Source organism: Phocoena phocoena, chromosome 3 (assembly GCF_963924675.1).
Source record: "Phocoena phocoena chromosome 3, mPhoPho1.1, whole genome shotgun sequence".
In the NCBI taxonomy this organism is placed as follows: Eukaryota; Metazoa; Chordata; class Mammalia; order Artiodactyla; family Phocoenidae; genus Phocoena; species Phocoena phocoena.
In genome coordinates this window covers 166321197-166448999 of record NC_089221.1, presented here as the reverse complement: position 1 = coordinate 166448999, position 127803 = coordinate 166321197, and the positions used below count along the sequence as shown (strand labels likewise).

Below are 127803 nucleotides of genomic sequence, written 5' to 3'. Positions count from 1 at the left end.
TGGGGCTGTGGTGGGTGGGGAAATAGGGAGAGATTAGTAAAAGGGTGCAAACTTTCAGTTATAATAAGGTCTGGGGATCTAATTTACAGCATGGTGACTACAGTTGGTAATACTGTATCAAACAATTGGAACTTCTGAGAGAGTAGAACTTAAATGCTCTCACATCCACAATAAAAAGATAAATATGTGAGGTGAAGGATGTGTTCATTAACTAGATGGGGGGGGGACTCCTTTCACAATGTATACATATATCCAATCACCTGGATGTACACTTTAAGTATCTTACAATTTTACATGTCAGGGATACCTCAGAAAAGCTGAAAATTAAAAAAAAAAATTGTGGATGCTTAAATCCCAGACAATGCAACCCATTTCAAAAAAAGGGAGAAGTTTAGCACACTCTTTTGTATGCATATTACACTCCATAGGCAGTGCTGAACAGCAAAACTTTGGAAAAGGAAATTAAAGTTGATCCGTTTATGCCTATTAAAAAGTAAAATTGGAGTAGTCTTGATATGAAACTGTGTTCAACATGTTAAGATGAAAAAAGCGCAATGTAAACCAGTTGCTTGCTTGCCTGCCTGCATTTCTGGGTATATTTATAAGGGCTGTATAAATACACACACATTTGCCTGTGGACCTACAGGCCGTCTCCAGGAGAAGGGCACAAGACACCGTCACAGCGGTTACCCCCAGGGAGGGGGACGGTGGGGGCGGCAGGGGAACAGGTGAGAGGGGACCAGACTTTTCATGGTGTACCCTGGGGGTAGCGGGGGGGGACTGTTTGAAATTTTTAGCTCATATTACCAATTCAAAAAATTTACAAAGACATGAAAAATCAAATCGAAGGTAACAAATCACCAGACTTCTAATGTAAAATTGTTCCTGTAATAATAATAATAACAAATAGTATCAATAATATAAATAACCAATAACATTGCTAATAAACATCTATGCTATTATTCAACGTGTCGCTATGAAATAAATTTGTATTAAGAGTAAACATATTGGGGGCTTCCCTGGTGGTGCAGTGGTTGAGAGTCCGCCTGCCGATGCAGGGGACACGGGTTCGTGCCCCGGTCCGGGAGGATCCCACATGCCGCGGAGCGGCTGGGCCCATGAGCCAATGGCCGCTGAGCCTGCGCGTCCGGAGCCTGTGCTCCGCAACGGGAGAGGCCACAACAGTGAGAGGCCCACGTACCGTGGGTGTAAAAAAAAAAAAAAAAAAAAGGAGAAACATATTTAAGTTATGAATAAGGAAATGAATATTAAGAATCAATATATTAATGTTACATACAGGTAGACAGCATATATATTTATATAATGCAACATAGAATGCTCTGTGCCAGCTCTGGTGATACCTCCTTGGTTTCTGCCAACCAAAACTGACAGTCCGTTGGAGGAGACCGAAGAAACCAGACCGTTCTAACACAGGGTAGCAGGGCTTTGATGGGAAGATAAGAAAAGCCAGAGAGTGAATTCACTCCTTTTCCTGAGCCAGATTTCAGTGTCCACTCAGCTCCGGGCCAGATCTTGGGGTCCACTCAGACCATAGCACAACCTTACCGAATCCTCTGCCCAAATGAAGTGCAGCTGTACAACCTCTAGAAACCAGGTGTTCAACCCACAGAGGACAAAGTACTAAAAAAACTGGGTCCTCTCCTCGCCAGAGAGCTATCAGAGCGGAAATCTAAGCCCTCTGTGAGGATCTGAGAGCTGGGGAGGAAGTGCAACACCCCCCCCCAGCTTGCCTTGGCTGGCTCAGCAGTTTGCTATCCCCTCAGGGACCTGTGGGTGGGGGGGGGTACTGTCAAGGCTGCAGACATATCCGGCCGTCTGTTAGGGGGACCATGGCTCCTAGACAAAGGTGATGTCCCCAGGGATACACAGATACACCAGCAAGCTACTTCTGCCTCCCCCCCTCACCTCCCACTTCTGGGGTAACATGACGTCTCCACTGGGTCAGCTGAGGGAACAGGCTAGAGAATTGGGAAACACTGGCATAGACGCCCTGATGGTCCAGGGGGTCAAAGGGGAAAGGTGAACCCTCCCTAGGGGGGATCCCTGAGTGAGAGAACAGCAGAAGAGGAAGGAAATGGGGCCCTTGCCTTGGGGAGCTCCCAAGCAGGGGAAAAAGAAGAAAAGGAAGAGGCTTGGAGCAGCCTCCACTAATTACAGGGCCACTGACAATAGTGGCTTACACTCACACGGACAGACTGTGCTGGGTGCGGCTCTGTGAATCCTCCAACCCTAGGAGGTGGGTATTATGACTATCATCATCATCCCATTTTTTTAAATAGACTTTATTTTTTAGAACCGTTTCAGGATGACAGCAAAACTGAGCAGAGCTAATTCCCTGCTGGTCCAGTGGTTAGGATCCCATGCTTCCACTGCAGGGGGCACAGGTTCAATCCCTGGTCGGGGAACTAAGATCCTGCATGCCGCGTGGCATGGCCAAAGAAAGAAAATGAAAAAGAAAAGAAAAGCAAACAAACAAAAAAAAAACCCAAAAACAAAATTGAGCAGAAAGTACAGAGATGTCACATATCTCCCTTGCCCCACACACACATAGCCTCCTCACCATCAACAGCCCCTACCAGAGTGGCACATTTGTTACTTTCGTTTTTTTAAATATATTTATTTCTTTATTTACTTATTGGCTGCATTGGGTCTTCGTTGCTGCACGCGGGCTTTCTCTAGTTGCAGTGAGCGGGGGCCACTCTTCTTTGCAGTGCGCGGGCTTCTCATTGTCGTGGCTTCTCTTGTTGCGGAGCACGGGCTCTAGGCGCGCAGGCTTCAGTGGTTGTGGCGCACGGGCTTAGTTGCTCCGCGGCACGTGGGATCTTCCCAGACCAGGGCTCAAACCCGTGTCCCCTTCATTGGCAGGCGGATTCTTAACCAGTGCGCCACCCGGGAAGCCCACATTTGTTACTATTGCTGAACCTACACGGACACGTTGATATCACCCCAAGTCCATGGCTTACATGAGGGTTCACTCTTGGTGTTGTACAGTCTGTGGGTTTGGACAAATGTATAATGACACATATCTACCATTATATCAATAGTATCATACAGAATAGCTTCGCTGGCCCAGAAAGCCTCTGTGCTCTGCCTATCCATTACCGCCCCGACCCGTCCTTAATCATCGGCAGTCATTGATCTTTTTCTGTCCCCATAGTTTTGCCTTTTCCTCACCCCATTTTAAAGATGAGGAAAGTGAGGCACACAGTCGTGGTAGGATTTGAACTAGAGCTCTCTGTCCTCTTTTTCATCCCAAGTCCCAGACCCATTCCTGCCCGTCCCCATTCCTCCCCCATTGATTTGGAATAGAAGGGCGGTGGTTATCACTGAGGACCACGTCGGTCACTGGTGACATGCAGAATGTTCTTCTCTGTAGTCCAGAGGTGAAGGAAACCCTCTGACCTCTGATCCCACCCCACCCCAAACTTTGTGAACTCCCCCCAGTTGATGAGGTCTGGGACTGTCCTCCATCCGCTCTGGGCCTCCACTCTCCCCCCATCCCCAGCTCTCAGGTTTTGGCAGGAGGAACTGCACAAGGAGAAGTGTCTGAGACAGGTCCCAACTTTCTCAACATCACCCCAGGGCTGGGGGAGGGGCCCAGCTGCAGAGAAGCTTTCCAGATGCTGATCTTGGCAGGCAGCGGAGCTGCAGCGGCCTTGTTTCGTCCATCCATGGGCTTGAGGTCCACTTTCAGCTCAGGAATGGGGTGGGGAGGCTGCCGGTGGAGGCCAGTCCCTGCCACGTCTGCACCAGATGCAGTTTTAGCCCATTGAGCCTGGGAAGGGTGGGCTGTCTCTTCCAGATGAGGCAGACGTACATAGTTAGGGGAGAGGGGAACCCCAAAGGCCCACTTCAGCCCCCCTCCAGCATAATAATAACAGCTGACCCATATATCATGTGCCAGTTACTGTCCTAAGCTCTTTGCAAACCCATCAAAAGCTCACAACAGCTCCTTTAACTAAGGGATGAATAGACACACTGCAGTTTATCTTCACATGGAAGACCACTCAGGCATATAATATTTGAAACCTCGAGTTCTGAAAGGAACAAGCGATATAGAACAACATGGATGAATCTCACATGTATTATGATGAGGGAAAGAAGGCAGACACAGAAGACTATATACTATATGAGTCCATTTCTATGCCATTCTAGAAAAGGCAAACTGTAGGGACAGTGAGCAACCAATGACTCGTAGGGCCTGAGGGTGGAGGGAGGAGTTGACTACAAAAAGGCGTGGGGGAATTTTTTGGTGATGGAACAACTCTATATCTTGATGGTGGCGGCGTTTATATGACTGTATATGTGTGTGTAAACTTGTGGAACTGTACACTGAAAAGGGGAGACTTTATTTGTTTTAAATTGTATCTTAAACAGAAACCCCTCACAACTGCCTTACATCAGTAAAAGTCCACTTAGGAAAACAGACATATCTCAAACAGAGGGGCTTTAATACAGGGGTTGGTGACCTAGATGAGAAACCAAAGCATGGTGGGGGTGAGATAACTTGCAAATTAACAAATAGGGAGGCCGTGTCCAGTGGGAGATGCTGTCAGAAGCAGATGAGGGGAACTACCCTGGCTTCTCCCATCTTCTCACCCTCCAATCTACCCTCAGTGCCTGCCTTTGGCTAAATCTGGGCACAGATGGCAGGGGACAAGGGGGCTATCCTGTGTAGGGGTCAGCCCTTAGCCATGGGGCAGGGACAGAGCAGGGAATGGGTGACCTGAGTGTACACAGGTGCAAGGCTGACACAAAACATGAGGAAGGGGTGATTATACCCCCATTTTACAGAGGGGGAAACTGAGGCCCAGACAGCCCATGTGCCCTACCCAGGGGTTCAAGCCCTGAGGGGGTCTGAGTCTCTGCCAAAACCCAGGGGGCTGTCCCTGCGCCTTTTTTTCTGCTCCACGCACCTGCTTTGATGCTGAACTGAAGGGAATGGAAACATCTACGCAAATCAGGCCCGTCCCTAGGGGTTGGGGGAGAATGCCTCAATGGGGATCCCTCCTCCTCCTCACACGCTTAGCAGTTACCCACAAACTGAGTTGCAAACAAACACACAGCAGATGTTTTGGGAGTTGATGGGGATGTACTTTAAACAGCTCCCCCAAAGAGGTCAGACCGCCCCCCTATCAATCCTGCACTCATACCCTGCATCTTCTATCTGAAGGTTGCCCCCCAATATTCCAGCCTTGACTCTGGCCTTTGTGAAAACCCTGGCACAGTGATGGGGGGCTAGGAATGGCCAGGTGTTGAGGGGCCCTCCAGCTTCCAATATATGCTCCCTAAATTGCTATCATGCCCGTGGCCAGCAAAGACCCTCTCTGGGCTGCAAGGCTGATGCTGGCCCATTGGGGACAGAGGTCACCTACAACTGAGCCTTTGATCCACAGGAATGGGCTGGACACCTCGACCTTTGACTCCACCCAGGCTTGGGCCAAAACGGTCAAACTTTGAGCCTCGCAGTGTGAAGGTCTCGAGGTCATTACCTCCCTTTCATTAAGGCTCACAATCAATAACACCAGTGGGGGAACCATGTGCAAACTGCTTTCTCTACATTCCGTTTGTTCAATTACTATGTATTGAGAACCTTCTGGGTGCCTGGCACCCTTCTCCTTCTTAGCATGGGGGCCCAGCAGTGAAAGAAACAAAGACCTCTATCCTCCAGGAGCTGATGTTCTAGTGGAGGAGACAGACAAGAAGCAGGATAAATAAGAACATGATGTCATCTCTTAGAATATGGTGTGAGTTCTGGAAACAATGATACTGGGAAGGCAGATTAGATATGTGGGGTAGGAAAGGACTGTGATTTTTAGACCCAGTGTCACCTGAGAAGGTGACATTTGAGTAAAGACCTGAAGGAGATGAGGGAGTGAACCATGCAGATATTTAGGGGAGAGTGGTCCACGTACAAGGGACAGCCAGTGCAAAGGCCCTGAGGCTGGTGTGAGATTGACAGTTCTGGTGAGAAGACCAGTATGGCGGAAACCACAGGGAGATAGAGGGGGACAGTGAGAGGAAGTGAGGACAGGTCCTGCAGGGCACTGTGGGCTGCAGTGAGGATTTCGGCTTTTTTTCTAAGGACTTTGGCTTTTGCTGTAGGAGGCATGGAGGGTTCTGAGCAGAGAAGGGACGGATCTGACTCAAGTATTTACAGGCTCCCTTTGTGGGGGTGGGGGAAAACACTGTGGGAACTGAGGATGGAAGGAAAGAGAACTCATCCTCCACACAGCTCAGTAGGGGAGAGTTTGTGTGTGTCTCACCTACCAATTAGGGCCAAACTCTGAAAGTGCTAACCACTGGCCCAGGGACACCCAACCAATTAGCAGCAGCCCCTGGATCTGAACCTGTCTATGTGACTCCAGTGCCATTGGGTAAATAATCATTCATTGGGTACCTTATGTACCTGTGACCTCAGGGGGTTACAGATCTTGAGACCCAGGAGACAGAGAGGGGGGCTCTGTTTCTGGTAATACCGCTGCATTAGGATGATGAACAAAGGAATTCACTCAAGAAACATGTATTGAGCGCCCACTGTGTTACAGGCACTATGCTGGCTGCAGGGAACAAGACAGAGCAAAATTTCTGCCAAGAGGGGGAGGCAAAATTTCTCCTCTAGTAGGGGAGACAGACAAAAAGCATTAAAAAAAACCCCAGGAGGGACTTCCCTGGTGGTCCAGTGGTTAAGAATCTGCCTTCCAACGCCTGCCTTGGATCCCCGGTCGGGGAACTAAGAGCCCAAATGCCGCGGGGCAACTAAGCCCGCATGCCGCAACTACTGAGACCCCACGCTCTAGAGCCCACACGCCACAACTAGAGAGAAGCTCGAGTGCCACAACTAGAGAAGCCCACACGCCACAACCAAGACCCGATGCATCCAAATAAATAAATAAACAAATATTTTTTAAAAGATAAAGATCCTTAAAAAAAACCCCAGGAAATTATATAGGAAGTTAAAAGATAAGTACTGATGGGAAAAAATAGGGTGGGATAAGGCAGTCAGAAGGGCCAAGGGTGGGGATTGCAATTTGAAATAGGGTGGTCAGGACAGGCTTCTCGGAGGAGGTGACATTTGAGCAAAGAATTGGAGGTGAGGGATCAAGCCATGTGTAGCTCTGGGAAAAGTATGATCCAGGCAGAAGGAACAACAGTACTAAAGGCCCTGAGGTGGGTTCAACATAAATGACTGAGTCAATGAACTAAGCTTGTGGCCATCAGGAAAGTCCAGCCACCCCTTCCCCCAGTCCCCACTTCTGGCTTTTGCAACTGCTGTTTCCTCAGCCTGGATCACATTTTTTCCTTTGGACAAACTCCTGATGGACCCTCAAGCCTTAGCTCTCCGGTTGCAGCTTCAGAAAAGTTGCCTCTGAGACCCCCGCCGCCACAGATTAGCAGTTCTTCCCCTGTGCTCCCACAGACCCTGTAGACCTCCCCTCCCCCATTCTGATCTTTCAACCTTCTGCACTGGGCTGTGAGTATCTCAAGCGTGTCTGCGGATTTACCCCAGCAGTACACAGTAGGTGCCCAACAAATCATTAAGCAGCTAAGTGCTGTTCCATCTTTCACCACATAAAATCTAAATTCTCTTGCACAGGACAGACATGTAAATCTGTCTGTAAAATAATAAACTGGTTCTGGGAGAAGACACACAGCTGGTTGTGGTGGTGGCTTCTGGGAAGGGAAAGAGGTGGGTGGGGGCAGGGCAGGGAACAGAGGGTGGAGACAGACTTTTCACTCTAGTTTTCTTTTTGTAGTTTTTGGACTTTTCTTTACGAGGTGTGTGAATTACTTATGCAAACATAAGATGAATAAACAAAATTGTACAAAATTAAAAGACCTTTTAAAATTGCAAAGTGTGTGGAGTTTGAAACACATATCCACAGTTCTTGCAAGGATAGAATGCACAATGAAACACATTATAAGTTTTCATTAATACTTCACAAAAATATCCATATGTTATACATCAGATGCAAAAACACAAAACAAAAGCCTTCAAGTCTTCCACGGTCCACCCCCATCCCTACCTTGGCTTTTTTTTTTTTTCCTTTTTGACCTTTTATTGTTTATTTTTATTTGGCTGCATTGGGTCTTTTTTTTTTTTTTTTTTTTGCGGTACGTGGGCCTCTCACTGTTGTGGCCCCTCCCGCTGCGGAGCACAGGCTCCAGACGCGCAGGCCCAGCGGCCATGGCTCACGGGCCCAGCCGCTCCGCGGCATGTGGGATCCTCCCCGACCGGGGCACGAACCCGTGTTCCCTGCATCGGTAGGCGGGCTCTCAACCACTGCGCCACCAGGGAAGCCCTGCATTGGGTCTTAGTTGTGGCACGCAGGCTCTTCGTTGCAGCATGCAGTCTTCTTTCCAGTTGCAGCACCCGGGCTTACTTGCACCGCAGCATGTGGGATCTTAGTTCCCCCCACCAGGGATCGAACTCCCGTCCCCTGCATTGGAAGGCGGATTCCTAACCACTGGACCACCAGGGAAGTCCCCTACCTTGGTTCTTGTCTTGCTTTGATGATAAAACTCACCTTCAAAATAATAGTAATAATAATAATAATAATAAAGCTACGCATGCTTTGCCTCCATCATTTCATCGAATCTCACACCTCCCCATTTTCCAGATGAGGACACTGAGGTTGGCTCCCAGACCACCGTTCTCGGCGGCTAAACTCGGTCCATTTCTCACTGGTAATCAAGGGCTCAGGTCTGGCCCTCCCGGGCAGGCTGCTATGGGCTCGTGGCGCCGCCTGGAGGCCTGACGAGGAACGTGGCAAAGAACCTACAAAATGAGCGTTTGGATTTCTGTTGGTGAGAGTGGATGAGGGAGGCAACGCAGGATCTGTGGACTCCCCAGTTTGCTCTCGGAGAGTCCTGGCAGTCTGAGATGCGACAGGACCTTTGGCCTAGGTGATGGGGGGAGACACATCTCCTAACCTGACGCATTTGAGGGGGACGTGCCCCGGGGGAACCTAAGAGAAGCACGATCCGCCAGGCCCTACCCTGAGGGCTTTCTGTGAGAGATAACGCCCTGCATTTAAACAAGCAAACAAAACCACGTTTCTGGAGAAACCAACCGCTACGGTCTTGGAGGCCCAAAGCGGGCGGGCCCTGGGGACGTGGCCGACAAAAATAAATAAATAAAAAGAAAAGCCTAACAGTTATTGGCCATATTCCCTTAGGTGCCCGCCCTAGCACCGCCCAGCCACTTTTCCAGACTGAACGAGCTCATTGGCTGAACGAGGAGCGCGCCCTTTGAGCAGGGAGGTTTCATTGGCTGGATTACCGCACCGGCTCTTTGGGGGCGGGACCGAAGAGGGGGCGGGGTTTCTCGCTGTCGGGTCGCGCTCCCAGGTGTTGCAGAGGGTTCTTTAGGCCAGCGGTGAAAATTAGCGTCTGGGGTTAGTCTTGGGGCGGAGGTAGGGACAGGCGTTAGCGGTCCCCGGCGTCTTTGCTCTTGCTCGCCCAGCTTTCTAACGCCGAATACAAGCCCGGCCGGCGGCGTCGCGGGCGTGACGTCATCGCGAGGCGTCGAGAGAGTCCAGCAGAGGAAGCCTTGACCTCTCTAAGCGTGGGGAGCTGCGCTACAATGCTGCAGCTAGTCCGGGCAGGGGCCCGGGCCTGGCTTCGGCCCAAGGGCTGCCGGGTGAGGCCGGGGACTGAAGGCGGGGTCGGAGGACAAAGGTTGGAGGGTCTGGGGATCGTCTCTCAGTCTTGCTTACCGTTTACAGGGCCTAAAGGCGCTGGCAGAAGAGGCAGTGCAGCCGGCGGTGAAACCAGAACCGGTGGCGAGCGCGGGTGAGGTTGCTGGGGTTGCCCTAGGAGGGGAGGCAACCGGAAACTCTGACCCTTGCTCCTGACCCTTGACCTCCCAATCGCTCCAGGTCCTCAGGTGCCCGTGCTGCGCAGGTGCGAGCTCCCGGTACTCGCGCACCGGCGTCCCGTGCAGGCCTGGGTCGAGTCCCTGCGGGGCTACGAGCAGGAGCGCTTGGGTCTGACCGAGCTGCACCCAGACGTTTTCTCCGCGACGCCCAGGTAAGTGGGAGCCGAAATGGTAAACTGGGTGGCAGAGGGACGAGGAGCGGGGATTTAGGAATCGGGATGACCTGGACTCGAGCCTCAGTTTCTCCACCTGTTAGAAGAGAGTGATGAAAAAAAAAAAAAGAGAGAGAATGATGGTTTTTCTTGCTGTAGAGTTGTGTGAAGGTGAGGGCTGAGAGGTAACATCCTCTGAGGGTTAGGGACGCAGAGCTCTGGAACCCGAGTGACTGGATTCAAATCCTGCCTTCCCCCTTGTGCTTCAGTGTCTCTATTCTGTCAAACCTCAAACGATTAAATGAGATCATTCTAGTCCATAATATGGTCTGTAGAAATGTTGGTTATTGTTGCTGTTATTGGTTTTTGCAAAAATGAGCACTAACAGTGGTTAAGTCCTTACTGTGTGCCTGGGACAGTCTATTTGTATTTTATTTTATTTTATTTTTGGCCACGTGGCTTGCAGGATCTTAGTTCCCCAACCAGGGAACCCTCAGCAGTGAAAACACAGAGTCCTACCCACTGGACTGCCAGGGAATTCCCTTTTTTTGTTGGGGGGGGGGGAGCATATTTGCATTTTAAAAATATATATTTATTTAGCTGTGTCGGGTCTTAGTTGCCGCACGCAGGATCTTGGTTGCCGCGTGGGGGATTTTCGTTGCAGCATGCAGGATCCTTAGTTGCGGCATGCGGAACCTTTTTAGTTGTGGCATGTGAGATCTAGTTCCCTGACCAGGGATCAAACCTGGGCCCCCTGCATTGGGATCGCAGAGTCTTAGCCACTGGACCACCAGGGAAGTCACCCTACTTGCAGTTTAGTTAACTAGATCCTCATAGCAACCCTAGGAATGGATTCTATTATTCTTACTTCGTAGGTAAGGAAACTGAGCACAGACAAGTTAAGAAATTTGCCCAAGGTCACACAGCTTATAAACTTTAGAGCCAGATCTCAACCCTATATGGGCCAACTCCCAGGACCAAGTTTTCGCTTGCCAAGGTGTGTGATGTCTCTTACGTGTATGTGTCTGGCACATAAGTGCTATTAATCTATTACTGTTACTTATTTGTATGGTTTGCTCTCTGTCTTTACAGAGTCCCAGTCTGCTAGAGGGTGATAAAAACGACATATTTTGTTTATTCTGTAAATACTTATGAAGCACTTACTATGTGCCGGATTCCATTCTAGGTGTCAGGGATACAGCAGTGAATGAGCACCGAGGTTGCTGATGTTGCTCCCAGTCTAAGCCGGGATCAGCAAACTTTTTCTGTAAAGAGCCAGAGAGTAAATGTTTTTGGCTTTGCAGGCTGTAACGTCTCCATGGCAACTCCTCATCTTTGTTGATGTAGTACAAAAGTATCCATAGGCAGTGTGTAAGTGAATGAGCGTGGCTGTGTTCCAGTAAAACATATTTACAAGAACAGGCAGCAGGCCAAATTTGGCCTTACTGGCCATAGTTTGCCAACCCCTGGCAAACCAGCCTGGTAGCACTGTCCAATGCGAGCCACGCATGTAACTTAAATTCTTCCAGTAGCCAAGTTTTCTTTCAAATAGAAACAAATGAGATTGATTTCAATAATATATTTTGTTTAGCCTGATAAATCTAAAATCTTGTCGTTTCACCATGTGGCACTGGCCACCTCTCGGGTGGCCAGACACATGTGGCCAGTGTCTACTGTATGGAACAGCACAGGGGTAGAGAGGCAAACCAGTCTGTAAAGAAGTGGCAGTAAGGAAGTCGTAATGGTAGGAAAGGAGTAAGGTAAAGTCCTCTTTAGCAAGGGGACTCCTCCTGGAGATACCATTTGGGCTAAGACTGGTAGGCAGAAAAGGAACCAGCCAGGGGAAGAGCATTTCAGGCAGGGGGAACGGCAAGTGGAGAGGCTTGGAGGCTGGACTCCATAGAACGGACACAGAGTGGAGCTGGAGGTGGTGCAAGATGGGCTCAGAGAGGGACCGGGGCAGGTCACACAGGGCCCTGGAAGTGGATGGGGACGAGCCGGAGTTTTTGTTGTTGTTGTTTGTTTGTTTGTTTTGCGGTACACGGGCCTCTCACTGTTGTGGCCTCTCCCGTTGCGGAGCACAGGCTCCAGATGTGCAGGCTCAGCGGCCATGGCTCACGGGCCCAGCCGCTCCGCGGCATGTGGGATCCTCCTGGACCGGGGCACGAACCCGTGTCCCCTGCATCAGCAGGCGGACTCCCAACCACTGTGCCACCAGGGAAGCCCCGGAGTTTTCATCTAGTCGGGCGGAGAGGGTTTTAAGTGGAAGTGGGCCTGTCGTGTCTCCTTCCTCCACAGGCTGGATATCCTGCACCAGGTTGCCATCTGGCAGAAGAACTTCAAGAGAATTGTGAGTGCCCTGAGTGGGGCGGGGGTGGGGGGGCAGAGGATGCCCCTGCTGTGTCTTCTCTGGACTGTGGGGCTCAGGCCCCATCTTCTCTCTCCTGACCCATTCACCGATGGGCCATTTGCCAGGCATTTTGTGAACTGCCGCTGTGCCCTGGGCATTGTGCTGGGGGACAAGACAGGCAAGGTCCCTGTCCTTTTGAAGCTCCCAGTCTAGCTGGTGAGGAGAACATGAATCAAGCAGTCATGCCTGTAAATGTATAATTAGGGAAGTTGTCTCAAAGAAAGGGGCGTTTAACCTCAGGTGTGTGACAGGCGCTAACCAGGTGAAGCGGGCAGTGGGGCTGGGGTGGAGGGCGTCGGGGCAACACAGGCAAAGCCTCTGTGGCAGGGATCAGAAGGGGCCCAGTGTGGCCATGGAGGTCAACAGGGGCAACGTGAGGTGTTTGGATCTTACACCAAGAGCGCTGATGATGCTGTTATCAGAGTCCCCGCCTTCCATCCGCCCACCTCAAGTCTGGCGAGTCCTCCCTGGCTCGCCGTGGCCCTGGAAATGAAGTCATCAGCCTGGCATTGGAAGCCTTGCATGATCCTCTAACCCACACCTCTCCCTGATTCTCCCTAACCCCCGCGTCTTTCTCCATGCCCCACCTTCCTTTTATTTATTGATTTATTTTTATTATTATTTTTTTTTTGCGGTACGCGGGCCTCTCACTGTTGTGGCCTCTCCCGTTGCGGAGCACAGGCTCCAGACGCGCAGGCTCAGCGGCCATGGCTCACGGGCCCAGCCGCTCCGCGGCATGTGGGATCTTCCCAGACCGGGGCACGAACCCGTGTCCCCTGCATCGGCAGGCAGACTCTCGACCACTGTGCCACCAGGGAAGCCCTCCTTTTATTTTTTTATTTAATTTTACTTATTTATTTATGGCCACGTGGCTTGCGGGATCTTAGTTCGCTGACCAGGGATCAAGGGATCGAACCCCTGTGCCGTGCAGTGGAAGCTCAGAGTCCTAACCACTGGACAGCCAGGGAATTCCCCCAGCTTCCTTTTAGTTACAACTACATGGAAATCATTCAAAAAATACTAAGTACATACTGTGTGTCAGGCAGCAGAGCCCCTGCCTCTCTGAGGCTGACGTTCTGGAGTGCAGGAGGGAACTCTTGATTTATCTCTCCCTCCCTCTCTCCCTCCCAAAGCACTCCGTGCTTGTCCCGATGGAGCCCCAGTCTCTGTGTCTCCTGTCCGGCTCCCCAGCGGCAGGCCAGTCCGCCCAGCTCACTGCTGTGTTCCTGGGCCCAGCACCTTTCATCTGCAACGGCACCTCCCTTGTGAACCTGACTCTTTCCTCACTCTGCGCCCACAGAGCTATGCCAAGACCAAGACCAGGGCCGAGGTGCGGGGCGGTGGCCGGAAGCCCTGGCCACAGAAAGGCAGTGGGCGCGCTAGGCATGGCAGCATCCGCTCCCCAATCTGGCGAGGAGGTAAGCAGGTCTGCCCACGTGCGGTCAGAGGTTGGAGACTCCATCCACTTCGCCCCATTTCCCTGCAGCTCTGGCCTTGGCCTCTCATCAGGCCATGGCCACAGCCCCTTTTGCCCCACTTCCCATCTCACCTCTCCTGGCCCACACTTCACACAGCACCCAGAGGGCTCTTCCTAAACCTCCCAGCTCCTGCGGCCTTTGCGTGAAGTCTGAGCCCCTCATCTTGGCCTTCCAGGCCCTGGTGGCTGCAGACCGCACCCCCTTGTCCCTTGCACACCCTCCAAGACCAAACAGAGCTGACTTAGAGTCATCTCCCATTTGTCTGGCCAATCCCTCTCATCCTTCCGATGTGTTTGGGCCATGCCTCCTCCAGGAAGCCCTCCCTGACCCTCTCTGGGTCTCCCCACCCCCTGCAACCCCCTGTGCTGCCTGGTTCCCTCTGGGATCAAGTCTCTGGCTGAATATGAATGGCGTGGGGGCAGGGATCCTGTCCCGCATGTTCCCTGCTGCACTCCCAGCGCCCAGCAGAGGGAGGACACACGAGTAGACCATCCTCACCCCAGGTTTGACGGCTGAAGACACCAAGCCCCAGTGAGGTGAAGTTACCTGTCCCAGGTGATGCCTGATGCAACCTCCCCTCTCCATCCCTACCTGAGGCCCTGCCCTCTTTGCTGGGGTTCTGCCTGGCCGAGGGCAGCCTCCCTCCTACCTCCCCTGTGCCAGCCACTGGGGCAGATTTCTGACCTCCAAGCCCAGCTGGGGCCTTCACCTAGTCACGTACCCTCTGCCCCCACAGGAGGCACTGCCCATGGCCCCCGGGGCCCCACGAGCTACTACTACATGTTGCCCATGAAAGTGCGGGTGCAGGGCCTCAAGGTGGCGCTGACCGTCAAGCTGGCCCAGGTACAGCAGCAGTCCTGCCGGGAGCCACGGGGGTCCTGGGGTGTGGGCTGTGGGTGCAGGGTGGGCTCAGACTGTCCTTTCCTCCCACCAGGACGACCTGCACATCGTGGACTCCCTGGAGCTGCCGACCGCAGACCCCCAGTACCTGATGGAGCTGGCCCGCTACCGCCGCTGGGGCGACTCCGTCCTCCTTGTGGACTTGTGAGGGTGCCGGGCAGAGCAGGGGTGGCCGGGGTAGGGGGACAGGGGGGGCGGTCCGTCCTCGGCAGGGGCTCACCTCTTGGCCTCTGTTTCAGAGAACACGAGGACATGCCCCAGAACATTGTGGCAGCTGCCTCTGGGTTGAAGACCTTCAACCTAGTCCCTGCTATTGGTGAGCAAAGGGCCCCGCTCTGTCTCCCAGACCCCCAGAGAGTACAGCATGGGCCAGTTCAAATCCTGTGTCTGCAACTTGGTCACAGAGTAGCCTTGGGCAGTGACCACCCTCCCCCACCCAACCCTCAGTTTGCCCAGATGGAACATTGGGAGAATGATGTGTTTCTTAAAGAAAACTTCTGAGGGGAATTCCCTGGCGGTCCAGTAGTTAGGACTCCATGCTTTCACTGCCATGGCCCGGGTTCAATCCCTGGTCCGGGAACTAAGATCCCACAAGATGCACGGTCAGCCAAAAAACAAAAAACACTCCGAGGCCACATCTGTCCAAGCTTGGGCCACAGCGCCAGGCGTGGGGTGAGTCTGAGGGCCCACGGCTGTCCCCACCCGGCTCCTCACTCGGAGATGCAGGAGCAGGGCTGTCCTGAGTACGTCACACCAGTGGCTGCGGTGACTAATCCCCAGGGCTCTCTCCTGGTCTCCTGACTGCGTGCCCGGCTGCCTCCTGGACAGCGGCACGTGGGCTCTGCTAGTCATCCTGGCACACGAGACCTTCCTCCCAGCAGCTCCGGCCCTAAACCACACTGTCCCCCTCCACTCCGGTCTGTTAGCTCACCCTGTCAGCGCTGTCTCCAAACATATCCAGAATCCCACCGCTTCTCACTGCCCTGGGCCAGCTCCCACCATCTGCCTGGACTGGCACAGTTAGGGCACAGTGGCCCGTGCCCTGGTCCCAGGCTCCAGCTGACCGACTCCTCCCCACAGTCTGTCCTGCACTCCCGTCCCCGCCCCCCCCCCGCTCCCACTACGGCCACCAGAGGGCGCCTGAGCACCTGAGTCAGGTCCTGTCCCTCCTCTGCCCACCACCCTCCAGGGCTCCCTCGTCACTCAGGGTAAAAGCCCAAGTCTTCCCCGGAGGACCACAGACCCTGCATGCCCTGCCCTGCCCTTCCTTCCCCTCGTCACTCGCTGCAGCCCCGTGGGCCTCCCTCAGTACATTGTGTTTGTTTATCTGCTCTGTTTACCGTCAGCCTCCCGCACTGGGGTGTGAGGTGGGAACCGTACCCAAGCGCAGGGCGGAGTTGGGTACTTAAGATGCTCTCGGTTGGAAGTTGACGAGCTAAGGGCAGTCTCTTGCCCAGGGTCTCGCTGGGGGTGAGCGACTGAGCCAGGGTTTGAACCCAGGCTACGGGGCTCGGGACCCTACACCAGACCCTGGTGTTTCTGTTGGGGGCAGGGGGGACCCGCCCTGACTGTGCCTCCACCCCGTCCCCCTCCCCCCCCAGGCCTGAACGTGCACAGCATGCTCAAGCACCAGACCCTGGTCCTGACCCTGCCGACCGTCGCCTTGCTGGAGGAGAAGCTGCTCTGGCACGACTCGCGCCACACGCCCCTCTACCCCTTCCGCCTGCCCTACCGTGATTTCCCCTGAGCCCCACGCTGCACCTCCAGGGCCCATCGGCCACCCTCCTTCCTGCTCGCTGTCCACGCGGTACGCCTGCTCCGAGCCCGGCCGAGCCCCCGGTGGGCTTGGGAGCCTCCCGCTCACCCTGCGAGGGCGGCCAGAACCCTCATCCCGGTGGGAAGCTGAGGTCACTCACAGAGCAGTCAAGCAGGCATCACTACTGGAAAGGGGCCGCTGACAGGAGCTTGGGGCAGCTGCTGCCCCAAGTCTCTTTTGTGTAAGATAAATTTTACTTTTTAATCAAAGAGGAGAAACAGAACAACAGCTCATTGCCGTTTTGTGAATAATTCCATTTGGCGAGTTAGGCTCTTTCCCCGGTGCGCGGCACCGCTGGGTACCCGGCTGCCTCAAGGCACTGTTTATAGAAATGACCCACCATCAACTTTTCTGGGGTGAGTCAGCCTCGGAGCACGCAGAGAACCAGCCATCGCTAGGAACCCACTCATGGTGCCTCCCAATCCCAAGCACTTTCACCGAGCGCTTGCATCCCTGACGGGGCTTGTGGTCCCATTTATTATGGTCCTTCAGTCCAAGTGTGGACCTGATTCCCCAAGTGGGTGCAGTGTGGAGACCTGAGCTTTCATCACAGTGATTTTCCCTAAGCACAGAGTCAGTATCAACGTGGTCAATAAATGAGTGAATAAACATTTTTTTAAAACACCAAACCAGTATCCTGATGCTTGAGTCTGCTGGTGTTATTTGCCCCCCACAAGTTGTTGTTGTTGCTAGTTATCACAATACAGACTATAAAGTAACGAGGTCGGTTTCTTTAAACTCAGCCCGGGGCTTCCTTGATGGTGCAGCGGTTAGGAATCCGCCTGCCAATGCAGGGGACACAGGTTCGAGCCCTGGTCGGGGAAGATCCCACACGCCGCGGAGCAACAAAGCCCGTGCGCCACAGCTACTGAGCCTGCGCTCTAGAGCCCGCGAGCCACAACTACTGAGCCCACGTGCCACTACTGAAGCCTGCGCGCCTAGAGCCCATGCTCCGCAACAAGAGAAGCCACCGCAACAAGAAGCCCGCCGCACCGCGACGAAGAGTAGCCCCCGCTTGCAGCAACTAGAGAAAGCCCGCGTGCAGCAACAAAGACCAAACGCAGCCAAAAATAAATAAGATTTATTTTAAAAATCATAAAAAATAAAACAGTATGAATGCAAAAAAAAAAAGCCAGAACTGCCATCTGGTGTGCAGGCCCAACCAGGCGGCCGCAGTGACCCATCGACTGGGCTGCTCCTCGCCGAAAACATCTCTGGAATGCTTCTTGGGAGTGCCTTCAGAGCTTACAACACGTTCTTTGAAAGTCCTCAATGAGCATAAATTGTGATCCTTAAAGCATCAGATTTGACTGAGTAAAAAAGAAAAAGCTAGGACTTCCCTGGTGGTCCGGTGGGTAAGACTCTGCACTCCCAATGCAGGGGACCCGGGTTCAATCCCTGGTGGGGGAACTAGGTCCCGCATGCCGTGGTGAAGATCCTGCGTGCGGCAACTAAGACCCGGCACAGCCTAATTAATTAACTAAAAGAAGAAAAAGCTATTTGGAGCCAGTAGTAAGAAGGGGGTGTGGGGACTTCCCTGGTGAAACAGTGGTTAAGAACCCACCTGCCAATGCAGAGGACATGGGTTCGAGCCCTGGTCCAGGAAGATCCCATATGCCACGGAGCAACTAAGCCTGTGCGCCACAACTACTGAGCCTGCGCTCTAGAGCCCATGAGCTACAACTACTGAAGCCCGCGCGCCTAGAGCCCGTGCTCTGCAACAAGAGAAGCCACCGTAATGAGAAGTCCGTGCACTGCAACGAAGGGTAGCCTCCGCTGGCCACAACTAGAGAAAGCCAGCATGCAGCAACGAAGACCCAATGCAGCCTAAATAAATAAAATTTATTTTTTTTAAAAAAGAAGAAGGGGTGCAGAGGCTGGTTGGGAAATGCTGGGCTAAACCCAAACCATTACCTACCTCTCCCTGTGCCTCTCACCAGCTCCGCAGGGACACCGAGGCCCCAAGTAAGACCCATCTGTTGTCCTGACAGTGCCCAGCCTAGTCGTAGCTTTGCATAACCAGGCTCAGTCGTCCACATCACAGCCATCAGGGAATAGGGTGAAGGAAGGGGTCGGAACCTGTTGCTGACACTGGGATCCCTCTGCCAGATCAAGGATGGAAAAAGACATCAGAAAAAAATGATCCGGGTCTAGAATGTGCTAATAATCAGGACATAGTATGTGTATTCGTTTCCTAGGCTACCTTAACAAAGTACCACAGACTAGGGCTTCAACTACAGAAAAATACTGTCTCATGGTTCTTGGCACCAGAAGACCAAGATCAAGACGTCATTCCTTCGGAGGCTGTGAGGCAGGCTCTGTCCCATCCCCCTCCCCTAGATTCTGGCGGTTTGCTGGCATCCTTGGTGTTTCTTGGCTTGATACATCACCCTGATCTCTGTCATCATCTTCAAATGGCATTGTCCCTCTGTGTGTGCCTGTGTTCAAATTTCCCCTTTTTATAAGAGCAACAGTCATGTTGGGTTAGGGCCCACCCTAATGACTTCACGTGAACTTGATCATCTGCAAAGACCTTATTTCTAAATAAGATCACAATCTGGGGGTTAGCACTTTTTCCCCCCGCCCCGGGGAAGAGACGTAGTTGAACCCATGACAGGGTGTAAGGGGAAGGAAGGAACAGGATTGGCCATGAGGACTGTGGAAGTTGGCACATGTGGCTTCATCACATGTCCTCTTTGCTGATGTCTATTTTGAAATTCTGTATAATTTTTTTTTTTTTAGAAAGAGTGAGATGGGTGAAGACATTTCTTCAGAGGAGCTTCAGATGTGCTACCTGCACATCCATCCCTGGTCGGGGAAATAAGATCCCACATGCTGCGCGGCACGGCCAAAACAAAACAAAAAGCCCTATCACACCCTCTTGGGACATGCGTTAACCCAGAGCCTAGAGAGGAAGATGACTTCACAGCCTCTGGAAAATATCCCTGAAGGCAGGACACCAAAGACTCAGGCTGACCCTGGCTTAAGAAAGTTCGAGTGAGTCAACAGGGCTGGGATCTGACTCCCAGGAGATCCAGGGGCGAGAGGTAGGCGGTTCTCATGGTGGAGTCAGGGTGTCTGCTTCTTGGTGGTCAGCATGGAGGCCCACCAGGAGAAATAAGAGGGTAGGATCAGACCCCAAGGGCTGAGGGAAGAGCCACAACCCATATCAAAGATGCCTCCATGCCAGCGAAGGGGTCTCCAGGAAGAGGAGGCCTCAAAGAGCCCCCCCAGAACACTTTAACACGCTGCTGGGGTACCCAAAAGGGCAAAGCCACCAGCCATGGAGGAAATGCCCTGTCCCCTCCTCCTTGCACCTGGGCAGGAGGGACCCACAGGCTGGTGAGAGGAGGTGAGGGGGACAGAAAGAGGTTCAACAGCAGGGGGACTAGGCCCTTCTTCTCTACCAAGGCTTCCAGCCTGGAGAAGCCTCACCTGGGGCTCCCATCCAACACCAAGTTCCGAGATTTGAGCGTGATGGTGATCGGGGCCTGAGTCCGGGACAGGATTCTCAGCCAGGGGCCAGGCAGAGTCCACCACAGAATAAACTTTCAAAGAGTGGAAGGAGAAGCCAAGTTATGTTTTGTTTGTTTGTTTGTTTTTGTTTTTTTTTGCGGTACGTGGGCCTCTCACTGTTGTGGCCTCTCCCGTTGCGGAGCACAGGCTCCGGACGCGCAGGCTCAGCGGCCATGGCTCACGGGCCCAGCCGCTCCGCGGCATGTGGGATCTTCCCGGACCGGGGCACGAACCCGTGTCCCCTGCATCGGCAGGCGGACTCTGAACCACTGCACCACCAGGGAAGCCCCCAAGTTATATTTTGATCAACATCCAGACATCATGCATTTTTGCTTTACACGCTGGGGCTCTGATGAGGAACCGTGATGCTAGAATGAACTAACCTGTGGGAACAGAGGAGGAAGTCTGTATTTCTGCCTAGGAAGTTTGAGGGGGGATTCTCAGAGCTGAGTCCTATGGAAACAGACAACTTGTAACTCCTGTTATCTGTTCTCACTGCACATGAATGGTCTTACTGAAATCTCGGGACTTCCCTGGTGAGGCAGCAGATAAGACTCTGCCCTCCCAGTGCAGGGGGCCCGGGTTCGACCTGTGGTCGGGGAACTAGATCCCACATGCAAGCCACAACTAAGAGTTCACATGCCATAACTAAGGAGCCCGCGAGCCACAACTAAGGAGCCCACCTGATGCAACTAAGAACTGGCGCAACCAAAGTAAGTAAATAATGTTAAAAAAAGAAGAAAAATCTTACACCCACCCTTTGAGGGATGCATTACCATCCCTTTCTACAGCTGAGGCCATCTAGGTACCACCAGGGGAAGTGGCTTGCTCAAGGTCACAGCTGGTCGCAGGTGCACTTTGGCCACATCCCCTCGGTACTTGCTGGTCCGTGCACACCCCCAGTTGCCTTTGCTGCAGGATTGTGCTTGGCTTGTCCACTGGACAGATCAGAAGGACTGGGGAACCACAGTGAGATACCACTTCCCACCCATTAGGATGGCAATCACCATAATAATAAAACAAAATAAATATTGGCAAGGATGTGGAGAAATTGCAAACCTGGAACCCTTGTACATTGCTGGTGGGAATGTATTGATAAAATGGTGCAGCTGCTAGGGAAAACAGTCTGACAATTCCTCAAAAAGTTGAACATAGAATTACCATAGGACTCAACAATTCCACTCCAAGGTATATACCCAAAAGAAATGAAAGCATGTTCATACAACAACTTGTACCTGAATGCTCATGGCAGCATTATTCATAAGAGCCAAAATGTGGAAACAACCCAAATGTCTATCCATTGATGAATGGATAAACAAACTGATGAAAAGACATCTGGGAATTCCCTGGCGGTCCAGTGGACTTGGCACTTTCACTGCAGGGGCCAGGTTCAATTCCCGGTTGGGGAGCTATGATCCCACAAGCTGTGTGGCCAAAAAAAAAGAAAGAAAGAAAGAAAGAAAGAAAAAGATATCTGGACCTTGTGCTCCTAGCCCTGTTACAACCTGGTAGATGAAATCCTCTGGTAACCTCTTGTAAAAGCAGTAGGAAGGGAATTCTGGGCTGGAGGAACAGCATGGGCAGAATGTTCAGAGAATAAGAGAAGTTCATTCATTCAACACATATGTATTGACCATCTGCCTATAATGACCATTGATTCAGATGCAGGAGCTGGGAGGTTCCCTGGCCTTCTGGAGCTCAAGCAAATGAACGTGACACAGGTCAATCAAAAGAATTTCAGCAAGTGAATGAAGTTTCAGTAATGAAACCATTAGAGCAAGTGACAGGGAACGTTTAGGGTGTGGCCCAGGATGGAAGGAGTCAGGGAGTCAGGGAGCGTCCGGGAAAGCTCTTAGGAAGAGGCTCAGGCCACAAGAAAGGGCTGGCCATATCAGGGACGAGAAGAGCATTCCAGGTCAAGGGAACCGCAAGGTGGTCACGCCAGACCTCAGAATGAGGGGCGAGCAGGCATGATGCCATGGAGTGGGGTTTGGGTATTTCTGCCCCGGGTCCACAGCCTCTGGTCTGCAGTGGGGCCATTCCCTGACCTTCTTGAGACTGCCTGGCACCCTGGAGGAAGCCCTGCCCTTCCTGGTAGCTGCAGCAAAGGGATGGGGAATATCTGCTTCCCTTTCTTTCAAGAAAGCACAAAGGGAACATAGCCTAGGGGGTGCGTGCTTCTTCTGCCAAACTGCCCCCTATTATCACCCCATTCTCATCTCAGGAAATGGCCCTCCACCCTCCTAGGACCTCAGACCAAGACCAAGGGGTTGACCTTGACTCTGCCTGCCCCCCACATCCCAGCAAACACAGTTGGACCTGCTGCCAAAATAAATGCCAAATTGGACCGTATCTCCCCAGTGCCATTGCCCACTCCAGGCTCCATCATTGCTCCCCTGCACTGGAGAAGTCGCCTCCTCTCCAGTCTCCCGGCTTCCTTCTACCCTGTCCTCCCCACTACCTGACTCTAGCTCCTGCTGTCTTAGGAGGGTGCCTGTAAAGGCCTGAGTCAGGGCGTGTCCCTGCTCTGCTCAGAACCCTCCATGGCTCCCACCTCACTGAGAGGAAAGGCCAAAGTCCTCCCCAGGCCATGCTCTACCCCATTCCCTCCTTCCCTCCTCTCCTCCAATCCTCTCCCTCCCTTACTGCATTCCAGCAACACTAGCCTCCTGGCTGTTCCTTAAGGCAGCTCCTTCCTACCTCAGGGCCTTGGCACATTCAGTGCTCTCTGCTTGGTACATTCCTTCCCTGATATTGTCAGAACTCTCTGCTCTTTGCTCAAATGTCACCTTCTCAGTCTTTCCCAGAATACTCTATTTAAAGGTTTATTAACCTTCACATTTCCTATTCCCTTCCCTGCTTTACTTTCTCTTAGCACTAATCACAAGCTATGTCTCCATATACCTTATTTTTGTTTCTGTCGTCCGGACTAAGACGATCTCTGCATGATGGTAGGGATTTTGGTCTATTCTGTTCATTGCTGCGTCCCCAGCACCTGGAACGATGCCTGGCACACAGCAGGCTCTCAATCGACGCTGCGTAGCAAGTGTTGAGAGACAGAAGGAAGAAGCACGATTTTACCGCTGTAAGGGGGACCAGAGCCGCGCGGGGCAGCTCGCCGCCCGCGCCCGCGCACTTGGGACAGAGGCCAAAGTAAGCAGTGATCCGAACCTGGTAAAAATCCTCCAGAAAATGACCCCCCCGGCGGAGGATTTTCCCAGACCCTCCCAGGGACGTCCCCGGCCCCCGCTCTGCGCCTTTGCCCAGTGCGTTTGGGGCGGGAATTCAACACCTTCCACACTCCAAGAAAGATCCCCGTGGAAATTCCTTAGGAACAATCGGGGCGGAGCGAGGGACCCCTTTCCGGCTGGCGAGTAATTCCCTTCCCCGGGAGGAAGGGGTCGAGCGTCCTTGAAGCCCCCTCCCTTCCCCGTCTGCTGCGCGACCTCCTTGGCCTTTCTGAGGTCTCCCTGGCGACGCGGCGCGCGCGCCACAACAGGAAGCTTTAGGCGGCTGGGTTCCGCGCTCGGAGACTCCAGGATCCCCAGCCTTGACGTGGTGGATGCCGAGTCTTGGGCGGTCACACGCGCAGGCGTGGCTTGGGGGGAGGCGGTGGCGTGGGACGGCCTATAGACGCGGCGCGGGACCTCACAAAGTCCCCCAAACACCCTAATGGAACAAGCCGGGGCAAACACCCGTACAGATTTAGTGCTGGCGCCCGCGATTCGAGTTACGGGAGCTGCGAGCAGAGGACAGGGGTTTGAGCGCCCCCTCTCCCCGCCCCATTCCGGGGCCTGGGAGCTGCCTCAGTTCCCCTGCAGAAGGCAAGCATTCTAGCGCCCCCTCTCTCCTCCCCCGTCAAGGTCTGCGGCCTCAGTTTCCCCGCGGCGCCTGGGGACTGCAACGGAGGGGCTCGGCACGTCAGGACCACGCGGCTTCCTTCCTTTTTCTGGAAGCTGTAAAGACGCCCCCGCGCTGGTGGCCGAAAGGGGAAGCGAGGCCGCGGGGGAGTGGGAACCCCCCCTCGGTGGGGGACGCGGAGCCCCGGACGTGATGCGCCTTACGTCCTCTCCCCCAGGGTTCACAGGCGCCTGAAAGTGCCTGGGCTTTCTGCGGCCGCTTCTCAGAGAATCTCGGTGTCACTGGGCGGGGACATGCCCCTTTGGGGAGGGGCACCCTTGATCGAGAGCGCCCCAGGAAGATTCCTGGGGCCCCACCGAAACGAGGGACCGTCCACTCGGTTAAAGAGGCCTGCTTGCGCTGGGGAGTCAGACTGGAGTTCGAATGACCTCGCAGCTTGGTGCCTCAGTTTACCCCTCAGTTTAGTCCCTACCGTCCAGGGTGGTTGTCAGTATCCAATAAAGCACTGTGTAAACGCGGAATCAAGGGTAGCCGAGCCCGGGGACGGGACCCCTAGCTCCGGGAGCAGTCTCCGGGTTGTTTCCTGGCCGCTGCCGCCAGGCAGCCCTCACTACTTCAACTCGGAAATTCCGGTGCGAGAGCGGCCAGCGAGAGGGTACAACCCTGCTCGGCCCCGGCACCCTCTCAATCCGGAAATGCCAGAGCCCTCGTTCCGGAGAGGAAAGCGCGAGGTTTCCGGGAAGGCAGCACCGCCCCCTCTGGCCCCCTTGGCTGGCCGCTATAAAAGGACCCACAAGGTCCTGAGCTTCATAGTTCGCGCCCACGCCTCTGCGCCACCTCGTCCGCTCTGCCTCCGCCTGCAATGGTTCCCGGCGCTGCCCATCCCGCGCTGCTTGCGCTCCTGGCCCTGCTCGGGGCTCTGCTCCCAGGTGAGGCAGGGGTGGGGGGGCTGCCGTCGGGTTAGCTCTTGGGATCTGGGCTGCGCCTTGGGAGCGGTAGGAGGACCGGCTCCCCACCGGCTGGGGACACTGGTACTTAGGTAGCTGTTTATGGGAAGTTGGGGCTAGAGCCATCGATTAAAAGTCAACAGCCATGGGTTCAAATCCAGACCCTACATCATGGCTTGCTGTGTGCCTTCGGACTATGGGCTTCCCCTCCCAGAGGAGCTTCACTTTTTCAGCTGTAAAATGGAGAAGTTAATAGTGTTCACGTCGCAGCGGTTGTGTCCTGGCCCCAGGAGGTGGTCAGACCGTGTAGAGATGTGGCCCCATGCCAAGCTTAAGTAGACTGGGACCCCCCCCACCACCACATACAGACATTCTGTTCCTCATCCCGTGCCCTTGGGGGAAGTCCAGGACTCTGCCCAGGGGAATTCCAGGGCTGAGTTGCCAAGGGAGCAGAGGCTAAGGAATGGGATGCCCCAGCAGCCCTTCATCAACTCCAGCTAGAAGGAGGGAGGGGAGAAGGGGGACAGTTGGTCTCAAATGGTGGTCAGTGTCGGGAAGCAGGAGAGTGAAAAATTCATGAGCAGACCACACCGTGGTTACCAGCTCAATGAAGCGTTCCAATCCGGACTCTAATCTGGACTCTACCAACTTTCTAGCTGAGTGACCTCCCTTCAGGTCTCACCATTTCCCTCTGTGAAATGGAAGCGACCCCAGAATCACCCTTGAGAATTCATGGAGCTGCTGTTTCCACACGCCTCCATCCCAGATGGAGTAGACCCAAAGCTGAAGGCAGAGATCTTTGGCGGGGTGGGGGGCAGCTTTCAGATGGGTGGGCTCAGACAGACTTTGTTTTTTAGCTTTGGAGGCACCACCGTCTGCGGGAGCTAATCCCAACAAGCTCCCTCCTTCTTACCTGCAGTCACATGCTACCTGCCCTGTGCTAGGAGTTACTTGCATCAGCAGGGGTTGGGGTGACTGTATTCACCCACTTTACAGATGGGGAAAATGAGGTCCTGAGAGGGGAAACCAGTTGTCCAAGTGGGTAAGGAACCAGCCTGACTGGAACCCCTTTATCCCTGGAGGACTGACTCTCTCCACCTGACCTCTTGCGGGGAGGCGGGGGGAAGAACACTGACTTCATGCCCCTCTGTTGCTAAAATCCTCCATGGCTGCCCATTGTCCTCGCAATGAAGAACACTTTCTTGGCGTGGCTTAACACTGCTTTGCATGATCTTCCTGACCTCATTTCCCCCCAACTCATCCCTGTGACTCTGCTCCAGCCACCCTGCCTCAGGACCTTTGCACTTGCTGCTCCTTTTGCCTGGAACTCATTTCCCTTTTCTCTCGATGGCCAGCCCCCGCTCATCCAGATCTCTGCTCACACATTACCCTGTCACCAAGGCACTGTCTGTTCTATCATCCCATTTTGTTTTTGCCAAAGCTCTTGTCAGCATCAGTTATTAATTATGTTGTGTGCTCATGAATTTTTCTGTCTCCCACACTGAAAGCAGAGTTTTGTCTTGTTCAAGGCTGTGTCCCCAGCACCCAGAACACGCTGGATGCAGTAATGTTAATGAGCCCGATTTGTCATGTCTGACCCCTCCACATCTTTTGGTTCCAGGGCCTGGAGGTGCCCAAACGTCAGTGCATCCTCAAAAAGCCATCACATCCCGAGGAGCCTCCATAACGGTGAACTGCAGTACCTCCTGTGACCAACACACAATGTTGGGCCTAGAGACTCAGCTGGCCAAGAGGGAAGTAGACCATGGGAACAACTGGAAGATTTTTGAACTGAGTGATGTGCAAAAAGACAGCTTTCCAATATGCTACTCAAGCTGTCTCGGTAACCAGTCATCAGCTTTGATGAACCTCACCGTATACTGTGAGTGGCTGGGTCCAGGGGCTGGACTAGGCAGCCTGGGTTGGGGAGGTGGACAAGGGGGTCCCCAGCAGGTTGGAACAGCCTTTGTTACTTGGGGGTGGGGGCGGGTAGGGTCTCACTGAAGGGCAAGGGGGCCCATCTTCTGAAAGTCTCATTGTCATCTAGAACCCTTCCTTGAACTTCCTTGGGGGTGACTTCCGAGTATGGACTCAGTCCTCAAAATGTCACATGTCTGGGTCCTTTGACACAGAAAACCCACTCCTGGGAATTGGGCCTATAGGTGTCCCCACCCACCAGGGTACTGAGGGAGTGTGGGGTTATTCACTGTGGCTTGATCTGAAAGGGTAAAAGTTTGCAAGGCACTCAAATGTAGAGGGCTGGGGAGAGAAACTGTGGTTCAGTCATCCCATGGCATAGTATGCAACCGTGTAAAAGAATGAGTCAGGTGCTCCAAGATGTATTGTCAAGTTCCAAAGTATGCACCCACAGTGTTAGGGAGGCATGGGCTCGGGGTTAGGGAGGCTGTGTTTCTGCATTAAAGGGCCCAGAAAGGAAATACAACAAATGGCAATATAGCTGGCTGTGAGGAGAGAAGGTGCAGGGCTCTGGGAGAGCACAGGGAGGGAGTTTTCTCCATGGGCCTTTTTTTTACTTTGGGCATTTTGAAGTGTGACACTGAGTTAGCATGACTATAAGCAATAAATAGGTAAATGAAATTCAAATGAAAACAAAACAAAATAAAAAAGGAAGAAGGAAAGAGAACTGGCCAACTGGCCTTGGGATCAGACAGCCTTGGGTTCTAGTCCCAGCATGGGCCTCACTAACTGGGTGACTCTGATGTGGGGAGCGGGGGAGGGGGGAATACGTGGCTTCCTGGTTGCTTTTCACATGAGACCTCCTCGGAAGGATCTAATGATGCAGTGAGGCCTGGAGGACATTCCACCTTCACAGGGCCTGCGTAAAAGAAGCTTTGGGGCAAACATCAGCTTTGTTTGTGATTTGGAGGATGTCTGAGCAGCTGCTGGCCAAGTGAGGGAAGTCCCCGAACATTGCCGGTGGCCTCTGAAAACCCCCAGAAAACCTTTTCACAGGACCTTCTGCATCTCACCCTGAGAGTTGAAAGCCCAATCCTCCAGGTTTGAGTCCTGGCCCTGATAGGTCTATTTCTCCCTCTTCGGGTGCCAGACTTTGCCTTAGTTTTCACCTCTGTGAAATGGAACAGATGGCTGCACACAGTAGCAAGGGGTCACCTAGGAGAGACTCGAGCTTGGTCCCGCCCCACTGCCAGTGTAAAGATGAGGGAGCATCTCTGGGTGGCTGAGCTTTCTCTAGAAAGAGTTGTAATTCCTGCAGGAAGTGACCCCTAACTGGGCCTTGAAGGATGCGTAGGAGTTGGTAAAGACAGGCATTCTAGACAGAGGGAATAGCCTGGGCAAAGATTTGGAGCGGGGAAACATGCTGACCTGGGGTTGGGGAGGCAAGAGGGATTGAATATCAACAGATCGGTGTGGCTGGAGCTGAGTTTGGCAGGACTTTGGATGCCAGGCCGAGGAGCTGAGACTTTCTTCTTAGGGTGACAGGGAGCCATGGAGGGTGTGTGAGCAGGCCAGGGATCCAGAGCAGAGGGCTGACCTTACAGGAAGCCAGAGAGCAGCTGCCCATGGACCCAGTCCAGGTCATGCATATTGAGCACAGTTTCGCATACGCGAAGGGAGGGGCAGACAAATATTTGAAGAGTGGAGTGACCAGGACTTAGTGAGGGACTAAAGATGGGGAGTCAAGGAGAGGTCCAGGCAGAACAGACCTCCTCCCCCAGTCTGGCCTTCAGGGCAAGGATCTAGGCTCCAAGATGTGAGTTCCATTTGGAGGCTGTGGTTTGAGGGGGCTGCCAGCTCTGCAAGCTGGAGTTTGCAACAGATGGTCAGAGGTAAGAGTTGGATGTCTGAGGGTTTTCTCAACCTTTTTTTTCTTTTTTTTTAACAGCTTTTAGCATACACTGCAATGAAGTTTGGAGTATTTATAGTGTTGTAGAACCACAGTCTAGTTTAAGAACATATCTCTCACCTTAAAAAGTAACCACAAAAAAAAAATTTCAGATGTGGAAAACACAATATATTGGCTTCAAAATTTTTAAAAAGGCAAAATTAAAATGAATAAACATTTAATCAAAAGTCAAAAAAAAAGTAACCTCATGCCCATGTACAGTCACTCTCAACTTCTGAAGTGGATTAATAATAGTCCTAATAATAATAATAACGATAATAATAGTCCTACCTTCATTAGCCCCAGGTTACAGCTTAGAAAACTGAGGCATTTCTGTAGCCCCGAGGGCTGGGACTGTTCCAGTATGCAAAGTCACTCCCCCACAGGCCATAACAAAAAACCAGCAAAGCTAGGAATCAACTCCAGGCTCCTGACATTTTAACATCACTGCTTTTTTTTTTTTTTTCCCTTAGGTTGGAAAAGGAAAGGTTGCTTTATTCAGGAGGTTGGCAACCTGGGGAGAAGGTGGACTCATGTCCAAAAATCAACTCCCAACATCACTACTGTTTAAGTGACATTTCAGGGCCTCTTGAGAAGGGACTAAAAGTGAGAGGCTTCAAGACCCCTCCCTAGGGAGCCTGGGGTCGGGGAGTGAGTCTCAGGCTAAGCCACAGCTCACCAGGGCTCTGCTGGTAATTTCCACTGGCGATCCAGGCTTGGAATTCTGTTACCTCATGCAGAATGGAGACCCTGGCAACCAAGCCCGCGTGTAGTGTTTTCAGGGGATATTCAGGGTTTCGTTCTGAGGGTCTGTGGGTTGTTCTTAGATTTTTAACATTTCAGGGGATCACACGGTTCATTCGGGAACCCTTAAAAGCAAGCTCCTGAAAGGCCTTGAATCGGTGTGGATGTCTCAACCTTATTCTTTCTACAAACATAGAGTGCCTAAGGGACTTCCCTGGCGGTCCAGTGGTTAAGACTCTGCGCTTCCACTGCCAAGGGCGTGGGTTCGATCCCTGGTCAGGGAGCTAAGATCCCACAAGCCGCGTGGCATGGCCAAAAAAAAAAAAAAAGAGTGCTTATCGGGTGTCAAGGATACAACAGGGAACAAAACAGACAAAGATCCCTGCCCTCCTGGGCTGACATTCCATGGCAGGAATAGTGGAAAAGCAAATTAACTGAGTAGACGATCTTTTACCTCAGAGGTGAGGGATGCTGTGGAAAAAAATGCTAAGGCCAAAAAGAGGAGAAGGAAAAACAGGAGTTTTTTTTACAACAGCGTCTAGAGACTGGACAGCTTAAATGGACTGTATTCATTTGCCGGGACTCCTGGCAATAAACCTCGAAATTCTTTCCCACTTTTCACTCTGAGATGCTGCAGTGAATAAAAAATGTATTCTGCTTCCTTCACAACCACTTGGGAACTTCTCACTGGGTTATCCTGAAGCTCTTAACATTCCTCTCTAGCTTAGGTGGTTTGGGGTGTGTTCTGGGGAGGGCGTGGTGAGACTTCCCGAGCAGGTGTAGCCAGGGCCCCAACGTTCCTGTGGGCGGGCGGCCAGCCAGTTCAAACAACACTCCCCTCCCCTCCAGGGTTCCCGGAACGCGTGGAGCTGGCCCCCCTGCCCCTCTGGCAGCCCGTGGGCGAGAACCTCACCCTGCGCTGCATGGTGTCCAGTGGGGCCCCCCGGGACCACCTCACCGTGGTGCTGCTTCGTGAGGAGGAGGAGCTGGGCCGTCAGCCAGCGGGAGACGGGGAGCCTGCCGAGGTCACGGTCACGGTGCTGGCGAGCAGAGATGACCATGGCGCCGGTTTCTCTTGCCGCACGGAGCTGGACCTGCGGTCCCAAGGGCTGGGACTGTTCCACAACAGCTCGGCCCCCAGGAAGCTCCGAACCTTTGGTGAGGCACTGGGGAGCCAGCAGAGAGGATGGGATGACAGGGGTTTCCTGCTTGGGGTGCGGGGTCTCTGGGAAGGAGAGGCCCCTGGCCGTGGGGGCATTGAGAAGGTGGCAACCTTGATTGCAAAGGCTTCTGGGAAGAGCATCTTCTTGGCCACTGGGGTGGAGTGTTCTGGGATGTGGTGCCTGGACTGCAGGACCCTCTGAGAAGGCTGTGACCCAGGGCAAGTGGTACACGTGTCCTGGGACAAGGGTGACCCAGGCCACAGTCTCCCGGGAAGAAGGTGTTCCAGGTGGGGGAATGAAAATGCCCCGGGAAAGGGCTTCAGGATGTCTGTCTCCTCTCTGTTTACACCCACTGTCTCTCACCAGTCCTACCAACGACCGACCCGCACCTTGCTACGTACCCGGTACTGGAAGTGGGCACACAGTGCCTGGTGAGCTGCAACCTGTATGGACTGTTCCCAGTCTCGGAGGCGGAGGTCCACCTGGCGCTGGGGGGCAGGAGGCTGCAAACCACGATCACGTACGATGAATACTCACTCTCGGCCAAAGCCTCGGTCGAGGGAAAGGTGGAGGAAGAAGGCGTCCAGTACTTGACGTGTGCGGTGAATCTGGGAGGGCAGACCCGGAGCTCTGGGGAGAACGTGACCATCTACAGTAAGTAGAAACCCAGGTGGGGCTTCTGAAGGGGTGGGGCTAATGCCAGGGGCGGGGCTCACTGTGCGCCCCACCTCCAGGCTTCCCGGCTCCCAACCTGACCCTGAGCCGGCCCGAGGTCTCAGAATGGACTACAGTGAACGTGGAGTGCGAGGCCCAGGTTGGAGCTGTGGTGATGCTGAATGGGGCCCCAGCCAGGCCTCCGGGCCCGAGGGCCCAGTTGCAGCTGAACGCCAGCGCCGAGGACAACGGGCGCAGCTTCTTCTGCTCTGCTGCCCTGGAGGTGGCTCAGCAGGTGGTACACAAGAACCAGACCCGGGAGCTCCGTGTCCTGTGTGAGTGGGGCTGCTAGACAATGATCCCTTACCTCCAAGGCCCGACCCCCAAGACCCCGAGAACTCCTGCCTCCACCCACTCCCACCCCCACCCTAGTGAGCCCCTTCCCCAGATTCCTACTTAAGTCTTCTTACCTAGACCTAGATGGTGAGTGATGTCCTGGTCCCTGACCCCGTCCCTTATCTTGCTGTGTTTCTTCAGATGGCCCCCGACTAAACGAGAGGGATTGCCTGGGAAACTGGACATGGCAGGAAGGCTCCCAGCAGACCCTGAGGTGCCAGGCCTGGGGGAACCCAACCCCCAAGCTGAACTGTAGCCGGAAAGAGGATGGGGCTTTGCTACCCATTGGGGACCTGAGACCCGTCAAGCGGGAGGTGGCAGGCACCTACCAGTGTCGGGCCACCAGCACTCGCGGTGAGGTTACCCGTGAAGTTGTCATCAACGTGATCTGTGAGTGCTGGAGTTCAGGGCTGGGCAGGGCAGGGGCAGTGAGGGCAGCTCAACCCTCACCGCCCCCTGTGTGTCCTTCCCACAGACCACCAGAATCACACGGCCATCATCATTCTGGTGGCATCTTTGATCATCTTGGTCGCTGTGGGCACAGTCGTTTACATCTATAACTGCCAGAGGAAGATCCAGAAATATGAACTACAGAAGACCCGGAAGGCCCAGGAAGAGGCTGCCATGAAACTGACCACACCAGCCACGCCGCCCTGAGCCTACCCCCGCCGGACAGGACCTCCTCAGCCCCCAAACCGTGACAAGCAGGGCTGCACCAGACAATGGTGGACATATGCCATTCAGCTATACCCACCTTCCCAGGGTGCCAGAGGACAGGAGCGAGGCCTCAGTCAGGATACAGACAGCATCTGGGGTCATGGCCCCTGCACACTTATAACCCCCAGACCTCACACCTGATGTGGAGCCACAGGACTGAGACAAAAGAAGGGGCCAAGGCTCAGGGCACCAATGTGAGGGATGTCAAAGTCTGACCTGGCCGGAGGGTGTATGATGGAGACCCTGACCTCCAGCATGGGGACACCCAACTGGGAAACATTGAAACTCACCCCCTCCTGCGTGTGCTGAGGCCTTACGGTCCTAAGAGAGAAGTGGCCCTGCACAGACACATACAGCACTGAAACACAAATCCCCACACGTCCTCTGACAGAAGCCAGCTCCAGCATTGCTGTCCACAGACTCTTCCCAACTCTTGATGATGACCTATTTATTCATTTGTTCTCTTACTATTTATTGAGTGCCTTTTATGTGGGCTAGAATGATAAACAAGAAGAACATTGATTCCCGCCCTCAGGGAGCTCTCAGTCTAATCTCATGCACGATCGCCAGCTACAGTTGTACTGGTTGTGCACTGCACAAGAGCGCCTGGCAAAAAGATTAAGTGGGGCTAGAATTTCCCACTCCACTGGCCAAGCTGCTTTCTCCCAGAAAGGGACAAGGTATAGCTGGTGACATGCCCAGAGATGACCCACTGAGCCCTTACACCCCAGCACTGGCACTGACCTCTGATAACCCACCTCTCCACCTATACCCATGTCTGCTAGTGCTCACAATGACGTTTGGTGGCATGCCTAAATGTGGGTGTTCACTCCTTGATAGCTAAACCATGGAGTCCCAGGAAACTGTGCCCAACCCCTGTGTGTCCCTGCCTTGTCCTACCTGTTTCCATCTCAGTGGGGCCATGCAAGAACAGAACAGTCTGCGGGTCCAAATTCCTGCAGCGATGAAGGTTCTGCAGGCGGTGGGGAGGAGAGGCCTGGGAGAACCCCCTCCCAACTGCGGAAGCCTCTCCCTTGTGCCAATAAAGCTATTTCATCCTTCCGGCCTTGTGTGAGTTGAGGGGAGGTGTCATGTCCAGCTGGAGCCTTTTCTGGCCTGTCCTCCCACTTCCTGCCCCAAGAGAAGGCTGCCAGTTCAAGGTCCAGCCCTCAGGCTCTAATCCAAATCTGGGGTTTATTAGGGCCTTTTGAGACTTTAGTGAAAATTAAAGATCCCTCTCCAGAAAAACACGATGACATTTGGTTTAGAATGGGGTGGAGAATCCCATTCTTAAGCTGTGGGAGTGGGGTGTATACCGCAGGGCTCCGGGGCCCCCCGGAGCCTCTGTCTCTCCCCGGGGTGGGGCTGAAGAGGCGGTGCTGCGGGCCTCCTTATCTCCGGAGCCAGCCTTGGCTCCCTGGCGCGGGGCCCCTCAGTCCGGGCTTTTTGCCATGGGGTCTCTGCTCCTCCTCTTGTTGCTGCTTTTGCTGTCGCCCTCCTACCCGCGAGGCGGGAGCGCGTGGAGGCGCCGGAGTGCGCGGACGCAAGGCCCGGGAGGCCCCTCTCCCGCGCCCCCGGAGACCTCAGCACCCTTCTGGGTGCGCATAAGCCCCGAGTTCAAGGCCGTGCCGCCGGGGGGCTCAGTGTGGCTCAACTGCAGCAGCAGCTGCCCCCTACCGGAGGGTTCCAGCCTCCGCACCGAGCTGCGGCGAGGCGACACGCTCAGTGGGCACGGTTGGGTATCCTACCAGCTGCTGGATGTGAGGGCCTGGAGCTCCGATGTGCACTGCTTCGTCACCTGCGCGGGAGAAACGCGGGGGGCCACCGCCAGGATTACCGCCTACAGTGAGGGACAGGGGTTCAGGCCTGGCTGGGGTGCGGGGAGGAGGACGGAGCGGGGTTAACGGACAGTCGCGCTAGGGGGAGCCCTCGGACCTTGCCCAGCGGCCCCCTCTTGCTTTAGAACAGCCACGCAGCGTGATCCTGGAGCCTCCGGTCTTAATGGGCAGTGAGTACACTCTGCGCTGCCATGTGACACACGTGTTCCCCGTGGGCTTCCTGGTGGTGATTCTGAGGCGCGGTGGCCGGGTCATCTACTCCGAGAGCCTGGAGCGCTTCACCGGCCGGGATCTGGCCAACGTGACGCTGACTTACGCGTTACGCGCCAGGCCCAGTGACTTCGGGCAGCCCGTTACCTGCTACGCCCGCCTCGATCTCGATGGCCTGGTGGTCCTCAGTAGCTCGGCACCCATGACGCTGCCAGTCCTCGGTGAGGCACCCTTATAACCCTGGGAAGAGTGGGGAAGGGTTATGTGGGCCAAGCCAGAGCATGTCCATGCGGGTTGTCACACCTCCAAGTGCTCTGTTCCTAATTCTCCCCTCTTGTCTCCAGCTTGGAGCCCTGCGTCCAAAGCCTTGGCCTCCACCTCCATCGCAGCCCTTGTGGGGATCCTTCTTGTAGTGGGGGCCCTCTGCCTGAGAAAGTACCTATCGATGAAGTCTCAGGCATAGAGGCAGTGGTCCATGCTGGCTGAGCTGGAGGAAAAAGGAATCTGGGACATTTGGGGGAACCTTGCCTGGATCAATAAAGCCTTCCTCAGCCAGCTTCTGCCCCTGGGCATAAAGGTCCCCCATTAGTGCACCTCTTCTGACTGAAGTGGTCTTCTTTTTAGCCTTGCCTCTATCATTTTCTCCAAATTCCTGTCTCCCTGAGGGCACCTGAGGTTTTTCACTCTGGTCTCCCATGCCGGAGCCCCATTCCCTCTGCATTCCCAGCCGATGTAGTAAAAACCTCTCCTGCGGGCATTATCAGTGCGGTGCAGAGGGGCAAGGCATGGGCCCAAGGGGGCTTTAGGCTGTGGGAAGGCTGGTTCATGGTATGGCTTCTCCTGATTGGCTCCAGCGCTGCCACGCAGCAGCTCTGATTGGATGTTAAGTTTCCTACCCCCCCCTCGCCCTTTAGACCCTGCACTTTCCTGGAGGGCAGGGGTGGGGAGAGAACTAATCCCCATAGTTCACCATTAGCTCTGGGAGTGAGAGCACAGGTGGGCTGGGTCAAATGTACTTTGTGAGGAACGTGGATACGCAGAAAAGATACCCATGTGTTGACTGCGGGGAAGGAGCAACCAGATGGTGAGGTGGGGGGGGGGGCGGTGGTGTATGTCACAGATTCGCATCCTGGAAACGTCCTGTTAGTCACCGGGCCTGGTGAGCACATGGAGGGTGTCCAAACCTGGAACCCAGATGCGGAGTCAAAAGTATCACAGTTGGTCTCTTGGTCTCGCGTGGACGCAGAATCGGGGCCTGCAGTGGATGCCTGGCAAGGCCCGCGTGGTCCAGGGCCCCGCCCGCCGAGCAGAAAGCGGATTCAGAGGCGCTCTTTGGCGGCTCCTGCTCACACAAGTCGCGTAGACACGTGCCCGCTGCACGCTGGGTAAATACAGACCCAGAGCCGAGCCGACCCTAATTTAGACGCCCGAGAACGCTGCGCGCAAGCACACACGTTCCCAACTCGCTGTCACTTTCGTCCCCGCCCCTTCTGTCGCGTGCGGGGGCGGAGCCAGAGAAAGACTAGAGGCGTAGCTGTAACCCTCAGCTCCCAGGGGTTAAAAGGGGAAGGATCAGTGAGGGAGGCATCCCCACATCCTCCCCTAGAGCCTTCTCATCCCCAGCCTGCACGTCTCAAATTTCTCCTAGCCCCCAACCCATCTCCGCTCCAAGGGGGGGCTGGTGGGAGGGGCTAAATGTGGAGGCGGAGCTCGGAGTCCAGCTCATTATCATAGCATCTAAGCAAGGGGTGGGGTGGGGGTTTGAGAAGGGCAACCCTGCATCCCCACCACCTCAGCGTCGCCGCCGGGGACAACGCTGGAGTGCGCAGCCGCCCCCAGAAGTCTCCGGGCAATGGGGCCGGCCTCCATGTAGACCCTGGGGGTCGCTCGCTCCTGCCAGCACGCCTTCATCAAGGCCGGTAGCCTGGTGCACGCTCGCCTTCCCGCCCTCCCCGCGCCGCCTCTGCTGCCGCCCCCTCCTTGGAAACCAAGTTACCAACGTTAAACCAATCCCCAAGCGCAACTCAGCCTCCTCCACACCCCACCCGCCGCGCCGCGCAGTCCTCTAGCCCAGCTCAGCGCTCGCGCTCCCCTCGCCTCCTGCGCTTCCCCCGCGGCGGCGATGCCAGGACCCTCGCCAGGGCTGCACCGGGCGCTGCTCGGCCTCTGGGCTGCCCTGGGCCTGGGGCTCTTCGGTCTCTCAGGTAAGAGCTGGTCCGGCTCAGGGTGGACGGGGCGGGGTCGTAGTTTCTGGACCTGAGAAGCGGCCACAAGCCCCTCCCCGCTCCTCCCTCGCCTCGCTCCCACGCTTCTGCACCCACCTTGAGCCCAGGGCCTTCTTCTCTATCCCTCTTCCCCCCCAACACACACTGGACACCAAGCTTCCGGACTCCTCGCTCACTCAGGTCTCTATCCTACCTTCTTCGAGATCCTGGGTGCTCTTCTGCACCCAGCCTCGAGCTCTGGAGACTCCATTATCTCCTCTGTCCCCTCCCGGGGTACCTCCTCACGCTCTGCTATGCACCATGGTCCACGGACTGGCATCTTCACCACTCGAAATCCACGAAGACCCAAATCTCACCAACTGCCGTGACTCCGAGGCACTGTTCCCGCTCCACCCGGAGCCCTAGTAACAGAGTCCATCGGCTGTTCCCGCGGTTCCTTTCATGAGCCCAGCCCCGCGTCCTCTTTCCGTACTCTTCACCCGGGTTTGGACTCCTCCCTTAACCTCGCTTGACTCAGCCTCATCTCTCTTTTGCCCTCGCTTCAACCAGTCTCCCCTTCTCCCGGCGAGAACCGTGAGAACCAGTCCGCTTCCCTTCCCCCACCCGGGGTCCCCTCTTCCCAGCATTGCTGTGTGCGTTGAAAACCCCATGTTTCCTCTCATCTCTCCCTCCCCCCCCCCCATTCTTCCCCGTCACTCCATCCGCACCTTGGAGAGGAGGGCTCTCCGCTGCAATGTACCAGAGACACCCTCGAGGTCTGGACCGTGGGAGCGCGCTTGTAAACCTGAGACCTGGGCAGGACTTGGGACTCCTGGCTGTGGCCTCTGCTCATTCCCTGGGAATCCTGAGTCTGCATAGGGGCTCTTAGATCCCAGGGAGGTGGCTCCCAGGCTGAGCTCGCGTTTCTCCGGGCAGTGGTCGCGCAAGAGCCTTTCTGGGCGGACCTACAGCCCCGCGTGGCGCTCGTGGAGCGCGGGGGATCGCTGTGGCTGAATTGCAGCACCAACTGCCCACGGCCCGAGCGCGGTGGCCTGGAGACCTCGCTGCGCCGGAATGGGACCCAGAGGGGTTTGCGCTGGCTCGCGCGGCAGTTGGTGGACATCCGAGAGCCGGAGACCCAGCCCGTCTGCTTCTTCCGCTGCGCGCGACGCACACTGCAGGCTCGCGGGCTCATTCGCACTTTTCGTGAGTTCTCAGAGGCCAAGCTACTTTCCCTCCCTTCCAGGCCCCGCCCCCTGGGTAACGGGGTCCTCTCCTACAGGCCCCACCCTCTGGATCAGCACGCCCTCCCCCTCTTGGCCCCTGGGTTCCAAGCCACGTCGTGCTGAGCCCTGGCATTTCCAACAACCGTGGTTCCCCCGTTGCAGAACGGCCGGATCGTGTAGAACTGGTGCCGCTGCCTGCCTGGCAGCCAGTGGGCGAGAACTTCACCCTGAGCTGTAGGGTCCCCGGCGCTGGGCCTCGTGGGAGTCTCACATTGACCCTGTTGCGGGGCGCCCGGGAGCTGATCCGCCGCAGCTTCTCCGGGGAGCCACCCCGAGCGCGGGGTGCGGTGCTCACAGCCACGGTACTTGCTCGGAGGGAGGACCATGGGGCCAATTTCTCGTGCCGTGCGGAGCTGGACCTTCGGCCGCATGGCCTGGGGCTGTTTGAAAACAGCTCAGCCCCCAGAGAGCTCCGAACCTTCGGTGAGTGGGTGTGAGGAGGGGACCCAGGGAGGTCGGGCCGATGTCTAAGAAGCTTGGAGGCAGAGAAATCTGAATTCTAATTCTTACCCTAACACTCACCAGCTGAAAGTTATTTTCCCCTCTGTGCCTTGAGGATAATACCATAATAGAGTGCCTGTAAAGCGCTTAGAACATATTGAGCGTTCAATGCGTAAGTTCAAGCTCTGTTCTTCTACTCCCAGCCCTGCCTCCGGAACCCCCTCGCCTCGCTGCCCCCCGGCTCTTGGAAGTGGGCTCAGAAGGACCCGTAAGCTGCGCCATGGACGGGCTGTTTCCAGCCTCGGAGGCTGAGGTCTACCTGGCGCTGGGGGACCAGAGGCTGAGTCCCGATGTCACCCTCGAGGGGGACGCTCTCATGGCCACTGCCACAGCCACAGCTAGCGCAGAGCAGGAGGGCGCCAGGCAGCTGGTCTGCAACGTGACCCTGGGGGGCGAGAGTCGAGAGACCCAAGAGAACGTGACTGTCTACAGTAAGAGGGAGTGAAGAGGGGCCTCGGCGGCTCGGGGGTGGAGCCAGAGGAAGGCGAAGGCGGGGCAAATAGTGGGTGGGGCCCGGGTATCGGAATAGGCGTGGCCCGAGAGTCCCGAAGGGGCGGGGCAGATGGAAGACTCAATAGTAGCTGGAGAAGCGGAGTCTGAGCTGCCCAAAGGGGAAGGTCGCAGACCCGACGAGGATCCCTAGAGATGTGGCCTGACCACCTCAAAGGGGCGGGGCGAGAAGGGAGAGGAGCCTGAACAGCCCGAGGGGCAGGGCACGGTACCCACGGTTTGGCTGAAGTGGGGAAGGTTCGGGCTGATAAGGGGCAGCCTTGAACCGCAGGAGGGGCATGGTCAGTGGTCTCCCGACCAATGCCCCGTCCCCAGGCTTCCCGGAACCCCTCCTGACCCTGAGCGAGCCCAACGCCCACGAGGGGAAGATGGTGACAGTAACCTGCGCAGCCGGGGCCCGAGCCCTAGTCACACTAGACGGAATTCCAGCCGCGGTCCCGGGACAGCCCGCCCAGCTCCAGCTGAACGCCACCGAGAACGACGACAGGCGTGGCTTCTTCTGCGACGCCACCCTCGAAGTTGACGGGGAGACCCTGAGAAAGAACGAGAGCACCGAGCTGCGCGTCCTATGTGAGTTGGCCTTTAACCTCTCGCCTACCTCCGCCTGCCTGGTCTCTGGCCGTGTCATGGAAGTGGAGGATTTCCCCACGGTCCACGTCTAGCCTCTTGTATCCCATGGCCCTGCCCGCAGACGCCCCCCGGCTGGACGATTCGGACTGTCCCAGGAGCTGGACGTGGCCGGAGGGACCAGAGCAGACGCTGCGCTGCGAGGCCCGTGGAAACCCAGAGCCCTCGGTGCACTGTGCGCGGCCCGACGGCGGGGCGGTGCTGGCCCTGGGCCTGCTGGGTCCGGTCACTCGCGCGCTCGCTGGAACTTACCACTGCACCGCGACCAACATCCAGGGCCAGGCGGTCAAGGACGTGACTCTGACGGTGGAGTGTGAGTGGAGGTGCATAGGGCGCACCTCTGTCTGGTTCTCAGCGTCTAGGGGTGGCCTGACTACAGAGGAAGGTGGAAACAGGGTCTGAGGCGTGCCTTTGAGCAGGATTTTGAGAAAAGCAAGAGGCTGGTGAGCCAGATTAGGGGAAGATCTTAGAGAAGGATGGAGGGGAGGGGGTGGACGTGTCCACAGGGGCCTGGGGCCTGGCGTTTGAGCTGAGTCTTGGAAACGTGGGTGCTCCAAACCGGCTAACAATTTTTAAGCTAAAGACTGGGGAGGGTCCTGTGGGCACTTCGTAGGCATCAGGAAAAAAGCACACTTCAGGGCTCAGGAAGTCCCAAAACAGTGCACGGCTTGACTGGAGAGAAACTCCTTTGCTTTGGTGTCCCTGTGCAGAGCGTAGCCTACCCGTCTGGGATGGGTAAAAGGGTCTAGGGACATTAGACCTGTCCCTAAACCCCAAAACTCAACAACACCCTCCTCTCTAGACGCACCAGCGCTGGACAGTGTGGGCTGCCCTGAACGCATTACCTGGCTGGAAGGAACAGAGGCCTCCCTGAGCTGTGTGGCCCATGGGGTCCCGCCACCCAACGTGAACTGTGTGCGCTCTGGGGAAGCCAGGGTCGTCGAGGGCACACTGCGTGTGGTCCGGGAGCACGCGGGCACCTACCGCTGCGAAGCCACTAATGCTCGAGGGTCTGCAGCCAAAAATGTAGCCGTCACGGTGGAATGTGAGTGGGGGCAACACAGAGCAGGACGGGGTACGTCGGAATCACCCTGTCCTGACTTCCAGTCCCTCTGCCCCCCAGATGGCCCCAGTTTTGAGGAGGTGAGCTGCCCTAGCAATTGGACGTGGGTGGAAGGATCTGGGCAACTGTTTTCCTGTGAGGTGGATGGGAAGCCAGAGCCGAGCGTGGAGTGCGTTGGCTCCGGAGGCACCAGTGAGGGGGCGCTGCTGCCGCTGGCACCCCCAGACCCTGGTCCCAGAGCCCCTCAAATCCCTAGAGAACTGGCACCCGGAACCTACATCTGCAACGCCACCAATCAGCACGGTTCCGTGGTCAAGATGGTCACCGTGAGCGCGGAGTGTGAGCGAGGCCCAGGCGGGCGGGGAGTAGGGGGTGTTCCAGGTCCCGGCTTCTCCCTGAACAACGAGCCCCCCCGCCCCCACCCCATGGCTGTTTTGCAGCGCCACCGCAAATGGATGAATCTACCTGCCCGAGTCACCAGACGTGGCTGGAAGGCGCCGACGCTGCTGCGCTGGCCTGCTCCGCCCGGGGTCGCCCCTCCCCACAAGTGCTTTGCTCCCGGGAGGGCGCGCCCCGGCCGCAGCGGCTGCGCGTGTCCCGACAGGATGCAGGCATCTACCGCTGCCTGGCCACCAACGCGCATGGCACTGACGCCCGGATCGTCACCGTGGGCGTGGAATGTGAGTTGCGGGCAGCACCAGATAGAGGGCACCCGGTCTCGGGCACACTGACTAAAAGAGGTGGGATTCCCCGGGGGAGTTCAAGGGCACCTCCCCAGTCCCATTTCTGGGGACAAGGAACCCTGGCCTTAACATGAAATGTTAAGGGTAATGAAAACTCTAGGGAACAAGAGCCCGAGCCCGCCCCCGCCCCCTCAAGTTCTGGGTCTGAAGGGCCCTGGCGTGGGTCCCCACTTCCTTCCATTCAGTGAAGCAGGGCTCAGGATTTTAGTCCCGACAGCAGTCCAGTTGTAGGGGGATGGGGCTCTGAAGTGAGGCAGGATCTTTGCCTGCTCATCTCAGGAGGGACAGTCTCAGAAGGGGGCTCTCGGTCAGCGGCTGGCCCCTTCAACCTCCTGTCCCCTGTAGACCGCCCCGTCGTGGCCGAGCTGGCTGCCTCGCCTCCAGGAGGCGTGCGGCCAGGCGGGAACTTCACGCTGACCTGCCGAGCGGAAGCTTGGCCCCCAGCCCAGATCAGCTGGCGTGCGCCCCCGGGGGCGCTCAACATCGGCCTGTCAAGCAACAACAGCACGCTGAGCGTGGCGGGCGCTATGGGCAGCCACGGCGGCGAGTATGAGTGCGCAGCCACCAACGCGCATGGGCGCCACACCCGGCGCATCACCGTGCGCGTGGCTGGTAAGTAGCAGCTGGTGGGGGGGGGGGGCCTGGGCGAGGGATCTCCAGGGGGCTGTGACCCGCGCCTTGGGACTCTTGACCCCGTCCCTGCCTCCCTCTCAGTCCCCACAGATGAGACAGAAGTGACCGGGGTGGAAATGAGGGGCGCCCTGGCGAGTGGGGCTTTGATGGCGCAGTGGGGGTGGCAAGTGGAAGGAGAGGGAGCTGACGAGCCCAAGGGAAGGGAACCTTCGGGGCTGTGACTGCTGTGAGGAGGGACTTAACTTTGGGTGGGTTCTGCGTGGTGAAGGCTTGATCCAGTTCACCTTCCAGCGTGCGGCTGTGGAGAAGGGGGTCTGGAGGGGGACAGAGGCAGAGCCCGCTTCGCGTAGCTCTGGGGCTGGGGTCTTTCTGGGGTGGAGGAATGACTGGGTTCCCCCCCGCCCCACCATCCTTTTGAGGGTGAGGAGAGTTGCTTGACTTCCTGGGTATCTCTGGGGCTAGGGGCTTAAATCCTCCCTGTGATGGGGTGGCCCATAAAATGGGTCTAGGGCCTCACCCGAGCTGGGGGTGGCCTTACTGGGGTCTCTCCTTTCCTCCAAGGCTGGGTTCCCTGGAGCTCCCTGCCAGGCGCGTGAGAACTGACCTCATGCCTGTGGGGAGGGGCAGAAGTGGCCCGGGCTTGGTGTGTGGGATGGGTGGGGGGAGCTCGACCACCTTCTTTGAGCGTCCGCACCCCGCAGGTCCGTGGCTATGGGTCGCTGTGAGCGGCGCGGCTGGGGGCGCGGCGCTGCTGGCCGCGGGGGCCGGCCTGGCCTTCTACGTGCAGTCCACCGCCTGCAAGAAGGGCGAATATAATGTGCAGGAGGCCGAGAGCTCGGGTGAGGCCGTGTGTCTCAACGGCGCGGGTGCCGGCGCCGGCGGGGGCGGGGGCGCCGAAGGTGCGACTGAAGCTGCGGGCACCGCAGAGGCGCCGGCGGGGGGCGAGGTCTTTGCCATCCAGCTGACGTCAGCGTGAGCCTGCTCCCCTCTCCCCGCGGGCCGGGGGACGCCCCCCCAGACTCACACGGGGGCTTATTTATTGTTCTATTTATTTATTTATTTATTTATTTAATTCAATTCCAGGGGCGTCACCCCCCATTTTCTACCCCCCTTCCCCAATAAAGTTTTTATAAAGGACTTCGGCTCCATCTGTTTCAGTCTGCGACGCAGAAGCCACGCAGGGTTCGAATCCCAACCCTGTGGGTGTTTATTCAAAAAACCATTTTTGCTTTTGAGGGCCTACTATGTGTCAGGCACAGTCCAAGCCGCCATTTCGCGATGTGACCGGGAGTTTGCGCTCTCCGTGCCCTGTTTCGTGCTCTCCCTGGACCCTTGGGCGGGGCTGGGGACCTGGCTCCTTCCTCCCTCTCTATGCTTATCTCTTCCGCCCAGCGCTGCCCTCTAATCCGGCTAATGTTAGGGGTGGGAGCTGGGTGCTTCCCCCAGGCCTGCTTCCAGGAGGAGCTGAGGCTGCCTTCCCTGGATGGGTGGAGGCCCTTTCCCAGGGGTCTGGGCATCGCCCCAGCCCTGAGGCCTTGCAGGGATGGGTAAAGGAAGCTGCAGCTCCAAGTGTCAGCCACTGCGATGTCCCTCCTATTACAGGGTGCACCCCTGCCCCACCCTCAAGGCCTCCTCCATCCTGTGTCCATCCGCGGTGCCTCAGTTTACCCACAAGCTGCCTTTCGACTTGGCCCATCAGGATTCGGAAGAGACACTTAGGGTATCAGCCACATCCCCGCCCCCTGCTCACCACCAGTCAACCCCCTCACCCCCCACAGCAGAAGGAGAGAACAGCTGGGCCTCCTCCACCCCCAGTTTCCTCCTCCCTCAAAAGCAGGAACACAGAGCTGCCAGAAGGAAGCGGGCCTGGACTGCTCCAGCTCCACCGGCTGCCCCCCACAAACACTTCGGGAGCAAAAGTGAGAGCAGGAAACTGGGGCATTAGAGGCTAAGCCAGTGCCAGGTGGCAGGTACAAAAGGCCACAAGGCCCAAACGTGGTGCAGCCCCTGCTGTCCGGACCCCATCACCTCTCTCCTTGCCCACCCGCATCCTTGAGGTTCCGTGAATCCCAAACTCCTGCCTGCCACAGGGCCTTTGCTCTTGCCATTACCTCTGCCCCAGGTGTCCTCATTTCAAATAGTTCCTTTGTTTTTTCTGGCCGCACTGCCAGCAAGTGGGATCTTAGTTCCCTGACCAGGGATCGAACCCGTGCCCCCTGCAGTGGAAGCGCGGATTCCTAACCCCTGGACCGCCAGGGAATTCCCAGCTAGTTCCTTATTGTCAGGTCTCTACACAAAGGTCACACCTGCTCAGAGAGGCTTTCCCTGAGAACACGGTAGCAGTCCAACTCCTCACCTCCTTACATACTTTATTTTCTCTGTAGCATGATCACTACTTGACATTCTATTAGATACTTACTGAATACCTGTTTCCTGTCACCCTCGAATATTGGCTTTGCTAGGGATCTTTGTTCCATTCATAACTGAGTGCCTCATTGGGACCTGGCACACAGTGGTTGGTCAATAAATGTTGACTACGTCGATAAAAACAGCCAGGGGTTTGTAGACACACAGTCTGAGACCCTCGTGTGCTGTGTCTCTCCCCAAAGAGCTTCTCCATGCTGGGCGCTGGTGGTGGTGGTGGGGGGCACATCACGGTCAAGAACAGAGAGGTGGTGACCTTGGACCTCTGAAGTCATGGTCCAGTAGGGGAGATGAATGTGAATGAAACAACCCTGGACCAGTAGCGAGGTGAAACTTCTGGTAGGTTCTAAGAGAGAGATGAGCAAAGAGCTGAACTAGAGCCTGACGTGGGGTGGGAGGGGGGGGTGTCCATTTTAGGCTGGGGGGGGGGTCAAGGAAGGGGTCTCTGAAGATGTGGTGTTGGGGCAGAGCCCACCCCCACTCCAGTGATGCGAAAGGCAGCAGCTACGGGAGACCTGGGGGAGGGTGTTTTGAGCCAAGCAAGGGGGGTACTGAATGAGTCAGGGATCCGAGGGCTGAGGAATCTGGACCCAAGCCTTCCCCACAGGCTCACTCAGGAGAGTCAAAGGGGGTCTCAGAGGGGCTCGCCTTCCCAGGGCCAGTGGACCTGCAGGCCTCACTCACCCCTCACAGCAGGGACCACCCCTGCCCACTCTGCATCTCACCCATCCTTGATGCCCCCCTCCTCCCTCCCTCCCTCCCTCCCAGTGAGTAGTGGTGGCCTGTGTGTCCTGGCAACAGGGGTAGAGCTAAGCGTCTCCCATGTGGCTTTTGGCTTCAGGTTGGGGACACACTTTGGTGGGGTTAGAGAGATCTTGAAAGGGAGGAGGGGACACAGTAGGGATTGGTGTGTGAAAGCATGCAGGACGGAGACATTCTCTAGGCAAGGGTGGAGCTGCCAGATAAAGGGCCCACTTGTGTGTGTATCACCGTGGGCCAACTTGTGCCACCTATGTTTCTTTCATGTGTGTCTGTATCGTGCATGTGTATGTGTCCTGTGTGTACATCAACACGTGTGTCTATTGGTGGATGTGCGTCTGTCAGTGTCTTGCTGTCTTGTGTGTGGTCTGTCTCGTGATTGTCGGCACATATGTGTCTGCGGATGCGTCTCTGGCCGTGCTGCAAGGCATGTGGGATCTTAGTTCCCTGACCAGGGATTGAACCTGTGCCCCCTACAGTGGAAGCGGGGAGTCTTAACCACTGGACCCCCGGGGATGTCCCACTGTGTGTATCTTTCTGAACGCGTTGTCTGTCTCAGCATGTGGTGGCTGTCACCCTGTATGGGGTGCTGTAATGAATGTGGCTAATTCCCAGGTGGCGCCTGTCTGCATGACTGTGTACCTCAGAACCCCACTGAGAAAACCCCTTCCCCACATTCCTGGGCCAGGGGAGAGGCGGGGGAGAGCGCGCAAGGTGGGATCCCAAAGTCACAGTGCCCTTTATCTGAGAAGTTTTGCTCTTTATTGTCACTGCTATTAACAATATGAGTTTCACAGCCATGAGCATTTCCTGAGGGGGTGAGGTGCCCAGCCAAGCCTGGCTGAAGCAGGGTCCAAGGAGGGGGCCAGTGACCCCATGAGCCAGGAGCTCTGGGGCCTGAGGCCTGGGTCTTCCACCTGGCGTCTCTGAATGGGGAGGGGGCAGAGAGGAGGCAGGCTGCACCCCTCAAGACCCAATTCTTTCCCCTAGGAGGCCTTCAGCCCATTCTTCCCCTGGAGAAACTGAGGCAGGACAGGCTCGGCTGGGTGAGGAAAGGCTTACCCTTCCTGAGGTGGGACTGGGTGGGGACCCAGCAACACCCCACATCTGCCACACAGCCTCTTGGGCTGGACACTTTTCCTGGGCACCAGCCAGCAGCTGGAGCACCGGGTGCCATATTTCTTGTACCTGGGATGGGGGTGCAAGAAACCAACATTCAGCAGGGGCCCAGAAATCACCACGAGTGAGCCACGTTCCCCAAGAGGTGGGTGTCTTCTCTTCCCCAAACCCCACACCGGCTAAGCATGGACTGATGCAAGGACCCCACCCCAAATCCCTCCTCCATTCTGAGGACCTGATACCACAGGCGTTGCAGAGGGGGGTCCCATCTTCGGCATCTCTCCAGAGTGGGGTCCTCTGGGTCCTACAGGAAGCACAGCGTCGGGGCCCTGAAAGGGAAGAGGCCAAAGGGCAAGGGTCAGAGGCCAAGAGTCCGAGCTCAGGAGGCCTGTGTGGGATGGGCATTTTGGGGGGGTGGGGTCTCTGTGAAGGCCCCACCCAGCTCCGGGCCAGCCCCGGTGTTGCCAGATCTAAGACAGAGGGAAAGCCAAGAAGGGAGACAGATGGCAAAGCTCAGGAGAGGAAGAAGCCGGGGGTGTGGGTGACTCAGCCTGAGTGGAGGGGGATGCTGAGACTCCTCCTGGATGGGTCTAAATAGGGAAGCGGGATGCGGAGAAAGACAAGGAAGAAATGAAACTGTACCCCCCCCCCAAGTATTTATAGCTCTCAAGTCTCCAGGACTCACCCAGACCCTCGCTGCCTCTTGCGTTGGCCTCTGGGACTCTGGCAGGGCCTGGTGGGGGACCCTGAGAGCGGGTGCTGCAGGCCAGGCTGGGGAGTAGACAAGGTGTTAGCACCGAGGGTCTGTCTGTATGCTGTCCCAGATAGCCCCCAACTGAAGATTTACCATCAGGCAACCCCCAAGGAGGCATCTGATGTCTGAAAGGCCTGGCCTTGCACCTCATTAATATCACAGACATAATCATTTGAAAAGACAGTAAGCCTGGGGCCAGCCTGCCAGGTTTGTTTTTGTTTTGTTTTGCTATTTTTTTTTTTTTTTTTTGGCTGCAACGCGCGGCTTGTGGGAATTTAGTTCCCCAACTGTGGATTGAACCCCGGCCCACGGCAGTGAAAGTCCACGTCTTAACCACTGGACTGCCAGGGAATTCCTCAGCCTGCCAGGTTGAAAGCTCAGCTCTCCCACGTCTTTGCCGTGTGACCAAGGACAAGAGATCTCATCCTCTGCGCCTTAGTTTCTGCATCTGTAAAGTGGGCCTCACGGGGTTCAGCGAGCCCATACACACCAAGTGCTACCTGTTACCTCTATTACTGTTATCATGTCTGACAAACGGTAGCTACTATCATTGCTGGAAAAACTAACAGAAGCAGCAGCCCCGGGTATGGTCAGGCCTCTTAGGAGGAGACCCAGGCTCAGACCTGGATGGCTCATAGCAGCAGGGACAGGGACTGACACCAGCCTGAGGTCTCGCTCAGAGATGGGGCCATTTGTAAGGCAGGGCTGAGGTGGGAGTCCATGACGGCATTCCTGGGAGCACCTGCCCCCGGGCCTCTGCACTGTTACCACTATTACTTGCATAAAGGGTGCCCTTGCTCAGGCCAGCCCCTACCTGTAGGTGGGTATGATCTGTAGGCTGGAATCTGGCTTTATCTGAAACTTCAGGGTCACTCCCTCGAACTGGGGGTCCACTTTCTCGGCGCTCCGCTGGGGGTTTGACTGCTTCCGGGGTCTCCTCTGTGGCTGGGCTGAAGAGGCCGGGGGAGCCACTCGGGGCCCCAGGCTGCGGCTCTGCTGGCTGATTGGGGTCAGCATGTTCTTGGTATCCTTGGCCAGAGGTAGGGCTCCCAGAGTCTCCAGGGCCTTCGGCTCCCAGCAGGGCCCTAGGGCCTGAGTGTCCCAGGTGGCAGGCTGGGCCAGCCCCTCTGCTGTCTCTTGGAGGAAGTGAAGGGCGGTGACCGAGTCCTGGTGTGCAGGCCAGAAGGATCTGGGGACAAGGGGCAGTGTGGTCACCCCACTCCCTGGGTGGTACCTACATGAGTCTCAGACACAGCGGGCAAGGAGAACTGTATAGCCTCTGACTCCCATATGACTCCAAGTATCCCTGGGGACCGGGACCTCTTCCTTGTAAGTACCAGGAACTAACATTTTGACCCCTGAGTAACCCCAGGAACCAGAGGTCCTGATCCCTTGACCACTGGGCCAGGTTGGGGGAAGGGCCGCTCCTTAACGCACCTGCCACTGGGTCTGAGGCATCCTGAGGTCCTTGGTGCCTGCTGGGTGGCGAGTTCCGGGGACGGTTCGGGGTCCAGACAGGGCGGCGCCAGCAGCTCTCGAAGCATCGACAAGTCCGGGGTTGGCTCGGCCTCCATTGTGCCCCAGCCCTTACCCACTTCCCAAATCTCGCCCGGCCCCGCCCACGCCGGGCCCACCCGATGAGCCCCACCTGCTTGGGGCGGGGGCGCTTCTGGCCCTGGGTGCAAGGAGCTCCACCTGAGGGGGGCGGGGCCAGTGGGATCGGGCTCCTCCGGCCTTCGATATTGCGCACGGGCTTCGAAGCCTCCACCCTCAGGCCAGCCTCCGTCCCTCTCTCCCTTCCGACCCTGCTTAGGTGGCCTGATCACCCCTTTCGGCCAAGAGCAGCCTGGACCCCTCCAAATCCTTCCGCGGCTGAGGGGCGGGGCCTTGCCACGCTGATCCTCAGGCTCGCGGACCCCTCACTCTGAGGCCTCTTTCTCAGTTTCCCGCGGGCCCATGACCACCGTGGGAGGGGAAAGCTGGAGGCCTGGAAGTTGCAGTTGTAGACCCCAGGGCCTGTACTCCCACCCGCACCCCCCCGCAAGGACACTCAAGATGCCGGAAGTCTGTGAGCCGGTTTTATTCTCTCTCCGATTAGATTCCACCCCTGTCCACACCTCCATTTTCAGGGGTTTGGGGGAGGCTGCCCCAGCAGGGGCCCCCGTCCCCACCAGAGCCTGGACGTGGGATCTCTCTGAAGCACGCGTTCTGGCCTTCCGGTTGCTTCCGCCACCTCTCCCGGGCCTGTCCCGTGCTCTGGGCGGGGCTGGCAACTTGGCTATTCCTCCAGTCCTGGCCCCGGGGCCGTGAGTGTCTGGGACCATCCAGCTGCCTGTGTCAGTGGGGCTTGGGGACGTGGCCGTCCACGTAGAAGTTCCTGGTGATCTTGGGCAGGGTGAATTCAGCCCCTTCCAGCTCAGGTGTCAGCACAATCTGGCAGCCCAGCCGGGAGTTCTCTTGGAGGAGGGGGGCCATGTCCAGCATGTCGTCCTCCCTGGAGCAAGGTGGGCAGCGATTATTAATGGGTCTGGGGGAGCGGCCAGAAAGGAAGCTCTCCTGCCAGCGGCAGGAGCAGGGAGAAAAGCTGGGGCTGCCCTCTGCTGCTGACGAGGCGGAACTCTGGACACCCGGAACGCGAAGGCTCGGCAACCAAGCCCTGCAGCTCAGAGCCGGGAGGGGCCCCCCTGCTCACCTCTCGTCAGGAGGAGGCAGAAGGTCCAGGTGGTCCTCGCTCACATACACGTGGCAGGTGGAGCACGCCAGGGAGGCTTCACAGGCTCCTGGGGGCAGCAAGTGAGGGAGCACTGGTAAGGGGAGTGGTCAGGCAGGTGCCATTCAGTGAAGGACATAAAGGAGAATCTCTTTATTATTATTATTATTATTATTATTTTTTGGCCACACCACATGGCTTGGGGATCAGGGATCAAACCCAGGTCCACGGCAGTGAGAGCCAAGTCTTAACCGCTGGACCACCAGGGAATTCCCAAGAATCCCTTCGTTTCACCACTCGACCCTCATTTCTCCCTCCCGGGCCTGCACGCCCACTGTGGGCACCCTCCACCCACCCTGTCATTGACTTAGCTGGCTGTTCCCGACCTGCACATAGTTTTTGAAAAAGGAAGCCCGGGGTTTCCCCCAAACTCCCCAGCAGGCTGAGGACCAGGCTGGATACCTGGAACCGTTAATGAGCGTGGACCTGACTTCAGTGTAGCTGAGAGGGGACAGGCCAGGCAGGTTTCCTGTAGCCTGTGGGCCCTTGCTGCGACCCTGCCACTGTGCTGGGCTTCCCTGCTGCTGCTGAAGGAGGGACCGGCTCACTCCGCATCTAATGCTGCAGCAGGGGAAGGGGTTAGGGAATAAGGATTGGAAGATGGAGAGTCTGGGATTTCCTGCTTGCCCCTGGACATGTTCCCAACCTTCTGATTGATCACAGGGAACTGTGCTCCGGAATAATGTTTCTCCTGGCCTAAAGCCTTCCAAAGGTTTTTTTTTTTTTTCCCCCAAAGGGTTTTTATAGCTAGAATAAAACCCAAACTCCTTCACTCAGTCCTTGAGATGCTCCCACCCCCGCACTCACCCACTTCAGCCACACGGGCCCCCTCACTCAACTCCTCCATGCCAAGCTCATCCCCACCACCGGACCTCTGCATCTTCCATACTCTTGATCTGGAATGCTGTTCTCTCCACTCCTTCCACGGCTACATCCTTGTTGTCTCTGGGGACTCAACTGTCCTCCAAGTGCCCCATTTCTTGTCCTTCCCCTGACCCTTGTTATCTCTTAAATAATTTCTGGACAGTATTTATCACAGTGTGAAATTACCATCATAATTTCTGGGTTTACCTGTGCTCTGTCAACCTGCCCTCTTCTCTCTGTACTCAGCACTGAGCCTGGCAGGTTGTAGATGCTCGAGAGATACTTGTTATAAGTGAACGGGACAGAATTCTCTTTTCTCTTCCGGACATGTCGGATAATAAGGGTGGTGCTGCAAGGCAGCCTCCTGAACCAGCAGACCATCCCTGTGGGCTATGGTGACTAATTTGTCCACCCTTCCAGTCTCTGGGGAAGAAACTGTCTGGGCCTCGAAACTGCCAGTAGTTCCCAGGCATCTCTTCCTCAGCCCTCTTTCCCAACTCATTGGCGTCCTTACCCCATGAGACAGAGATTATCTAATGTAATCATCCCAGCTACTCACTGCACACCAACTATATGCCAGGTACTACACACTACACATGAGATCTGTTTAATCCTCACAGCAATCTGGTGAGATAGGAACTAAATTATCCCATTTTATAAATGAGGCCGAGAGATGCTAAGGACCTTGCTCACGGTCACACAGTTGGCAACAGCAAAATCTGAACACAGGCCACTTGCCTTGAAAATTCATGTTCTAATCTCTGTCGTGAACTGCCAATCACTGGATTCCAGAACAGAACTTTAGGTAGGTTTGCTATGACCCCCATGCCCCACACACACATTCCTACAACTCTCCCCGTCTAATGATTAAATCAGCTCCCTATTACATACACCCAACAGCTAACCCTGTACACTTTTTTTTTGTTTGTTTTTGGTTTTGTTTTTGCTTTTGTTTTTGCGGTACGCGGGCCTCTCACTGCTGTGGCCTCTCCTGTTGCGGAGCACAGGCTCCGGACGCGCAGGCCCAGCGGCCATGGCTCACGGGCCCAGCCGCTCCGCGGCATGTGGGATCCTCCCGGACAGGGGCACGAATCCCCGTCCCCTGCATCGGCAGGCGGACCCCCAACCACTGCGCCACCAGGGAAGCCCCCTGTACACTTTTTAAAAGATTGCTCTTCCCAGTTGCTCATGATATAATTACATGTTTATGCATGGGATTATTGTCCCTATTAGGTTGAAATTGGTGTGAAACGACACGGGCCTTATCTGTTTTTTACATTGCTACCTGGCACACAGTAAGTGTTCAATATTCATAGAAAAGCAGCACAGATTAGTGGCTAAAATAGGCTGGGTTTGCTTGAATCTAGTTTTGCCACTTGAACTTGGACCAGGTCTGCTCAACCTGAGGCTCAGTTTCCTCACCTATAAGATAGGATAATATTCTCCCCTCCTGCATAAAGTTTTCATGGAATAGATTCAATCAGTTAATATGTGTTAACAGGCTTAAAGTAATGTCTGCTATTATTGTATTTCCTCTAACAAATACTGATTTAATACCTGTTACATCTAAATACCATGACAGGCAACAGATAAGTGTGAACAAGGCAAACAGGGTTTCTGATCTGATTCTGGGGAGAGATGGCAAAGAAGGAAACAAAACAATGAGAAGTGCTACGTAGAGAATAAAACACACTGAGATGACATTTATCGGGGCATGGGGACTTTAGTTGGACCGAGGGGGACAAGACTGTCAGGAAGATGACATTTACATCGGGACCTGAAGGATGAGAAGGAGCCAGAAGATCTGGTGGGAAAGCACTTCTGATGGAACGGCAAATGCGAAGGCCTTGAGGCAGGCATGAACTGGGCTGTTTGAAGAAGAGCAAGAAAGCCAGTGTGGCTAGAAGACAGGGAGGAAAAAGGAAGAGAATACAAGCTCCTGGAGGGCAGGAGTTTTCGTAACCTCTAGCAAATGCTCAATAAATAACTGCTGAATGAATGAAGGTTAAGAGGCAGGGAATGAGACTGTGGTGAAGAGTCTGAAGTTTACCCATGTTTGGTGGGAAGCCATGCAGGGTTAAGTAGTGGAAAATCGTATCTGACTTATGGGTTTTTTTTAACGAATGAATACGGGCCTCCCCAGTTCCCTGTGCCCGGCTCCCACCTTCCAGATCCACCCCATGGCGCTGGGCCAGGTAGAGAACATTGTCCCCGACTCTGCCGCTCACCGGAATCCGTTGGCCTGACCGGTCTACGAACACCACGTTCACCCTGGGGACAGATCGGGGTGCAGATGACGAACTGGATGATGGGCACAGGGACCAGGTGTAATCTAGGATTAGGGAGTCGCGTTTGGGGCTTGATGGACAGGGGATTAGGGTGATACAGAAGGGGGACCCAGGGATGAGGCTATAGGGCAAGGTGAGGACCGGAGAAACCTCGTGAAATTAGTAATGGGGGACCTGGCTCCCACACTCACACGTCCCCGGGCCGCTCGGGGCCGCCGGCTTCTTCCTCCCCCGCCGGGCGCGAGCCTAGAAAACACGGTTGGGTGAGCAGCCATGCCGCGCCCGGCCGGCGTCCAATAGGTTAACGCTGCCCGTCCGAAGCGCCCCAGGTACCTGTCGCCCGGAACTTCTTGGCTGTCGCAGGCGCCGCCGCCGCCTCCCCGGACCCCCAAAAGCCCCCGGGTCGGCACCACCAGGCACCCCTGGCCGCCCGCAGCAGGAACCCAGCATTCACGCCTCCCCAGGCCACGGAGGCGGCCATGACAGGCATCATGTGACCCAGAGACTAAGTACGCGCCGTGGCGCACACGAGAGAGATGGGCCCGTAATTGCCCGAACATAAGCGCCGACATTTTTGCGTGGCGGCGTACGACATAAGTGAGTCCAGGAGGAGGCTGCCAGAGTGAGGAGCCGGGCAGGCTCGACTGCACCAAGACCTGCAGGGCTTTCCCAGACCTCCCACCAGGCCCATTGTTATCCCAAGAACCAGCCAGGTCTGCTTTCTTTAAAACCATTTACTTACAAACTTTAATTCAGCAAAGGTCTGTGTGAGAAGACTGGGGAGAGGACACCCCCCCCGGCCCGGAGTGGATGTGGACCCCCAGAGTCAGGGGAGGGAAGCTGGTGGCCCAGCCGGCCAGGACCAGGGCCCAGGGTCACCTCAGGCTGACATGTCCTGCTGGTGGGCAGGGGCAGAGCTTATTGGCATGTTGTTGAATTTTCTAGCAGTGGGCCAAAGGGAGGCCAGCTCCGGGTGATCTGGCCTGGGGATGAAGAGGCAGAGCTCATCTGCAACATGGAGACAGCAGAGGCTCAGTGAGATGCACAATGCCTGACAGACGGACAGCAGGGGGACCAATTTAAGCTGGCAGAGAAAGCCCATCCCTGCACCTAAGCCTGAGCAGGAGGGCTGGTGGGACTGGTTTGCCAAGACCAAGGCTTTGGCCTTCTACTGTCCCCACGATGGGGGACCGTGGGTAGAGGGGCCCAATCCCCAGGCCAGAGCCATTTGGTCCTGAGTCAAGCTTCCGGAGCTCAGCATCTGAGAGGCTCTGGCCAGCGGGGCCTGGGGCCTGGAGCCTGGAGCCTGGCTTTTAAGGCATCAGAAGGCGAGGGGGCTGTGGTAGGGGGCGGGGGACCCGGACCTGGAGTACAGCTCAGAGAGGGCAGGCAGGGGCAGGAGACAGCCATGCCTGCAGCAGTTGTGGGAAACAGAAAAAAGGGCTGAGCCACCTCAAACCGAAAAGTGTGGAATGGAGGCCCAGACACGCTGGGCCTTGAAGGAATCAGAGCTGGGGGTCGTCCTGGATTGTTTAAAAAATAATAAAAATTAGAAAAGGAAACCAAAGTCAGCTGTCAAAGTTAAAAAAGGGGGACAGTCTCTGATCCTCACGGGAGGTCAGGGAAACCTCCAAGGCACTCGAAAGGCCAAAATACAGGAGCGACGAGGCAGGAGAGAACTCCCAGAGAGACGAACACAGGCGGACACAGGGGTGGGGAGAGAGAGCAGGCCATGGCCTCTCCTTCTTAAGGCTGCAGGGTTTCCACACTGGGAGCAGGCCAGAGGTGCAGAGTGGCTCCCAGACGCCCCTACATTCCTTGGGCTCCTGCTGGTTGGTCAGCAAAGTCTTTCAGAAATTTTTCTATTACCGAAAGAAAAAAAAAAAAAAAAAAGAAAAATAACACAAGACAAAACACCAGAAAACCCAAAAGCGATTTGGTGCAGGCCCTTGAGCATCTCCAGCACTGGCCCCTTAGAAAATCCTCTTGCGCTTCAGGTAGGAATCTGCGTAGTGGCCTCCAAGGCCCTGGGAGTGCTGGCCCACATAGCTGCCTTCTGGGCTAGGCTCGGGTGAGGGCAGCAGGTGGGCGAAGCTGCGTTTCTGGCCACCCAGTGGGGTCTGGAGACAGAGGGGAAGGGGTGGCGGGTCAGGGGCCACCCAGGGGCCACCACTCCCCAGCCGAGTGTCCCCACCCCTCGCCTGTACCTTCAGCAAGTGGCTGTGGCCATTGGGCCCAGGGCCGAGGCCCAGGAGCCCTTCTCCAGAGCCCAGTGGGGAGGAGCCGACCGCCTGGGAGAAATGGGAGAGATGTGGGATGGGAAAGCAAGCAGCCCCCAGAGCAGAGGCAAGGGTTTCAGGTTCAAATCTTGCTGCTGCCACTTACTAGCTATGAGACTGGGGTCAGATTACTTCATCTCTCTGGGCCTCAGTTTCTTCATCTGTGGATTGAGGCTATACCACCCACACCCTGGACTGCCGGGGGAGGAAGTAAGAGGCCAAGAAGCCTGGGCAATACTGGGTACAAGACACACAGGCTCAGGGAGAATGGCTTGTTTCAGCTCGGCCCTGAGCAAAACTGACCCCTGCCACCACCCTGGCCTTGGCGCTGAAGGTCACAGGGCCCCGTGCATCCTGGCTGTCCCTGGGGACCTGTGCTCAGTCAGGAAGGCTCCTCACCTTGTTAAGGTGGCTCTGCTTGAGGCCAGCCTGCAGGCCGCTGGTGAAGTAGGAAGTGGGTGAGCCCGAATAGAAGTGGGAGAGGGGCCCACTGCCACCTCCGCCACCCCGCTCGCCAAAGCCACTGGGTGGGGGGGACATCTGCAGAAAGGGAGCTGGCTGAGTAAGACAGATCACTGCAGTATCACCCCTTCTGTCCCCCAAACAACTCTGGGCTTTGGACAATACGACAGTGGTGTGACAATGCCAGCAGAGGGGCCTGCCCTCCCTTCCTCCTCTGGGGAACCCTCTTCCAGGGAACCACATGCATGAGCACTGGGGGGCCTGCTGGAGGATGAGCTCCATGTGGAGCAGATAAATCACTATAGCCGAGGCTCTTCCCCAGCCTACTGACTGCCAGTTATATGAAGGAAGCCACCACGGACTGCTGCTGAGCCCCAGCTGAACTGCCAGGTGACTGCAAAGAACTGCCCACCCACCACCCCACAGAATGGTGAGAAAATAATAAAATATTTGCTGTTCTAAGTCACAAAGTGGTGGAATTGCTTGTTATGCAGCAAAAGCTAACTGATACACCCAGGAGGTAGGGTGGACAGGGCAGCTCTTACTTTGTGTCGGCTGAGTCCATGAGGCCCGAGGGTTGGCTCCCGCGGGTGGGAGAAGAGCCGCCGAGGTCCCACATCCTGAATGAAAGTGGGAGAAGCACGTTGGGTTGGGGTCTGTAACCAACCTCACCCTTGATTCAATTCCATGGCACAGCTGTCACCGGGGAAGTCAGCCCCCTCCAGGAGAGGGCAAACTCTAGCGTATGGGGGCAAACTCAGCCAGCAGGGTGGGGCAATGAGACAGAATAGGTACCCAGTCCCAGGGGGGTGACTGTACCTGGACCCCAGAGGGCTGTGAGAGTGTGTGGCCCCAGTGTAGCCAGGGCTTTGGAGTTCTCAAGGCAAGCAGGGCATCCAGGTTGTGTGAACTCCTGTGATTTTTTTATGTTGGCACTGGCATTTATTTCGGTTATGTTTTAAAAAACCCACTGTGGGCCAAACACAACACAGGTGGCCAGCCTGCAACGTCGGGCCTAGAGGAAGTCGGAATCATAGAAAGAGCAGCTCTCCAGGGACAGAGACATGAATCACAGAGGGGAGGAGGGGGAGAAGGACAGAGAGACAGAGCAGAGGCTGAGCCCTGTCTCTAAGGAGAAGCAGAAGTGTGGCTGCAGGCCTCTCGGGAGAGAAAAACTGACTGACAGGAAGCAGGGTTTGATGATGTGCAGAGACAGACAAGAGACTTAAGGGCAGGGACTGTGTCCAGCACATTCCCCGCTGTCTCCCTAACGCTTGGCCTGTCACAATCAGTACTAGAGAAATGTCGGTTTGGAGAGTGACTTGCTCCCAAGGGACAAAGGGCCACAGCAGCCGGCCTTTGGGAGGGCTGCCCCCAGGGCGGCCAGGTACTTACTGAGGGGTAGTCGAAGCCATAGCTGTCGGGCAGCCCTGGATCGGGGGGCAGGCGGGCGCTGGTGAGGGGGCTGAGCAGGCGGGACTTGAGCTGGAAAGCTTTGCTGCTGCCACCACCTCCAGGGGCTGGGGGGTTAGGCAGGGGGCCCTCAGCTGGGCGGCGGCTTCTCCCAGCGCCTCCCCAGCCCCGGGCCTCCTTACCCGCCAGATTGCTGGCTGGGAGCAGGCTGTGTAGGTTCAGGTAGGGATTCAGGGGGATCCGGAAGTCCTTGGGAGGCTCCCCCAGCAGCGAGACCTGTGGCAGGAGGGCCGGGTTCACGAGGGCCCCTGGCAGGGGGGCCCTCGCAAGGCAGGGGGCTGGAATGGTGCTGGGTGCAGGCAGGGCCTTACCCCAGTGGGCGTTGGCAAAGGCCCACTGTCCTTCTGCAGGCCTCTGAGACCAGTGCCTCGAAGCCCCACAGGAGCAGGGGGTGGAGTGAGTTGGGGTGCTGGGGGACCCAGGCCCATGGGTTCCCGGTCACCCCCAGAGGGGCCAAGCAGTGGCGGCAGCAGGGGTGGTGGCTTCCCTCGCCGGGGTGGCAGCTCCGGGGGCAGGCCCCCTCCTACAGAGAGAAGGAGGAGGGTGTCAGCAGCCCGACCACACAGGCCACCTCCTCCCAGGGCCCTACAGCCTCCGCTTGGACCAGGGCTAGCAGCCGGGGGGCAACTATGTGCTGGACACTGAGCAGGGCCCTCAAAGTGCATCAACTCCCAGATGTTCACGGCTCCCCAGGGAGGTGCACACCCACGCACTCAACTGACAGGCGAGGACACTGAGACCCAGAGGGGTTAGGTCACTTGCCCAAAGCTGCACAGCTGGGAATTTACCACGCCCAGTGAGGAAAGGGGCCCAGGAAGGGGAAGTGGGGTGGGGCCCACAGAGACGGGAAGGAGCAGGGTCTGCATTACCTGCAGACAGCTCCCCGAGGAGGGGGCTGGCCGGCTGGGCCCCGGACTGGAGGGTGCCTAGGGGAGAGTCTCCCAGGATCCCGGGTTTCTAGGGACAGAGCACAATCAGCTGGAGACGAAGGCAGTGGGTCACAATGCCCAGCACACCGAGACTCCAGCCCACAGCCAATCACAGGCAGACACACCGGGTGTCTCCCAATGTCTGTGATAGCCTGGCCATCACCCACCCAGCCGATGGTGACCGAGGCCTCCCGCATGCCAGGGCCTGCCCAAGGTGCTGGGGAGACCCAGGGAACACGGACCATGTGCAGCGGATCAGAGCCTGTCGCCCACACTGTCAATTCCTGTGAAATATCTACACTGTGACAGTCCTTCTTTGGCACCCACCATCTCACACCCAGCCCGCTTGCTGATTATCACGGAAGCACAGCGTCTTAACATGCACAACACCACGTCGACTTCAGGCACATGGCGTGTGACAGCCACATGTGGATTCAGTCACTCTTAGCCACACACGGCCCAAGCCCACACACAACCTTACCTTCTGTCAGTTACCATCAGACACATCTGCACCACTGACTTGGCCCCAGTGAATCAAACCACACAGGGCAGTGAGAGTGAGTGAGTGTGTGTGTGTGTGTGTGTGTGTGTGTTGAGGGGGTGGGGATGAGAGGCCCCTCTACTCCCCTGTGCAGCCTCAGCTTTGACTGAATCACTTCCTGAGTCCTGAGCACCTGCGACAAGCCGGGCCCCATAACGGGCCCCAGGGCCACAGTCTGATGGTCCACAGCCCCACTGATGGTGAACCACCCGTTGGTGGGTACAAGTGGTGTTGGAAACGGAATGACGAGGGGCTGCGGGATGTGAGGAGGGAGCCCGTGGCCCACGGCCGGCCGTTACCTTCTGACTCTGGGTCTGCAGGGCGAGCTGCAGCAGCGCTGTGGACAGGGCGGGCCCGTTGAGCAGCGGCATGGCCGGGGGTGCGCCCAGGAGGCCTACGGGGAGACCCAGAAAATGGGAGGTGGGCCCCGGGTGGAACCCCCCCATCAATTAAACACAGCCCCAGGCCTGTGGAGAGCAGGAAACTGAAGCTGCCAGAGGGCAACGACAACCAAAGAAAAGGGCCTGGGAGATGAGTCCCCCAGGAGGGGACGGTCCCTCCCTCCACCACCCTGCCTCCCCTGCAAGGGGCTCAGGGCACCAGCTCCCTCGGGGCAGCATCACTCTCATCCCAGCCCCTGCGCATGGGCTCATGTCACTGGAAGCTCAGGTGGGAACGGTTGCGGGAGGTGCCCGGTTCTGAGCGCACTTGGCCCCTGCTTGCCTTACCCTGCTTGCCACCCGCGCCGCCGTGGAGCAGGGGGTTGAGCAGCAGCTGGAGGGAAGCGGAGGGCCCCAGGTTGCTGAGCAGCTGCAGGATGCTGGGCTCGGGCAGGAGCCCTTTGCCCCGATTGAGGGCCTGCAGAAAGGAACAGAGGAGCAGCTCAGGGTCCTGCCTGGCCACAGAGGGTGCCCGCCTGGTCCCCTGGCTCCCCCATCTCCACCCTCTGGGGCACCCTCCCTCTGGCACACGCTCACCGTGGCCTGGGCAGCAATGAGCGCAGCCAGCATGCTGCGGCCAGGGGGCCCAGGGGCGCAGAAGGAGACGCGCAGGTGGCTGCCCCCCAGGGCCAGGCCGTCTGCCCGCTGCTGTGCCTCTTCCGCCATCTCCGCCGTCTCGTACTCCAGCACGGCGAAGCCCTTCAGCTGCCCGTCCTGGCCGTACGCCAGCTGGGGGGTGGGGGCAGAGGCAGTCATAAGCACCTGGGTGGCAGTGACCACCATCATGTGAAGTGACAATGGTGACCAGATGAGGATCCTGATGACAGTGACCCCCAGAGAGGATGGACTCGGGGCCCTGCACTGTCCTGTGCCTGGTTTCAGTGTTAGCTCATCGAATCTTCTGAATGGCCCCAGGATGCTACATTCTGCCCATTTTTCAGAGGGGGCAACTGAGGCTCAGAGAGGTCAGCGTGCCCAAGGTCATACTGTTGGTGGGAGGGCAGAGGCACGACCCACTCCATATGGGTCAACTCCCCCAGGCCTTGCTCCAGTGCCACTTTGGGACTTTGCCTGGGATTCCCGAGCACATGCTGCAGGGCTCAAAGAGGAGGGGCCAGCAGAAGAAGCAGGTGGCTCGGCAGTGCAGCCCTGCCACAGACCTCAGGCCGAGGATGCAGGTGGGGCTGGGAAGGGCACACAGCCTGGTGGTGAGGCCGGTGGCCACCAAGCTTGGGTTTGAGGCTGGTGGTGCTGGGCTGGAGGGTGGAGTCACACAGCCAGTGAGTGGCGGGAACAGGGATGTGGTCATGAGCAGGCCAGAGAGGCCCCTTCATCCCCCTTGACGCAGTCATTTGATACTTCCGGCCCACAGCCCCCTCTCCAGACCCTGGGGCCAGATATGTTCCAGGATTGAGGCTGTTTGGGAGATGAGAAAGGAGGGTGCCGCACACACCCTGTATTATGTATCAGTCACCCGCAGTGGGTTCTGAGGCGCCCTGGAAATCAAGCTTGTGAATAGCCCGGCAGCAAGATGCAAAGACAAAGGCCACAGACGACCCCACGTCAGTTCAACTCAGGCTTTGCTGCCCAGTGAGCCTGCCCAACTCGGAACAAAACTCTTGGTTTTCAGGGTGTTGTAGGCGCTGGAATTGTGGGCCGGGGCTGTCCCAGGGCGAGCAGATACTGTGAGAGCACTCAGCTGGGCCCTGCACGCCCTTGGGCCAGGTGCCACAGGCGCTGTTTCAGCACTCCCACTTTGCAGGTGAAGTAACTGAGGCTCAGAGAGGGGCAGTCCCTTGCCCAGGCCACAGAGCTGGAGCTGGGGTCAGACAAGGCCAGGCAGAAGCCCTCAACAGGACTGGGCACCTTGGCACGGCAATGGCTGTCCTGAGAACCAGTGCTGTTCCTCTTGGGTCCAGAATGCCGCACGGATGACTGCAGTGTGGTTTGGGGCAATGCACTGCCCGCCAGTAGGACATAGCACAGAGTCCATAAAATGGAATATGGCGCAGCTACAGGAGAAATGAGAAAGCTCTCATTTCTGAACATGGAAAGACGCCCAAGATAAAGTCAAACCAATGCAGGCATGGCAATATTTGAGTCAAGAAAAGGGGAGTGCAGGAACATATATACATATCCATTTGAAATGCATAATAAAATCTCACTGGAAGGACACACACAAACTGCTCTGAGAAGGGGTTGTAGGAAAAGACCCTGCAGAGCCAGGAGGGAGTCTTCACTGCAGGGCCCTTGTGGACATGCTAAATTTCGAAATGGGCCTGGACTGCCCATTCATAAAAACGAATCAAGTTGAACAGGCTTTTTATAACACCCCAGGGTCTTGGGACACCTGCTTTATACACACCCATAGCATTCAAACATTTTTAAGCAACTCTGCAGTAAAATGAAGCAATTAAGATACACAGAGACTTCCCTGTGGTCCAGCAGTCGTGGCTCTGTGCTTCCTCTCCAGGGGGCATGGATTCGATCCCTGGTCAGGGAACTAGGATCCCACATGCCGCACGGCAGTAAATACATAAATAAAAATTATATATACATATAAAAAAAGATACGTCAATTGGCCTGTGGATAACTGGCAAAGTGAACTGGACTGGGTTGCTGTGGGCTTTCCTTCACGATCTCCTCTTGATTATGTCAAAAATAAAACACTCCACACATGGGCAGCAAACTCCCATTGTGGGAGGCGGGGGCACCCAGTTGAGAGCGGGGGCCCCAGGGTCAGCTGCCTGATCTTGGCTCCCAGCCCACCGCTTACTGGCAGGCCAGCCCGCGTAAGCCACTGCACGTGCCCGTCCATGGCCCTCAGTTTCCTCATCTGTAAGATGGGCCCAGCCACTAGACCCACCTGGCAGGGTAGCAGTGGGGATTCAACAGTGTGCTCAGCAGGGGCAGGGAGGCTGTGGGCGTGGGCCCAGCGCCCACTCTGAGTGCCCAGGCAGAGCAGGCTCGGGCCTTCAGCCCACCTCTAGAGAGCACTTCACCTTCACCTCTGGCCAGGCCCGGGACCAAGGCCTGGATGTGCTTCTTCTCACAGTCACGCTCGTCTCATCAGACAAATAGAGACGGGTCAAAGAGCAATCAAGGCCACAAGGTTCCTAAATAGGGGGGCCGAGGCTCACACCTCAACCTGCCTGACTCCCAAGCCCAACCTCCATTCAACCAGGATGCCCAGCATGACTGGGCTCCTCAGAGGCGGTCTCCTCAAGGCCTGGGACTCAGCAGGTGCTCAACAGACATCTGGTGAATGCCTAAGTGGAGGAATGCGTGAGTAGCCGTTTGCAATAACCTAGTCACAGAGCACGGCCAGACCCATTTTGAGATGGGGAAAGCAAGGCCCAGAGAGAGAACCTGTAGTTGGCCACAGACCTACAATCTCCACACGAGAAGAGGTGGCTGCTAAGCTATATGTATATGTCATCTGTGTCCTGAGTCCCATCCAGGGCCTGGCACACAGTAAGTGCACGGCAGAGGCAGCAGTGAGCAAAGAGAGGGGCTCCTACCAACGCCAATTCCCCAGCACCAACACCCAAGGCCACAGAGCTGGGGTCTGAGCCCAGTACCAGCCTCCTCCAAGGTGGCCTGGGGTTCCAATGCTGGCTCTGCCACACCCTGGCTATATGTCCTGGGGCATGTCAACTGACCTCTCCATGCCTCAGTGTCCCCACCTGAAGAAGCGGATGACACCTGCCTCTCCAGGCTGTTACAGGATGGAGGGGTTGCAGGTAAGCCCAGTGAGTGCTGAAGGAATGTCCACCCTGGGGGTCTGTGGGCACGACCACCTGGAAGCTCTCCGAGAGCTGGGTCTGGCCTATTCTCGCCCCACCGCGCCTGTCACGGGGCTAGACACCCTCACAGAAGGGCCCAAAAAGTGAGACCAGAATGAACCAGGGCTTGTTTTGCTAAACCAATGCATGAGTATTGAAGCCCTTCTTATAGAGGAGGGAAACCAAGACTCAGAGAGTGAGTGACTTGCCACAGAGCAGGGCTGGGATCTGGCCACGTCCAACTTCCTGACCTCAAGGCTTAAATGGACTGTGGGCTCCTCCAGAGTAGCCTCCTTGATGATGGGCCCGGGGCCTGGGACCCAGGAGGCGTGAGCGCAGAAGTGGATGTGAACACAGGGTGAGCAGGCCTCACAGCCATTTTTTTTTTTTTTTTTTAACAAAGGTAGCCTCGCCTACATTTTACAGTGGGGAGGTTAAGCAAGTCGCCAGAGGGTGTGCGGGGATCTGAAGCCCAGCCACCTGGCTCCTCGGTGGGCTGTCACGCACTGCACCATGTGGCCTTTCTAACAAGAAGCCCCTTCAAAGTGGCATCGCTGCTGCCTTACTGAAATGGAACCCAGGAGACTGGAGAGAGCAGGTGACTCAAAGAGCCCCTCTGAGGTGCTCTGGGCTTCGCATCTGCTCCCCGAGATCCCCGCACTGGGCACAGGGCTCACCTGGCAGAAGGTGGGTGTGTGGACGGCCGAGAGCGCCCGGCGCAAGGCATCCACATCACTGAAGCCGGGCGGTAGGCGGTCGACACAGAGGCAGCGGGAGTGGAGCAGGGAGGGCGTCAGCTGCCCGGCGTCTGTCCAGTGCACGTAGAGGGTGCGTGGGCCCAGCGGCTTGCCCAGCAGGTCCGACTTGGCGCGGGCGGCCGAGTCCTTCTTCATGTACTCGGCGAAGCCATAGCCCTTGGAGTGGCCGGTGCGCTCGCTGTAGACCAGGAAGCAGCGCTCCAGGCTGCCAAAGGGCCGCACCAGCTCCTCGAACTGCTGCTGCGTGAGGCTGGGGGGCAGGTTGGCCACGCACAGCAGGGCGTCCGTGGGCTGCAGCTGCACCGACAGCTCGCGCTCCCGCAGGCGGCTCTGGTGGAAGGCGCTGATGGCGGCCTCGGCCTGCTCCCCATTCAGTAGGGTCACGAAAGCTGCAGTGGGAGGGAGTGTGGGTCAGTGGGGCCCCCGAGGGCCTGCCCCTCCACCCCATGGTCACCCGCACCGACCTCCCTCCAAACCACATGTGACCTCAGAACACCGAACAGCCAGGACATCGCAGGCACCAGCTGAATGGAACAGTCGCCAGCCTTGAGCAACAATAGCCAGCACCTCCTTGCAACCCACGGTGACGCTCACCTACTGGGAGCCTGGCCCCATCCTAAGAACTACATGTGTAACTCGGGTGACACACAGGGTAGTGGTTAAGCATGTGGTCACTGGAGCCTGGGTTTCAACTCTAGCCCCTGAGTGGCTTTGAGGTCTATTTCCTCGTCTGTCAAACGGGAATAACTTACTCCTCACAAACACTAATTTTCCAGCAATGAAATGGGCCCAGAGCAGTGCCCTGCCCAAGTGCCTGGACTTGAACCCAGGCAGGCCGGCTCCCAGGCACCCACAGTTTTTCAGGTGTTTTAATACGTTTGGCTTCACGGCCAACTCCAACAGGTCATGTCCAATTTGCTGGTGAGAAAAACAAAGCTGAGGAGGGTAAATCACTTGCTTATGGCCATAGAGTGAGGACAGACTAGGACTAGAACCCGGGTCCATTTGCCTCCAGGGCCCAAGATCTTAAGCACTACTCCAGCCCACCAGCTAGGTCTCGAGGGCTCACCAGTCCTCAGTTCCTTCTCAACCACGCTATAGTTCACAGGCAAAGGCCCTGGCTGGTTTAACACCTGGCCCAATGCCTTGTGGGCGCAGACACCCACAGAGAGCCTCCCATGTAGTGGGCTAAGGCTAACAAGACCTGTCCCCGCTCTCATAGAACTGACCGCCACGTGCAGGAGGCAGGTGAGTGGGCTGGCAGCGACAGCCTAGGGTGGTCAGTGCTATGATGGGGCGGGGGGGGGGGGGGTGCGCTCAGGGCATTGTGAGGAGCTGCCTGACGCCAGCTGGATGGAAGAGGAGACAGCTAGGAACAGTGGCAGAGGGAACAGCCTGGAACCTTAGGCACCTGAGGAGACGACGAGGCTGAGGCACATCCTGGCAAGGTGGTATCAGGAGGAGCCTCAGACAGGTTTTGAGAAGAGAGAAGAATGATCAGGGTTAGGACCAGGTATGATCAGATTTGCAGTCAGATCAGAGCTGGCGGTCTGGGGGAAGGCAAGCAGGGGAGTAAAATCGTGGAGGCAGAGAGGCCAGAGGGAGGCTGCCATTTCGGCAGAGATGTAACTTAGGTCCAGCGCAGGACAGACCGTTGCCCCAATCTGTCCCTCATCTTGGGCGCCCATCGTGGGGCATCCTTGATTTTCCTCTTCCAGGCTACCCAGCAGATACCTGGGCACTGGGTACCCATTCCCAAGCCATCCCCCCGGCCGGCCAGTCACCCACGCCTGTCTGGTCTTCTCCTGCAAGTCCTCCAAAACAACTGGTGCCCCTCCATTCTCTTGGCTTCCTTCTGGTCCACATCCCCTCCATCACTGCTGAATGTTGGGCCTGAAGTTCATGAGACACTGGGCCAAGATTCTCCCAGCTTCAGGGGCTGTCATCCCCTGCCCCTAGCCCACCCCACAGTCCCACAAACCTGTCCCTTTGTATTTGTCCACAAAGCAATACTTGAGCTCATAGTCGCCGAGCAGGTCGTGCACCTCCTGTGGAGACAGAAGCCAAAGGACAGGGAATCACCGAAGGCTGAAGGGAGCAACCCAGTGCCACCTTCACGTGGACCAGCTATGAGGGCAGGTCAATTAGCATCCCCATTTTACAAAGGAGGAAACTGAGTCTCAGAGCATCTACTTGCCCAAGGCCATTGAGGCCATACCTGGCAGAGCTGGGATTCAGAGGTTAGCTGCAGATCCCATGTTTTTCACCAACAAAACACACTCTTATTAGAGAGTCAGGTGTGTCTGAGTTCAAGTCCCAGCTCTGCGTACACCCACAGGGAAGTTGTTTAACCCATCTGAACCTCAGCTTTCAAGACTGACTCTTTCCAACAACCTTGCAAATCAAGTATTAACAAATCCACTTTGTACATGTGGAAACTGAGGCTCAGAAAGGTGAAGAAAATTGTCACAGGTCATGCAGTTGGTCAGGGCAGCAGTGGGAATGCCACCCATGGGTACGTGACTGGGGACCCTGTGTACTTAATAAGCCCACATTGTGTGGCTTCACGTGCCTCCCCATTCCCTCCTACTGGCAGGGCTGCCTTCTTGCAAGCCAGCTATGGAGGCGAGGCTCTGGGGCCTGCTTGTGCCAGACACACTGTGCACCCTGCAGGAGAGACAGCGTGTTCCCAGCTGAGAGATGGTGGGCACTAGGAGGATGGCTGACTCTAGAAACAAACCAGACTATGCTTAGGGGCGCCTGCCCCAGGTCTGTCCCCAAGTCACACTCCTCCCAACACTCCTAGGGCCCCACCAGCCATGTGACCACCCATGGGCAGAGAGAGCCAATGGCAGGTGTGTTGGTGGGCCAGAGACCAGAGATTCTCCACAGCAGGAACAAAGAACCCATTCCATCGCTGATGGGCAGGGCAGACCAGATGCAATCTTCCTGGGTTCAAAGAACACTGGGAAGTCCTGCCCCATTTGGCCCCAACAGAAGAGCACCCTTGGCCAGATCATCCAAGTGGGGGCTACGTGGAACAACACCCCGCCCCCTTTTCTGCAGGTCTGTGGCATGGGGACAGGAGGAGACTCCATTTTTCCAAATTAATCCCGAGGCTTTTGGGGAAAAAAGACCCCAGAAGCTGCTATAACTTCCGGATCTACCTCTAAAAGGAGTTAATAAACGCTTGCTAGGAAAAGGCATAGTCTCGTCAACCATGAAACTTATGGATATGAGGTCCCACCACTCCATGGTAGAGCAGGAAGAAACTAGCGTCCCGGTTTCCACAGTCCCAATCTGGCTGCCCATTCACAATCCCCCAACGTGGCCAAAGCTGCCCGCCCCCTTCCATTCCCCGCCCCCTTCAATCACTTGGTTTCGTCCAAGCCTGTGGTCGCCCCTAACAACGTCCCCTCAATCAAGTTGGTTTCACCCTCCATCTCCGACCCCCCACATCCCGCTCTTGGTCTCTCCCGACCCCGCGTGGATCCCGCGCTTGGACTCAGCCTACGCCCCCCCGCCAGAGCGTTGGTGTCGCCCGGTTCCCCCCGCGCACGCGCACGGTGGTATTTCCCGCCACGCTCCCACAGGGCACCCCACCCCCCCCACACCTGGTTGGTCACGTCCCCCGGGAGGCCCCGGATCAGTATCTTGCGGCGGTTACGGAACTGGCGCTCGGTGTGTTCCAGGCGTTTCCGGATCTCCTCTGGATCTAGCGGCGGCAGTTCTTCTTCGGGCGCCCGGCGCTCCGCGACATGACCAGCTTCAACCTCGGCCCCAGCCTCCGGGCTCAGCGGGGGCCGGTGAGTAACGGACACGTCGGCCGCCATCTTGGGAAACCCGGCGCCTTCTGGGACCAGCGAGCCGAGGCGGAGCGGCATAGAGCGGCAACGAGGGCGCGTCCGCCGATTGGCCGAGAGAATCCCCGCCTCCTTTCCGACCCCTCAGCCCATTGGATAAGGCCCCGCCCGCCTCTCAGAGTTCACGCCGCGTCTGGGCGCTACAGGCTCCGCCCTTTTCCGCTATCAAGGTGTCACTCAAAGGACGCGCGGAGCAGTGGGATGGCCAGCCACGGTGTGCGGATTTTAAAGCCTTTATTAGTGCGGAATTCGGGGATGCAGCCAAACTTCCGTCGTCTTTGCCCAGTATCACGGCACTTTGCCCAGTATCATGGCACTCTGATGCTCAGGATAACTCCACTGCCGCAGCCTCGTCGGGCTGTTAAGGCGCGAGGGGCAACCGGGTGCTGCTTTGCCTCACATGGTAGATGTCACGCCGCTTCTGCACCCCAAAGACGTACACTGAGGCCGCAGCGAGGATCACCAGGCCCAAGATCGTTAACACCCCCAGGACAATGGTGATGGCGATGGGGTTCCGACCTGTGCAGAAAAGCGAGGAATAAATACACGCGTCTCGGCCCCTCCTAAGCTTGCCCGTCTAGAATAAATACGCCCCGCCTAGGCTCACCCTGAACGTCCATCATCACTGTCAGAACGTCCGTGCCCCGTGAGCTTGCCGCTTGGCAATAGTAGGTGCCACTATAGTTTAACCTGACAAGGAATGGGATGCCGACGGGCACCTTGAACATGGAGCCTTCCTGCAGACACTGTAGTTTGGGGTTCGGGTTGCCCCGGGCCTGGCACTGCAGGATATGCATAGTCCTGTCTTTCCACGTCAAGCGCTGGGGACATTTAGCTCGGTCAATCTTGGGGCCGTCTGTGGGACCACCAAATGATTAGATACACCCGAGGCACAATGGGACAAGGGAGAGACAAGTCCTCCCAAATCAAGGAAGCAAGGGATTAAAGGTCAGAATGACCTGCGCACACAGGACACGCAACTGGACGCTCCTGTTACGGTGCAAGATCACCCCATGCACCTCGAGGGTGGCATTGCAGAAGAAGGTGCGCCTGTCGTCCTTCGCAGTGGCGTTTAGCTGAAGGTGGGCAGGCTGTCCCGGTGCCGCGGCTGGAACTCCGTCCAGCGTGACCCGGACTCGGGGTCCGGCCGCGCAAGTCACAGTTACTGTGGTCCCCTCGGTGGCGTTAGGTTCTCTCAGGGTCAGGTTGGGACCCTGGAAGCCTAAAGGCGGAGCATTGCCCAGGAGTTTGATGACCACACACCTCCCTTAGGTCAAGCCCCGCCCCCACCCGCCTCCTTCCCCTCGGAGTATCCCCGCTACGCCTTCATCTACTCTGCAGTCCCCGCCTAGTTTGGGGCGCTCAGGCTCTTCTTCTCGGGTCACTTAGGTCCCGCTCCTCTCCGTTTTAGTCTCCGCCCAATGCCACGCCCCCTTGAGCTATGGAGGCCCCGCCCCTTGCCTCCTGAGCTGTTTTGGCTCCGCCCCCTCTTACTATAGGCCTTCACGTTCTCCCGGGTCTCGCGGCTCTCGCCCCCCAAGGTCACGTTGCAGACAATCTCCTGAGTGCTCTCCTGCTCTGCTTTCGCTGTGGCTGTGGCCGTGAGTGTGTCACCGTGGCTCACGACTGTGGCATTCAGCATCTGGTCCCCCAGCGCCAGTTGCACCTGGGCCTCCGATGCTGGGAACAGCCCATCCAGGGTGCAGTCAACGGGCCACGACGTTTCCACCTCCGAGAACCGGGGGACAACGAGGCGCGGGGGGGTCGTGGGCATGGCTTGAAAGAAGGGTGGGAGTGAGCGGGAGGAGGTCTCACAGCCGTGGAGGCCCCTTTTCCCATGACACTCATCCCCACAAACCAGGGTCCTTCTTTCCCAGGATACCTTGCGGCCTGGGTCACCCCCTTCCCAGGACACACACTCACAGCCTTCTCCAAAGGTCCTATGGCTGCGAGCCTCCCATATGAGGCTACCCGTGGCTAAAGGCATGTTTTCCCAAAAGCCCTTGAGGTCCAGGGCACCCCCTTTTCAGGAATCCCGCCGCCAGGGCACCCTTACTCTGGCTCCGCTCATCACCCACCGTCTGCAGTCCCTTCCCTCACCAAAGGTTCGGAGCTTCCTGGGGGCCGAGCTGTTCTGGAACAGTCCCAGCCCTTGGGACCGCAGGTCCAGCTCCGTGCGGCAAGAGAAACCGGCGCCATGGTCATCTCTGCTCGCCAGCACCGTGACCGTGACCTCGGCAGGCTCCCCGTCTCCCGCTGGCTGACGGCCCAGCTCCTCCTCCTCACGAAGCAGCACCACGGTGAGGTGGTCCCGGGGGGCCCCACTGGACACCATGCAGCGCAGGGTGAGGTTCTCGCCCACGGGCTGCCAGAGGGGCAGGGGGGCCAGCTCCACGCGTTCCGGGAACCCTGCGTGGGGGGTATATGAAGGGGAGAGTAGAACTTAGCAGCCAGCCTGGCAGCCTCCACACTAGGGAGTGGCGAGGAGTCAAGGGTGGCCCAGTGCAGAGCTGTGAACTTTGAGTTAATAAACCTCCAGGGCTTAGAAATGTGCTAGTATAAGTGTTTGCTGTTACCATTAGCACCGTGATGATTATTTCCTGTCTTGTCGGACGCCTTGCCAGGCACTGAAATAAAACTCAGATTTTCTGTTCCCAAGGACCTCACCATTAAGGGGGGAGGGGAAGGAAGGAAGGGGACTAAAGTTTATGGCCACTTATGATGTTAATAGTAATCATAAAATTTCCTGTTTATTTTGAGTTTTCCTTAGACTCTCCAGATGTCATCCACCTTCATTCACACAGCAACCGAGTGAAATCTCTTCTATTATTCTTCCCTTTTATGGATAGAGAAACTGAGGCCTAGAGAGGTGAGGATGAGGTGATCTGCCCAAGGACGCACAGCCAGGAAAGGGCAGAGCCAGGGTTAGACGGGGTTTTTCCCAAACTCTAGACCTGTGTGTCCACCTGCCTCCTTGATATCAGGTCTAGAAACTCCCCTGACCCCTCCTCCCAGCTTCTGGCCTGGACTCTGGTCTTGGCCTTTCCCAGAGCTTGGTCTAGCCCTCCCCAATCAGTCCCAGCTGCTCAAGGCCTAGGGCAGCCTCTGAGGGTGCTCTGCACAGTCCTTGGGGACTCAACAGCCCCAGGCTGGGTCCTCTCCCAGCTGCAGCTGCAGCGGCCCTCACAGGCACACATACCAAACCCTGGGCCTCCTTTGGGGGAGCATCTCTCAAGCCTGGATCTCAAGCTGTCACCCGCAGGCCTACGGACTGGCTGCTATGGAAAATATTCAACATCTAACTGTAATTTTAGAATATTTAACAAGGAGGCCCCCATCTTAACCTCTGGTTAAGGGACAGTGGTATGCTGGCCAATGCTGATTATGCTTGGGCTCTCTGGGGTGAGATGGGGGAGCCCCAACATGGAGCATTTGCCAATTTCTGTGGTGTAAGTACTTTGGCTGATTTCAAGCTACTCAGTGTGACACATTGAGTAGCTTGAAATCAGCCACTCGGTGAGCTGGGAAGAGACGAGCACCATGGACTCTCATGAGCCAGGACCAACAGGCTCTCGCACAGCACTGGACAGAAGCATCTCACGGTCGCACAGATGGGGACACCCAGATACACACGTAGGCAAACATACACACACGCAGATGTACATGTTACAACAGAAATACGCACAAAGACATATACAGACACGTACTGACACAGACATCCACACTTGCTCACACACAGAGATACACAGATACACAGGCACAGATACCGACATACAGACATATATAGACATTCACACATAGAGATATACACAAATCCAGAGACACATACACACAGGCACACACAAACATACAGACAGACACATATACAGACACACAAGTACGCTCACACGGTCTCACAGAGATAATGACAGATACAGAAGCTCACAGACACACACATAGGTACACAAACACGAATACAGACACTGGTGCACACAGGAGGAGCATACACACAGTTACACATGTACACTACACTTTTCTATGGCTTCACAAAACAGTAAGCACCATGACTGATGTACTCTGCTACTTTCTAGTCTATTGTTTTGTTGTTGTTTTTTTTTGGCCACACTGCATGGCTTGTGGGATCTTAGTTCCCTGACCGGGGATTGAATTCAGGCCCTTGGCAGTGAAAGCATGGAATCTTAACCACTGGACCGCCAGGGAATTCCTCAGATATATTTAAAATGCTTATTGGGACCCAAATAAATTAATTCACAACTGCTGCCCTGGCATGTGGTCGAGATGCATCTCTCTGTCTCTGTCTCTGTCACACACACCTACACACACACATTCAGGTGCAAGCTCTGGGTCAGAGCCCAGGTCTATTCCTGCAAACTCAGGGCCCTCATGCCCGCCCCACTCCCCTGCACCATTGGTTACCTAGCCCCACTGCTGCCCGAAGCCAGCTCCACCTCCAGGCACAGCCACTCACGGTACACTGTGATGTTAGAGAAGCCTATCATCTGGGAGCCATTGCAGAAGCCAGAGCAGAGGAGCTGGATGTCACCAGTCACGTTGCTGAGTTGGAAGGCTGCCCAGCCCAGGCCACTGCCCACCGACTCCTTGAGTAGGGACGTCTCCAGGGAGATGAGTTCAGCGCTGGGGCAATCTGTACTGCAGTTTACCAAGAGGGACCCTCCGGCAGGCACCACTGGGTTCTGCGGCTCCACTCGCAGCTGGAACTCCTGCCCTTGGGTACCTGGGGGAACAGAAGGAAGCTCTCCTGGGGGTTCCAGTGCCCCCCAACCCACCCATTTGCAGGCTCCACCATTCAAAACTTCCTCTTGCCGAGATATGATGGTCTCTGCCCTCATGGTGCTTCAGTTTAGTGAGGAAGACAGATGATGGATCAGGAACCAAGGAGAGCTGGGAGGGAGGCCAGGGGAAGCCCTGATCAAGCCTCTAGGAGGAAGTGAGTCAGGGAAGGCTTCCTGGAGGAGGGGACCACTATGGTCAGTTTTAAAGTGTCAAGGAGGCGTTAGCCAAGTGAAAGGGAAGAGTGAACCTGGCAGACTGAAGAGCATACGCAGAGGTTGAGGGTCCAGAGGAACCAGGGAGGGAATGCGTGCATGCATGCGTGCTTGTGTGTGTGTGTGTGTGTTTAAGTGTGTGGGTGTGTGTGCGTGTGTTGTGCAGAGGGAGAAGAACAAGTCAAATGCAGGGACTGTGTCTCTCCGGGAGCCCTGAAGGCTGTGTTAAGAGGCCACCACTTTCTCCCGAGGACACTGGGGAGCCCCCTGGCCGATCTGAGTTTAAGAAGTGTTATTGGCACAGCCCGGGCAGTAGGGTGTGAGGCGCTCTGTTCTCCTTCCCCTCCGCCACCAATCCCACAACTCCAGCCCTCCCCAGCTTGCCGGGCCTCACCTGGGGGCAGCAGACAGCAGACTAGAAGCAGAGAGATGAACGAAGTCCAGCAGGCCCTGCGCAGCGGCCCTGAGGGCATCATGGTGGCCAGCCTGTAGGAGGAAGTTGCCTTAATGAGGCGCTGGGCACTGGAGAGCAGGCGGGTCACCCAGGGGAAGGAAGCACAGCCACCGCAGTTAAGAATGCAGAAGTCCAGGGGCTACACCTTGCCCAGGCCTAGGGAGGGGCAGGGGAATATTGCGCAGCCCCAGGGCTCCAGAGTGGGGGGCCCAGGGAGGTGGAGGGCGCTGGCCAGTCTCCAGGGAGTCTCAGGTAGGGTAGACCTCAGTCACCGCCCCTCCCCTCACCCCCGGCCCCCAGATGAACCCACAGGAAGTGCTAATGCAGTCTTCTTCCTTTGTTTTTAGCACAGGAAAGCCTGGAGGGGGGAGGGGGTGGAGGTGGTGAGACACCTCCTTCCTGTTGAACTTAGGTGAAGGAGGGGTGTTCTGTTCCCAGAGAGGAAGTTAACGGGGGATAATCAGACACTTTCCTTGAAGGGATAGGGTGGGATTTCAAGGCAACATTTCAAGGAGGCAACAACAATGGGTGGACTTCTAGGCAGGGCTTCGCGCAGTTAGCGCAAGATCCCAACATTCCTGGGGGGCAAATAAGAGATTTGGGGGGTGATAATGAGGGACCCCTAAGATAAGTGAAGCCATGAAAATGAGCAGAGCCCACATTTATTGGGGACTTGTGCTAGGCTCTGTGTTGGCTGCCTGGGTGGCTTTTATAGGGTCCCTTATCTTTGAAGATCTTGTGGGTGGGGTCCCCCGTTCCCTGTGTGCAGTGCTGAGGTAGAGTGCTTGGGGGACAGCTAAATCCTGAGCCACCGTCTGCCAAGGGTGCTACTTGTAACCGGCTCTTACCCCTGTCCGCCTCCCACCTTGCCCTTCTTCTCCAGGTAGCTGGTCTCTTTATCCCAACAGCAGGGACTTGGCGGGGCGGGGAGAGGGGTCAGGTGGGGACTCCCACCTCCATCAGTTCCATCTCTCAGGCCTCTGACCTGCCTCCTGTGCCTCTGACCTGAGCTCCAGAGAGGGACCTTGTTGAAGATCTTGATGGCACTCAGCATTCATCCACTCTCCCCATCCCTAAGGCCACACCCCCTCCTCTCTCACCTGGAGTACCCTCCCCAATGAGGTCTCTCCTCGCCTGCCCCACCTCCCAAAAATCCGTTTCGCACATGGTTCCCAGAGAGCAACTAAAACCCAAATCAAAAGTATTTGTAAATAATATATCTGATAAGGTATTAATATCCAGATTATAAAGAATTCCTACAACTCAACAACAAACCCAATTCAAAAATGGGCAAAGGGCCTTCCCTGGTGGCGCAGTAGTTGAGAGTCCGCCTGCCGATGCAGGGGACGCGGGTTTGTGCCCCGTTCTGGGAAGATCCCACATGCCGAGGAGCGGCTGGGCCCGTGAGCCATGGCCGCTGAGCCTGTGCCTCCGGAGCCTGTGCTCCGCAACGGGAGAGGCCACAACAGTGAGTGCCGCAAAAAACAAAAAAACAAAAAAGCATCTACAGGGACTTCCCGTGTGGTCCAGTGGTTAAGACTCCGTGCTTCCACTGCAGGGGGCATGGGTTCCATCCCTGGTCGGGGAACTAGGATCCCACATGCCGCACGGCCAAAAAAAAAAAAAAAATTGACATGTGCAAGGATTCTCACAGAACATCTACTGAACTCTGGCAGAAGATACCAGACTTCCAAACGGGCAAAAAAATCTCCATGTAACTGGGTATGACAAAAAAAAAAGAAAGCGAATAAAACAGAGAGAACAACAAGGTCCTACTGCATAGCACAGGGAACTACATTCAACATCCTGTGATAAACCATAACGGAAAATAATTTTTTTAAAATATTTATTTATTTATTTAGTTGCACTGGGTCTCAGTTGCAGCAGGAGGGCTCCTTAGTTGCGGCTCGCTGGCTCCTTAGTTGTGTCATGCAAACTCTCAGTTGTGGCATGCGGGTGGGATCTAGTTCCCCAAACAGGGATCGAACCTGGGCCCCCTGCACTGGGAGCGTGGAGTCTTAACCACTGTGTCACCAGGGAAGTCCCGGAAAATAATTTTTTATAAAAAAGAATTGCAAAAAATAAAAAAAGTAGCTGCCCAAGAACAAGCCAAGATAATTTTGAGAAAAGAATGAGGAGAGACTTGCCCTATCACCTATCAAAATATATTCTAGTGGCAATGACTTTCCAAATTACCAGGTTAGATCGTGCAGCTATTCCCATTGGGAATTTGTCCTACAGATACCCTTGAACGTGGGTGAAACCATGTGCACACATGCTTGCTTACTGCAGCAGCCCAGGGTATGGCAAAGGATTAGAAATGATTACATGAACAAATGCCGATGACATTTGAATGATGAGCTACAACACAACCATAAAATAGAAAGAGAAAACACTGTTTGCCTCCAAGGCCTATTATGTGGGAAAAAAATAGAAAAGATACAGGCTAGAGCTCTATATAGCAGCACACACTATTATTTTTGCAAAAGATGGGGAAATGTAACATGTGCACAGATTTCCTTGTATCTGGATAAAATGTCTCTGGAAGCCAAAAGAGGAAACCAGATAACATTAGTTGTCTCCTGGGGAGGTGACAGTGGTGGCTGATGGACAGAGGAGGGAAACATTTCACTGCCTATGGCAATATCAAAAAAAAAAAAAAAAAAGGAAGATTTACAATTATAATGAATATTTAATTTTAAAAACTGTTATAAAAAGCAAATATCACTAAAATAGTGTGAAACTGACCAGTCAGGAGGGCTGCAATGCACAGGGTCTTAGGAAATCCCATGGGAAAGAAATCTAACTGCCTCTCACAATGTGGCAGACCCATCTCAAGTATACCTGTCAAGCAGAAACACGTTGGCAAACACCAGATTAACAATAATATCAAATGTTTATTGAGCAGTTGTTTGCATATCTCTCTGCTAAGCATTTGACAGATACGACCTCATTAGCTCTTTTTTTAAAAAAATTATTTATTTGTTTTTATTTTTGGCTGTGTTGGGTCTTCGTTGCTGTGCGCGGGCTTTCTCTAGTTGCAGCGAGCGGGGGCTACTCTTTGTTGCAATGCGTGGCCTTCTCATTGTCGTGGCTTCTCTTGTTGCAGAGCACGGGCTCTAGGTGTGCAGGCTTCAGTAGTTGTGGCACACAGGCTCTAGAGCGCAGGCTCAGTAGTTGTGATGCATGGACTTAGTTGCTCTGCAGCATGTGTGATCTTCCCGGGCCAGGGATCAAACCCGTGTCCCCTGCATTGGCACGCAGATTCTTAACCGCTGCGCCACCAGGGAAGCCCTCATTAGCTCTTGACACTAGTCCTACAAGGCAGCAAGCATGACCATCCCAAGTTCATAGTTGAAAGCTAAGGCCCAGAGAGGGGAAGCCACTTGCCTGAGGTCACATAGCGAGAAAAAAGGTGAAACTGGCAATCTTATTTACATGGCATGTGGTCCTCCAGGTCCTTTGTTGATATATTTAACATACATCTTGAGGGCCTTCTGTGTTCCAGGCATTGGTCTAATTGCTGGCTGGTGATTTAGAGGTGAGCAAAGTTCAATAGTTGAATCTGACTTCTTCAGCAATGAGTGTCTTGCTCTAGCTGCAGTCCCCAGGAGAGTGGACATTTGCTGAAGAAGGGCCCAAGGACCATGCCTCTAGCAGAGGAAATATGAGTTGTTAACCAGTTAGGGGAGATAGTGGGCTCCAAGGGCAGGAGCTGGGGGAAGATAAAAAGATCAGATTCAAGGGCCTTTAGCTTGTCCTGGATCCCTCAGGAGCCTGTGTCAGGCTCATGATCTTGGAAGGTTCTATGGTTTGAACGTTTCTGTCGCTTCAAAATCACTATGTTGAAATCCTAACACCCAACGTGATGGTATTAGGAGGTGCATAGGCCATGAGGGTGGAGCCCTCATGAATGTGATTAGTGCCCTTATAAAAGAGGCTCCAGAAAGATGCCTTGCCCCCTTGGACCTTGTGGGGACATAGTAAGAAGGCATAGGCTATGAACCAGTAAGAGGGCTTTTTGCCAAAATTCAACCATGCTGGTGCCTTGATCTTGACTTCCCAGCCTCCAGAACTGTGACAAATAAATTTCTGTTGTTTATAAGCCACCCAGTCTGTGGCGTTTTGTTATAGCAGCCCAAACGGACTAAGACAAGGAAAGTCAGTTCAGAGGGGTGGGGCATCCAGACAGGAGTAAGGCACAGGGAGTCAGTGAGGCTGACCACCTCCTCTTGGGCTCCTCTTAGGGTGGGAAGCAGAAGGCCCTCTCTGTGGGTACTGTCTGCTCCAATCCCCCCAAGCAGAGCTGCTGGCAGGCTTCAGCAGACACTGAACACTGAGGCTGCCTGACCTTGGTATTTCTCGTGGACCGTTTTGAGGATGGGTATGAGGTTCTGGAAGGTCGGGCGGAATGAGGCCTCTGCTTTCCAGCAGTTCTTCATGAGGCAATAGATCTGGGGAAGGAAAAACTGAGGCTGTGATCTCTGCTCTCTCCCTGGTCCGATGGTGGGGGCAGGGGGAAAAGGGAGGGTCTCACCTCACAGGGACATTTCTCTGGCTGTGGCAGCCTCTCTCCTCGTTCCAGCAGCTCAGTGAGCCTCAGCACTGTCATCTGCCCCTGGGTGAGGCCTATGAGCTCGATGAATTTCTACAGAAGAAACAGGACAAGCTCTTTTTAAGAGGCGGGGCTGCCTAGATAGCGGTCAAGAGTCTGAAGCCGGACGGCAGGAGTTCTAATGCCATCTCTACCACTTCTCAGCTGCATAACATTGGTCTTATGACTTTGCCTCTCTGGGCCTCAGTTCTCTCATCTGTAAAATGGGTGATAACATCGACCACCTGGGGTTATTGTGAAACTTAGATGAACTAATATTCATAGAGTAAGTCTGAATTAGGTGCTTGCTATTATTATTAAGCCTCAGCAAGTTGTTTTTGCCTGTTCAGAACATTTTTTAAATTTTTTTAAAATTAAAAAAAAAATTTTTCCTATGAAGGCACTCTGATTGGCTTTGGGAATAAACCCCTAACATACTCTAGGCTCCTCCCCTCAGCCAAGGACTACACAGTGAGTGGCTCCCTGGAGGGCACGTGAGTCAAGCTGGGCCAATCAGAGAGTCCTGAATTATGTTGGAAAGAGAAAGACCCTCCTCCCCTCAGCTGGGTCCACTGTTGCCACAACAAAGGGAAGGCTTGCTTAAGAAATGCTACCAGTGGTTAAGACTCGGTGCTTCCACTGCAGGAGGCACAGGTTCGATCCCTGATCGGGGAACTAAGATCCCACATGCCGCGTGGCACGGCAAAAAAACCAAAATGCTACCATGGAAATAAGCAGAGCTGAGAGATGGAGAAAATGGGATTCCTGATGGCATTTGAAGGTCTAGATCAAGCCATGTTCCCACTGTCCCCTTGGGGTTTGCAAGTGGCAGAATAAGCCGTTCCTATTTGAGTGGGTTTCGGTCACAATCCAAGCCCTCTGCAGTGTAACTGGCCCACTTTACAGAATGCGACTGTGAGGCTCAGGTAGGTTAAGTTCTTGCTAGGGTGGGGGAGCTGGGAACTGAATGCATGCCTCGCTAACTCCTCTAGGATAGGGTCGGGGTGCAGGCCTGGCTCTCACCGAGGGGGGGCTCTGGGTGGAGTCACAGTAGGTCAGCAGCTCATACATGGTGACCCCAAAGGACCAGACGTCGGATGCATAGTAGAACTTACACTCCTTCAGGCACTCCGGGGCATACCTGGGGAGAGAGGGCACTCAGGCCTTGGGCCAGACCGAGCTGGAGTCCTTACCTGAGGCTTAGGAGCCCTGTGGTCCCAGTTAGGGCCCCACCCTTAAGAGGGGGGGCAGTGTCACTTGACCCAGGCCCTGTCGTCTGAGACCCCGGAATCCATCTCCTCCACCCTGTCTGCTCCAGGTGACCCTGGCACCCCTCCCTCCGGCTGGGTCCCGCTGGTTACCAGAACACGGGACTGTCCCCATCCTCGCGCACACAGTAGTACTCATGGCCTTCGGGCACGGCCTTGGCGAGACCGAAGTCCCCAATCTTGACCAGTCTGTTGTTGTCCAGCAGCACGTTGCGTGCGGCCAGGTCTCGGTGCACGTAGTGCTGCGCGTGCAGGTAGGCCATACCCTGGGGGTGGGGCAAGTCAGGATCAGCGCGGGGGCAGGACCGGGCCTGAGAAGCAGTGACCAGGATGGCTAGGGGACAGTCAAGTTGGCGGGGACCAGGCGCGAGAACGGGCAGGATGGCAGCTGGGGCCAGAGAGAAAAGGAGCAGAGCCAGACAGCAGAGGTGGAGCCACATGGGGGGCTCCCCCGGGGCAGGGGGCGGGAGAATTGGGAGGGGGGTGGGGGCCCGGGCCAGTGGGGGTGTGGCCAGGTGACCTGCTGAATGGACAAGGATGGAGGAGAGCAGGCCCAGCGGGGTTGGCGGGGGAGATAGGGAGCTCAGGCCAAGCCAAAGAAGGGGGCAGGTTCTGGGAGCAGGGGCAGGCAGGCCCACCTCGCAGATCTGCTGGGAGAAGAGCAGCAGCTGGGCCAGCCCGACATTGTGCCGAGGCAAGTAGTCTCGGAGGCTGCCCAGGGGCACGTACTCCATGACCAGCTGTACCGACTTCTCGCCTGACACCGGAGAGGAGCGGCCCGTAAGGGTGGTAGAGACCTGGACCACAGGCTGCCCACCCTGCACCCCCTATCCCAAGGTGGGGAGGGAAAACCAAGATTCATCCACACTAGGACCAGTCCTCAGGTGGGGCGGACTCATCCTGAACCCGTCCACAGGCAAGGGAGCTGACGGTGGCTCCCACCCATCCTGGCCCCAGCAGAGCACCTAAGGATGGAAAGGAGGCAGCCGGGCCTCGCCCACCTTGGTGTCTGCAAACTGCATCTTCCAGCCTGGGGCTGAGAGGCTCTAATTGGCCAGGTCCTGCTGGCCCCGCCCACCAAGCCACACCCAAGCCATAGCCCCGCCCTGTTACAGCTCTAGGCCCCGCCCACCTTGGTCCTCGCAGCAGCCCTTGTACTTGACAATGTGCTGGTGGTAGAGTGTGCGCAAGATTTCGATCTCTCGCCTCCAGCCTGTACGGAGCTGGGGACCGCAGCCTGCCTTGAGGGCCTTCACGGCCACCATCTCACCAGTGCCGTCATTGGTTGGATCGTAGCAGTACAGGCTGACCTTTCCGAAGTGACCCTGGCCGGAGCGTGCAGGAGCGTCAGCCCCACCCCCAGCTCCCCAGGCAGGTTTGTTTGGAAAATCCAAGGCCCCACCTACTCCATGTGGATGGGTCCCCTTGGGGCTGAGGCCTCCCTTTCAATTCCCCGGGGCCTCTCTTGAAGCTGAGAGTCTCTAAGGCCAGGGCCTTGGAGCAGCCCATGCCCCGCTGCTGGTCCTCCAGGCCTCGCCCTTACCTCACCCAGATCCCTGATCTTTTTCAAATAGCGCTTGTGGAAAACCGTAGGATCTGACGCCGGTGAGTCCGGGTTCACAGACAAGACATCAACGAGATCTGGAAGAGCTACAGTGGGTGAGTCTGGAACACAGCCCTTTCTCCAAAAGGGTCCACACTTGGGGACACAGAAAGCCAGCTACTGCTATCCCCAGCATCCGATCCCAGAGATAAGCAAACTTTTTTTTTTTTTTTTTTTTTTTGCAAGGGCTGGGAAATTCCTCTTATTGTCCAAAACACAGAGCTGGCTGCACCATAACCAACACCTGGGATGTTCTGAGATTGGGTAAAGGGCACAAACTTTTCATTAATAACCAAAAAATTTGCCAGGGTCTAATTCATCCAAAGAAGCCGTGGCTCTCCCCAAGCAAAACATAAAGGAGAGCTTGGGGCTTCCCCTCCCCCTTACTTAAGTGAATTAGAAACCGGCACACACCCTAAGCCACTGTACAGAGACTTGGGTGCACCATGCCTGAGTCAGCAGGGATCCCAGCCCCTCCCCCCCTCCAGGGTCCCCGCCCTGGAGTGATGCTCACTTTGGGGCTGCAGCTGAGTGAGGTCACGCAGGATGGTGCGGAAGGATGGCCGCTGGGCTGGCTCATAGGTCAGGCACTGGCTGGTGAGTATGGCCAGCTCTGGGCACGAGGGCTCAGGCAGCTTCTGCTGCTTCTGGTAGAAGCGCTCTTTCTGTTGGAGACGGGACCGGAAGGAGTCAGTGTACACCCTCAGTCCCCTTCCCCAAGAGGCGGAGTCAAGTCCCCAGAGCAGGGCTAGACCAGCCAGGTCCTTGTTCTTGTCATTCCCATTTTACAGATGAGGCCACTGAGCCTCGGCAATGGGATGCAGACTTGCCCACCACCGCAGAGTCAGGATTGGAACCCAAGTAGAGCAGGCTGTGCTGGGCTGGAGCATCTCACACTTGGCCCTTCCTGCCCTGCCTTCCACCCACCTCTGCTCCCAGAACGCTTTTGCATACTGCAGCTCCCTGAATGCCCCAAAGCCTCCCGGCCTTTGCATAGGCTGTGTCCACCACCTAGGCTGCTCTTCCTAGCCTGGGACACTGATATTTCTGCACTTAGATTAAAACCTCCTCTGGGAAGCCCTGCCCCATCCCTCAGCTGGGTCAGGGGCATCCTCTGGGTCCCCTTCCTCCCAACAGCCTGTGCCTCCCCCTTGATGCCCTGGTCACTCTGCCTAAAGCATGTGATCTATTTGCTTTGGGCCATAACGACCTTATGAGGTTGGGACTGCAGTTCACTGCAACTGACAGATGACCTGATGGAGGCCCAGAGAGATGAGGCTGCATAGCCAGAGGGGAGGCAGCTCTGGACCCTGAATGTACCCTCTGGACTCCTTGGCGGTGCCAGCCCTCTTTGTGCGGAGGGCCCAGGGGTCCCCTGGACATACCTCGGAGGGGCTGCGGCCCTGCAGGGGGGCCTCCCCATCGAAGTAGATCTCCAGGAGGGTGGCACCAAAGCCCCACTTGTCGGCTGCAGTGCTTAGGCTGTTGGCTCCACCGGACAGGCACTCAGGGGCTGTCCAGGGGATCCGCTCCACCCGTTCTGGGGGCCAGAGTCAGAGGTCAGCAAGGTAAAAGGAGTGGGGGAAGCCCGTCCCTGTGCCCAGCCCTGCCTGCGTCCTTACCCTCCCTGGAGAGGACGCTCAGGCCCACACCGGGGTCACTCAGCTTGATGAAGGGGCTGGTGCCCTCCGCCAGCCCCAGCCGTGCCAGGAGGATGTTCCGGCCACACACGTTGCTGTGAACCAGGCTCTTGTCTTCCTGGGGTAGGGGGGAAAGGGGGGCGTGGCCACTGGGGGCTGTAGACCCCACCCCTACCCCATCCCACATGGTCCCCCCAGGGACAGCCCAAGTGAAAAAGACAATCATGGTCGTTATGGAGATGCCAGTCCATTGTCATAGTGACGAGGCAGCACTGGGTCTCCAGTGGGTCCTTCCTGTTTTCCCAGTGCTGGTGGCCAAGGCCCTCACCCAGGGACAAAAGGCCAGAGGACCCTACTGTGGTCCTCAAACCCATGGCAGGCATGCTCCTTCCCCAGGGCCTTTGCACTGGCTGTCCCCTCTGCCTGGAATGCACTTCTCCCAGATACACTCACAACTACCCACCTCTCCCCTCACCCCATGTCACCTCCAGGTCACCTTAGTGAGGCCTTCCCCAACCCACCTGTTTAAGACATCACCTCTTCCCCAAACTGTAACAAATCCTCATCTCCACCTCTGCTTTTTTGCCCACAGTTCTTGCTACTTTCTGGCGTACTATGTAATATAATGTACGAATTATTATTTCTCGCTTGTCCCTCCCAACTAAAATGCCAGCTCCCCAAGGACAGAAACTTCTGTCTGTTTTGTTCTCTGTTGGGTCCCCAGGGCCTAGGACAGAGCCCGGCACACAGGGGGTGTTCTGGAAACTGGGGTGACTGGACCGGGAAGGGCTAGAGAACAAATGGCAAGAGTGACAGAGGTGACTGCCACAGGGCCTTGGACACCAAGTGGAGGAGGTGGGGAGAGATGGGAGCCACAGGGGTACATGAGCAGAGGAGGTTCATGGGAAGATCCAGTGCGTGGATGGGTGCTTTCAGGCCTCCATACGCAACGTGGGAGCTGCCCTGGCCCTCCCCACCCACGCAGGCCCCGCCCGCAGACCACGCACCAGGTAGCTGAGGGCGCTGGCCAGCTGCTGGGCCACTGCCAGCTTCCAGGCCAGGGGCACGCGGCCCCTCTCCCGCCGCAGCCACACGTCCAGGGGCCCGTGTTCCACGTACTCCGTCACCATGATATCTGCAAAGGCCCAGCCACTGCAGGTGCTGCCCACCAGCTTACCCTCCAGGGCATCAGGGGGCAGGACGGGGATGAGGGGGGCGGGCACTGGGATTGTAGGTGCGGAAGGTGTTGGGCAAGGGTGTGGGGGGAGGCTCAGGAGCGACTCTGGGGAGAGGAGGAACGGAGGAGGTGGGTGCAGGGTGAGGCCGCGCTGAATGCTGGCATTTGGGTCCAGGGTGGGACTGGGGTAGAGAGGAGGCTGCGAGTGAGTGACAAAGGTCAGGACGGGATTGGGGAACCGGGGGGAGGGTGCAGACGAGTGGAGGGAGTGGAGCTGGAGGTTGGGATCCCACAGCGCTGGGGGTGCCTGTGCAGTGAGAGGTGCGCAGGCTCGGCACGTAGGCCAGCGTTGCGGGGAAAGCAGGAGAGACGGACACGTGGTGCTGAGGTCGGCGGGCCTGGGGGCGGCCGTGGGCACCCTGTACAAGGAGGTGTGCACAGAGTAGCGGGAGAGCGGGGGGAGAAGCAGGGGCTGAGGTCTGGGAGGATCAGGGTGGCCGACAAGGCTGGGGTCTGCATGCTGTCACAGTATCGAGGGGGTCAGAGGATACACAGGGGCTGGACTGTAGAGGTGTTTGGGTGGTAGATGGAGCTAGGGATGCAGTCTGGAGTCGGGGTGCAGGTAGACGGTTGGGGCGTAGCCAGGGATCAGGGAGCTGCTGCTAAGGGTCATGGTGTGGACAGGATTTAGGATGGAGATGAGAGTCGATGGGCACAGGCTGGGGTATGTTCAGGGGTGGGGTGTAGGTCAAAGGTCAGTGTGCAGTCAGGGATAAGGATGCAGGTCAAGAGTGTAAGTGGGGTCGGGCTGTAAATGCGGCAGAGTGGGGTGGGGGTGTGTGTGTATGTCGGGGGTGGGGCAGGGCCCACTCACTCTCGGAGCCGTGCACGTAGATGCCGTGCACGAAGACCAGGTGCACGTGGGAGACCTGGCTCATGAGGCTGGCTGTCTCGTAGAAGGCCTGTGGGGACGGGGCAGGTTAGGGGGCTGCAGGCCCTGACCCTGACCCTCTTCACCCTGCCCCCCATCCCCTGGCCACGCTCACTCACCAGGGCGATGTCATGGTGACTGGGATCTAGCACCTTGAGTACCACTCGCAGCTCCTGTTCACAGCCCGCCCCGGGCATGGGGGGGTCCCCACCATCCACCTTGTCCTCTTCAGGGCCTCCGCCCCCCACTCGCAAGAGGCCCTCATACACATTGGTCCTCGTGCCCTGGCCCAAGTGGGATAGCTGGGGGGACATGGTGTGGAAGATCTCCATGACAACGGCTCCAGGCTGCCTCCCTGGTGCCCCGCGCCCGCAGGGGCCACCCCCGCGCCACGCACCTGGGTGATGTCTTCCTGGCGGATCTGGTGGAAGCTGAGATGGCTGAGGTTGAGTGGCCTGCTGCTGGCCCGAGGTCCCCGCGTGACGATGAGGTTGGAGATCTCTGGGGATGGAAGCAGTCCCTGAAAGTTCGCACGGAGGGAAGAGCCCCCCCGCCCCCGCAACCCGAGCCCCGTGGCACTCCCATCTTAGTACCTCCTGGCCGTGGCAGGCAGCAGTGGCGCAGGGAAAAGCAGTCATCGCCGGCCCGCAGGGAGCAGCCCTGGAGGGCAACCCGCAGCTCGCGCACGCTGGGGAAGGACCGGTCCCAGCCCTCCAGCGCGACAGTCCCAGCCTGCAACTCGATGGGGAACTTCCGTAGGTGCAAGCCCTTCACGCCGGGTGCCTGGAGCAGGTGGCAGCAGGGGTGAGGGCGGTGAGCAGGGGTCCAGGCAGGGAGCACGCCCAGCCCCAGCCCAGGACCCCCGCCCCAGGCCCACCTGGTCACGCTGGGCCACCGTGAGGATAAGGCGGTGGAGGTGGCTGGTGCTCCAGTGGATGAGGTAAAGGCCGTCCTCGGGCTGCAGCCTGGCCAGCACAAATGGCTCCCTGGGCAGGTGGGGGCACAAAGGGGCACCATCAGGGCACCTGGGAGCACTGCTGGACCCACACCTGGCAACAAGGACACACAAAACCTGCCCAGCAGGGCACACTCCAGCTGGGATAAATGTCAGACACAGCTTACGTGGTGAGACTGTGTCTGAACACACACACGCAGGTAAGCCTGTCCCATGCATGAAACCTCACACACAGACACAGGTACCGGAACAGGCACATGCTTGTGCGTAACAACTGTGGACACCGTGGCAGACAAGATCACTCACACACACACACACACGGGAAACAGTCATCAGATGCCAAATGGGCACACACCCAGCCATAGACACTGCCACTCCCAGGGTGACGCACATACAGTCTGTCACACACCGAAAGGAAAAGATCACAGACAGAGGACTTCCCTGGCGGTCCAGTGGTTAAGACCACGCTTCCACTGCAGGGGGCGCAGGTTCAATCCCTGGTTGGGGAACTAAGATCCCGCATGCCGCACAGTGCGGCCGAAAAAAAAAAGAGAATGAAAGATCGCAGACACAGCCGCTGTGTAACGTAACAGCACAGGGGCACTGGCATCCCAGACCCAGAGGGGACAACTGTCATAAGCACAAACAGGTACTACAAGGTGACACAGCCACACAGACTCTGACAGTTACCTATGTGGTGCCATAGACTGAATGTCTGTGTCCCCCCAAAATTCCTATGTTGAAGCCCTAACCCCCGACCAAGGTGATGGCCTTAGGAGGTGGGTCTTGGGGAGGTGATTAAGTCATGAGGGTGGAGCCGTCACGAATAGGATTAGTGACATAAAACGGACCCCAGGGACTGCCCTGGTGGCGCAGTGGTTAAGAATCCGCCTGCCAATGCAGCGGACACGGGTTCGAGCCCTGATCCAGGAAGATCCCACATGCCGCGGAACAACGAAGCCCGTGTGGCACAACTACTGAGCCTGCGCTCTAGAGCCCATGAGCCACAACTACTAAAGCCTGAGCGCCACAACTACTGAAGCCGGTGTGCCTAGAGCCCACGCTCTGCAACAAGAGAAGCCACCACAGTGAAAAGCCAGGGCACCGCAATGAAGACCCAACGCAGCCAAAAATTAAATTAAATAAATATATTAATTTAAATAAATAAATACAAAAATAAAATGGACGCCAGAGATCTCGCTCACCCCTTCCACCATATGAGGACACAGCCAGAAGACTGAACTTTGGTTATGTAACAGGAGGTGGGGCTCTCACCAGACACTGGATCTGCCAGCACCTTGAATTTGGACTTCTAGCCTGCAGAACTGTGAGAAATAAGTGTCTGTGGTTTCTAAGCCACCCAGTCATTGGCATTCTGTTACAGCAACGCGAATGGACTAAGACACACGCTGACATGGCCCATAGGCCCCGTACGGCCACAGCCCTTGAGAGGTGAAACGACCACTTCACCCTCCTCTGGTGTAGAGACTAGGCTTGGAAGGGTGAGACCTCTTAGACTGACCCAGGGGCCAGTCCAAGTGTCACAGATAGGACAGGGGATACCCAGGCACAGGGCCAATGACCAGATGAGCTGATAGTCACAAACCCCAACCCGGCAGCATACAGGATGGCCACACACACCTGATGACCACATAAGCCCTGACACTTCACATTCTCAGCCCCACACGTCCAAGCAGGAGTGCTCAGTCAGTGATCCACAAGTACCAGGACAGACACATGCCTGCAGGGGTGTAAACACCCACACGTATATCTGAACAGCCACCAGCGTTTGGACAACGCATAGCCCAGCAAAACTCACCAGTCCTGTCACGTGCAAAAACACACACTGACAATTTAAAACGCAGTTGGAGGACCTCCCTGGTGGTCCAGTGGTTAAGACTCCGCGATTCCACTGCAGGGGGCATGGGTTCCATCACTGGCCGGGGAACTAAGATCCCGCATGCCCCGTGGCGCGGCCAAACCAACAACAACAAAACCAAACAAAACGCACTCCCCAGAGTAGTGACACAGCTGCGTGCCAAATGGGCTGTTAAACATTCAGACATGCGTGGTGACAGTCCCCAACCCAGGCACTCTCAGCGTGACACACCGTCCATGCCGTTACAGGTGCCCTCTCTCCCCCCATCACCCCTGGGTGCACACATGCACCCACATGAGCACCCACTGACGTGAACGCACGCACAATGCTGTATGAGCAAATCTTTGCACGTGTACCCGCACGCACACACAGACACGCGTGGGCACACTGGACACGAATGCTCCCGCACACGTGCACGCACACTCACGTACACACCCAGGCACACACACACTGACAGGTACACACTGAGACACGGATGCTTGCACACACATGTGCACTCATATACATGGGTGAACACACAGGCCTTCACACCCTAAGACACACACGCACACACTAAGACACCGACATGCACACACCTCATTCAAACCCCACAGTCCCTAGAGCTCACTGCCCAGTTCAGTCACCAACACGCAGCCCACCCGCCCTTCCCGGCACTCACAGCAGGGGTCCGTGGATACCGTCCTGGATACTCATCACCAGCCGTGGAGGAGCCACCTCATGGCATAGGTAGTGGCTCGAGTCGGCCGTCAGGCGGAAGTAGCCATCCACCAGTGACACCAAGGACAGGGCTGCAGCCTGGGAAGGCAGGGTCAACTCCTGCAGGCCAGGGGGCGGTGGTGGGGAGGACAACATCAGGCAGATGTCACAGGCCAGAGGCTCCCACTGTCACCCAACCCTCCCCCCACGGCCAGCCTGGGCCCCCGTCCCGGGCCCCACCAGGCACTTGTTGTCCTGACGATGAATGCTGACGCGGCGTTCTTTCAGCACCACGTGGGTAATGTCCTGGAAGTCGCAGAAGTAGGCCCATGGGGCCTCCTGAGGTCTGTGCACTGGCTGGTTGCCCACTTCCTGGGCCTTGGCTTTCTTCCCAGATGGGCCAGCATGGGGCATCCTTCTGCCACCACCACCACCACCATCACTGGGAGTCTGGAAACCAGCACGTGGGGCAGGTGAATGGAGAAGGGCAGTGCCTGTTTAGTCCCACTGCACTTTTCCCCGGGGGAGAGGCGGGAGCTGGAGGGACCAGGCAACCCGCCCCCCCCATCAACCCCAGTGTCACAGGCTGGACAGGAGACCCACCCAGAGAGATACACATGCCAGAAACTGGAACTTCGGGGAGAGTAGAATGGAGGTTCCTCACCCTCTCGGCCCCAGATGCCAGACCCCAGAAATCAGGTCCCCAGGGGGGCAGGCAGACAGAGCACACTCCCCAAGAAACAGACCCCCAGGGACTTCTCTGGTGGTCCAGTGGTTAAGACTCCACTCTTCCAATGCAAGGGGCACGGGTTCGATCCCTGGTCGGGGAACTAAGATCCCACATGCCATGCCACGTGACCAAAAAAAACAAAACAAAAAACCAAACCAAAACAAAAAAAAGGCACAGACTCCCAGGCACACCCCAGAGGCACGTGGAGGAAAACCACCTTCGGAGGCCAAGGCCAAGGCTGAGCAAGGGCGCGCCACCCCCAGCTGCCCTGGACTGCTAGATGGAAGAGGCGCCCCGCTCACCTCTGCCTGTACCAGCCGCCACTGGATGCCATCGGTGCCCGACACCAGCACCTCGTGAGTGGGGGGTCCTGCGGCAGACTCGGGCCCAGGGTCGGGAGGGGCCTGTCCGCCATCCCGGATGTAGCAGGGCTCCCCCTCGGCCTGGGCCAGTAGCTCCAGGTGGCACACGGGCACGCGCTCTGTGCCGAAGTGGGGCGCCAGCCGCTCGAGTGTGGCCAGGTACTTCACCATGACAACCTGCTGGGAGAGGCAGCCTGGCTGGAAGGCCCGCAGGAACTTGCGGAAGATGCTCCGCAGGCGCAGCCGCGTCAGAGCATTGTGCTGTCGGATCTGCTGCCGGAAGGAGTGTGGGATGCAGTCCTTGAAGCTGTGGGGACGACCAGGAGGGGCCAGTCAGGGGCCGGGATTGCAGGCCTAGCTGGGTAACGTGGGGCAAGTGGCTTCATCTCTCTGAACCTCAGCTGCCTCGTCTAGAAAACAGACAGGCTGCAACCTACATGGCCATCAACAGATGAATGGATAAAGATGTGGTACGTATATACAATGGAATACTACTCAACCATTAAAAAGAATGAAATAATGCCATCTGCAGCAACATGGATGCAACTAGAGATTATCATACTGAGTGAAGTAAGTCAGGAGGAGAAAGACAAATATCATATGATATCACTTATATGTGGAATCTAAAATATGACACAATGAACCTATCTACAAACTAGAAAACCTATCTACAAAATAGAAAATAGACTCTAGTTGCCAAGGGGGAGGAGGTTGGGGGACAGATGGAGTGGGAAGCTGGGGTTAGCAGATGTAAGCTTTTATGCATAGAATGGATAAACAACAAGGTCCTACTGTATAGCACAGAGAACTATATTCAATATCCTATGATAAACCATAATGGAAAAGAGGATGAAAAAAACAAGAATGTATATATATGTATAACTGAATCACTTTGCTGTACAGCAGAAATTAACACAACATTGTAAATCAGCTATATTTCATTTTAAAAAACATTAGGGGGGGCTTCCCTGGTATCGCAGTGGTTAAGAATCCACCTGCCAATGCAGGGGACACAGGTTCGAGCCCTGGTCCGGGAAGATCCTACGTGCCTCGGAGCAACTAAGCCTTTGCGCCACAACTACTGAGCCTGTGCTCTAGGGCCCGCAAGCCACAACTACTGAGCCCATGCGCCACAAGTACTGAAGTGCACGCGCCTAGAGCCCGTGCTCTGCAACAAGAGAAGCCACCACAATGAGAAGCCCGCACACCTCACCAAAGAGTAGCCCCTGCTCGCCACAACTAGAGAAAGCCCGCACACAGCAACGAAGACCCAGTGCGGCCAAAAATTTAAAACATAAAAATAAAAAATATAAAAACTGAAAAAAAAACCCCAAAACAATAAAAAAAAAACAGGCAGGCTGTCATGAAGGTGGACAGAGAATGCTATAAAGGGCCAGCACAGGGAGGCCATGTGGTTGTCTGGGCCCAGGGCCCAGGACTTTGGAGGAGACTATAGGTCGGAAATCCCAGCTCTTGGGCAACTTCCTTAAGCTCTAAAGGGCTCTGTCTTTTCATCTGTAAAATGGGATCAAACAGTGCCCACTTCTAGGGCTGATGAGAGAATCAGGACTATTGATTGGCATAAAATAAGGACTATGTGAGTGTTGGCTATTATTATTATTGGAGAAGTCGCTATTGTTTTGATCATTAATATGACTATCAATAAAAGGCACAGCTCTGGGAAGCCCCTCTGCTCTTCACAAAGCCATACCCTTCACCCCTTCTCCTGCCCTGCACTTGCGCACCAGCATAGCCCACTTAGATGAGATTTCCAAGCCTCATCCTCCATGTCCCAAGCCACCTCTTCCAACCTTTGAATACAAAGATCCTAAAGGTCAAGGTTCTAGCTGCCTTCTGCCCCCACTTCCAAGCTTTCCAGGGCTCCCTAGTGCTCTCAGGGAAAAAGGTTCCCTGACTAGTGCCTGGCCGTCTCCTGCACTTGGGCGATCACATTCCGAGTTCAGTTCCCCTGGAAACTAGGCCTTTGCCACCTCCTGCCTCTGGGCCTTTGTATATGCTGTTCCCTCTCCCTCGAATGCTTGGCCAAAGCAATCCACATCTGGATAAAGCCAACTCAACCTTCAGGTCTTAGCAGAAATCACCTCCCCCCAGGAGCATCCTCTGATCTCCAGGCTGGATAGGGTCCCTCTTCTGGGCTTCCCAGCATCCTGGGCTTCACTGTCACAGCCCTAGTCCTCCAGTGATAACACGACAGGGATTGAAAAATATGTGCTTTAAGAACTGCAAGTCCTGGGAAATTCCCTGGCGGTCCAGTGGTTACGACTCGCCGTGGGTTCAATCCCTGGTTGGGGAACTAAGATCCCATAAGCTGTGTGGCGCGGCCAAAAAAGAACTGCAGGTCCTGAAAGACCCACTTCTCTTGCTGCCTCCTCCAGGCAGTGTGCCCTGATTGCCCCAGCCCTCACTGCAGTGGAGGCTAGCAGCTCTCCAGGCTCCTGCCTCCTTTTTTCCCTTGAATTCTAGGGAGTCCTCCAAGCTCACCCTGCTCCAACCACACTTCCTCCACCACATATCAAGCATGGTACAATCTTAGGGCCTTTGCACTGGCTGATCCCTCTGTGGAGAAGTCTCTTCTCCCAAATACCCACCTGGCTCCCTCCTTCACTTCCTTCAGATTTTTGAATTTGAATGTCACCTTCTCAGTGAGGAATTCCCTGATGACCCAGTTTTTTTTTTTAATTTATTTATTTTTTATACAGCAGGTTCTTATGATGACCCAGTTTTAAACTGTACGCCCCCCATTCCCTGACACACCCCTTCTTTCTCTGTTCCTGCTTAATTTTTCCCCATTGCACTTATCATCGTCTAAAACACTATACATTTTATTTTTGTATTTTGTTTATTGCCTGTCTCCTTCATCAGATGTGACCTCCAGGAGGGCAGGGATTTTTGTCTGTCCTATTGACTGTTGTGTCCCCAACACCCAAAACTAGTACCAGGGACTTCCCTGGCGGTCCAGTGGTTAGGACTCAGTGCTTTCACGGCCAGGGCCCTGGGTTCAATCCCTGGTCAGGGAACTAAGATCCTACAAGACGCTCAGCACGGCCGGAAGAAAAAAAAACTAGTACAAGCATACAGTAGGCACTCAATAAATGTTTGTTGAATGAATGAAGGCATGACAGTATGCAAGGTCTACCCTGGCCACCAGATACCTGGGCATGTCCACCCACCTATGCAGTGTTTCCGCCTCATTCTCAATACCTGATCTTCTTGGCCACCTTCTCAAGGGGGACACCATGGCAGAGAGCGAGGTGGCAGAGGTGCAAAAAGGCCATGCCCAGGCTCTCGTTCTGAAAGTGGTGGATCTCCTCCTCGCTTGACAGCTCCCACAGCGATGCCACGTCATTTATGAACTCATGCTTGCCCTGGGGATGGGGAATCAGGCAGAAAGGGAGGCATGAGAACCTGTTCACTCCCCAGCTTCTGGTCACTTTGCGGAAGGGAAGGACCCCACATGTGTGCCTCCTCTGCCCAACCCTATGCCTGTGGCAGACATCACTAATCAATCACAGCACTTACCCCTACAACCCTAAGAGTCTCAAAACCCTTTGGTTCAGGCAGCCAAAGGATCCCAGAGGGCATGAGTTCAAACCTACTAGCTATAGCAAATTGGGAGGGAAGTGAGGACTCCTCATTTGCAACCTCCCTCACAAACAGTCTCACCTCCCCAGCCCTGCTCACACCTGCTCAAAGAGGTACTCAAAGGAGGCGGGGTCCAGGAGTTGCACCCCCTGCTTGGCCTGTTCTGAGGAAGGCTCGGACCCTGGGGGACCACAGCGGTACACAGCCGGCTCCTGGGGATGCATGCCATGCCAGTTCCGGAAATAAAACCTGCAGGAAGGGAGGGGGCGCAGCTGGGGTTTAGCACAGATTCAGACCAGGTCCAAGAAGGTGGGGACAGGGGAGAGAGGGGACAGAACGAAAGCCTTCCAAGGGGACTTCACCCACCTCATGCGGAAGTACAGCAACAGGCTCGAGTCTCTGGACATATCCAGGACGTGGTTTGGAGGCAGCCAGACCTGGGCCTGGACATTGAAGAGGGCAAAAAGATTGAAGCAGGGTGGAGTGATGCCTGGACAGGGGAGAAATGAGTCAGGAGTGAGTGCCTGCTGCCATTAGCCCTGTGGACCCCCAGACCCACTGTCTCCCTTCACAATCCCTCCCTGGGCCTCCTGCCTTGCCAACAGAAGACAATGCAATATGTAAACCATCCTATGGCCTCACAGGAAAACTACATTTCCCAGCCTCCTTTGCAGCTAGGATGGAGACATTGGGCTGGTTTTTGGCCAGTGGGATGTGGGCATAAGGGAGTACATTTTTCCAGGCCTAGAAATAAACTTTCCTGCCATCTTCGCTGCCCCAGGAATGTTGGAAACCCCTTATGCCTAGTGGTGAAGCTATAAGATAGAGGGGAACCATCTGACCTGCATTAGATTTTAGGTCAATTTTCATTGTCTTAACCCAGTAGAATTGGGGGGGCTGCTTGTTACTACAGCAAAACCTATCATAGACTGACTAACACAGCTCTACAGACTGCTGGCACTTTGCCTGGTCTCTCTCTGAACTCCAGACCCAGAGAAATACCCAACTACCCCTTGGCTGTCTTCCTCTAGACATCTCGGGCCCCCTGAGATGTGCCTTGTTCCAAATAGATCTCATCTGAGGTCCCCAAACCTGCCCCCTCTCTGCCGGACTTCATCTTTGTCCTCAACTCGTCCCACCCCCACCACATCAGATTGGTCACAAGTCCTGTACTTTCTGCATCCTCCTTCTCTCTGGGATCTACCCACTTCCTTCAAATCCAAAACTCAGCCCTAGTTCAGCCTCCAAACTTACTGTCGTTCCCCACACTGGCTGCCCAAGCATCTATTTTTTATACACATCACTTAAAAATTGTATCTAAAATAGTTCCGAATTATTTATTTATTTTTAATTAAAAATTTTTTTCTTTCTTTCTTTCTTTGTTTTGGCTGTGCCGGGTCTTAGTTGCGGCATGAGGGATCTTTAGTTGTGGCATGCAGACTCCTTAGTTGCAGCATGCATGCAGGATCTAGTTCCCCGACCAGGGATCAAACCCAGGCCCCCTGCATTGGGAGCACAGAGTCTTACTCACTGGACCACCAGGGAAGTCCTTCAGAATAATTTATAATCACCTAAGTACCAGCCACAAGAAAAAGAATAAAACCTGGCAAGTACAACTGAAGCCCCCACCTACATCCACCTCCTCTCCCCTCCCACAAAGAGGTAACTATACTCCTGAACTAGAGTTTATCATTTTCATATTCTCTATCATCTTTGAATGCTATAAATTCAAATGGGTATTATACCATAGGCGTCCTGCAATTTGCTTTTTCATGCTACGATAGGTTTTAAGCTTCACACATGATATATGTAACTTTGGTTAAATTCCTTTTTCCTGGCTGTATAGTATTCCAGTGTTCAACCATACTGCAACTGATTTGTGCATTCTCCTATACACAGACGTTGAGATGGTCTCCTATTTTCACTAAGATCAATGAAGCCACTCTGAACATTCCCATGTACATCTCCTGGAACACATGAGCTGAGTGTCTGTAGAGTGCACGTCTAGGAGTGGAACTGTGTGCCCTCAGGGGATGTACATTTCAACCATGTTAGACGATGCCAAATTGCTCTCCAAAATCATTGCATCCGGGAATTCCCTGGTGGTCCAGTGGTTAGTACTTGGTGCTTTCACTGCCGAGGGCCTGGATTCAATCCCTAGTCAGGGAACTAAGATTCCGCAAGCCGCATGGCGCGGCCAAAAAAAAAAAAAAAGAAAAGAAAAGAATCATTGCATCCAAGTGTACTGCCCCCCAAAGAAAGAGCATGCCTCCCTATGAGACAACTTCCTAAAGAACCAATCTGTTTCACTCTCTGGCTTAAAACTTCCATCGCTCCCCTTTGCCCCCTGAGAAAGCCCAACCCCCTCAGCACTGAATAACCATGACCTGGACCCAGACAATTATGCTCTGCTTTCAATTCCTACTTCCCCTTCCAAATTCTTGAAAACCATGCTCCAGTTACTCTTAAGGTCTTTTGCTTCCTTAAAAAGATCAGGTTCTCTGGGTCCTTGGCCAGGCATGTTTCACACCACCCAGAAAACCAGTGCTTCTTTAAGAATCTGCCATTGATGGGAAAGTACAAGGTGTTATAGAAAGCTACCAGAAGGCCCCCATCCAGTTGTGGGACAGGGGGTTTGAGAGGACGTCCTGGAGGAAAGGGCACGTAAGCAAAGTCCCCTTGGAGAGACCTTCTCCCCCTCCGGCAGGAGAAACTAACTTTCAAGCACGTGTGCCGCAGGCTCTCTCAACCATTCCATGCTTCACTGCTGTTCCTGGGGAAAGCTTTAAGCCCTAAACTCCTCCCTCTGGGGTTTAAAACACTGTAAGATCTGAACCTGGCTGACTTCTGCCCCATCACCTCCTACTTGGAGGCCCTTACTCCCACCCTCGCCCGCCACAGTCTGCTCCCCCTACAGCAGCCAGAGATCATCTGTGACACTTGCGTCCAATTACGTTCCTTCTTCACTCACAGTCCTCTGCGGCTCCCACCTCACTTGGAGTAAAATCCGAAGTCTTCCCTGAGGCCCAAGAGGCCCTGTACAACCTGTGCCATCACCTGCTTGCCCTCACCTACTCCTGTCTCCCCTTCACTCACTCGGCTACAGCCACACCGGCCTCCTCACTGTTGCTGGTAAGTTCCCACCTCAGGGCCTTTGCACTTGCTGTTCCCACTGCCTGGCACCATCTTCCCCAAGATATACCCGTGGCTCAGTCCCTTATCTCCCCAAGTTTTAAATCTTTTACCATGATCTCTGGCCTCCTATACGGTTTTCTTATTTATTGTGTTTCTTGTTGATCCCTATTAGAATATCAGCTCTACAAATGTAGTAACTGGGGGCTGGCACACACTAGGTGCTCACTCAATGTCCTCTGAATGAATGGGCAGACGATTGGATGGATGAGGCCCGGCGGCTGCCAGTGCCTCCACCCCGCCATGGGGCTGATGCCCGGGACTCACCGACTTTGTGTGCAATGTGGAGGCAGACCTCCTCCGCAGTCAGTGTGGCCTCGCTGAAGGTGACCCAGGGCTCCCCGCCACCGGGGCCAGCCCAGTGCAGAAGCACCTTCAGGCCTCCTCTGGTGGCCATGGGCTGAGCTCCATCCCCATCGGGCTTTCTGCCCCTGGTGGTGGCCCCCCATTGGCACAGAGGCATGCTCTTGACAGCTGGCTTGCCTAGGAAGGAATGACATCTTGTCAGCCCCAGGCCTCAGCCTGGAGGCCCCTTTGAGCACCTCAACCTTCCAACCATCCAGACTGAGGCTTGGGGGGAAGATTCTGGACCCCTGCTAGCTGTGCAAACTTAGACACCCAATTCCCCTTCCTGAGCCCCAGTTTCCACAACCGTTTGATGGAGTTGGGGTATGTGTCCCCACCTACCAGATCAGTCACGAACAATAACACCACCAAACCCCTTTATTGAACAAATTCACCAATATAAAAATCTGCTCTGTCCAATAAAATTTTTTTTTTTTAATCTGCTCTGAACCCACCTTTCCAAAATAACCAGGAAGACAGGGGTGGCCAGACAGACCTGGGAGTGAATCCTGTGTCGACTCAGATGAGTCACTTAGCCATGCTGGGCCTCAGTTTCCCCATCTGGAAAATGGAGATGCTGAGAGTGTTGCCATGAAGAGATGGTTGTGAAGTTTCTACATTCTTTTTTTTTTAACTTTTAAACTAGAGTTGTAAGTGAATTACGCACCACCGTCACCATATTACAGATAGGTAAGGACTTACTATTGCCATTTTGTTGTTTTCTCGTTGTTTTGTACATCCATTGTTCCTTGTTTCTTATCCTGCTGTCTTTCTTTGTGTTTGGATGTAATTACTATAAGATTTTTCCTTTGTGGTTACCCTAAGTTTAATGTTATAAGTTTAAGACATTTTATGAGCCTTACATAACATACCTCACGCTTGTAACACCCTATTTTAAGCTAATAACAGCTTCACTTCAATAGGACTGGTAAACATTATACTTTTCATTCTCCTCCACCTCATATTTTGATTACTGCTGCTACACTTTACATATTTTTTATATTGTGTAACTAAAACAGATTATTGTATTACGGTTATTTTTTCTACATCCTTTTTTTTAAAAAAACTAGAGTTGTAGATCAATTAGGTTGTGACGTTTCAACACAATTCTGCATGTCACATACAGGCATGAAAAAATAACAAATATGATAAAAACAAGAATGAAGTCATTATTGGTTTTATCAAAATAATCCTTTTTCTCTTTCAAGCCGAGATTCCTGCATACCACATCTACCCCCACCAGCGACCCCAGTCCCTACTGGCTCCCTGAGCGGAGAAGGGGCTGTGTTCAGCTCCTTCCCCAACAATCTGGAACTTTTCGAGAGCGAGGCCCAGGGCTCAGGCCTCCTGAGGTCTCCAGTATTTGCAGGGAGGGGCTGTCAGCGATTCGACCGATGTTACTGATTTAAGACAGTGATGGGGGAAAAGAGAAGGTTGTAATAGCACAATGTCGGAGTCGTCAAGAATCAACTCCTCTCTGAACCTGTTTCCTCATTTAGAAAATGGGCATAAAACAGTCTCTCTCTCAAAGGGTTGATGGGAGGATTCAGTGAGGTGAGACAGGGAAAGGGCGCCGCACCGGGCCTGGCGTGCAATAAGTGCTTGATAAATGTTCGCTATTATTATCTTATTAACGTTCGAGATAAGATCTTGGGGATGGGGTTTCGCAGGTGCCCATCTCCTCCCTCCTCGTCCCCATTGGGCCCAGGCCCAGCTTTGAAGATGAGGTCTGGGTGAGGTCCGCGGCCCCCGCCCCCCAACAGAAGTCTCCAAACCGTTCTGGCACGGGCGGGAACCGCGACGTGTACCCACCGGGCATCAATCAGTCCCAAGGCAGTGTGGGGGCTTCTACCCACCTCCTGCAAAGGGCAGTCCCGCCGGCCGCATCCTTCTTGATGACCTCCCGGGCGCGCCCCCTCCCGCCCCTCCTCCAGACTCACCCTTTCCGGGGAGCTCCGGCTCGAACCTAGGACCCCGCCCCGCCCAGCAGCCAGGGTCAGCCGCCGCTTGATCGCCGCTGGGACACCGCCTCCCATTGGCTGCCTGAAACGGGCACACTCATTGGCGGCCGGTCTGCTCCGCCCCCTCGCTGCTACGGCGGCGCTCCCATTGGTGCGGGCTTCAAGTTTTGCTCGGCAGCGGGCGGGCGTGTGAGGTCTTGCCGGGGCAAGGCTGTTCCCAGTACCCACGCGGGCGGTGGGCCTAAGTCAGGCTTCCGTACCTGAACTTGGTGCAAGCCGAGGTCCTCAGCTCGGCAGTCTTTCAGTCCTCCAACTCCCCTGCCATATAGCCCTACATCTGTCCTGCCTTTTGTCCCTGTCTGCCTGGCCAGCCCTGCTTTGCGGCCTGAGACCCCCTTCCTCTAAGGGAGGCATTTCCGGCCCACCAGCTCTCATCCCTTTTCTGATCACCTGTAGCCCTGTCCTCCGAGGGCCCCTTGCTCTCAAGGTAGCAGCTTGGACGTCCCACCTGATCCGAGTTCTGATGCCTACACAGTAAGTAGGTCGCTGTCATTTTACAGAAAAGGCTATGCGCTGAGCGTTTTCCACGCGTTATCTCATTTGATGCTAGCAGTAGTTCCTCTGGGGACTATTATCCCCATTTCTCAGAGAAAAAAACTGAGGTCCAGAGAGGTGACAGACTCTCTCCTTGACCATACTGTAGTCTTCTGAACCTTCTCCTCGACTACTCCTCAACCTTGGCCGCAGTCCTGTCTTTGGCCTGCACAGTACAGTCTAAGCAAAGAATCCTTCTAAGTCATCCCCCAACCCTTGATATCTGATCAAGTTTCTCATTCCCCACCATTGATGTATACATCCTTGGCCTCTCTTTAGCAAGAATCCCCCTACCCTCGATGTCTCCATGGACCTCATCACTCTGCTCTGGCTGTCAATCCCCAGCTGTCTTTGCTGCGTTCAGAGTTGAGCCCAATGCTCTCCCCTTTTGCAATCCGCCTATTGCAATAGTCCTGAATAAAGTCTTCCTTACTGTTCTGTGAATGAAAAATATTGCCTGCCATATCAATAAAACAAAGGATGTTGTAGCCATCAAGCCATCACATTACAGCCCCCCAGATGGTGACTCTGGAGGGAACTCAGGATAGAAACAGGATGCCCACCATCAAGCCATCAGCCACAGCACACCACACCCCCCAACCCCCGCAATGATGCACCCTGAGGAGACTCAGGATGAGAAAGCCCAGGATACTGGCCCTAGATAGCTGAGGTGCCTATCAAAGGAACGACTTCAGTGAGCCCAGACTCTTGCATCTTCCCATACATAGAAAAGCGCTCAATTCCTTAACTTGAGATAGCTGGTTTTCTTTAATTAACAATAATCTTTTGATGTTCCGACTACCTGGTCTTTGATGCAAAAACTCCTGTATATCCTGGATCCCCACTTGCCTCTTCAGAGCAATCTCTCAGAGTTATCTGAGATGCTGTGTCCCAGACTTAATTCTCAGTTTTGTCTGCTGAATAAAATATAACTCTCAACTTTTAGGTCATGCTTTTGTTTTTTTTTTTTCAGTCGACGGTTTTTAACAAATGTCACAGTAATTTTTTTCTTTAACAGAGGCTGAGTAACTTTCCGAGGTTAGTTAGTTTCCCAGCACAAAAGAGCAGAACCAGGTTCATTTCTGAAGGTGGAGCCATAACTGCTGCGGCCAAGGGCATGTGGCTGCTCATCTTAGTCTGAGAAAATGTGGGGAAAAACAGACTCTTCTTCACAGGGCAGCTATGGAGATTCAATGTGAAGTTGTAGATAGAGACTTAGCCTAGCACCTGGAGGGTAGTGAGTGCTAGGAACTTGGGAACTGGGGAATCAACAGTGATGCATCCTGACAAGGGAATAATTTGCAACTGGGGAAAAAAAAAAAAAAGAGGAGCTCTGTACTGATATGGAGACATCTCCAGAGTGTCTGTATATTTCATAACAGAGAATGAAATACATAGAATAAAGAGAATGTGTTATATTTCCCTGTGCCTGCTCAGCCCACCTATGGGAAGACTCAAGAGAAATATAGAAATATTGGTTAGCTCAAGGAAAAAAATTTCAGAGAATCTCAGGGAAAAAAATCTCACATTTGTCTCACACCAACCTTTGATTCATCAGCAAAATCTCACCCCTCCTGGTCCAGCCCCCATCATCATTTGCCTGGACCAATGCAGTTGCTTCTATCCTGGTCTGAGGCTCCTCCCCTTGCCCCTGCCCACCCCCACCTCCTTGTCTATCCTCCCTGCATCACCCACAGGGCATCTGTGAGCATCTGAGCACAATCTCCTATCCTTTATAGATATGGGTGATTGGGCCCAGAGCCTGATTGTGCGGGTTACAGAATTGTAAAACCATTTAAATGCTCAGGGTCTCTTTTGCTAAGGTAAGGGCACTGACTGGAGAGGTTTGGAATGGAAATATTGGGCAGACACAGATGACCCTGAGAACTTTGACCCCATCAATACACTTGTCTGAAGGAGTTGGCCTTTCTACGGGTGATATTGTGATATAACAAGAAATATATATTTGGTCTTCATCCCTGATTCCTGGCACAGAACTTCGAAAACTCTTGAAACTTGTTGAGTGAAAGAGCTGATAGCATCATGTTTTGTTATAGTATTTGGGTTTAGTTCCTGGTTCCTGGCTCAGAGCTCCTAAAACCCTTGGAATTTCCTGAGTGACAGAGGTGAGAGATGAGAAAAACATGTTTTGTTTTTCGGTCTAAGCCTGAGCAGCCATACCCGAGTTTATGCTAATGAGGTGACTCATGGATGGCCCTGGAGATTGTCAAACTAAGTGAAGTAAGTCAGATAGAAAAAGACAAATACCATATGATATCACTTATAGGAGGAATCTAAAAAAAAATGATACAAATAAACTTACTTACAAAACAGAAACAGACTCACAGACTTAGAGAACGAACTTATGGTTATGGGTGGGGAGGGTTGCGGGGAGGGATAGACTGGGAGTTTGGGAATGACGTGTACACACTGTTATATTTAAAGTAGATAACCAACAAGGACCTACTGTGTAGCATAGGGAGCTCTGCTCAATATTCTGTAATAACCTAAATGGGAAGAGAATTTGGAAAAGAATAGATACACTTATATGTATAACTGAATCACTTTGCTGTATACCTGAAACTAACACAACACTGTTAATCAACTAGACTCCAATATAAAATAAAAATTTAAGGGACTTCCCCGGTGGTCCAGTGGCTAAGACTCCCCACTCCCAACGCAGGGGGCCCGGGTTCAATCCCTGGTCAGGGAACTAGATCCCACATGCTGCAACTAAGAGTTCACATGCTGCAACTAAAGATCCTGCATGCCTCAACGAAGATCCCGAATGTGGCAACCAAGACCCGGCGCAGCCAAATAAATAAATAAATATTTTAAAATATAAAAAGAAAAAAAAAACTTTCATGAGCTTCACCCGTGCCCAGTTTTAAAGAAACAACAATAATAGAACAAACCAAATACCCAGGCCAAGAAATAAACCCTCACCACTCCCCAGAAGCTCCTGATTCTGAATCAGCAAGTCCATCTTCCTGTCCCCTTCACCTGCTATATATATATTTTTTTTTTTTTTTTGCGGTACGCGGGCCTCTCACTGCTGTGGCCTCTCCCGTTGCGGAGCACAGGCTCCGGACGCACAGGCTCAGCGGCCATGGCTCACGGGCCCAGCCGCTCCGCGGCATGTGGGATCTTCCCAGACCGGGGCACGAACCCGCGTCCCCTGCATCGGCAGGCGGACTCTCAACCACTGCGCCACCAGGGAAGCCCCACCTGCTATATTTTTCTTAGCAACCTTTATGACAGTCTGACATTCCACTGGAAGTCTCTTTGAGCACTGGTTTTAATGCCTGGCTTCCATTCTAGAATGTCAGCTCCACAAAGGTTCTCCACTGTGTCCTCAGTGCCTGGAATTGTGTCTGGCACCCAGTAGGTTCCAAGAAGCTGGTGGAGTGAATGATCTACGGAGATGTCTAGGCCAGGACTACTGTCCTGCTCTGCTGTGGAAGGGCTGGTCATGGCCTTCCGGCCTCAGCTTCCTCTTTGCCACTAGGACCGCAGCAGCAGGAAACCAAGTGTGCCAGATTCTTCAACAGCCAGCCTGGGTGAGGTCGGTTGGCCTCGCTGGGCCTGGAGGCCAGACTACAGAGGGCGGGCTGGGCCTGGGACCTGCTGTCTACCACCTGAGGAGGGACCAACAGGAAGTGTCAGAGTGATTAATAATTACAATAAGGGTAATAAACCCAGTCATAATAATAAACTCTAATAATAGTTCACATTTTTCTAGGCTGGATGCTGTCTGGGCCCAGGCATTCTTGAGAGAGAATTCTCTTGAGTTGAGAAGTCAACTCATTCCTCAGTTGAGAATTCTCTGAGCCCTCTCAGGTTCTTTTAAAGTGGAACGAGTACCCCACTTGACAGCTGAAGAAAAAATAGGACATGGAGGCCACTTGGAAGGCTCATGTGCTGCCCCCCAGGCCTGAGTCCTCTTTCCTGAACTCCTACATCTCAGCTGGGGTCCAGCCCCAGCAGGGAGGCTCCAGGTTACCCCACCAACCATGGGGGTTTGCCTAGGACAGAGGGGGGTTCCCAGGCAAGGGACTTTCCAGGTTAAAATTGGGACAGTCCTGGGCACACTGAGACTACTGGTCACCCTGCTCCAGTGGTTTTTTTTTAGGAGGAAGTTAGAATTGGGGAATTCCCCAGACTCCAAGAGGCCTGCTGGGGCCTCCCTAGAGCTCCCGCCAAACCAGAGAAAAGTCAGGGGCTGCTAAATTAAAACAAAAATCTCTTTGTGTCCTTTTGAATGGGAGGGTTCAGGAAACAGTCAGCCCCCTCCCCAAAACAGCTATGAGGTCGGTTGGGAATCCTTCCCTTGTATGTGTGTGAACACATGGCCTCTAGAACATTCTCATAAGTAGCCACAGTCAAGCACATTCTGTGCTGAACTCCAGAGGAAACAGGAGTTACACACATGAAGGCTGGAGCCAGAAGGCCAGGGTGATCCCAAGCCATCCCTCAACCTCACCATGCCTCAGTTTCTTCTTCTACAAAATGGGGCTAATTGGAGTCCCAAACTCAGAGGTGTGTGTCAGGATCATCAAATGAATTAATATACTTAAAGAGCCAGGCGCAGAGCAACTGGTATTATCTTTTTTGTTTCACAATATTTCTTAGATATCTTTCTTTTCCACTGTGTATAGATCTATTTGGTGGATTTTTTTTTTTGCTGTGCCTCGCGGCTTGTGGGATCTTAGTTCCCTGACCAAGGATCGAACCCGTCCTTCGGCAGTGAAAGCTTGGAGTCCTAACCACTGGACCGCCAGGGAATTTCCCAGAACTGTTGTGTTTTGTTTTTAATTAATTTTTATTGGAATATGGTTGCTTTACAATGTTGTCCCAGAATTGTTTTAATATGAAATATTTCAGGCATCCAAAAAGGTGTCGAGATAAATAAAAACATCACCTAGGCACCAGACGGAAACAAACCCAGTGTCCATCAACAGAGGAATGAACAAACAAAATATAATATAGCCGTACAATAGAATACATTTGACCCTTTGTATCCACGGGTTCCGAATCCCGGATTTAACCAACCATGGATGGAGACTAATCAAAAGAAAAGGAAATTCCACAAAAAAGCAAAGACTTGAATTTGCCATACACTGACAATTATTTACATAGCATTTAATTGTATTAGGTGTTGTAAGTAATCTAGAGATGATTTAAAGTGTACAGGAGGATGTGCATAGGTTATATGCAAATACTATGCCATTTTATATGAGGGACTTGAGCATCTGCAGAGTTCGGTATCCATGGGGGGTCCTGGAATGAAGTCCTGACACATGCTACAGTGGGCATGAAACTTGAAAACCTGTCAAGTGCTGGGACTTCCCTGGTGGTTCAGTGGTTAAGACTCTGTCTCGGTCTTACCTGGTGGCGCAGTGGTTGAGAGTCCGCCTGCCGATGCAGGGGACACGGGTTCGTGCCCCGGTCCGGGAAGATCCCACATGCTGCAGAGCAGCTGGGCCCGTGAGCCATGGCTGCCGAGCCTGCGCGTCCGGAGCCTGTGCTCCGCAACGGAAGAGGCCACAACAGTGAGAGGCCCGCGTACCGCCAAAAAAAAAAAAAAAAAAAAAGACTCTGCACTCCCAGTGCCCAGGGCCCGAGTTCGATCCCTGGTCGGGGAACTAGATCCCGCATGCGCAACTGAAGATCCCGCATGCCTCTAATGAAGATCCTGTGGGCCGCAGCTAAGACCTGGCGCAGACAAATAAATAAATAAATATTAAAAAAAAAAAGAAAACATATTAAGTTCAAGAAGCCAGATACAAGAAGACAAATATTGTATGTTTCCACTTTATAGGCGGTCCCTAGAGGAGACAGAAAGTAGAATGGTAGGGGCCAGGGGCTTCGGGAGGGGGAGGGGAGTCAGTGTTTAACGAGAACAGAGTTTCAGTCTGGGGAGATGAGAAAGTTCTGGAGATGGACGGTGGTGAGGGTTGCACAACAATGTGAATGTACTTAATGCCCCTGAACTAGAAACTTAAAAATGATTTAAACATGAAATTTTATGTTATGTGTATTTTAACCACAGTGTTTAAAAAATCAGGGGGAAGTGAGGTTAGTGAAATGGACAAAGGTGGTCAAAATGTACAAATTTCCAGTTATAAAATAAATAAGCCCTGGGGATGTAACGTACAGCATGGTGACTAATAATACAGTATTGTATAACTGAAAGCTGCTAAGATGGTAGATCTTAAAAGTTCTCATCACAAGAAAAAGGTTTTTGTAACTATGTATGGTGATGGATGTGAATTGGACTTATAGTGGTGATCATTTCACAGTGTATACAAACATCAAATCATTATGTTGTTCCTGAAACTAACATAATATTATATGTCAATTATACCTCAATTCTCTTTTTTTTGGGGGGGGGGGGCTGCGCTGCAGGGCTTGCGGGGTCTTCCCTGACCAGGAATTGAACCTGCGCCCTCGTCAGTGAAAGCACAGAGTCCTAACCACTGGACTGTCAGGGAATTCCCTCTCAATTTTCTAAAAATCTAAAAAAATTGTCTGTGTGCCCTCCACTGAGGTAAAAAACAAAGCAAAACAAAACCAGCATGAATACCGTGGAGGATCTCAGAGTTCCACTCTCCACTTTCATCCCTGGAGGGAAGTAGTTGCTGTCCCTTCCACCCCCTAAGCAATGAGGAAGGGCCACTTTTCATTTAGTCAATACATATCTCTCGAGCACCTACTTTATGCTCGGCCTTGTTCTAGGTCCTGGCAACACAGCAGGGAAGAGAACAGATAAAATTCCCTGCACTTGTGGCGTGACATTCTAGATGGGACGACAGCCAAGAACAAGGATAAACAAGTAAATATATATAGTGTGACAGATAGCGACACGATATAGAAAAAGCAAAGCAGGGGGATGACGTCACTGGAGATCGGGTGGCCTGGGACCATCTTTTTGATCTGCAGGAGCTGAGGTGGAGACACAAGGATGTCAGGGGCAGGGTGTACCAGGCAGGGCGAACAGCTGAGGCAAAGGTCTGGAGGAGAAGGCTGTCCTTGAACTTGATGTAATTCCTATCTATCTGCTGGGCCCCGTAACTTGCTTCACCGCATTTCTTTTTTCTTCTTCTTCTCATTTCATTATTTCTTTTTAATTTTATTTTTTTAATTAATTTATTTATTCTTGGCTGTGTTGTGTCTTTGTTGCTGTGCACGGGCTTTCTCTAGTTGCGGCAAGCAGGGGGCTAGTCTTCATTGCAGTGCATGGGCTTCTCATTGCAGTGGCTTCTCTTGTTGTTCACCGCATTTTTGTTCATGAATTTCATCCATATTGATGTGAGTTACTCTCCCTGGTTTCACTGCTCTGTCATGCAGCACTGTACACATTAATAGGCTGTAATTTATTTGTCCCTTCCCCCGTGAATGGACAGTTATGTGAAATCCAATTTTGTGGTCTCAATGTCTCCAGGAAACAAAATTTTCCCACCTTTTTTTTCTTTTTAATTGTTTTTTGGATTTTTAAAAAAAATAAGTAATTCATTCACATAGTTCCAAATCGAAAAGGCACAAAATGGTTTTGAGGACAAGTCCCCACTCTGCTTCCAGCCCCCTGACACCCATCTCATTACTGAATTCAAAACATGCTATGGTTTAATGGTTCCTCAAAAAGAATTACCAGGGGCTTCCCTGGTGGCGCAGTGGTTGAGAGTCCACCTGCCGATGCAGGGGATGCGGGTTCGTGCCCCGGTCCGGGAAGATCCCACATGCCGCGGAGCGGCTGGGCCCAGTGAGCCGTGGCCACTGAGCCTGCACGTCCGGAGCCTGTGCTCCACAAAGGGAGAGGCCACAACAGTGAGAGGCCCACATACCACCAAAAAAAAAAAAAAAAAAAAAAAAAAAGAATTACCATACGATCCAGCAATTGCGTTTCTGAGTGTATACACAAAGAAAGCAGACTCAGAGAGATATTTGTACATCTGTGTTCATAGCATCATTATTCACAATAGCCAAGAGGTGGGAAGCAACCCAAGTATCCAACGATGGATGAGTGGGTAAAAAAATGTGGTATATTCTACAATGGAATATTATTCAGCCATAAAGAAAAAAAAAAAGAAGGAAATTCTGGCGCACGCTACACCATGGATGAAACTTGAAAACACTATATTAAGTGAAATAAGCCAGGAACAAAATTACAGATATTTTATGAGTGGGGACTTAAGTGTTTAATGCATACAGAAATTCTCATACTTGGACTTCCCTGGTGGTGTAGTGGTTAAGAAGCCGCCTACCAATGCAGGGGACACAGGTTTGAGCCCTGGTCCAGGAAGATCCCACATGCCACGGAGCAACTAAGCCCGTGCGCCACAGCTACAACTACTGAGCCCACATGCCACAACTACTGAAGTCTGAGCGCCTAGAGCCCGTGCTCCGCAGCAAGAGAAGCCACCACAATGAGAAGCCCATGCACCGCATCAAAGAGTAGCCCCCGCTAAAATAAAATTTAAAATAAATTAATTTTTTAAAAAGTATACAATTCAATTAAAAAAAATAAAGTCTTGTACTTAATACCACTAAATTGTACCCCTCAAAATTGTTAAAATGGGGACTTTCCTGGTGGTCCAGTGGTTGTGACTTCCCGATCCCACTGCAGGGGCCATGGGTTTGATCCATCGTCAGGGAACTAAGATCCTCCATACCACGTGGCATGGCAAAAAACAAAACAAAACAAAACAACCCAAAATGGTTAAGTGATCAGTTTTGTTATGTACATTTTACCACAATTAAACACACACAAACACACACACACACACGCATGCATGCACTTACAGAATGCTTATTCTGTGCTGTTCTCAGCCGTGGGGGTTTAGCCATGAACAAAACACAGGAATCCCTGCCTTCAGGAAGCTTACATAAACCAGATAAATACTAATAAGCCCACTTGTGGGTTTTGTTGGAAGGTGGAAGTGGTGGGCAGAGAAGAGTGGAGCAGATAAAGGGTATAGGGTGCAGGAGTAACTTGTTTTAGGCTCTGTCCTCAGCACCCAGGGTAATTCCAGGCCCCCGGCAGGATATGTGTTGCCTATGAGCAGCTGTGTATTCAGGGCTTCCTCCTATAGCCACAAAAAAAGAGCACATTGCTTCACTCAGCTTCCATGTCCTTGGCTTCTGGTGGGTTCTGCCGATGGGGAAGGCTGGCAGGAGATCAGAGGTGGGAGACAGACGAGGGTCCCTATTCCCTCCCTGCCCAACCACAGTTGGACAGTGGTGGTTTCTCTGTGGCCACATAACCTACAAGGAGCCGCTTCTTCACGGCTCCAGATGTCAGCAAGTTCTGCTCCCTTCCCATCCTCTTTAGTCCTGTCAAAATCTTCCCACTGTTGCTAGTTCCGGGTGCCTTATGGAATTACAACGCCCCAAAGATGTCCATGCCCTAATCGCCAGTGAGAATCAGGAATTAAGAATGCTACTCAGCTGACTTTAAGGTAGGGAGATTAGCACTTGCTTCAGCGGCACGTATACTAAAATTGGAAGGATACAGAGATTAGCATGTCCCCTGCACAAGGATGACGCGCAAATATGTGAATCATTCCATATTAAAAAAAAATGATAGGGAGATTATCTTGGTGGACTCAGTGTATCCACAAAGGTCCTTAAAAGTGGAACAGGGAGGGGACTTCCCTTGTGGCGCAGTGGTTAAGAATGTAGGGGACACAGGTTCGAGCCCTGGTCCAGGAAGGTCCCACATGCCACTAAGCAACTAAGCCCGTGCGCCACAACTACTGAGCCTGTGCTCTAGAGCCTGCGAGCCACAACTACTGAAGCCCGCGCACCTAGACCCCGTGCTCCGCAACAAGAGAAGCCACCGCAATGAGAGGCCCGCGCACTGTAACAAAGAGTAGCCCCCGCTCGCCGCAACTAGAGGAAGCCCGCGCGCAGCCAAAAATAAATAATTTTTTAAAAAAGTGGAATGGGGAGGCAGAAAAAGAGGTCAGCATGATGTGACAGAACTTGATTCATCTTTGCCATCTTTGAAGATGGAGGAAGGGGGCCATGTGCCAAGGAACACAGGCAGCCCCTAGAAGCTGGAAACAGCAAGGAAATGGATCTTACCCAGAGCCTCCAAAAGGCTCACAGCCCTGCCAATGCCTTGATTTTAGCACAGCGAGACCCATGTTAGACTTCTGACCTGTGGAAGTGTGAGGTAATGCATTTGTGTTGAAGCCACTAAGTTTGTGGTGATTTGTTACAGCAGCCACAGAAAATGAATCCACTCAACACACATCTGTTGGTTCTCCTGTCCCACTCACATCATTACATTTTGTTCAGCGAAACCCTTTTGAGTGGAATTCTGTTTGCCGCTGAGACCCAGCCAATCATGCTTCTGGGAGCTTACTCTAGGTGGGATGCCTGTCTTCGTGGAAAATGGTGTGCAAAGGTATGTTTCGCTGCATTGCTTGTAAAATTAGAGACGGAAAAACTTGCAAGTGTTAAAAACGCTGGTGAAATAAATGCTGAGATGTACACATACTGGAGCTTTCTACCAGGGTAGAAAGAATGAGGAAGTGCTGATGAACTGATAAGGAAAAATCTGCAGGGCCACAAGGTTTAGTGAAAAACAGCAAAGACGCGCGCCACTGACTGCAGTGTGTTAGCTCCGTGTGAAAAAGGAACGGAAGGGGTAAGATTACATTTGAACTTACAAAAAGAAACCCTGGAAGGAGTCACGAGACACCGTAGAGAGTGGGCTCCCATGGTTGGGGGCAGGGAACAGGGTGGGCGGCGGGTGAGTAGAGAGAGAACCTACTCTATGTGTCTCTCTTAATAGCTGGTGTTTTAGATCCTAGCCCGTGCTAGGGTGAGGCAGGCGAGGCATGAAAGCAAAAAGGGCGCCAACTCAGTAATCGAGATAAATATTTTAATGTAATATTTTCCAAAAACACCATTAATGTGAAAAAAACCATGATGAACAAAACATTAAAATTTTAAGTCAAAAATCAGTAACAGGGCTTCCCTGGTGGCTCAGTGGTTAAGAATCCGCCTCCCAATGCAGAGAACACGGGTTCGAGCCCTTGTCCGGGAAGATCCCACATGCCGCGGAACAACTAAGCCCGTGCGCCACAACTACTAAGCCTGCACGCCACAACTACAGAAGTCCATGCACCTAGAGCCCGTGCTCCACAAGAAAAGCCAACGCAATGAGAAGCCCACGCACCGCAACGAAGAGTAGCCCCCGCTCGCCGCAACTAGAGAAAGCCCGGGCACAGCAACGAAGACCCAATGCAGCCAAAAATAAATAACTTTTTAAAAAAAATCAGTAACAGCGCTGAATTCGACTGAAGCCTGAGGTCAAACGAAATATCAGGAATATGGATTCTACCTTTGAAAGTTTTTGCAGTAAAGAATTAACAACTTGACGATCCTGAGTGGATCCTGGATGGGTGGGGTTTATCCAGGGCCTTAGGGGGGCCCCCCCATACCTCCCCCCCCACCAGCCATTCTCATCTATATGAAAAGCATTAGGCAATGCCACTCAGGTTTGCAGCTCACTGTTGACCCCTGGTGGTGATCAGCTTGGACACAAAGTCATTTACTGATGACCAGGACCTCTTCGGGGCGCTGGGAATATTTTAGGACCAAGAAAGACTCAGTTTGTGCCGTGGTGGTGCTCACAGCAAAAAGGAGACAGCAATACACACATCAGCAAAACCAGGCAGGTGAAGAAGCTGCGTGGCCAGACGTGATGGGTGACTCAAAAGGCGGGTCAAGGAGGACCTCTGGGAGGAGGTGGCAGAGCTCTGATTGGAGTGAGAAGCAGCTGCCAGGGGGTGGTGTCCCCCAGAAGAGGTGGGCAGTGGGCTTCACTGGACCCTTGGTATTTCATGTCTTAAAAGCTGACGTGTCCTTGTTTATTATAGTATTCTTTAAGCCTTTCCTGTGGCCCGAATATTCCATTACCTTTTAAAGGAAGACTGCTTTCAAAAGATTACTTTTTCAAGGGAAGGGTGCTCAAGCGGAGGGACGGGCATGTGCTGAGGCCCAGAATTTGAGCACCGGGGTACCAGGCGCCATGCTTGCCTGTACATTATCTCACCTACACCTCATCGCAACCCTGGGAGGAAAGCATGAACATCACTCTCATTGTACAGAGGGGGACACTGAGGCTGAGGAAAGTGCCCACGGTCACACTGATAGAAAAACTTGAGAGTGCTTAAGGATCAGCAAGGAGGGAGCTGAGAAGGGGAGGACATGACACGAGGGCAGGGAGCTGACCAGGCAGATGGTGTAGGGCCTGGTGAACTGCAGCGAGGTCTTAGGCTTCTGCTCTGAGGGATGTGCCCTGACTCAGGTGTTCACAGGTGCCCACTGGCGGCTGCCTGCTGGGGTCCAGTGAGGGCAAGGAAGACAGGGAAGAGGCTGGAGTGGCCATGCAGGCCAGAGGTGACAGGGACCTGAACCAGGGTGGAGGACGAAGGGCAGTGGACAGACTCAAGATTTGTTTTGGAGGCAGAGCTGGCCACGTGGAAGGTGAGACACGGTGCAAGTTGATGCTCCTGAATGGACGGTGGGGGGTGGCTCAGAGGGATGAGATAATCCCAAGACTTACGGGGGCCGGGGGGGGGAGTGAGAACCCTTGACACAAAGGTGTCTTGAGGAAGTGTTCCAGGCAGCAGAACGATACATTCCTGGAGAGCCTGGAGTGAGGACGGAGGACATTGCCCATTTGCTGCAGGGCAAAGCTGGGGGCATCACAAGCCCAGCTGCCAACACTGACCAGGGTTCCCTCCCACCCCGCAAGAGAAGAGCTGTGCCAGCCCTCCTGAGGTCTCGCGGAGCATCTGAAATCCTTTATTGGAAGATAATTGCTGTTTACTATGTAGGAGACTCAACAGCAGATGAACAGTGAAAACGGAGCCCACAGTGACTGGGGCAGGGCCCTCAGCTGGGGACCCCACCCATACCCTGTGGACCAGCCTGGCAACCTCTACCCCTCCCTGGACCCCCGAGCCTTTGGCATAATGCTGAAGTGGGGTAGCTGCAGGCAATGAAGCCCCTTGACTCAAAGCAGACTTGGATGAGCGCTCGGGGAGTGGGGTCAGTGGAGGGGGGTGGGCAGGCCCCTCCGGGCTAGGTGTGGGAGCAGCCAAAGTGGAGGAAGCCAGGAGTTGGGGAGATGGTGTCTATTTTTGTTTTCTGAAAAGGGGCGCACAGGGGCCTGCAGGCAGTCGGGCAGCAGCTGAGGTGGGTCATGCACTGACGTCTTTCTCGTCGCCCCGACTGGAGGCTTCCAGCAAGGGGTCCCCGGGACCCGCCTCCTCCTCTTCTTTGGCCTCACTGGACTTGGAGTTGGGGACCCAGAGGCCAGAGTCGATGCAGCGCTGCATGTGGTACTTCGCGTCCTGCAGCGAGAAGGGTGGGTTGGTGAGGCTGGGCTGCCACCTTCTGGTGGCCCGCCCATGCCCTGCACATCCTCGAGCCTGCTTCCTGCTCTTTCTAGATTACAGCTTTACAAAAGAACTGCCCGCAATGGTGGAAATGGTCTGTAATCTGTGCCGTACAATACGGTAGCCACCAGCCACGTGTGGCTACCGAGTACTTCAAATGTGGCCGGTGCAGGGAAACTTTAAATCTCACTTAACTTTAATTCAAGTTGAAACAGTGTAGTCTAGAACAAGGGTGAGCAAACTTTTTTGTAAAGGGCCAGACAGTAAATATCGTTGGCTTGCGGGCCCTCGGGTCTCTGTCAAAACCTCAACCCATCGTGCCTCAGCTTTATGGTTGTAGCACAAAACCAGCCGCAGACAAGATGAAAATAAACCAGCCTGGCTGCCGCATTCCAATCAAGTTTTATGTAGAGACAGGCATTGAGCCTGCAAGCCATAGGCGGAAGACCCTTGGTCTAGATGTTCATTCCCACAGAAGCATCTAGAAACCCTGGGCCAGGGCTTGCGACTAGACTTTTTACAGATGAGGAAAGCAGTGTGGCCAACCGGTGAGACAGGCAGCAGGAATGGGGTCAAACCGAGGTCTATCAAGACTCAAAGTATTTATCTACCAGCGCGGTGACTGCTCCAAACAGCTGCTGTTTTTACCAGCACCAACTACGTGCTCAGCCCTCCCCATGGATTCTGTGAGTTAATATCGAGAGAAAGTGGTTTGATGAGGTAACTGAGGCTGGAAAGGGACCCCCTCCTTGGGCCACTCTGAGCTGCTGGCAAAGGTGGGGTCAGCTGGTGTGCCTGGCTGCCTCGTGTGCTGGCCACAGAGTGACAAAACGTCCCTTGTTCCTTTGAGAAGCCCAGGAGGGACGCTTCTACCAATGATGTGGGCAGCAGAGCTGGAGGGGGCGGAGGGAGACACGTCGCTGGCCCAGGTGGGCTTGGGCGCAGTTACTCACGGTGGGGTCCATCTTGCTGATGGCATCTTGGAGCATCTGCACGTCCTTCACATCAAAGCATTTCTGGAGCTCCTGTGGGTGCAGAGGGGCGGGGTCAGGGCCTGGGTCCCAAGGAGCCTGGGGACCCCACTGGCTGCCTGCCTGCTGCCCGCCAGGGCCCAGGGAGCCGCACCTCAGGGAGGGACTCGTAGACCTCGACGGGGTCCAGGCCGCCGGGGCCAAGCCGCTTCCTGCGCTCCTCCTCCTCGTACTCCTTCATGGCCTTCTCAATGCGCAGCTTGGCCCGGCCCCGCACGCGGTCTTTGAAGGCCTCCAGCTCGTCGTTGAAGCCCTCCATGTACTGACGGTCAGCAGTCTGCGGGGGGCAGGGGCGTGCACAGGACTGAACTGGGGGAGCCAAGACCGCCCCACTGCAGGTCCTCAGAGACGCCCCAGGGCTCCCCGCATCTGCTCCTGAACTGACAGACGGGCACCCTGGGCCTCAGGGCTCTCCTCTGCCTCCTCTGAGCTCGACTTCACACCTCTGTGCTCACGACCCCCTGCCCGCACAAGCCCCTGAACCTCAGACTCGTGACACCCACCTCCTCCGGGTCCTCCTGTGGAGTTTAGCGGGCATCTCAAATGCAACACAGCCACCCCGGAGCTCCCGGTCACACCCCTTAGTCTGTCCTGCAGCTCCCCCAGCTCAGCAGGGATAGCTTTGCTCTTCAGGGGCTCAGGTAAGAAACCCACAGGCATCCTTGACTCTGGCCCTCACCCCAGCTTAGGACTTTCAGCACATCGTGTCAGCTCGGCTTTCCAAATCTGCCCAGGAGCCGACCACTCGTCAGCTCCTCCGTGGCCCAGCCCTCTCCTGACTGAGGACTGATCACAGGGGCTTGAGTCCGAGTAAACCCATGTCTGTCTCCCCCAGTGGACCGCAGGCTGGTTCCCTGAGGCGGACCACCCTCCACTCTGCCCTGGCCACTCCGGCCCCTCCCTACCTTGATCTTGGTGAAGAACTGCCGGAAGCAGGCACGGGGGTCCACCTTCAGGCTCTTGGCCAGCTCCAGGATGAACTGCATGACGATGGTCTGGTGGGCCACCTGCTCCATGAGCGCACATTTCTGCCAAGGGAAAACAAGCACGGCGTCACCAAGTGGCAGACCCAGGGCAGAGCCTTTCCCCAGCCCCGGGGGCGGGCTCCACGTACCTCCTCCACCTCTAGGTCAATGCACCAGATGACCAGGTAGTTGGCGGTCTCCTCGCACACCAGGTGGACGTTGTCCGACAGGTACTTCTGGCTGTCATCCCAGCGGCGGAGCATGCCTGCGGGAAGGTGTTGGCAAGGTGTTGGAAGGGCCCTGGAGGCGGAGGCCAGCCCCTTGTCACGTGCACCGCCCACCGGGCCCCCACCTGGGCCCAACTTACCGAAGTGCTTGATCTGTTTCTCATACTTCTCCACGAAGGTTTTGTGTTTCTGTTCCCTCACCTCCTCCGACTCCTCCTCCGCCCGCTCAGGCTTGGTATTGACCATGCTCTGTGGTGGGGTGAGAAGGGGAGTGGGCTGGGGCGAGGCTGTGCGGCGCCTCAAGCGTGGCCAGGTGGGCCGCGGCCGCAGCGCCCATCCCATCCAGGGTGGAGGTGGTGACGGCGCCGTGAACATCAGCGTGGTGGGAGCGTGGGCATGGCAGGTGTGGCCTCGGACTAGGGCCTTCGGGCAGATCAGAGGGGGGGTACCGGTGGGGTGCCGCACCTGCCTGGGCCCCCACACATGATCCCCTCACCCGCCACCTCCATCCACCCGTCCCTGGACCTGAGCAGTCCCCTCGGCCACACCTGCCACCGTCTGCCGAGCGCGCCCAGCCCTCGCACACCTTGCTGAAGCCGTCCTTGCTGAGCGTGTCCACGTTCCAGGGCATGCTCTTCTCCTTCTTGCGCATCTCCTCCAGCTTCTGCTCCCAGCTCCGCTCCTCCTTGCGCAGCTGCTGTGCCTCGGCCTGCAGCCGCTCCAGCTCGGCCCTGCTGCCCTCGCCCTCGGCCACCTCCAGATCCTTCAGCTTCCGCTGGCACTCGGCCACCTTGCGCTTGCACTCGCGACAGCCCCTGTCCAGCTCCTCCTTTTCTTTCTGGAACTGCTCCATGCGCTCCACCCGGGCCTGTGGGACAGGCACGGCCCATCACTCTGCGGAACGGCTTGTCCCTTGACCCCAGCCCCAGCCCCAGGACCCCAACAGCTGCACCTGGGATGACCTCGGAGAATGTCAGCACCAACCTCCGTGTGCCGGACTCCCAGCTCCCGCTCTCACCCCTACAGGTGCACCTGAGCCAGGGCGGGTCCCTCTTCTGCTCAGAACCCTCTACGGCTGCCACCTCACTTGGACCAAAAACCTAAGTCCTCCCTGTGACCCACAGGGCCGTGCGCAATCTGTCCCGTGCCCTCCATGGCCTCACCTCTTCCTGCTCACCCCTCCCTCCAGCCACACTGGCTGCCTCACCTTTTCTCGAACCCACTTCAAACCTCAGGGCCTTTGCACTGGCTGTTCCCTTGGCCTGGAATGTTCTCTCCCCAGATACCCCCCACCCTGGCATCCTTAACATCTTCTTTTTTAAAAATATATATTATTTATTTATTCATTGGCCGCACCCTGCAGCATGCGAGATTGTGGTTCCCTGATCAGGGGTTGAACCTGTGCCCGCTGCATTGGGAGTGTAGAGTCTTAACCACTGGGCCACCAGGGAAGTCCCCCTTATCATCTTCAAATGTCCCTTACAGGGAATTCCCTGGTGGTCCAATGCTCGTGCTTTCACTGCCGAGGGCCCGGGTTCAATCCCTGGTTGGGGAACTAAGATCCCACAAGCTGCACAGTGAGGCAAAAAAAAAAAAAAAAAAAAAAAAGTCCCTTACAGATGAGGCCTTCCTTGACCACCAGGCTGAAGGTCTCAACCTCCCCCCACTCTGCTCTGCTTGATCTTCCTCCTCAGCACTTGTCACCCGACAACAGCCTGTGACAATTATTTATCATGTTTTGGGCACTGTCCTCCTCCAAGGATACTGGCTCCACGAAGGTGTTGTGCCTCCAGAGCCAGGAACTGGGCCTGACACACAGTACGGACTCAGGAAAGCCTCGTTGGATGTAATAAAGTAATAAGGTGCTGGATAGAGGCCTCACCCCTCCCCAGGGTCTCAGGTTCCCCCTCCTCCCTGGAGCCACCCTCAGTAACACTCGGGCACCCTCCTGTGCCCACCACGCCCCTCAAGCCACCGCTGCTTGGGTGTCCCACAGGCACCTCCAATTCTGTGCCCCAAACTGAACTCCCCACCGGAGCCCCCCAGACCTGTTTTTCTGCTGTGTCCTCCCTCAGCAAAGAGCCTGCCCCCGCCTCCTGTCCCAAGCTGAGGCCTGTTGTGAGCCCTGTCCCTCCCTCGCTGCCACCAAATCCTGACACTATTTTTTTTTTTTTTTGGCCACACTACGTGGCTTGTGGGATCACAGTTCCCCGACCAGGGATTGAACCCGGGGCACGGCAATGAAAGCCTAGAACCCTAACCACTACGCTACCAGGAAACTCCCCTGACATTTTTCATTTCCAGTTGTTTCTCCAATTTGCTCCACCCCGAGTGCTGCACCTGGATCTGCAGAGGCCCGCTCAGCTCTGTCTCCAGGCCAGCATGCCCTCCTGAGCCCAGCCTAGTGCCCACCAGCCTCCTGTCCCCCCCTACCCTAGACGCCACTCCTCAGACCTCCTCTTCCACTGCACCCCATCTCCTCAGTCCCCCATCCCGACTCCTATCAGATCACTGGGCCCTGTCACTCTGCAACCCTGCTTGGCTCCCAGCAGTGCCTGCTCAACCCAGACCAATGACTGAACCCTGAGAGGTGCCACCATCTTCCATCGCTGTCGCCCCAATCCAGGCTCGGAAGCTGCCACAGGAGTCTTTGAAATGTACCTGTCTGACCACAGCCCTCCCTGCTACCTCAGACTGGAGTGTCTGGGTTCAGAGGGGACCCCAGACCCCTGCCCCACGCTGGCCAGATGGCCAAGGCTCCTTGGGGGGCTGGGTCCCAGGCCGATGCCGGCCCCTGTGGTTGATGCTAGCCCTGAATGGACCAGCTCTCTCCTGACTCTTAGCCTCTGCACATGCTGTTCCTCCCACCTGGAACTCTCTTCCCCTTACTCCATCTGCTTTGTCCCCAAGTCTCCGCTTCGACAAAGCCTTCCCCAAGTGCCTGACCCCCAGAGTCACTGAGCCCCAAAGGCCCCTCTGTGATCATCAGATGATGTGATGAGATGCTAGTAGAAGGCCTTGGGGCACCAGACCTGGGGTCATATCTCACAGCCACCATGTAATGGCTGGGTGTCCCTGGGCCAATCCCCTAACTTCAGTTTCCTCATCTGTCAGATGCAGACAACAGTGCCAAGGTTGCACTGGGAAAAGCAAAACAGGTTATAAAAGTAGACAGTCCAGAGCTGTGCTGGGTGCTCAGTCAGCACCATTCCCACGTTGGCTACTGTCATTACTGTCTGTCCCAGGGGACAATCTGTCTCTCTCTGGGGACTGTACTGGGGCTCAAACAAGAAAATGTACTTCAAGTGCTTAGCTCGATATCCAGTAAATGCTTATAACTGGTAACTGGGAGCAGCCCAGCTCCACCACTTATTGGTGATGTGACCTTGGCCAAGTCTCATACCTCTCCCTGCCTTGGTGTCCCCCTCTATGAAATGGGGTCTCACAGGGTTGTTTTGAGGACTAAATGAGTTACTCCCAGGAAACTGCCTGCAACACAGCATTCAGTATACATGTCCTCAACTGTCATCACCGCCGTCAATGGCCACGGCCACGGCCATGGCCACCAGAATGGTCTGCTAACTTGCTTCTGTGCTTTACTAGAGACCGTATCTCCAGATTCTAGCACAGGGCCAGGAAGACGGTGGGTGAGAATCGGGAGACCTGAATCCTTCTCTAACGCCCCATAGGACCGACATGGCCAACCCTGAGCCTCACTTTTCCCCACTCGGATGAGGCCCTCGCCTTGCGGAGGACACATTGTGGCCTCTGCCACCTCTCTTTTTCCATGATGGGACTGTGTCACCTGGAGCCTTCCTCCTGCCTTATGAGGGTTACGGTTGGCATTATAGCTGGCCTTGGGTGGCAGCAGGAATCTACCACACTGCTGGTTTCTGCTGGACGGCCATCAAAATCTTCCCGGCATCCTCTGAGCAGCCGCCAGGGAGGCCAAAGCTAAATAAAGGCCTCCTGGAGTTGCTGGGGGTGGCAGCCTGCCCGGCCTGAGCTTTACGTCTCCAGGAGGGGCTGTAGCAGGCTGGGCAGGGCAGAAGCCTTGGCAGCGAGAAGGGGCCACAGGTATCACTGCCCTCCTTACAGACAGGGGACCCAAGGCTCACAGAACCTGGATACCACACAGCTCACTGGGAGGAGCCACAAGAAACTAGTACTGGTGGCTGTTTCTGGGCAAGGGAGCCAGGGAGCTGGAGCTGGAGCCGGGAAGACTCGCTGGTCCCCTTCTGGAACCTTTGGATTATTTTTTTACCATGAGCGTGAATTACATGAGTAATAATAATGATAGTGGCTAAAGTTTCTACACAGTTTATTACATGCCAGGTGCTGTCCTGAGAGCATTACACACATTAAATACATAAGGCAACAACAACCCTATGAGGGAGATACTAATAAGATCCCCAGCTGGAGAAATTGAGGCACAGAGAGATCAAAACTCACTGGGGGCAATGCAGCAGGTCAGTGATTCAGCAGAAGCCAGCATCTGAACCCGGGTGGGCAGGCCTGTGCTCAGAAGCACAGCAGGCTACCTTTCCTCTAATCCCCCTTTCCCCTCTGGTCCTGCGTACTCCCTCCCAGGCCCTGAGCCAAGTTCTTTTCAGATCTCATTTCACGTCGTCCTTACGACGGTCTCATGGAGGCGGGGTCTCGCTCCCCCTAAAGCAGCAATGGCCCTGTGGCAGGGCTGGGATGAGCACCCAGGCTTGGTGGCCGCTGAACCGGGTGCTGGAGACACCAGGCTCCCTGCCTCCACTCCAGCCCTGGGGCTCCCAGCGGCAGGCCAGGAAAAGGTTTTGTGCCAAGAGGGAGAAGGGTGTGGTGGGAGGAGGATGCTGCAGGAGAGGGGACAGCAGCCTCCCAACTCAGCAGGACCAAACCGTCCTCCCCACGGCGATACAGATTAACTATGTGACAGAAATAGGTGTTCCCAAGAATCGCCTTGAGAGCTTGCAGAGATCTTCAATATTTCATAATAAAATGTTACACATGGCAAGAAAGAGAAGTGCTAGAACTTTCTCCTTACACTCCAGGGGCCCACCCGGCAGACACTACCCAGGAGGCTGCTGCTTTAAGGAATGGGTTGGAACTGGGACTGGGAACCAGATGTAGGGACTAATGCTGGGTCTTGGCAGGATGGGGAAGGGCCCTTCTAGAAGCTTCTAGATAAACGACTGGGAGCTGATATATGGGAAGGTGGGGTGAGGAATTCCTAACTGGAAGATTCTGAGAGATATATGCCCTCAGTCTGAGAGTATAACAAGCATAGGAATGTGGGTGCAGGAGCTCTGATTTGGTGGAGTAGATTAGAACATTAGGTCTCATGAGAGCCATTCTGTTGGCCTGAGAGCGCTGCTGGTCAGGGAGAGGGGTGAGAGAACACACAGACTTGGGATCCTGGGGTCTGGATTTGGGGGAAAATAAATAAAAGAAGGGGCAGAGAATTTGGAATCAGACTGGGAGGGTTCCTGGTAAAAGCAGGGTCAGTGTGGGTGTCTGAGAACAGCAGACCAAACTGGGGTCAGAAGGAAGCTGGTGGGGTGGGTTTAGGTCCTGGACTTGGGCTTGAATGAGGCATTCCAATGCTGGCGGAGGTTCCTACAGGAAGCCTGTCTCAGGGGTGGGTGGTGACTGGGCCTGCAGTACCAATTAGGGGCAGGGGCTCTGGCTGGGCAGGACGCCACGTGGGTAGGGTTTCATGATGCAATGGGAAATTGGGTGTACAGTGCATGAGGCTGAAGGAGAGCAGCCGGAATTGGAGGCTCCATCAGGGCGGAGCTGGTGGTTCAATCTGAAGGGGAACCAGGTTTCAAAATTCCAGTCCTAGATGGGACTGAGGGTCCTGGTGGGGCACCGGTCTACGTTCTAGGGAAGGGGTCCTGGGTGTGGGTTGGAGTCCCAGGCCAGGAACAGAAATCTCGGGGGAGGACAGAACTCCTTGCTCTATTGAGAGGAGGAGAACCTCTACATCTAAATGGGAATCACCGTCAAGATTCCGAAAGGCAGGTCACAGACTAGACTTAAAGTATTGGGAACTCTGGGGGTTGGGAGGGGCCAATGGGACATCCAAGATCATAAGTGGGTACCCGAAAGGTTCAGGGTGCAGATTCTGAGGTAGAATTCTGGGTGTAAGTGGAAGGTCCCAAATGGATTGGGGGGGGCACGTCCAAAGCTTGTCTTGGTAGTCTAAACTGTGAAGAAGGTGCCCTAGGGGTCAACTGGGAGTTCCAAGAAGAAATTGGAAGGGGAGGGGGGAGGGGGGAGGGGGGAGGGCCCGGGATCGCGGGCAAGGAACTCAAGGGTCTCGGCAATTCTGTTGCCCCGGAGTTGAATCAAGGAACCCCGGGCGATCCTGAAAGTCCAGACTGTAGGGTGGGAAACCCAGGTGTCAATGGCCGGGCCCCCAGCAGTATCAGGAGTCAGAACTCTGAAGCGGAGTCCCGAGAGTGGGGGAAGGCGCTGGGCCCGCGCGCTCTACCTGGTGCCGCCAGCGGAAGAGGCTGGCTGTGTCGATGTTGGGGTGCGTCTCGTCTTCATCGTCAGACACCTCGATGTGGTCCCACACGCTGTAGTCCACCATCTTGCCTCCGCGGCCCAGCCCGCTCCGGCTCTGGCAGCAGCAGCAGCGGCAGCGGCAGCAGCGACGGCTACGGCGGCAGCACCACACAGACTCTGCCCGCAGAGCCCCGCCCCTTCCGTTTCCGCCCGGACGCGGGCGCCCCCCGCCCGCGCGTGACGTCACATTCCTAGTAACCGCGGCAGCGGCACTGGCGACCGAGGTCTTAAAGACCCCTGCGCATGTGTTCCGGCTCCCCGAAGTCTTCGCCGAGACCTCACCCCATCGGGCTTGGGGCCTCCGCTAGTCACCTCCTAGGGGTATACGGGTGGATTCTCCATCCTTGAGCTCCCCTTCTCTCCCGGTGCCCCACGGTGGGCGTTTACGGCGGCCGTGAGGGGGGCAGTTGGCGAGACTGAGGGAGAGGATTGTCCCCTTAGCCACACCGCAGTGACGTCAGCCCGAGCCCACTGCGGGGGCCGGGCCTCGGCGAGAAGACCTCGCTCCCGCCCCTTGTGAAGAGGAACTTAACTTTGTGCCTGATAGGAACGGACATTCCCAGTCCGAGGGGTACAGGGCCCTGCCCTGGGAGGGTCTAAGTAAAGGAAGGATATGGCCCTGACCTTGAGGAGTCGGAGGTGGGCGCGATGTAGACCTGCCTTAATGGCTGGTGTTTCCCCGGCTCGGACCACAGCCTACCCCTCGCGTCCGTATCTTCTGCCTCTAGCGGGGATTCGCGCATACACGCCCCCCTCTGGAATCACCCGGACCACACTAACGGGCCTCGGGAGCCTGTCCACTGCGTCCCCCCGTGCAGCCGCTGGGTGTCGCTAGTGTCTAGCGGTCCGTGCTCTTGGCCTCGCGCCGGGTGGGGGTGGGGGTGGGGGTGGATCTTGGCAGTGAGCACGGCGGGGGGTCTTGACCCGTTGATGTACTCTAGGACTGCTCGCAGCGCCTGCCCCCTTCCTCGTCCCGGGCGCTAAGGACTCCATTACACTGAGCTTGGGCGACCGCAGCCACACATTTTCATACATCCCTATCCACGCTGTGACACCGGGATAAAAGGCTTCGTTGCAGCCTAGGGCAAGGATTATCTCAGATTAAAGGGCGCTGGGGGGACAGGGTGGACGGGAGGAGCTTCAACCGGGAGGTTCCTGGTGAAGGGAGCCTCTTCCAGACTCCCCCAGAGCGGGCGTTGGAGGGAGGGGTTGGAGCGACTGGAGTAAAGGTCTCTAAAAGGGTGCGGGTGTGGGGGATTCCCCTGCCCACGGAAGGGGAGGGGCCATCAGGACAAAAGCGCCCGCCTGCTGCCGCCCCTCCCCCTCGCGCTCCATTCAAACCCGCGAGTAGGCGGGCGGGGGCGGGGGAGTCCCCCTCTCCTCCTCCTCCCCCTCCAGCCCCGGCAGTCCAGCATCACAGCGGCAGTCAAGTCCCGGGCACGCGCGCGCAAGGACCCACACCTCGGCGGGTCTCACAATCTCTCTCTCTCTCTCTCTCTCTCTCTCTCTCTCTCTCTCCCCTCTCTCTCTCTCTCTCTCTCTCTCTCTCTCGCGCGCGCGCGCGCACACACACACACACACCAGCAACAAAGGGTCTGGACACCCCCGTCCCCTACCGCCCCTCAGGCCGGAGAGGGCGGGGCATCCCCTGCCCAGCCCCCCTGCAAGGTAAGCTTTGGACCACAAGCTGCGGTGGGGAGGGGGACCAGGCGCCGGGAGGGAGGGGGTCTGGACGGGGGGGGGCTTCCCTCGCCCCCCAAGAAAGTCAGGGGCCCCTTGTACGCACTTTGAGGGCTTCAGGCCGGCCTCCAGGCTGAGGGTATGTAGGGAGGACCCCGGATGCCGGATTCCCGGGTAGGCGCGGGGGTCTCTACCTGGCTTCGGAGACCGGAGCTGCCTGGCCCCAGGGAAACAGGGTCCCAGGAGCCCCAGCGAAACAGGGTCCCAGGAGCCCCAGCTCCCAGAATTGGGGACAGGGCGCCGGAAGTTCCCCGATCAGCGCCAAGCATTTACTAATCTCCTGACAACACAGCATCTCCAGCCTGGGGGACTGAGACAGAGACCCCTAAGTTGCTTTGCACTGCCCCTCGGACTCCCAACCGCCCTCCCCCCATCAGCGCACCCCCTGCTGGGCGTCTTGTACCTGTGGGGTGGGGGTGGGGGACTGGGAATGCTCCTCTAGGCTCCCAAACTTCCTCTGCTGCATCCCACAGCCACACACTGCTTAGCTGCGGCTGTGGGACTGGGCAAACTGGGCTTTACCTTCCTGAGCCTCAATTTCCTCATCTGCAAAGTGGGTAATGACACACCCAGGATTCGGGGAGGTCATGCATGCGAGTGTGCCATTACACCATCATTTATTTTACAGCTCATTTCACACATATTTCCCAAGAGCCTACTGTGTGCAGGACACTGTGACCAGGCTGTCAGGCTACAGCAACCAACAAGACCAGCTGGGTCCCTGCTCTGCTGACCCTGGACACTGGTGAGGGAGCAAGATCAATGTGTAAACAGAGAAATATCCACGGTGATTTCAGACTCTGAAGACTAAAATTTCATGAGGCATAGAGAGTGACTGCAGGGAAGGATGTTCAAGATTAAATGAGATTTACGGTTTGTATCTGCCTTCCTGGTTCACTTTCAGCTCCATGAGGGGAGGGCCAGGTCTAGAAGAGTGGCTGGTACACAACAGGTGCTCAATAAATGTTGAATGAGTTAAAGAGGGGATTAGATTAAGACTATTTTCATAGCACTTTAGATCAGGTAGGAGGCTTATCACGAACCAATCCATCCTCTCTCCTATTTTACGGATGAGGCGAGTGAGTCTCTAAGGCCCAGGAAAGGGAAAGATGTCGTCAAAGGCAATAAGGGAGTTGACGGGGTGTCATCATTCCCACACAGGTGAGGGTGGCTGAAGGAATGGTTTTGAACAGCGGGGAATGGAAGAGAGTAGAGACCAGACTTGAGCACAGGTCCCTCCAGGAACCCATGACACCCAGCCAGCACCCATCTCTCTCCCCATACCACATAGACACAGCCCTGTATTCATCCATTCAACAAGTATTTACTCAATGCCTACTATGTGCCAGGTGCTCAGGACACAACAGCAAACAGAAGAAAACCCCCTACGCCCATGGAGCTGACATTAAGTAGAGAAAACAGAGAAGAAACAACATAAACTAACGAATAAATATGTAACAACAAACTGTGATTAGGACGGTGATAGAAATAGCTTGTGACAAGAGAGAAAAATGGAGGGGTCTACTTTGGGTTGAGTATCCAGGAAGACCTCCCAGAGGAGTTGCATTACTCTTCAAACACACACACACACACACACACACAGACTTTGATCCAGAGAAACGTAATCACATAAACACCACATACAGGCTGGAGCCTGAGAACCTTAATAGTATGCCTGAGGCCCCATAGCTACTGGGTGGCCATGCAGAGATTTGAGCCCAGAATCCACATTTCTAACCAGTGTACTTCCCGCTGCACCCACATGCATGTACCCTCCCCGCCTCCACACACACACATACTCAGAGTCACACAGAGACACAGCCAGCCTCATGCCCACATAGACTGATATGGTGTCACTTTGTCACATACACACACTCCTGTAGGTATGGTCTAGTCTCAACTACACAACACTCAGACTCCCAGAGAGTTCTACCTGTCCAGTTGCATGTGGACAGCTGTGTACAAAGTCTCACTTTCACACAGGTGCACGCGCACCTGCGCGCACACACACACACACACACACACACGCATGCCCCGTGGGGAGAGGGGCTGAGAGTCCTTCCCAGCTCCAGGTCATGGAGCTTGGGTAGTCATTGTACCTCCTCAGGCCTGAATGATCTGGGGCAAGCTGTGGACTAGGGTATTCATCCTCATTTCCATGCCTCTTTGGCTGCCCATCACCCTGTCCTTCTGAAGGCAGTGGAGGTTGGGTGAAGCCAGTGCTCCTCTGTCAGGCCAGGCCAGGGACGCTGACAAGCTGGATGAGGGAAGAGGCCTCTTCTCAGCCTGAGCCTGGTGCCTGCTCTGCCATCTGGAACCCCTCGCCAGCCGGCTGCTGTGCAGGGGAGGGGAAGGCAGGCTTAGTGGCTCCCGTCCACCTGGGCACTCAGGCCAGTTTCTGAGGCCTTGTGTCCCATGCCCAGGTTTCTACCAGAGACGATTTCTGCAAATGTGCACAGGTGTCCAGACAGTGGTGGCATGTGTGTCTCTTCCTCTCTCCCCTGGCCTCCTTCCTTCCTTCCACAAATCCTTGAGCACCTACAATGAGTTGTTATGGGCGCTGAGGATACAGCCAGGACCAGCTAAAGAATTCTGCAGAGCCCAGGACCAGATGAAAATGCAAGGCCCCTGTTTAAAATTATTAAGAATTTCAAGACCACGACAGCAGTGCATTAAACCTTCTAAGCATGGGGCCCAGTGGGACTGCTTAGGTCACGTGTACATGAAGTTGGCCCTAGACCAAGACAGAAAAATCCCCTGCCCTCATGGAACTAAGGGGTGGGGGCAAGCAGAAACATAAACATGATACCTCAGGGGTGGTAAGTGCTGAGAACAGAAGTAAAGTGAGAAACAGAGGGTGATGGGGTTGGGGGAGGCATCCATGCCAGGGAAGGCCTCTAAAAGGAGGTGACTTTGAGCAGAGAGGTGAAGGAGGTGAAGGAGTCAAGTGGATTTATTCATTCACTCAAGAGACATTTGTTGAGCACCTACTGTATACCAGTGTTGTCCTAGGTCCTGGAGATCCAGCAGGGGACAAAACAGACCAACATCCTGACCTCATGTCTTAATCAAAGGACAAGCAATAATAAAATAGGTAAATTATATATCTTGTTAGAATGTTGTAAGTCTGAAACAAACAAAATGAAAGCAGAGCCAGGGAGATCGGGGGTGGGAGGAGCGCAGGATATCTGAGGCTGGTTTTCCAGGGGAGGGAAAAGCAAGTGCAAAGTCCCTGAGGTCTAAATATGCTTGAAGTGTTTGAGGAACAGCAAGGAGGCCAGCGGGATGAGCGGGGAGGATGGGAGGAATTGAGGTCTCTGTGAATGTGTAGCTGTCTCCCATGTATGTCCATAGCGCCACTGAGTCAACAACAGTGATAATTGTTAGTATTATTAAGATAGTGGCTACTGTTTCATGAGCACCTACTATGAACCAGGCACTGTGCTCAGAACCTTACAGGCATTATTTCATTTCATCCTCACAACAACCTCCTCAGATAGGTATGAATATTATCCCCATTTTACAGGAAACTGAAGCTCAAAGAGGCTGGGCAACTTGCCCCCAAATATACAGCTAATAAGTGGCACAGTTAGGATTTGAATGCATGTCTGTCAATGTAATACTGGAGCCTAAGCATGGTCCTTACTACATGGCCCTTTCTCTGCCTGTCTGAGCATATGTGTCTGTCTCCGTACAGAGGAGAGGGTGCCTCTTTCTCTGTATGTCTAACTCATTCCTTCATTTATTCACTCAGCATTCCTTGAGACTATGTGTGGGGGACCATGATGAATGGGTACCATTTCTTGCCCCCCACAGAGCTCTAGTGGGGAATACAAATAATTACAACCCCAGATGATGAGTGCTTTAATAGGGGCAGAACAAACAGCAGTGGGAGCCCAGAACATGGACTGGCTCTGTCCGGCTGAGAAGTGGAGGTGACCTTTAAGCTATCTTTACACATTCATCCATTTGTTCAACAATTGTCTGTCATAGACTTGCCTGGTGCTAAGCACTATGTGGGTGAGATGACATTTACATTCACTTCTACTAGTTCTTATTGAACTGAAGTGCTAGTTAGAGCTATACGACAAGAAAAAGAAATAAGAGCTAGTCCATAGGAGACCTAGGAACATTATTAATATGCTCTTGAGTCCTCAAAACAATAACTAGACATTTAACAAATAATTATTAAGAGCCTACGATGTTCCAGATTCAGTTCTAGGCACTGAGGATATATTAATAAAATAGATTAAATATTTTTGTTCTCCTGCAGCTGATATTCTAGTATGGGACAAGACAGACAATACAGGTAATAAGTAAATTACATAGTATGTTATGAGGTGATAAATGCTGTGAAAAAATAGAGCAGGATAAGGGAGTTTAAGAATCCTAAGGGGATAGCAACTTTAAACAGGGGTGGGGTGGAGAGAAACACCAGGAGAAATGCTGAAAAGGTAAGATGTGATTAAAGACCTGAAGGATGTAAGGGAACTGCTGATGTTTAAGGGGGAAAAGTTCCAGGCAGGGGGAACAGAAAGTGCAAAAGCCCTGAGGCTAAAGTTTGCCTAGTGTGTCCAGAAAGAGCCAAGAGGCCAGTGTAGATGGAGCAGAGTGAGCCTGGGGGAGGGTGGGAGGAGATGAGGACAGCAGGACTGTGTGAGCCTCTTGTTGAGGACTTTGACGTCTCCTCTGAGGGAGGTGAAAGCCATGGAGGGCTCTGAGCAGAAGAGGGACATGATCTGACTTGGGTTCTAACAGGCTCCCACAGGCTCAGATGGTAATAGCCTTTATTAAGCACTTACTGCGTGCCAGACGCTGTTCTTTGAGAATTCAATATGGTCTGATCTCATTTCATTCTCGTATAGACGCTGCAAGGATTATCATTCCATTTCACAGAGGTGAAACTGAGGCTTAGACAGTTTAAGTCACTGACCTACGGGCCACACAGCAATAATTTGCAGCGCCTGGGTTGACGGTGCAGCGAGCGAGCCAGCCTTCCCCTCCCGCAAGCTTTTAGATAGGGATTGCCGGCAGCAGAGCGCACTCATAATCGGGAGTTGCGTCTGTGTCCCTGTCTTGTTTCTATTTCCACGCGTCCCTGTCTGTCTCTGCGCGCCTCTGCCTGCGCGTCCCCCATCTGTGCCCAAGCCGCCGTCTCGCTGCGCCCGGCCCCCGCACATCGGAGCTATTTCGGGTTTAGGCATAAAAGCCCAACAGCTCGGAGA

At 54.9% G+C, this 127803-nt stretch overlaps 10 protein-coding genes and 1 pseudogene across 20 annotated transcripts; 5 read left to right on the top strand and 6 right to left on the bottom strand.

Moving 5' to 3' along the window:
- Positions 1-9570: 9570 nt before the first annotated feature.
- On the top strand, positions 9571-16588 carry MRPL4 (mitochondrial ribosomal protein L4). The gene is made up of 9 exons (XM_065874947.1): positions 9571-9664; positions 9750-9816; positions 9903-10053; positions 12352-12403; positions 13764-13881; positions 14678-14784; positions 14876-14985; positions 15081-15157; positions 16443-16588. The coding sequence occupies exons 1-9, from the start codon at positions 9608-9610 to the stop codon at positions 16586-16588; spliced, it is 885 nt and encodes a 294-aa protein (XP_065731019.1). The 5' UTR covers positions 9571-9607.
- Positions 16589-24896: 8308 nt separating this feature from the next.
- Positions 24897-32460, top strand: ICAM1 (intercellular adhesion molecule 1). Its single transcript, XM_065874121.1, has 7 exons — positions 24897-24963; positions 26603-26863; positions 30440-30748; positions 31120-31407; positions 31488-31742; positions 31945-32193; positions 32279-32460. The coding sequence occupies exons 1-7, from the start codon at positions 24897-24899 to the stop codon at positions 32458-32460; spliced, it is 1611 nt and encodes a 536-aa protein (XP_065730193.1).
- Positions 32461-33971: 1511 nt separating this feature from the next.
- Positions 33972-35031, top strand: ICAM4 (intercellular adhesion molecule 4 (Landsteiner-Wiener blood group)). The gene is made up of 3 exons (XM_065873155.1): positions 33972-34365; positions 34484-34789; positions 34913-35031. The coding sequence occupies exons 1-3, from the start codon at positions 33972-33974 to the stop codon at positions 35029-35031; spliced, it is 819 nt and encodes a 272-aa protein (XP_065729227.1).
- A 1659-nt stretch (positions 35032-36690) lies between these two features.
- ICAM5 (intercellular adhesion molecule 5) lies at positions 36691-43272 on the top strand. The gene is made up of 11 exons (XM_065873154.1): positions 36691-36772; positions 37709-37978; positions 38161-38481; positions 38703-38990; positions 39385-39639; positions 39761-40009; positions 40499-40741; positions 40820-41098; positions 41200-41439; positions 41848-42114; positions 42837-43272. The coding sequence occupies exons 1-11, from the start codon at positions 36691-36693 to the stop codon at positions 43109-43111; spliced, it is 2769 nt and encodes a 922-aa protein (XP_065729226.1). The 3' UTR covers positions 43112-43272.
- A 3104-nt stretch (positions 43273-46376) lies between these two features.
- ZGLP1 (zinc finger GATA like protein 1) lies at positions 46377-48765 on the bottom strand. Its single transcript, XM_065873829.1, has 5 exons — positions 48629-48765; positions 48006-48380; positions 47123-47208; positions 46673-46766; positions 46377-46506 (listed from the first exon to the last, which is right to left on the bottom strand). Exons 1-5 carry the CDS (start codon positions 48763-48765, stop codon positions 46377-46379), a joined length of 822 nt encoding a protein of 273 aa, XP_065729901.1.
- Positions 48766-49256: 491 nt separating this feature from the next.
- Positions 49257-53614, bottom strand: FDX2 (ferredoxin 2). Its single transcript, XM_065875148.1, has 5 exons — positions 53447-53614; positions 53305-53359; positions 52990-53096; positions 49884-49971; positions 49257-49685 (listed from the first exon to the last, which is right to left on the bottom strand). The coding sequence occupies exons 1-5, from the start codon at positions 53604-53606 to the stop codon at positions 49529-49531; spliced, it is 567 nt and encodes a 188-aa protein (XP_065731220.1). The 5' UTR covers positions 53607-53614; the 3' UTR covers positions 49257-49528.
- Positions 53615-53832: 218 nt separating this feature from the next.
- RAVER1 (ribonucleoprotein, PTB binding 1) lies at positions 53833-67618 on the bottom strand. 2 transcript variants are annotated; one of them, XM_065874197.1, is made up of 14 exons: positions 67395-67618; positions 65762-65828; positions 63700-64169; positions 59775-59966; positions 59526-59655; positions 59097-59191; positions 58197-58284; positions 57639-57850; positions 57450-57543; positions 57250-57374; positions 56400-56474; positions 55792-55932; positions 55321-55404; positions 53833-55233 (listed from the first exon to the last, which is right to left on the bottom strand). In XM_065874197.1, exons 1-14 carry the CDS (start codon positions 67611-67613, stop codon positions 55087-55089), a joined length of 2139 nt encoding a protein of 712 aa, XP_065730269.1. In that variant the 5' UTR covers positions 67614-67618; the 3' UTR covers positions 53833-55086. The 2 variants fall into 2 exon arrangements, with proteins under 2 accessions (XP_065730269.1, XP_065730268.1); XM_065874196.1 differs by having other exon boundaries at positions 55087-55233; positions 57250-57543; positions 67395-67613.
- A 386-nt stretch (positions 67619-68004) lies between these two features.
- Positions 68005-73128, bottom strand: ICAM3 (intercellular adhesion molecule 3). Its single transcript, XM_065873828.1, has 7 exons — positions 73044-73128; positions 72112-72378; positions 69744-70052; positions 69138-69419; positions 68611-68865; positions 68251-68499; positions 68005-68162 (listed from the first exon to the last, which is right to left on the bottom strand). Exons 1-7 carry the CDS (start codon positions 73123-73125, stop codon positions 68005-68007), a joined length of 1602 nt encoding a protein of 533 aa, XP_065729900.1. The 5' UTR covers positions 73126-73128.
- A 4294-nt stretch (positions 73129-77422) lies between these two features.
- TYK2 (tyrosine kinase 2) lies at positions 77423-96196 on the bottom strand. Of its 10 annotated transcripts, none has more exons than XM_065875666.1 (24): positions 96001-96196; positions 92908-93031; positions 92643-92790; positions 92161-92324; position 92096; positions 88868-89154; positions 88087-88288; positions 87809-87966; positions 85194-85302; positions 84910-85099; positions 84714-84817; positions 84436-84618; positions 84260-84347; positions 83216-83343; positions 82191-82326; positions 81954-82108; positions 81083-81233; positions 80509-80606; positions 80098-80290; positions 79604-79722; positions 79059-79231; positions 78721-78838; positions 77641-77751; positions 77423-77557 (listed from the first exon to the last, which is right to left on the bottom strand). In XM_065875666.1, exons 1-24 carry the CDS (start codon positions 96194-96196, stop codon positions 77423-77425), a joined length of 3471 nt encoding a protein of 1156 aa, XP_065731738.1. The 10 variants fall into 10 exon arrangements, with proteins under 10 accessions (XP_065731738.1, XP_065731737.1, XP_065731733.1 ...); XM_065875665.1 differs by lacking the exon at position 92096 and having other exon boundaries at positions 84436-84534; positions 84586-84618; positions 88868-89245; XM_065875661.1 differs by lacking the exon at position 92096 and having other exon boundaries at positions 80509-80630; positions 81041-81233; positions 88868-89245.
- Positions 96197-108107: 11911 nt separating this feature from the next.
- LOC136121734 (U6 spliceosomal RNA) lies at positions 108108-108207 on the top strand (annotated as a pseudogene).
- Positions 108208-111439: 3232 nt separating this feature from the next.
- Positions 111440-120981, bottom strand: CDC37 (cell division cycle 37, HSP90 cochaperone). The gene is made up of 8 exons (XM_065874081.1): positions 120762-120981; positions 114861-115142; positions 114415-114523; positions 114197-114312; positions 113988-114110; positions 113177-113359; positions 113005-113076; positions 111440-112006 (listed from the first exon to the last, which is right to left on the bottom strand). Exons 1-8 carry the CDS (start codon positions 120861-120863, stop codon positions 111854-111856), a joined length of 1140 nt encoding a protein of 379 aa, XP_065730153.1. The 5' UTR covers positions 120864-120981; the 3' UTR covers positions 111440-111853.
- Positions 120982-127803: the final 6822 nt, after the last annotated feature.

What these genes read in the sequence shown, in the direction of transcription:
- MRPL4 (XM_065874947.1), top strand. Translation starts at nt 9,608, where the DNA reads ATGCTGCAGCTAGTCCGGGCAGGGGCCCGGGCCTGGCTTCGGCCCAAG. An exon ending in TTCGGCCCAAGGGCTGCCGG is followed by an intron (nt 9,665 to 9,749) that starts GTGAGGCCGGGG and finishes TACCGTTTACAG; the next exon opens with GGCCTAAAGGCGCTGGCAGA. An exon ending in TCCGTCCTCCTTGTGGACTT is followed by an intron (nt 14,986 to 15,080) that starts GTGAGGGTGCCG and finishes CCTCTGTTTCAG; the next exon opens with AGAACACGAGGACATGCCCC.
- ICAM1 (XM_065874121.1), top strand. Translation starts at nt 24,897, where the DNA reads ATGGTTCCCGGCGCTGCCCATCCCGCGCTGCTTGCGCTCCTGGCCCTG. An exon ending in GGAGAACGTGACCATCTACA is followed by an intron (nt 31,408 to 31,487) that starts GTAAGTAGAAAC and finishes CCCCACCTCCAG; the next exon opens with GCTTCCCGGCTCCCAACCTG. An exon ending in CCGGGAGCTCCGTGTCCTGT is followed by an intron (nt 31,743 to 31,944) that starts GTGAGTGGGGCT and finishes GTGTTTCTTCAG; the next exon opens with ATGGCCCCCGACTAAACGAG.
- ICAM4 (XM_065873155.1), top strand. Translation starts at nt 33,972, where the DNA reads ATGGGGTCTCTGCTCCTCCTCTTGTTGCTGCTTTTGCTGTCGCCCTCC. An exon ending in CGCCAGGATTACCGCCTACA is followed by an intron (nt 34,366 to 34,483) that starts GTGAGGGACAGG and finishes CTCTTGCTTTAG; the next exon opens with AACAGCCACGCAGCGTGATC. An exon ending in CATGACGCTGCCAGTCCTCG is followed by an intron (nt 34,790 to 34,912) that starts GTGAGGCACCCT and finishes TCTTGTCTCCAG; the next exon opens with CTTGGAGCCCTGCGTCCAAA.
- ICAM5 (XM_065873154.1), top strand. Translation starts at nt 36,691, where the DNA reads ATGCCAGGACCCTCGCCAGGGCTGCACCGGGCGCTGCTCGGCCTCTGG. An exon ending in CGGGCTCATTCGCACTTTTC is followed by an intron (nt 37,979 to 38,160) that starts GTGAGTTCTCAG and finishes CCCCCGTTGCAG; the next exon opens with AACGGCCGGATCGTGTAGAA. An exon ending in GGTCACCGTGAGCGCGGAGT is followed by an intron (nt 41,099 to 41,199) that starts GTGAGCGAGGCC and finishes GCTGTTTTGCAG; the next exon opens with CGCCACCGCAAATGGATGAA.
- ZGLP1 (XM_065873829.1), bottom strand. Translation starts at nt 48,765, where the DNA reads ATGGAGGCCGAGCCAACCCCGGACTTGTCGATGCTTCGAGAGCTGCTG. An exon ending in TGCCTCAGACCCAGTGGCAG is followed by an intron (nt 48,381 to 48,628) that starts GTGCGTTAAGGA and finishes CCTTGTCCCCAG; the next exon opens with ATCCTTCTGGCCTGCACACC. An exon ending in CAGATCATACCCACCTACAG is followed by an intron (nt 47,209 to 48,005) that starts GTAGGGGCTGGC and finishes TCTACTCCCCAG; the next exon opens with CCTGGCCTGCAGCACCCGCT.
- FDX2 (XM_065875148.1), bottom strand. Translation starts at nt 53,606, where the DNA reads ATGATGCCTGTCATGGCCGCCTCCGTGGCCTGGGGAGGCGTGAATGCT. An exon ending in CCATGGGGTGGATCTGGAAG is followed by an intron (nt 49,972 to 52,989) that starts GTGGGAGCCGGG and finishes TGCTGCCCCCAG; the next exon opens with GAGCCTGTGAAGCCTCCCTG. An exon ending in CTGCCTCCTCCTGACGAGAG is followed by an intron (nt 49,686 to 49,883) that starts GTGAGCAGGGGG and finishes ACCTTGCTCCAG; the next exon opens with GGAGGACGACATGCTGGACA.
- RAVER1 (XM_065874196.1), bottom strand. Translation starts at nt 67,613, where the DNA reads ATGGCGGCCGACGTGTCCGTTACTCACCGGCCCCCGCTGAGCCCGGAG. An exon ending in CGGGGGACGTGACCAACCAG is followed by an intron (nt 65,829 to 67,394) that starts GTGTGGGGGGGG and finishes CTGTCTCCACAG; the next exon opens with GAGGTGCACGACCTGCTCGG. An exon ending in ATGGACTCAGCCGACACAAA is followed by an intron (nt 55,933 to 56,399) that starts GTAAGAGCTGCC and finishes CCCTTTCTGCAG; the next exon opens with ATGTCCCCCCCACCCAGTGG.
- ICAM3 (XM_065873828.1), bottom strand. Translation starts at nt 73,125, where the DNA reads ATGATGCCCTCAGGGCCGCTGCGCAGGGCCTGCTGGACTTCGTTCATC. An exon ending in CTGCTGTCTGCTGCCCCCAG is followed by an intron (nt 72,379 to 73,043) that starts GTGAGGCCCGGC and finishes CTGTTCCCCCAG; the next exon opens with GTACCCAAGGGCAGGAGTTC. An exon ending in CTCTAACATCACAGTGTACC is followed by an intron (nt 70,053 to 72,111) that starts GTGAGTGGCTGT and finishes CCCCCCACGCAG; the next exon opens with GGTTCCCGGAACGCGTGGAG.
- TYK2 (XM_065875661.1), bottom strand. Translation starts at nt 96,196, where the DNA reads ATGCCTCTGTGCCAATGGGGGGCCACCACCAGGGGCAGAAAGCCCGAT. An exon ending in GTCAGGACAACAAGTGCCTG is followed by an intron (nt 87,967 to 88,086) that starts GTGGGGCCCGGG and finishes CCTGGCCTGCAG; the next exon opens with GAGTTGACCCTGCCTTCCCA. An exon ending in CGGTGGCCCAGCGTGACCAG is followed by an intron (nt 85,100 to 85,193) that starts GTGGGCCTGGGG and finishes CACCTGCTCCAG; the next exon opens with GCACCCGGCGTGAAGGGCTT.
- CDC37 (XM_065874081.1), bottom strand. Translation starts at nt 120,863, where the DNA reads ATGGTGGACTACAGCGTGTGGGACCACATCGAGGTGTCTGACGATGAA. An exon ending in AGTTCTTCACCAAGATCAAG is followed by an intron (nt 113,360 to 113,987) that starts GTAGGGAGGGGC and finishes TGCCCCCCGCAG; the next exon opens with ACTGCTGACCGTCAGTACAT. An exon ending in TCTACGAGTCCCTCCCTGAG is followed by an intron (nt 113,077 to 113,176) that starts GTGCGGCTCCCT and finishes CTGCACCCACAG; the next exon opens with GAGCTCCAGAAATGCTTTGA.